Below are 144,179 nucleotides of genomic sequence, written 5' to 3'. Positions count from 1 at the left end.
TTCACCTTGCTTATAGCTTCCTTTGTCGTTTTTATTTTTTCAAAATTTTTCAGTTTAATTTGGTTCCATTTTTTAATTTTTTTTTATTTCCATTACTCTGGAGGGTGGGTCATAGAGGATCTTACTGTTATTTATATCTTTGAATTATCAATGTGGTATGAAAACAGAATGCTGCTGCTGCTGCTGCTAAGTCACTTCAGTAGTGTCCGACTCTGTGCGACCCCATAGACGGCAGGCCACCAGGCTCCCCCGTCCCTGGGATTCTCCAGGCAAGAACACTGGAGTGGGTTGCCGTTTCCTTCTCCAATGCATGAAAGTGAAAAGTGAAAGTGAAGTCGCTCAGTCATGTCCGACTCTTAGCGACTCCAAGGACTGCAGCCTACCAGGCTCCTCCATCCATGGGATTTTCCAGGCAGGAGTACTGGAGTGGGGTGCCATTGCCTTCTCCGGAAAACAGAATAGTGTTCTCTAACTCTCCAGATGATTTAAACACTAGTCTTTTACTATTCATAAAGTGAACCATATGCTTCCCCAAACATACTTGACTCTTGTTCACCCCTTTGTTTGAAAACTGTTTTTGTTTCATATATCAAACATTTATATACACCTGTCATGGGCCATGTACTATCATGTGTTTTATGAATATTAACTTGCTTAAATGCAATAACAATTCTGAAGAAGTTCTGTTACTACCCTATCCTTCAGCAAGGAAATCGAGGCACATAGACGTTAAACACCCTGCCCAAGTTCAACAGCTGATAAACTGGTTTCAAGTTCAATCAGCCTAGATACAGAAACTGTATTTTAACCAACTTGTATCCTATCAAAGAGCCAAATATTCAGCTAGAAACACAGAAGAGGGATGCAAGAGGTGTTTATTGTGCTTGTCTCATGTGGAAGGGATTATGAAGTGATCTTAGATGAAGCATGACTTCCTGAGGTAAATAATAAGTATTTTCCACATCCCTGGTATTATAATTATTTTAAGAAAATGTGACATATGTGGGGAGTACAATCTGATTCAAAACTTCTAACCTTCTTTCCCCACGTATCAATCAGTCGTTGGAATTAGTTAGAGTTTATTTTTACAATTCTTTAAATCTGTAGTAATAACTTCTTGATTTTGACAATTCCATTCATAAAGATATTGCACATTACAAAAGAAAAGGAATTAAAATGGTAAAAATCCAATTAAAATGGAATATCTTGATTTTTACATAGTCCTCTCTCTGTAAGACAAACGATCTCAATTTTAGAAAAGGCCCCCAATATTGTCCTCCAACCTCCTCTTAATATTCTTTACAAAAATGAGCTGTCACTCTATATCCATTTGGCTGATTTTCACCAGGCTGAAATATCATTTCATATTAATTTTATCATGTGTTTATTTCATTAGAATATATAGCACCTTTTCCAGAATGTGAATGAAGACAAGTAGCTATGATTTGGAAGAACATTTAATACATAATTATGGTTGACTTTTCCTTCTCTATTTTTTGCTCCTGTCTTCATAACGAATGAAAATCCTAAAATCTTGTTTTGGAACAGATTAGTAGAATTGAAAAGATGGAGTTCATTTTTAGACAACAGCTGGAGAGAATAAGGAGGCATGCTGGCTGAAGTATGGTTTGTAAGATGCTAATGAATTTTCTGCAAAAGCAAAACACAGCTTTTTATGCCCCCAAATTTTGGTAAAAGAACGTATTCTCTTTCTTTTTCTGAATATTTACTCTGTATATTGGGCTTCCCTGTTAGCTCAGTTGGTAAAGAGTCTGCCTGCAATACAGGAGATCCCAGTTCAATTCCTGGGTTGGGAAGATTCTTTGGAGAAGGGATAGGCTACCCACTCCAGTGTTCTTGGGCTTGCTTTGTGACTCAGCTGGTAAAGAATCTTCCTGCAATGTGGGAGACCTGGGTTCGATCCCTGGGTTGGGAAGATTCACTGGAGGAGGGAAAGGCTACCCAATCTGTTATTCTGGCCTGGAGAATTCCATGGATTGGACAGTCCATGGGTTTCAAAGAGTCGAACATGACTGAGCAACTTTCACTTTCACTCTGCATATTGGCATAGGAAAAATTCTGGGAAACCATATAATGAAGGCAAATCTAATTGTATTCATCCATTACGGGCTTCCTTGCTGGCTCAGATGGTAAAGAAACTTCCTGCAATGCAGGAAACTGGGGTTCAATCCCTGGGTCAGGAAGATCCAATGGAGAAGGGAATGGCTACCCACTCCAGTATTCTTGCCTGGAGAATCCCACGGACAGAGGAGCCCAGCGAGCTAGAGTCCATAGGGTTGCAAAGAGTTGGAACACAAGTGAGCCACTAAAACTTTCACTTTCATTATTCCCTAAGAAACAATCTATTGATATTTCTAAACATATAGTATGTCCTAGAAATATAGTTGCATAAAGAGAGACAAGTTTCCTGGAGATGAGAATGAATATACAAGGTAATGAATATGAAGTTTCATAGAAGCAATACATGGACTCTGCTAGCCAGAAGTGCTGTTCTGCACAACCACTGCTCCCTGAGGATGTCTGATACATCCGTGCATTAGAAAGCTAGAGCAGTAGTCCTGTTAACATGTAATCTGGACTTTAGCAAGAATACTGATAGTAAGATTACAAAGGCAGGGCAGATGCAAGTGGCATTGAGTAGATTCTGTAGAAATAGCAGATAGTCAGTGTGAGACAGGACAGATTTCATCCAGGTTTGAATCTTAATGGAAATGTGCTTCTCAGGAAATATTTCTCTGGTCAAATCATTTTGGGAAGTTTCAAAGTTTGTTTGTTTCTCAGAGATTCATAGTATACATTAGCACTTGCATGAAAGCTTTCCTGTAAAAAAGGCTGCTTATATTTATATATTATATTTATTTAAACTTCATTTTCCAACTCTATGTGTTCACATCCCTTTCTACTATTTCAGCAAACAATTGAATGGGGGATAAACCTCAATTGATTTTGCTGTTCAAATAGCATAGAATTATAGTATCTTAAAACTAGAAGAGACATAATTATCAGCAAGAAAATGATACCTCTTAACTTAAGGCATTATTGTTTTGGTGGTAGGGGATCAACACAGCAGCACTTTTCTGCCGTAAAGATAGGGCTTGGTGAAATTCCTCAAATAGCCTGATTCTAAAATGGAATGAGGAAAATAATAAATGAAAAACATGAATTTGATGCAACAGTTTATTCTTTTTTAATTAATTTTTTGTCTCACAGGGCTGGGGATGTATTTTTCATCTTTGTGTCCCTATTCATGATGTTTGATAAATATTTATTAAGTGAATCAGTGATAGAGACCACTTAATACTTGTTTATGTTTCTACATATGAAAGTGAAATCCAGAAGAGCTCAGAAATCTACCCCAGGTCAAGCAGGTAGACTACAATAGACTATAGGTAAAGCAAGATGGCTTCAACAATTAGAAACAGGTATATCCACAGTGTAGCATTTCAATGACTCCAGAATGAGTTGTTCTACCATCAAAAATTACATGTCAAAATACTACAGTTCAGTTCAGTTTGGTCGCTCAGTCATGTCTGACTGTTTAGGACCCCAAGGACTGCAGCACACCAGGGTTCCCTGTCCTTCATCAACTCCCAGAGCTTGCTCAAATTCATGACCATCGAGTCAGTGATGCCATTCAACCATCTCATCCACTGTCATCCCTTTCTCCTCCTGCCTTCAATCTTTCCCAGCATCAGGGTCTTTTCCAAGGAGTCAGTCCCTCACATCAGGTGGCCAAAGTATTTGAGTTTCAGCTTCAGCATCAATCCATCCAATGAATATTCAGGACTGATTTCCTTTAGGATGGACTGGTTTGACCTCCTTGCTGTCCAAGGGACTTTCAAGAGTCTTCTCCAACACCACAGTTCAAAAGCATCAATTCTTCAGTTCTCAGCTTTCTTTATGGTCCAACACTCACATCCATACATGACTCCTGAAAAAACCATAGCTATGATTAGATGGAACTTTGTTGGCAAGGTAATGTCTCTGTTTTTTAATGTGCTGTCTAGTGTGGTCATAGCTTTTCTTCCAAGGAGCAAGTGTCTTTTAATTTCAAGGCTGCACTCACCATCTGCAGTTTTGGAGCCCCCAAAAATCAAATCTGTCATTGTTTCCATTGTTTCCCCATCTATTTGCCATGAAGTGATGGGACTGGATGCCATTATCTTAGTTTTCTGAATGTTGAGTTTTAAGCCAACTTTTTCACTCTCCTCTTTTACTTTCATCAAGAGGCTCTTTAGTTCCTCTTTGCTTTCTGCCATAAGGATGGTGTCATTTGCATATCTGAGGTTATTGATATTTCTCCCTGCAATCTTGATTCCAGCTTGTGCTTCATCCAGCCTGGCATTTTGCATGATTTATTCTGTATATAAATTAAATAAGCAAGGTGACAATATACAGATATTACAAGATACTACTAAAATAAACCAAATACTTATAGTCTATTCCTGATACAATGAATTATGGAGTATATCTTACACAGCACTACCAGATTTTGAAGCCAAACTCTCTCAGCAAGAGTGTTGTCCAACATATTATAATGGGCAACAGAGCAGAGGAATTAGAATGCAAAGTGTGAGTAACCAACAGAACTACAAAATAAGTGGATGTAATTTTCCCCAGATAATCACATTATTGCTGGTATCTGCATAGTAGTCTCTATTCTGTTTTATTTCCTCTATGTATAAACTTTAAATATGCTTAAATGTATATCAACACTGAAGTGAAAAGTGAAAAAATAAACAAAATTTGCATTATATTTCTGATAGAATGTATGAGATATTAGGTATTGAACAGGTACAACTCAGAAAAATATATATTTTGTACAGTAAATGACATACCTGATATAAAATTTCTAGGAAGTTATACCACTTCTAATGAGGTTTAGGACTTACAGTTTTCACTGTATGATAAACACTATTGTGTGGAATAATATATCAAGGTTTTCATCCTGTGCATGTATTCCAGCTATCTCTAAGTTGTTTTCTGTATGCCATCATGGCCTTGCCAATAAATACTTTCTTCAATTACTTCCATACAAATTTGCATCCATTAGAATTGTCCTAGAAACTCATTTTATGAAAATGTAGAGCCTAACTTACTCCCAGATTTTCTTTATATAGGAAGGTTTTGTTTTTCCTTTTTAATATAAATACCATAAGCAACTCAAAATATTTTCAAAACTGAACAAACTTATGCAATTAGCCCCTAGATCAAGAAACAGAGGAGGGCATGGCAACCCAATCCAGTATTCTTCCCTGGAAAATCCGAGGGAGAGAGTAGCCTGGTAGGCTACAGTCCATAGGGTCACAAAGTCAGACACAATGGAAGCAATTTAGCACACACACACAAGAAATAGAACATTACCAACACCTCACAATAATCTATTGTGCTAATTCCAACATACTGTTTTCCCCAAGAGTAACCACTCTTCTGATACAAGAAGTTTTGCCAGTTTTCATCTTGATATAAGTGGAATCATAGAGCATATATTATTTTGTGTCTGGCATTTCACTCAACACTATGTCTGTAAGGCATTCATGATTTTGCATGTAGTTCTAGATTGCTAATTCTCATTGTTATATAGTATTACAGTACAGTATAATATAATATTACAGTACAGTACAGTACAGAGTGGTTTCCCAGGTGGTGCAACAACCTTCCCAAGTGGTGTAACAACCACCCAGGTGGTGCAACAACCTGCCTGCCAGTGCAGGAAACATAACAGACACAGGTTCGATCCCTGGGTCAGGAAGAAACCCTGAAGAAGGGCACAACAATCCACTACAGTATTCTTGCCTGGAGAATTCCATGGACAGAGGAGCCTGGAGGGCTATAGTCCATAGGGTCACAAAGAGTCAGAACAGCTGAAGCAACCTGGCACACCAAGTACATAGTATTCCATTATGTGACTACACCACATTTGAACTATTCATTCAGCATATGAACTTTTCTGAACTTTTATGAATAGAGATTTTGTGAAAATATTACACATATGAAAATATTTCATATGAGTATATACCTAGGAATGGGATTCAAGGACAAGAGGTACGCATATGTTCAAATTTATCATTATAATTCAGTGTTCCTTTAGTTACAAATCAGGCTTCCCTAGTAGCTCAGCTGGTAAAGAATTTGTCTGCAATGCAGGAGACCCTGGTTCAATTCCTGGGTTGGGAAGATTCCCTGGAGAAGGGATAGGCTACCCACTACAGTATTCTTAGGCTTCCCTGGTGGCTCAACTAGTAAAGAATCCACCTACAATGCAGAAGATCTGGTTTGGATCCCTGGGTTGGGAAGATCTCCTGCAGAAGGGAACAGCTACTGACTCCAGAATTCTGGCCTGGAGAATTCCAGGGACTGTATAGTCTATTGGGTTGCAAAGAGTTGGACATAACTGAGCGACTTTCACTTATTCACAAATCAAGTAAGCATATATAGGTAGGTCTGCTTCTGAATTCTCTATTCTCTTCCATTTTTCAGTCTGTATAACTTCCGGATATTCCAGCTGGATTTAGAAAAGGCAGAGGAACCAGAGAACAAATTGGCAACATCTGTTGAATCAACAAAAAAGCAAGAGAGTTGCAGGAAAACATCTTCTGCTTTATTGACTATGCCAAAGCCTTTGACTGTGTGGATCACAAAAAACTGTGAAAAATTCTGAAAGAGATGGAAAAACCAGACCACCTGATCTGCCTCCTGAGAAATCTATATGCAAGTCAGGAAGCAACCGTTAGAACTGGACATGGAACAACAGACTGGTTTTAAATTGGAAAAGGAGTACCTCAAGGCTGTATATTGTCATGCTGTTTATTTGTCTTATATGCAGAATATATCGTGAGATGCACTCTCTCCATCTTGTCATCCTAGGCTTTTAGCATAGTCTATGGTTTTCTCCATCTATAATCTTTTGCCCATGGTGGAAGCTAGTAATCTGAGATCAAGTGTTGGCAAAGTTGGTTCATTCTGAAGATGGAATAGACAGCCTTGAAATTAAATAACAAAACTGAGAGGATTCACACTTTCCAATTTCAAAACTTGCTACAAATCTTCAGGAGCCACAATAGTGTATTAAAGGCATACAGATAGAAATATAAACAAATATATTAGAATTCATGTTTCAGAAACACTCCCATGTATCTATATTCAAATGATTTTTGACTAGGGTATCAAGATCATTCAACGGGGGAAAATAGTCTCTTTAAGAAATGGTCCTACAATGGAGTATTACTCAGCCGTTAAAAAGAATTCATTTGAATCAGTTCTGATGAGATGGATGAAACTGGAGCCGATTATACAGAGTGAAGTAAGCCAGAAAGAAAAACACCAATATAGTATACTAACACATATATATGGAATTTAGGAAGATGGCAATGACGACCCTGTATGCAAGACAGGGAAAGAGACACAGATGTGTATAACGGACTTTTGGACACAGAGGGAGAGGGAGAGGGTGGGATGATTTGGGAGAATGACATTCTAACATGTATACTATCATGTGAATTGAATCGCCAGTCTATGTCTGACGCAGGATGCAGCATGCTTGGGGCTGGTGCATGGGGATGACCCAGAAAGATGTTATGGGGAGGGAGGTGGGAGGGGGGTTCATGTTTGGGAATGCATGTAAGAATTAAAGATTTTAAAATTTAAAAAAAAAAAAAAAGAAATGGTCCTAAGCATATATTCAAATGGAAAAGAATTAAATTGGACTTTACTTCACACTATCTACAGAATTTAACAAGATAAACCAAAGATGTAGATATAAGTATTAAAACCACAAAATTAAAAAGTAAACATATCACGAATAATAGGCTAGGCATAACACTACAAACATGGAGCAGGATCACAAATACTTAGGAAGATCTTGGTTTTGGTAACGCTTTCTTAAATATGACAACAAATGCATAAGCAACATAAAAAAATTCAGATAAATTGAACATCAACGTTAAAAAACTTTTACATCAAAGGACACTAGAAAAAGAATTAAAAAAACAACTTCATATATCTGATAGGCTTCCCTGGTGGCTGAGATCATAAAGAATCTGCCTACGATGCAGGAGACCCAGGTTCAATCCCCTGGAGAAGGAAATAGCAGACCACTCTAGTATTTTAGCCTGGGAAATCCCATGGACAGAGGAACCTGGTGGGCTATAGTCCATGGGGTCACAAAAACACATATCTGATATGGATCTAGTATCCAGAATTTCTGAAAATCTCTTAAAACTCAACAAGAATAAAGAACCCAATTAAAAACAAAAATGGGCAAAGGTCATGAATAAATATTTCTCCAAAGAAGACATACAAATGGCCAACAAGTACATGAAAAGATGTTCAATATAATTAATTAGAAAAATGCAAATCAAAACCACACTGAAATATCACTTCAAACCAAGTAAAGTGTTAGGCACTCAGTTGTTTCTGACTCTTTGTGACTCCATGAACGGTAGCCCATTAGGTTCCTCTCTCCATGAAATTCTCAAGGTGAGAATACTGTAGTGGATAGCCATTCCCTTCTCCAGGGGATTTTTCTGACCAAGGTTTCCAACTTGGCTCTCCTGCATTGCAGGCAGATTCTTTACTGTTGAACCATCAAGGAAGACGTCACATCAAGAAAGAGGGATACATTTTTTTTTTAATGAACATAACAAGTAATGGGGACAATTCAGAGAAATAGCATCCTCATAAATTGGTGAACAGGAATATATGGTGTACTTGCTATGCAGAATTCCAAAGAATAGCAACGAGAGATAAGAAAGCCTTCCTCAGGGATCAATGCAAAGAAATAGAGGAAAATAATAGAATGGGAAAGACTAGAGATCTCTTCAAGAAAACTAGAGATACCAAGGGAAAATGTCACACAAAGATGGGCACAATAAAGGACAAAAATGGTATGGACCTAACAGAAGCAGAAGATATTAAGAAGAGGCGGCAGGAATACACAGAAGAACTGTACAAAAAGATCTTCATGACCCAGATGACCATGACAGTGTAATCACTCATCAAGAGCCAGACATCCTGGAAAGCAAAGTCAAGTGGGCCTTAGAAAGCATCAAGAAAAACAAAGCTAGTGAGTTGATGGAATTCCAGTTGAGCTATTTCAAATCCTAAAAGATGATGCTGTGAAAGTGCTGCACTCAACATGCCAGCAAATTTGGAAAACTCAGCAGTGGCCACAGTACTGGAAAAGGTCAGTTTTCATTCCAATCCCAAAAAAAGGCAATGCCAAAGAATGCTCAAACTACCACACCTTTGTACTCATCTCACACACTAGCAAAGTAATGCTCAAACTTCTCCAAGCCAGCCTTCAACAGTACATGAACCGTGAAATTCCAAATGTTCAACCCAGTTTTAGAAAAGCCAGAGGAACCAGAGATCAAATTGCCAACATCCATTGGATCATTGAAAAAGCAAGAGAGGGAAGCAGTCCTAAGATGGGAGAGGAATAGGATGGGAAGATCACTTTCTCCCCCACAAATTCATCAAAAGAACATTTGAATGCTGAGTAAATTCCACAAAACAACTTCTGAATGCTGGCACAGGACATCAGGCACCCAAAAAAGAAGCCCATCATCTTAGAAAGGAGGTAGGAAAAAATATAAAAGAAAAAAAGAGAGACAAAAGAGGTTGGGACAGAGCTCCGTCCCAGGAAGGGAGTCTTAAAGAAGAGAGAAGATTCCAAACACCAGGAAACACTCTCACTGCTGAGTCTGTGGCAAGCCTTGGAACCGCAGAGGGCAACATAACGGGGAGGAGAAAGAAATAAATAAAACCCACAGATTACATGCCCAATGGTAACTCCCCCAGCAGAGAAGCAGCACAGACGCCTGCATACACCACTAGCAAGAGGTCTGGGCAGGGAGGCACAGGCAGCATTGCTTAGAATAAGGACCAGGCCTGAATGCCCTGAGGGCAGCCTGAAGGAAATAACTTGGGCTAGCAAACCAGATTGTGTGATAGCTACCATGTGAAAAGCCCTAACCTAAGACACCACCAGGCGTGTTCACAGAACAAGGGACTGAGCAGATCTAGCTGGCTGCAGACCATCCCCCTCTGGTGATAGGCAGCCAGAGCCAGAAGAGGGCAATCACAGTCCCAGAGAGGTATTATTTAACAAACTGCAAGCAGTCTTCCTTGCTAACTAAGACTTCTTGGGATTCTGGATGGTCAACATCGGCCTGAGAAGGTGCACTGGTTGTATACCCAGAAAACCGAGAGGCAGGGACAGGGGAGGTGATAAGTCGCAGCGACCGTGCTCACCAAACACGTGGTCACCTGAGCTGCTCAGACCTGGGAAGGGCACAAAACGCAGGCCCAACCTACTCCGGGCCTCTGAGGACTACCCGAGTACCTGAACCTGAGCAGCTTAGACATGGGAAGTGCATACAACCCAGGGCCAGGCTAAGACAGTTCCCGGCAGAGCAACCTAGAGCTGAAGCAGTGGAGACAGGGAAAACACACGCGCCGTGAGCGGGAGCAAACCCAGTGTGGTCGAGACCCTGCGAACACATGCCAGTGTTATTTGCAGCGTCCCTCCCTCCCCACAGCACGACTGAACAAGTGAGACTAAAAAAGTGTCCACCACCACCCCCTTGTGTCAGGGCGGACATTAGACACAGAAGAGACCAGCAAACAGAAGAAGCTAAAACAGTGGGAACCATCTTGGAAGTGAGAGGTTCAATAGATTAAAACACTGTAGTTAGTACCAACTACATAAGAAGGGGCCTATAGATCTTGAAAAGTATAAGCCAGATCAAGGAACTATCCAAAAATGAACTGACCCCAGACTGCCCACAACACCAGAGAAAGTCCTAGATATATTTTTACTATCATTCATTATTATTATTTTTTTAGACATAGAAAACAAATTTATGGCTATGAATAGGAAAGCAGTGGAGAGGGAAAAATAGGAATTTAGGATTAATAAAAACATACTACTGAATATGAAACAGATATACAAAGACCTACTGTATAGCACTGATCACTATTTATTTAATTATTTTTTTAAAAAATTAAGTCCTCTATTACTCCTTTAATTTTCATGTTTATAACCTACTATTACTTTGCTATTTTTAAAGCAAACTTCATATATATATTTTATAATTTTTGTGACTTTTTTTCTCTAATATTGTGTTTTTGAAAATCCAACCTCTACTCTAGATTTTTAATCTTTGCTTTTTGGTATTTGTTGTCAATTTTGTACCTTAAAGAAGCCAATCTTCAGTACCTACTTTTACTTGGGAGCGAGATTACTGGCTTGACTGCTCTCTCCCCCTTTGGACTCTCCTTTTTCTCCACCAGATCGCCTCTATCTCTTCCCTCCCCCTTCTCTTCTCTACCCAACTCTGTAAATTTCTTTGTGTGTTCCAGATGGTGGAGAACACTTAGGGAACTGATTACTGGCTGGATCTGTCTCTCTCCTTTTGATTCCCCCCTTTACCCTTCTGGCCGCCTCTGTCTCCTTCCTTCCTCTTCTCCTCTCTGTATAACTCCGTGAACATCTCTGAGCAGTCCACACTATGGAGCACACATAAGGAACTGATTACTGAGTAGCTTGCTCTCTCCTCTTTTGATTCCACCTCATCTCATTTGGGTTACCTCTATCTCCCTCCGCCCTCTTCTCTTCTCCATGTAACTCTGTGAACCCCTCTGGGTGTCCCTCACTGTGGAGAAACTTTTCATCTTTAACCTAGATGTTTTATCAATGGTGCTGTATAGATGGAGAAGTCTTGAGGCTACTGTAAAAATAAGACTGAAACCCAGAAGCAGGAGGCTTAAGTCCAAATCCTGAGAACACCAGAGAACTCCTGACTCCTGGTAACATTAATCAACAGGAGCTCATCAAATGCCTCCATACCTACACTGAAACCAAGCACCACCCAAGGACCAACAAGTTCCAGAGCAAGACATACCATGCAAATTCTCCAGCAACACAGGAACACAGCCGTGAGATTCAATATACAGGCTGCCCAAAGTCACTCCAAATCCATTGACATCTCATAACTCATTACTGGACACTTTCATTGCACTCCAGAGAGAAGAAATCCAGCTCCACCCACCAGAACACCGACACAAGCTTCCCTAACCAGGAAATCTTGACAAGCCACCTGTACACCACTACCCCCAGCGAGGGAACTCCGCAATAAAGAGAACTCCACAAACTGCCAGAATACAGAAAGGCCACCTTAAACACTGCAATATAAACAAGATGAAGAGACAGAAGAATACCCAGAAGGTAAAGGAACAGGATAAATGCCCACCAAAAAAAAAAAAAAAAAGAGGAAGAGACAGGGAATCTACCTGATAAAGAATTGCAAATAATGATAGTGAAAATCATCCAAAATCTTGAAAACAAAATGGAATCACAGATAAATAGCCTAGAGACAAGGATTGAGAATATGCAAGAAAGGTTTAAGAAGGACCTAGAAGAAATGAAAAAGAGTGAATATATAATGAATAATGCAATAAATGAGATCAAATACACTCTGGAGGGAACATATAGTAGAATAATGGAGGCAGAAGATAGGATTAGTGAGGTAGAAGATAGAATGGTAGAAATAAATGAAACAGAGAGGAAAAAAATTGGGAATGCATGTAAGAATTAAAGATTTTAAAATTTAAAAAATAAAAAACAAAACAAAACAAAAAAAAAAAAGAAAGAAATGAGGACAATCTCAGAGACCTCTGGGACAATGTTAAATGCCCCAACATTTGAATGATAGGAGTCCCAGAGGAAGAAGGCAAAAGAAAGACCATGAGAAAATACTTGAGGAGATAATAGTTGAAAACTTCCCTAAAATGGGGAAGGAAATAGCCACCCAACTCTAAGAAACCGAGAGAGTCCCAAACAGGATAAATCCAAGGCGAAACAATGCAAGACACATATTAATCAAATTAACAAAGAACAAATATTAAAAGTAGCAAGAGGAAAACAACAAATAACACACAAGGGGATTTCCATAAGGATAACAGCTGATCTTTCAATAGAAACTCTTCAGGCTAGGAGGGAATGGCAGGACATACTTAAAGTGATGAAAAAAAATAACCTAGAGCCCAGATTACTGTACCCAGCAAGGATCTCATTCACATATGAAGGAGAAATCAAAAGCTTTACAGACAAGCAAAAGCTGAGAGAATTCAGCACCACCAAACCAGCTCTCCAACAAATGCTAAAGGATCTTCTCTAGACAGGAAACATGAAAAGGGTGTATAAACTCAAACCCAAAACAATAAAGTAAATGGCAATGGGATCATACTTACCAATAATTACCTTAAACGTAAATGGGTTGAATAACCCAACCAAAAGACAAAGACTGGCTGAATGGATACAAAAACAAGACCCCTATATATGTTGTCTACAAGAGACCCACCTCAAAACAAGGGGTAGATACAGACTGAAAGTGAAGGGCTGGAAAAGATATTCCATGCAAATAGAGACCAAAAGAAAGCAGGAGTAGCAATACTCATATCAGATAAAATAGACTTTAAAACAAAGGCTGTGAAAAGAGACAAAGAAGGACACTACACAATGATCAAAGGATCAATCCAAGAAGAAGACATAACAATTACAAATATATATATGCACCCAACATGGGAGCACCGCAATATGTAAGACAAATGCTAGCAAGTATGAAAGAGGAAATTAACAATAACACAATAATAGTGGAAGACTTAAATACCCCACTCACACCTATAGATAGATCAACTAAACAGAAAATTAACAAGGAAACAGAAACTTTAAATGCTACAATAGACCAGTTAGGCCTAATTGATATCTATAAGACATTTCACCCTAAAACAATGAATATCACCTTTTTCTCAACTACACACGGAACCTTCTCCAGGATAGATCACATCCTGGGCCATAAATCTAGCCTTGGTAAATTCAAAAAAATTGAAATCATTCCAAGCATCTCTTCGGACCACAATGCAGTAAGATTAGACCTCAATTACAGGAGAAAAACTATTAAAAATTCCAACATATAGAAGCTGAACAACACGCTTCTGAATAACCAACAAATCACAGAAGAAATCAAAAAAGAAATAAAAATATGCATAGAAATGAATGAAGACACAACAACCCAAAACCTATAGGACACTGTAAAAGCAGTACTAAGGGAAGATTCATAGCAATACAGGCTTACCTCAAGAAACAAGAAAAAACTCAAATAACCTAACTCTACACCTAAAGCAACTTGAAACGAAAGAAATTATGAACCCCAGGGTTAGTAGAAGGAAAGAAGTCTTAAAAATTAGGGCAGAGATTAATGCAAAAGAAACAAAAGACACCATAGCAAAAATCAACAAAACCAAAAGCTGGTTCTTTGGGAGGATAAATAAAATTAACAAACCATTAGCCAGACTCATCAAGAAACAAAGGGATCCAAATTGGAAAAGAAGAAGGAAAACTCTCACTGTTTGAAGGTGACATGATCCTCTACATAGAAAACCCTAATGACTCCACCAGAAAATTACTACAGCTAATCAATGAATATAGTAAAGCTGTAGGATATAAAATCAACACAAACAAATCCCTTGCATTCCTATACATTAATAATGAGAAAATAGAAAGAAAAATTAAGGAAATAATTCCATTCACCATTGCAACAAAAAGAATAAAATACTTCAGAATATATCTACCTAAAAAAACTAAAGACCTATATATAGAAAACTATAAAACACTGGTGAAAGAAATCCAAGAGGACACTAATAGATGAAGATATATACCATGCTCATGGATCGGAATAATCAATATAGTAAAGATGAATATACTACCCAAAGCAATCTATAGATTCAATGCAATCCTTATGAAGCTACCAACGGTCTTTTTCACAGAGCTAGAACGAATAATTTCACAATTTGTATGGAAATACAAAAACCTTGAATAGCCAAAGCAATCTTGAGATAGAAGAATGGAACTGGAGGAATCTACCTGCCTGACTTCAGGCTCTACTGCAAAGCCACAGTCATCAAGACAGTATGGTACTGGCGCAAAGACAGAAATATAGATCGATGGAACAAAATAGAAAGCTCAGAGATAAATCCATGCACCCATGGATACCTTATCTTTGACAAAGGAGGCAAGAATATATGATGGAGAAAAGACAACCTCTTTAACAAGTGGTGCTGGGAAAACTGGTCAACCACTTGTAAAAGAATGAAACTAGAAACTTTCTAACACCATACACAAAAATAAACTCAAAATAGATTAAAGATCTAAACGTAAGACCAGAAACTATAAAACTCTTGGAGGAGAACATAGGCAAAACGCTCTCTGACATAAATCACAGCAGGATCCTCTATGACCCACCTCCCAGAGTACTGGAAATAAAAGCAAAATAAACAAATGGGACCTAATTAAAATTAAAAGCTTCTGCACAACAAAGGAAACAATAAGCAAGGTGAAAAGACAGCCTTGGGAGAATGGGAGAAAATAATAGCAAATGAAGCAACTGAAAAAAAATTAATCTCAAAAATATACAAGCAACTCCTGCAGCTAAATTCCAGAAAAATAAATGACCCAATCAAAAAATGGGCCAAAGAACTAAATAGACATATCTCCAAGGAAGACATACAGATGGCTAACAAACGCATGAAAAGATGCTCAACATCACTCATTATCAGAGAAATGCACATCAAAACCACAATGAGGTACCATTTCACGCCAGTCAGAATGGCTGCGATCCAAAAGTCTACAAGCAATAAATGCTGGAGAGGGTGTGGAGAAAGGGGAACCCTCTTACACTGTTGGTGGGAATGCAAACTAGTACAGCCACTATGGAGAACAGTGTGGAGATACAGTGTGGAGATTCCTTTAAAAACTGGAAATAGAACTGCCTTATGACCAAGCAATCCCACTGCTGGGCATACTCACCAAGGAGACCAGAATTGAAAGAGACATGTGTACCCCAATGCTCATCGCAGCACTGTTTATAATAGCCAGGACACGGAAGCAACCTAGATGTCCATCAGCAGATGAATGGATAAGAAAGATGTGGTACATATACACAATGGAGTATTACTCAGCCATTAAAAAGAGTACAATTGAATCAGTTCTAATGAGGTGGATGAAACTGGAGCCTATTATACAGAGTGAAATAAGCCAGAAAGAAAAACACCAATACAGTATACTAACGCATATATATGGAATTTAGAAAGGTGGTAACAATAACCCTATATGTGAGACAGCAAAAGAGACACAGATATATAGAACACTCTTTTGGTCTCTGTGGGAGAGGGTGAGGGTGGGATGATTTGGGAGAATGGCATTGAAACATGTATAATATTATATGTGAAATGAATCACCAGTCCAGGTTCAATGCATGATACAGGATGCTTGGGAGTATTGCATGGGGATGACCCAGAGGGATAGGATGGGGAGGAAGGTGGGAGGGGGTTCAGGATGGAGAACACATGTATACCCATGGCAGTTTCATGTTGATGTATGGCAAAACCAATACAATATTTTAAAGTAAAATAAATAAATAATTCGGAAAAAAAAAGAAAGAAAGAAAGAAAAGAAAAAGCAAGAGAGTTCCAGAAAAATATCTACTTCTGTTTTAGTGACTATGCCAAACCTTTGACTTTGTGGATCACAATAAACTGTGGGAAATTATTTAAGAGATTGGGAATACCCGACCACCTGCCCTGCCTCCTGAGAAATGTGTATGCAGGTCAGGAAGCAAAATTTAGAACTGGACATGGAACAACAGTCTGATTCCAAATTGATAAAGGAGTACTTAAAGGCTGTATAATGTCACCCTGCTTATTAAACTTATATGCAGGGTACATCATGAAAAATGCTGGACTGGATTAAGTGCAAGCTGGAATCAAGTTTGCCGGCAGAAACATCAACATCAGATATGCAGATGACACCACCCTAATGGCAGAAAGTGAAGAAGAACTAAAGAGCCTCTTGATGAAAGTAAAAGAGGAGAGTGAAAAAGTTGGCTTAAAACTCAACATTCAGAAAACTAAAGTCATGACATCCAGTCCCATCACTTCATGGCAAATAGATGGGGAAACAGTGAAAGACTTGATTTTGGGGGGTTCCAAAATCCCTGCAGATGGTGACTTCAGCCTTGAAATTAAAAGACACTTGCTCTTTAGAAGAATAGCTATGACCACACTAGACAGCACATTAAAAAGCAGAGACATTACTTTGCCAACAAAGTTCCATCTAATCATAACTATGGTTTTTCCAGTAGTCATGTATGGATGTGAAAGTTGGACTATAAAGAAAGCTGAGTGCTGAAGAATTGATGCTTTTGAACTGTGGTGTTGGAGAAGACTCTTGCGAGTGAGTCCTTTGGATTGCAAGGAGATCTAACCAGTCCATCCTAAAGGAAATCAGTCCTGAATATTCATTGGAAGGACTGATGCTATAGCTGAAACTCCAACACCAGATGCAAAGAACTGACTCTTTTGAAAAGACCCTGATGCCAGGGAAGATTGTAGGCAGGAGGAGAAGAGGAAGGCAGAGGATGAGATGGTTGGATGGCATCACAGACTCAGTGGACATGAGTTTGAAGAAGCTCCAGGAGTTGGTGATGGATAGGAAAGCCTGGCATTCACGTCCATGGGGTCCAAAAAGTCGGACCCCATGGGGTTGCAAAAAGTCCATGGGATAGCAAAAATTCGGACATGGCAGAATGACTGAACATACTGTAGCTGCTATGGGATAACTTTGGTGGTTTCTCAAAAGTTAAATAGAATATGACTCAGAAACTACTCCTCCCTGTATATCTCAAATTATTGAAACCGGTTTTTCAAATAATATTCATACTAGTGCTATTCACAACTGCTTCAAAGTAGGAACAACACAATTTTTTTTCTTCCATGTTCACAGTTCCACAATCACAGATTCCACCTGCTGTGGATAATATAGTACTAGATTATATATTTATTGAAAAAAAATGCATGTATAAATGGACCTGCACTGCTCAAACCTGTTTGTTCAAGGGTCAAGTGATATATGTGCTGAAAGATGCTTTAACATAAATCAAACTTTGACAATAATATGCTAAGTGAAATGTCACTCACAAAATGTCACATGTTGCATGATTCCATTTACATGACATATCCATATAAGTAATATCCATAATAGGTAAATCCCTAGGGACAGCAGATTAGTGGTTTTCTGGGGCTGAGACAGACCTAGGTAAATGTGTGTATGTGGGGGAAGAATAGTGGCTTGATTGCCCACCTAGAAGCTCACAGTTTAAACACAGATTTGCAAGAAGAGCCTAAACCAGTGGAGAGTGGTAGTACTTTCAAAAGTATCCAAGAGGAATTTGATTCTCTCTGTAGAAGTAGATGGTGGTAGGCTTGAATTAATAATAGAGAATCTTGATAGAATAATTAAAATGGATGTATTTCCATACAGGTGTAATAAAGACTGACTAACTTGAATATTTGGTAGGGAAAAGTACATTAACATGAGTATTCACTCTCTCTCCAAATAAATTTTGCCTTGGCTAGGTCAGCTCTTTCCCTTCCCAACACCATAAGTATGGGTCAGTATTTGCCAAACTGACACATGAGATTTTAGTGATGCAATATCAAAGAGGGAAAAAAGAAAACCAGAAAAGAACCCAGATGATCTATTTAATCAACTTCATTGAGAACAAAAAAAGAGAAGCAAGCATGAACAGTAGTAACTAGCTGGTTATCAGAGAAAACCTGTGGTTTGGTGAATGAGAAACTATGAAGTAGTTTCCAAGAATGAGAGAGTTTGGATAGAAAGGAAAGATAAAGTGTTGTTATGGTGCATGGAGTGAATACTTTATAATATTTTTCAAGGTGATGAAAATCAATGTGGAGTTATTTAAAAATTTCTTTTAGCAACTATACTAATTCTGTAATGCAACTTTCTGCAGAGACTTGGCCACATAGACCATAGATTATGCTAAGAATTCTACATTGATTTTCTCTAGCTGATGGGATTTATTTTAGGTGATTCTCTTTCCACATTTCTCACTTATTTTTTAAAAAATACTCTACAGGTATAATGCATTTTTTATATTTAGAGCTTCGGTTTTTTTAAAGACCAACATTAGTTTTCACTAATTGAAATAGTAAACAAAATATATAAAAATGTGAGGTGGGGGTAGAAAAACTGAAAGTTTGTAAAGGGCAAGAAACTTTTCAAGTCTAATATTTATTTAATACATTGCAAAAATTTTCACATTCACTAAGTTTCTAAGAGTGTCTGTTTCATTGCATAGTAACCCACTGTACACATTATATTTTAAAGTAAATATTTAACACATATTTATTCTATTTTAAATTACTTATATGAATGTATTTGTGTATATATTCACAGTTATTTGTGTTACATGAAGAAAACATTAATTTAAAAAACATAGGGGATTTTTAAAACATCACAATTTCCTTTCCACCCAGTTCAGCCCGATTTATAATTCTACACTTACTATCTGGGAGAATGACATTCTAACATGTATACTATCATGTAAGAATTGAATCGCCAGTCTATGTCTGACGCAGGATGCAGCATGCTTGGGGCTGGTGCATGGGGATGACCCAGAGAGATGTTATGGGGAGGGAGGTGGGAGGGGGGGTTCATGTTTGGGAACGCATGTAAGAATTAAAGATATTAAAATTTAAAAAATAAAAAACTAAAAAACAATTTAAAAATGCTATTGTCAATGTTACTAATGACATCCATATTACTAACCCTATAAAAATGTCTCTTTTCCTTATATAATCATCCTCAATAGCATTCTACAAAGTTAAACTATCTTTCGTGGATTTTCCTCTTCCGGAATTCCCTTAAAAAATTGATCTACAAGTAGAATCTTTTTAACCAAATTGCAAATGACTTACATGTGTCCTCATATAGGTCAACAATACATGTATAGATCTTATTTTCATTTCTGTGAATCAGGTCAATTTTTTTTTTTCTGATTAGCTTTTCTTATTGCTCCTTTTCTATTGTGGTAAAATACACATAAAATAAAATGTACTCTTTTTACATCTAAAGTGTTACAATTCAGTGGCCTTTATAATGGTCTGCAGTCCATCACTGGGTTTATTCTACACATCTGGCTTCAGACAAATACGGAGGAAATATGTAGGCAAATAACTGTCCTGTTGCTCTTGTTCTACATGTGATGCTATCACACTGGAAAGACAGTAATAGTCACAGGTTCAAACCTGAGCATCAGATTGGCTCTTCAGAGAGCCTACCTCATACTGCTTCATAAGAAATATATAAAATATCTTTATACATGGCTAATAAGCTCCTTTTTGTGGGGAACTGTAACCTCAAGATGCCAAACTATCCCTGAAACTCACCAGGAAAACCTATGAAAGACTCTGAACTGGACCAAAAGAAGCTTATTCAGGAAAACTAGTCATTATCTAACTCTGATTTTAGAAAGTTTGTCTCTCTCGTTGTCTTTTGAGGTACTTACAACTCTGAATATTGTAGGTAACTGATAGAAATGCAAATATCGTCCAAATGAAGTTCAGTTTGCATTACATGAACACGTGGATAAGGAGGGCCAACTGTACTCCCCCCTTTTATATAAGGGACTTGAGAACATTTTGGTATCCAGTGGGGTCCTAAAACCAATCCCCAGTGAATATGGAGGGACAACTTTTACCCCTATCTGAAGACTTCTTTCCTTCTGGTGGAAAAACAAATCGCTTCTCTATCCAGTGGATAAAATCAATTTCGCATCTGCTGTACTTGTAAATTCTGTAAGTGTGGTACTCAGATTTATCTTTTGAATTAGCTGTAACATCTTACTAGGTCCTTTGCTAATTAAAGAATTAAATGAAATCTTTGAAAAATTTTATGTGTGTGTGAGTCATGGTTTTATCCTTTACTTTTGCAGTATCTTCAACAGTTTTGAAGGTCATTTTTCAGTACTCCCAGTGGATTGTCACTGGAGAAGTATACCTGACTAATAGCTTAAACCCTATCATCTCTTTTCTTGGCTCCCAAATGTGAATCCCAAGTGTCCTTGCTGACTCTTTTTAGTCTCTTTTTCCCACCTCTATGATGATTTAACACTTTTTTTTCCCTTTTATGAATGATTCCGTTGATGGCAGGAATGACTGGGAATTTGGTTTTATGGTCTATTTGGTGGTCTCTGTAAATGAACTGGGCTTCCCTGGTAGCTCAGCTGGTAAAGAATCCATCTGCAATCCAGAAGACCCCAGTTTAATTCCTGGGTTGGGAAGATTCCCTGGAGAAGGGATAGGCTACCCACTCCAGTATTCAGGGGTTTCCCTGGTGGCTTAGATAGTAAAGAATCTGCCTGCAATGTGGGAGACCTGGGTTTGATCCCTGAGTTGGGAAGATTCCCTGGAGGAGGGCATGGCAACCGACTCCAGTATTCTTACCTGGGGAATCCCCATGGACAGAGGAGCCTGGTGGGCTACAGGACACAGGACATGGGGTCACAGAGTCAGACACAACTGAGCGACTAAGCACAACAAAGTAAATGAATTAATGAATTACAAAGTTCTTATCTCTGGTGGGTGAAAGAAACCAAATAATCTAGCTTGCTAACTTTTGTCTGTATCTATTGTGATAAAATAAATTAAGAAGTACCCACTAGGAAGGAATTGGATTTTTTTTTTTTGTATCTGGACTGTGAGTTTATTGTGTTTCTAAATCTCTTGCACTTCTTGATTTCAAGATAAAATTAGACAGTTTAGTAGCAAGTTCCTTCTGTCTCTGTATGATAATTCAGAAAGGCTATTATGTCTCCTTGTGTTGAGTGTGCAATGTTTTCTTATCTTCCAGAGAAAACTAAAAAAATTAGATTATAAAGACACTTAAATTAAGAGATATCTGTCCTTGTTGGTTTATACAGATAAATAAGCACATTCAAAATCAAATATACAGTAAATTCCCAGAAAATAGAGAAATTGAACTTCTAATTCATTAAATATGCTAGACTTAAAAATAATTGTTCTTATAGAAACTAATCAAAAACATTTTAGGAAATTCAACTTTACATAATGAAAGTAAATCTTTGGTAAACAAGAGTAGTTTAATAACTTTAAATAAAATATCTATGTCTTTTCTAATTTATCAGCATTAAGTATACTGCAGGGATATATTTTATCTTACTCTACTCAGATTTGTCTTTGATCAAGTAAAGTAATATCACTTCTCAATAATTAAGATTATGAAAACTGCAACATGTGCTCAAAAATATTGGATCATTATTCTGCAAGACTTTATTTCAACAGTAATTATATTTTGTAAAATGTCACTGTATCAGCTTAAGGATAATTGCCTGGGTGGTTAGGTAACTTAAAAACCTTGGACTGTCATTAAATTTAGTAAAAATATGAATAATTGTTGAATATATATGTATATATTATTTCTAAGCAACAAGAATATTGAAACATTATTAAGAATAATTTTAGCTTATATGCTTTTTATGTTATAGGGTTTTAAAATATGGACCATGTTAATGTGTTGATTTCTGCAACTTAAAAGTCTGTGTAAAAGATATGTGTGGCTATTCAAAATAGTGCTGTGTGTGCTCATGAACTTTGGTAACTGGCTAAAATATTTCTGTAATATAGTTCTCAAGTATTACCCCCAATTTTCCCTATGAAATAGTATTTTGGTACATGAGTGTTTTTATTTGTGGGTGTTCTCCATCATGTCCAACTCTTTGTGACCCCATGGACTATAACACCAGGCTTCTCAGTCCATGGGATTTCCCAGGTAAAAATACTAGAAGTAGTTGCCATCTCCTGCTCTAGGGAGTATCCCGACCCAGGGATCAAACACCCATCTCTTGAGTCTCCTGCATTGGCAGGCGGGTTCTTTACCATCTGAGCCATCTGGAGTTCATGAGTAAAAGAGTACAATTAATATGAATAATTAACATTATATTTTGGAGTAAAGGTTATAGAAGAATACAAATATACTTGTGTGTATGGAAAAGAATTTGAACTTGCCCGAAAAGAAGTCTGGCCTTTATTCTTGGTATCTGTGAAGTCACCTCTAGTGTCTTGGAAACATCTGCTTTTGTTTGCCTGGGAGATTTGTGTCATATTGGATGGTATAACAATGTAATTTGACTGGGAGCTAGCCACATCCATATAGTCTTAAGGTCAATGCTGGTCACATCAAAAAGATCAATAATGTGACTTAAATTCTGAGTCATATGGTATCAGTCTACCTGGATGCTGAGATTAACCACATGGGCAATCAGTTAATCAATCAGTCACGCCTACATGATGATGCCTCAAAAAAATCTCCGGATACCAAAGCTCATGTGAATTCCCCTGGTTGGAAATATTCCATGCATATTATCACAAATCAATTCCAAGAGAGTAATGTGTCCTGACTTCATAGGGAAAGGAAAATGGAAGCTCTGACCTTGGTAGTTCTCCTGGACTCTGCTCTATGCATTTTCTCCCATGCCTAATTTTATTCAGTTTTTTCTCCTTGCAATAAACCATAATGGTAAGTATAACAGTTGTTGTGAGTCCTGTCATTTCCATCCAGTGAAATATAAAACTTCAGACTGATTTGGGGAAGCCTCAAATTTGCAGATGATATCAGAAGTGAGGATAGTTTTCTCTAATTTTGTAGTTGGTCCGAGACTTCATTACGCTTTTTAAAAAGAGGACATTCTGTCCTATAGCAGATATTCTCAGCCTTTTTTGGGGTCTCTGGATCCATCATACTCCTGGAAATTACTGTACATTCCAAAAAGCTTCTTTTCCCATAGATTATAAAAGTAAATGTTGACTAAATTAGATATCTAAAACTGAGAATTTTAAAACATATATTTATTGATTTATGTGAAAATAGGAATGATAAATGTTTCAAATGTTAACATAAACAACATTTTGGAATTACTGCAAAATTAATTTTGACATCACGGACCCCAGAGATATGCTTAAATTATCACTTTGTTCCAGGTTATGGAAGAGCATAATGAATGTCAAATCCTGGAAAGAATATTTACCATGGTTTGTATTAACTGTTACCGAAAAGAAGCTATTAAAATCTCAGCAAAGTTTACTCAATTTTGATGTCTCTGCTTCTTTGGTTTACTAATTAGTGTCCTCCTTCTGCTTCTATATTTATTTTTAAATGTTTTGTCACTTTGATTAAATAGGCAACTGGGAATTATAATAGGCCCAAAATGGAATCACTTGTGCTAAGGCCCCATGACAGCAAATCAAGACTTAATCTAATTGCAGTTACAACCACCCCAAGGACTGTAACCTTTAACCAATCAACCTGAAATTATCTGGTCAGCACTAATGAAATATCTTGTCCTATAGGTCCCTTAGCAGGGTGACCTTGCCTGAAACAATGCATCCTTGCTAATAATATACTTTTTCTACTTCTTTTACACCTAGGCTTTACTTTTTGACAAATCCATGGAGCAACTTTCTGTTTCATAATGGGATGTTGCCTGATTCATGAACCATTTAGTAAAGACAAATTTACTCAGTTGAATTTTTGCTTAAACACAGGTAATTTCTGAGACCCTCATGGTCCTAATCTAGTGTTCAAATCTCCTTTCAACAACTTATTTTTTTTTCTTTCCATTCCTTCAATCCTAAATAGAAAACAAACAATGTAAGCTTTCAGGGTATCGTTAAACAAAAAACTATATTTGAAATTTTACAGAGGGAAAGATTTCTTTTGCCTTATAATCAGAGAGGCTTAGAAATAAGTAGATTGCTTCATATTGTCACTGTTTCCAGTGTTACATGAGAAGAGCTGTCAAATCACAAGATAAATTCAACCTTCCCTATGTTAAAATTTGTATAGGTAAAATAAGATTTATATAAATATTTCAGAAAGTATATGCTTTATAGGAAGTCCCAGGAGATCTGTTAATGCCTTTGCCTTCTACAGTATGTTGCAGTTTCATGAGAAACAAAAAATCTTAGGAAATAGTTCTGTCAAGTTTTCCTATACTATACATCAGAGTGCTGGTATTTTCTCTGATGATATTCTATAAGAAATCAGTATTAGGTTACCCCTCAAAATTTCAGTGATTATCTAAAATGTTGACTAGTCACAATTTTGCCCCTTTAATTTGAATCTAACATTTTCAAGGGCAGTAGTTTCCAACTGTAGATACACATCAGACTTAACCATGGAGTTTCATAAAAATGCATACACATAGGCCTTACTCTAGTATTACTGAATTGATTCATATTGATGATATTGGTATAAAACTTATTTGATGTTACAACTTAAGATTTTTTTTCCCCTCTAAATATTAGGCCTGTCCATTTTTATAAACTATTACTGTTGTAACATTCATCTCTGCTTTGAAATTAGGCTTAATCATTTTACTTGGATACAACGTATATCTAATTTTCTTAATGATTTTATTCCATTTGTCTTATCTGCCACCAGACAACCACATTTCCTTGTCAGTTGCATTATTCTTATTGTGAATGGCATAAGAAATATCACACTTGAAAAACTGTCAATAATACATTAACCATAGCAATTTTAAGTGTGTGCTTTCCACAGATAATTTTTGCTTTGTTTTGATGCTTGTATGAAGGCTCTTCAATAAGCTAGAGGACAGAGTTTTTATATTCAACAAAGGACAGTCTCAGTCTTATGAAGAAGGACTGTACCAAATACTTCAAACTATTGACACCTGAAAAAGAAAAAAATATCTAAACTTTCAAACTGACATCAGTTAGAAAACTGTCATTTTGTACCAGTAGACCGAGATAGGACACCCTGGACTTCTTTAACAGAGAATCAGATAGCTTCACAGCAACCCAAGATTCAGAAGAATGAGAATTAATTATGTAGACTGAAGGAAATTTTATTGCAGCTATTTGCTTGAAATATTGATACTATTTTAATGCTTTATATTCTAAATATATATTGTAGCCTTTTCTTTCTTCTTAAAGCTATCTCTAATTAAACAATAATTTCATAAATTTTGCTTTTGTAATCTGAAATTAAATATTTTAAAATGACATTGATTTTCACTTACTTGTATCTCAGATGGTAAAGAATTTGCTTGCAATGCAGGAGACCCGGGTTTGATCCCTAGGTAGGGAAGATCCCCTGGAGAAGGAAACAGTTACCCACTCCAGCATTCTTGCCTGGAGAAGCCCCATGGACAGAGGAGCCTGGCAAGCTAAAGTCCATGGGGTCACAAAGAGTCGGACACAACTGAGTGACATTCACTTTCTTTTTCCAGAAAGTTTACCAAATCACCTAAATTTTCGTTGCAATATTGATACTTACATTGGTTTAGTAAGAATCTGTCTTCTTATAGGGACATTATTAACAAGTGGATTATACAACCAAGGCACTACCTGAAGGGCCATATAGGAGATCAATGCTCTTTAAGTCACGTATAACAAATCACTTTTATTGAAATAGTTTGGCTTTAACTTTCATGTCAAAGCTTATAAAACATTCCTAGGAAAACTGGCTTGCTACCTGAATTTCAGGGTGCCAGACTTAGAGATTTTAAGAAAAGCATTTCTGGTAGGCCAAGAAGCTTGAGACATATTGGGGACCCTGAAAAAACAGAAATTCACTCAAATCAATAGGAAGTATACGTACAATCTCGTGAAGAGGGTTTTTGATACTTATCCTCTAGACTTAGAATAGCAAAAGAGAGACTCGGGAACCCCAGAGCCTTTCAAAATTCAATCTGAGATTAATTATGTAAATATGAAGATAGAAATTAATTTTGTGGCCTTTGTAATTTTTTTCAACAAGGTATAGTTCTAGATTTGCAAAGCAAACTCATGGAAGACTGTATGAAATTAACACCATTGCTGCACCTATGTAAACAGGACAAAACTACCGAAATCAGTCTTATTTTGTGACTAAGAATGATTTATGAGTTACCCCGCATCTGAGGCCAGGGGCAGCGGCCAGGAGGAGCAATCCCATGCCTGAGGCCAGGGGCAGTGGCCAGGAGGAGCAACCCCACCTCTAAGGAGCAGTGGCTGCGCAGGCACAGGAGGGCCTAGAGGAATTATCCCACGTTGAAGGTCAGGAAGGGTGGCAGTGAGGAGATGCCCTTCATCCAAGGTAAGGAGCAGTGGCTGTGCTATGCTGGAGCAGCCGTGAAGAGATACCCAACACCCAAGGTAAGAGAAACCCAAGTAAGATGGTAGGTGTTGCAAGAGGGCATCAGAGGGCAGACACACTGAAACCATACTCATAGAAAAGTAGTCAATCTAATCACACTAGGACCACAGCCTTGTCTAACTCAATGAAACTAAGCCATGCCTGTGGGGCAATCCAAGATGGGCGGGTCAAGGTGGAGAGGTCTGACAGAATGTGGTCTACTGGAGAAGGGAATGGCAAACCACTTCAGTTTTCCTGCCTTGAAAACCCCATGAACAGTATGAAAAGGCAAAATGATAGCATACTGAAAGAGGAACTCCCCAGGTCAGTAGGTACCCAACACGCTACTGGAGATCAGTGGAGAAATAACTCCAGAAAGAACGAAGGGAGGGAGCCAAAGCAAAAACAACACCCAGCTGTGGATGTGACTGGTGATAGAAGCAAGGTCCAATGCTGTAAAGAACAATATTGCATAGGAACCTGGAATGTCAGGTCCATGAATCAAGGCAAATCGGAAGTGATCAAACAAGAGATGGCAAGAGTGAACGTCGACATTCTAGGAATCAGCGAAGTAAAATGGACTGGAATGGGTGAATTTAAATCAGATGACCATTATATCTACTACTGTGGGCAGGAATCCCTCAGAAGAAATGGAGTAGCCATCATGGTCAACAAAAGAGTCCAAAATGCAGTAATTGAATGCAATCTCAAAAACGACAGAATGATCTCTTTTCATTTCCAAGGCAAACCATTCAATATCACAGTAATCCAAGTCTATGCCCAACCAGTAATGCTGAAGAAGCTGAAGTTGAATGGTTCTATGAAGACCTACAAGACCTTTTAGAACTAACACCCAAAAAAGATTTCCTTTTCATTATAGGGGACTGGAATGCAAAAGTAGGAAGTCAAGAAACACATGGACTAACAGGCAAATTTGGCCTTGGAATGCTGAATGAAGCAAGGCAAAGACTAATAGAGTTTTGCCAAGAAAATGCACTGGTCATAGCAAATACCCTGTTCCAACAACACAAGAGAAGACTCTACACATGGACATCACCAGATGGTCAACACTGAAATCAGATTGATTATATTCTCTGCAGCCAAAGATGGAAAAGCTCTATACAGTCAGCAAAAACAAGACAGAGCTGGCTGTGGCTCAGATCATGAGCTCCTTATTGACAAATTCAGACTTAAAATGAAGAAAGTGGGAAAAACTACTAGACCATTCAGGTATGACCTAAATCAAATCCCTTATGATTATACAGTGGAAGTGAGAAATAGATTTAAGGGCCTAGATCTGATAGATAGAGTGCCTGATGAACTACAGAATGAGGTTCATGACATTGTACAGGAGACAGGGATCAAGACCATCCCCATGGAAAAGAAATGCAAAAAAAAGCAAAATGGCTGTCTGGGGAGGCCTCACAAATAGCTGTGAAAAGAAGAGAGGTGAAAAACAAGGAGAAAAGGAAAGATATAAGCATCTGAATGCAGAGTTCCAAAAGAATAGCAAGGAGAGATAAGAAGGCCTTCTTCAGCGATCAATGCAAAGAAATAGAGGAAAAGAACAGAATGGGAAAGACTAGAGATCCCTTCAAGAAAATCAGAGATGCTAAGGGAACATTTCATGCAACGATGTACTCGATAAAGGATAGAAATTATATGGACCGAACAGAAGCAGAAGATATAAAGAGGTGGCAAGAATACAAAGAAGAAATGTGCAAAAAAGATCTTCACAACCCAGATAGTCATGATGGTGTGATCACTCATCTAGAGCCAGACATCCTGGAATGTGAAGTCAAGTCGGCCTTAGAAAGCATCACTACAAACAAAGCTAGTGGAGGTGATGGAATTCCAGTGGAGCTATTTCCAATCCTGAAAGATGATGCTGTGAAAGTGCTGCACTCAATATGCCAGCAAATTTGGAAAACTCAGCAGTGGGCACAGGACTGGAAAAGGTCAGTTTTCATTCCAATTCCAAAGTAAGGCAATGCCAAAGAATGCTCAAACTACCGCACAATTGCACTCATCTCACATGCTAGTAAAGTAATGCTCAAAATTCTCCAAGCCAGGCTTCAGCAATACGGGAAACATGAACTTCCAGAGGTTCAAGCTGGTTTTAGAAAAGGCAGAACCAGAGATCAAATTGTCAACATCCGCTGGATCATGGAAAACATCTATTTCTGCTTTATTGACTATGCCAAAGCCTTTGACTGTGTGGATCACAATAAACTGTAGAAAATTCTGAAAGAGATGGGAATACCAGACCACCTGACATGCCTCTTGAGAAATCTGTATGCAGGTCAGGAAGCAACAGTTAGAACTGGACATGGAACAACAGAGTGGTTTCAAGTAGCAAAAGGAGTACGTCAAGGCTGTATATTGTCACCCTGCTTATTTAACTTATATGCAGAGTACATCATGAGAAATGCTGGACTGGAAGAAACACAAGCTGCAATCAAGATTTCTGGGAGAAACATCAATAACCTCAGATATGCAGATGACACCACCCTTATGGCAGAAAGTGAAGAGGAACTAAAAAGCCTCTTGATGAAAATGAAAGTGGAGAGTGAAAAAGTTGGCTTAAAGCTCAACATTCAGAAAATGAAGAACATGGCATCCAGACCCATCACTCCATGGGAAATAGATGGGGAAACTGTGGAAACAGTGTCAGACTTTATTTTTGGGGCTCCAAAATCACTGCAGATGGTGATTTCAGCCATGAAATTAAAAGACTCTTACTCCTTGGAAGAGAAGTTATGACCAACCTAGATAGCATATTCAAAAGCAGAGACATTACTTTGCTGACTAAGTTCCATCTAGTCAAAGCTATGGTTTTTCCTGTGGTCATGTATGGATGTGAGAGTTGGACTGTGAAGAAGGCTGAGCTCCGAAGAGTTGATGCTTTTGAACTGTGGTGTTGGAGAAGATTCTTGAGGGTCCCTTGGACTGCAAGGAGATCCAACTAGTCCATTCTAAAGGAGATCAGTCCTGGGATTTCTTTGGAAGGAATGATGCTAAAGCTGAAACTCCAGTACTTTGGCCACCTCATGAGAAGAGTTGACTCACTGGAAAAGACCCTCATGCTGGGAGGGATTGGGGGCAGGAGGAGAAGGGGACGACAGAGGATGAGATGGCTGGATGGCATCACTGACTCGATGGGCGTGAGTCTGAGTGAACTCTGGGAGTTGGTGATGGACAGGGAGGCCTGGCGTGTTGGATTCATGGGGTCACAAATAGTTGGACATGACTGAGCGATTGAACTGAAGAATGATTTTTCTATGAGATTATTAAGATCATAGGTGGCACTGTTAAGAAAGATTGTGAAAAACTTTGAAATGGATGCAAAAAATCTGTATATACAATGGAAATCTAAATATTCCCTAAATTGTTTTTTGGATTCTATGAGTTTTGCATTTAAGTTTTTTTTTCAGTTCTGTACTTTGTAGATAACTGATAGCCATGTAAATGGCTCTTGTCCATAGACATGCAAATAAATTCTGTCCAGTAGAAGAAAAACTGATTTGCTTTGTGGGGACAAAAATAGACTTAGGTCTATTTCCCAAAATTATACAGCCACTGGACCCTTTTCATTTTGTTACTGTTAGGTTTAGTCAAAAGTGCAGGCCTCTGCCAGAATCTTACTATTCCAATAGCCTTTTCAATGGGCCCTCTGTGTGCTAATTACAAGGTAAGTTCTGAGGTATGTGAAGCAAGAAATCAAAAAAGCTCCCAGATTTTGAGTGTAGTTTAGGCTGTTGTGATTTTTATTGGACTGACTCTTGGAGAGTCATGAATTTTGTCACTGTGTTCCCATACCACCTACATGTGGATACCCAGGGAGCTTGATAAAAAATACAAATTTTCTGAATCTGCATTTACCAAACTATTTAAGGCATTCATACATACACGAAGTAGGGATAGAATCACTAATTACTATGGTTTCTGTTACAGTTCAGACAACTTCAGAGAACTTATATAATCTGGGTCAAAGATTTCTGTTATCCATGACACTGACCATATTACATCATCAGAGGAGTCGTCTAACTGTAGCTATTTTTCATCTTTAAAAAGATACAGTACAATTAACCATCTAAGTCTTAATTGCAGCACTATCATCATTACTTTTCATACTGTAATTTTCTTTTCATACTTGAAGCAATTTTCTTCAAGAAAATTTGAGATACCAAGGGAATACTTCATGCAAACATGGGCTCAATAAAGGTCAGAAATGGTATGGACCTAAGAGACCTAAGAAGAGGTGGCAAGAATACACAGAAGAACTGTACAAAAAAGACCTTCATGACCCAGATAATCACAATGGTGTGATCACTTACCTAGAGCCAGACATCCTGGAATGTGAAGTCAAGTGGGCCTTAGAAAGCATCACTACGAACAAAGCTAGTGGAGGTGATGGAATTCCAGTTGAGCCATTTCAAATCCTGAAAGATGATGCTGTGAAAGTGCTGCACTCAATATGCCAGCAAATTTGGAAAACTCAGCAGTGGCCACAGGACTGGAAAAGGTCAGTTTTTATTCCAATCCTAAAGAAAGGCCATGCCAAAGGAAATTCAAGCTACCACACCTTTGTACTCATCTCACACACTAGCAAAGTAATGCCCAACATTCTCCAAGTCAGGTTTCAATAGTACATGAACCGTGAACTTCCAGATATTCAAGCTGGAGTTAGAAAAGGCAGAGGAACCAGAGATCAGATTGCCAACATCTGCTGGATCATCAAAAATGCAAGAGAGTTCCAGAAAAACATCTATTTCTGCTTTACTGACTATGCCAAAGCTTTTGACTATGTGGATCACAACAAACTGTGGAAAATTCTGAAAGAGATGGGAATACCAGACCACCTGACCTGCCTCCTGAGAAATCTGTATGCAGGTCAGGAAGCAACAGTTAGAACTGTACACGGAACAACAGACTAATTCCAAATAGGGAAAGGAGTATGTTAAGGCTGTATATTGTTACCCTGCTTATTTAACTTATATGCAGAGTACATCATGAGAAATGCTGGACTGGATGAAGCACAACAAGCTGGAATCAAGATTGCCGGAAGAAATATCAATAAACTCAAATATGGAGATGACACCACCCTAATGGCAGAAAGCAAAGAGGAACTAAAGAACCTCTTGATGAAGGTGAAAGAGGAGAGTCAAAAAGCCAGCTTAAAACTTAATATTCAGAAAATTAAGTTCATGGCATCTGGTCCCATCACTTCATGGCAAATAGATGGAGAAATAGTGAAAACAGTGACAGACTTTATTTTTCTGGGCTCCAAAATCACTGCAGATGGTGACTGCAACCATGAAATTTAAAAAAAAAAATATGCTTGCTCCTTGGAAGAAAAGTTATGACCAACGTAGACAGCATATTAAAAGGCAGAGGCATTACTTTGCCAATCACAGTCAAAGCTATGGTTTTTCCAGTAGTCATATATCAACATGAGAGTTGGACTGTAAAGAAAGCTGAGCACCAAAGAATTGATACTTTTGAACTATGGTGTTGGAGAAGACTCTTGAGAGACCCTTGGACTGCAAGGAGACCCAAACAGTCCATCCTAAAAGAAATCAGTCCTGAATATTCATTGGAAGATCTGATGCTGAAGCTGAAACTCCAATACTTTGGCCACCAGATGCGAACAACTAACTCATCTGAAAATACCCTGATGCTGGGAAAGATTGATGGTGGGAGTGGAAGGGGACAACAGAGGATGAGAGCGTTGGATAGCACCACTGACTCAATGAACATGAGTTTGAGTTGATGATGGACAGGGAGGCCTGGCATACTGCCTTCCATGGGGTCACAAAGAGTTGGACACTACTGAGCGACTGAACTGAACTGAACTTCATTACTTTCATACTGACCACTCTACTCACTTTGTAGATACAGGCATAATTTCTTTAGGGGCAAGACAGCATTGGACTAGAATGTCCAAAAGTACCTGTGTCACCACCTGGCAATCTTTCCAGTGAAGATATTATTTTGGTAAGGTTTCTCAATGCAATAACACATTCAAATACCTGGACGATGGGAACTGTAACTGAGAACGGTTTTCAGAATGTTAGTATCTTTTTTTGCAGTAGAGTTATTTACTAAAGACAGTTTATGTTTTTTGTGGTCAACTTTTGGTCAGGTCAAATTTAAGTAGGCATGAAAAACAGGTGGGGAGTGGGGGACTGTTTCATGTAGGTCCTGTAGAATATATCAATCGTAATGGAAGAAATTATGTTATTCATATTAATACCAGTCTGTTTTAAAGATTAGCAATCTAGTTATCTTGGGGGACTGTTACATTGTTATGTTAGGGTATTCATATTTTAATGAATAGATTATTATCCTATGGGCCAAGTGATATGTACTATGCTTAGTCTTTCATTCATGTCTGACTCTTTGCAACCCCCTATACTGTAGCCCACCAGACTCCTCTGTCCATGGGATTCCCCAGGCAGGAATACTCTATTGTGTTGCCATTTCCTATTCCAGGGTATCGTCCCGAACTAGGGATTGAACCTGCGTCTCTTGTGTCTCCTGCATTGGCTAGCTGATTCTTTACCACTGAGCCACCTAGGAAGTCAGGCCAAGTGATAGAGCATAATTTATCTGTTAATGTTCACTCATGATTGGGATAATCTTTACAAGTATTGAATCACTTCTTTAACTCCTTAACAAGTAAAAATTTAGTAATTCTTTGAATCTCTGGTTAAGGCAGGACTTGGTCCATTTTTCCCCATTAGTAGCTTGTAGAGAAGCCTACTTCTCTATGTCTGTATTTATATAAGCCATACTGAGCCTAGAACTAGAAATTTTGAATCACTACAGAAAACTGATACAAATATCCCTTGAAAAGAAGCATCTTAATTTTGCAGAAAACTGTGTTTTGAAAGGTAGGCACATGGAAGATACCTATTTTACCATTACACACAAATGGAAAGATACTGACCTTCAACCACACATTTGCACAGTGGGAAACACATTTAAGTGACTCTGAAATAAAAGGTCACTTGTCTCTTATAATCTTGTAATAAAAATGCTGTAATCCCACAAAAAAGACAATTCAAACAATTCCAATGGTTAAGCTATGAGCTACACTTGCTTGTCACATATGATGTGACAATATTTTATAAAGCTTAATGGGATGTAAACACTACTATGTCGCCATTTGCAGAAGAGAGACAACTCCATTTATGTTATATTTATTTTCTAATGAGGTATAATTGAAATAGAGCAAACACAATTATCTCCTTCCAGCTAGCCAATCAAATGTTTCTCCCACATACAGAACATGAAGAAGAGCAAAGAAGAGATAAGAAGTAGACTTCTCTTTCTGATCCTGATAGCATATACAGATTTTTCAACAAATATCTATTAAGTACCTACCATGTGTCAAGCCAGTGGGAAAGTGAAATAGTAAAGGAATAAATTAAAAAAATACAAATTGGGCAAACATCCTACTTTCAATGAGCTCATTATCTGGTATTGTAGACAGAAAAAGAGAAAAAAGGATTAAGACTAGGGGAGCAAAGGATAATAATTAGGCCAGGTAAGGCAACCCAAGGAAGTGAAGTGAAAGTCGCTCAGTCGTGTCCAACTCTCTGCAACCACATGGACTATACAGTCCATGGAATTCTCCAGGCCAGAATACTGGAGTGGGTAGCCTTTCCCTTCTTGGGAGGATCTTCCCAACCAAGCTAGGGATCAAACCCATGTCTTCCACATTGCAGGCAGATTCTTTACCGCTGAGAAACAAGGGAAGTCCAAACCAAGAAAGGCTCTGTAGAAAAAGGTTCTCTGAATTGTGTATCTAAATGAATAAGAATCCATTACAAAAAGTGAATTTAATCAACTTTCCTACATTTTACATTCAAACTGTGCTTTTATATATAAGGTGTTTCTTGTCACATGGTTTGCCTTATCTAGTCTCAAAATCTCTGCCTGTTACATAGCTTAGTTGTTTTTACATTTACTGTAACTATTGACACATTACTTCCTTAGGTATTTCAGAAAAGTGTCTGCCTGCAATGCGGGAGACCTGGGTTTTATCCCTGGGTTGGGAAGATCCCCTGGAGAAGGAAATGGCAACCCATTCCAGTACTCTTGCCTGGAAAATTCTATGGACGGAGGAGCCTGGTAGGCTACAGTCCACGGGGTCACAAAAAGTTGGACACAACTGAGCAAATTCACTCCACTTCATTGACACATTTGCTCTTATCAGACATGTTTTATCCTATTTGTTGCATAGTGCTTTTTTCTTGTTTTCATCCCTCATTCATTTGGAATTTATGCTTGTGCCTGATGAGAGAAATAGAAGGAATTATATTCTTTTGTCCAAATGACTATCCATTTTCCCAATATCGTTTATTTAAAATGCATTTCTGATTAAATGATTTAAGATACTATCTTCACTATATACTAAATTTCTGTGTGTACTTAGGTCTATTTCTGGACTTGCCATTCTATTCCTTTGATCTATTTGTCCACTCAATTGCTAGTAACACAGTTTTAACTATACAGGCTTCATATTACGTTTTAGTATCTGGTAGTGCTATAACCCCTCATATCCTTTCATTCAGTGTTTTATAGTTGAGTGTGCACATTTATTTTTCACATTAACTTCAGTATCAACTTCTCTAGCTCCCTAAAGAAATTTAATAATATTTTGGTTAGGATTGTGTTATATTAAGTAATTTAGATAGAACTGGCATTATGATGATATTGAGACAGCCTGGTGGTTCAGATAGTAAAGAATCTGCCTGAAGTGTGAGAGACCCAGGTTTGGTCCCTGGGTTGGGAAGAACCCCTGGAGAAGGAAACAGCTACCCACTTCAGTATTCTGACCTGGAGAATTCCATGGACTGTATAGTCCATGGGGTCACAAAGAGTGAGACATGACTGAGCAACTGTCACTTCACTTCACCTCAAATAAGTGATATGTTTATATTTGTTCAACCTTATTTTTTGTTTCCTTCAAGAATGGTTAATATTATAGCTTTCATTATATATAGTTATAAAATTTATTTATTTTTAGATATTTTATCTTATTGTTGCTCTCATAAATGGGATTTTCTCTTCCATTATATCTTCTGAAAAGGAGAATGTTAGTCACTCAGTCGTGTCTGACTCTTTGCGACCCCATAGAGAGTAGCCCACCAGACTCCTCTGTCCATGGGGTTTCCCAGGCAAGTATACTGGAGTGGGTATCTATTTCTTCTCCAGGGGATCTTCTCAAACCAGGGATCAAACCCAGGTCTCCTTCATTGCAGGCAGCTTCTTAACCAATTCTAGTTGGTTATAATTTATGAATATAATGTTTATTGCTATTGCATGTTAATTTTGTATACTACTACCATGCAAAACGTTTTTATAATCTTAATATAGATTTTCCAGGATTTTCCAGAAGTACTATTTGCCATCTCATAATAAATATAGTTACATTTCTTCTTTTTTTTCCCCCAAGTCTTAGGCTTCTAATTTCTCTTGACTAATTGCACTAGTTAACACTTCCAGAACACGTTAATTGGGCATCATTGCCTTATGGGAATCTCTCTAATAGTTCCTTATTAAATTATGTGTGTGTGTATACAGTTGACACTTGAATAACACAGGTTTGAATTCCTCAGGTCCACTTATTTATGTACTGTTTTTCAAGAGTAAATACTATAGTACTACACAATGCATGGTTTGTTGAATGCACAGATGCTGAACCATGGATACGGAGGAAACATGGATACAGCGGGCCAACTATAAATTATACCCAGATTTTTTTGACTGTGCAGAAGGTTAGCACCCTTAGCTCATGTATTGTTCAAGGGGCAACTGAGTATATACATTTAGAATTTAAGGAAATAGGAACTATACATCCATTTCTAATTTCTCAAAAGCTTCTGAAGAATGGAGACTAATTTTTGTCAAAGACATTTCAGTCCATTATTAGCATGAATACTGACAAATAGATCAATGGAACAGAATAGGGACTCCACATATAGACCCCAACTAATGTAGGTATTTGATTTTTGAGATAAATTCCAATGAAATTAAAGGCAAAATGGAAAGCCTTTCAACAGATGGTACTGGAACAATTGGTATCTGAATGGTAAAATGAACCACAACCCTTAATTCATAGAAAGGCCTGATTCTTTTTATATGAATCATGGACATACATATAAAATCTAGAATCTATACAGATTTTGAAGAAAAGAAAAAACAATATGTTTTTAACCTTAGGGAAGCACATTTTGCCTTAAAAAAGCTATAAAAACTGACTAGCTGTAAAAGAAAATTGATCAATTGGGTTTCATCAAAATTTAAGAATTCTTCTCATCAAAAGATATGGTTAAAGTAATAAAGAGTTGAACCATAGACTAAGAGAAATATTTATCATAGAGTCAATATTTGTTATGTGTAGCAGTTATGTTCTATAAAGTAACTGTGAGCACTGAATTAGCAAATATTGAGCTATTGTTCCTAGGGGGAATACAAGGTTAGTTTCCTGTGAGGCTCAGCTCAAAACACTTTTGTCAACAGATCAATACATAACAATGTTTTATGTGTGTTTCTCTATAAAGACATCTTATTTAATATATAGTGTTGATTAATTAACATTGAACTCACAGCCAACAGTACCATAACTCATCCCTGAATGAAGTTTATTTAACACACGCATTTTCTCCTTAAGATACATCTCAGAATTATTTCAGTTAAGAACACAAGACAGCACCTCAGCACTACACTTGGGGGCTATTATAAAACAGTGAAATCACCAAGCAAAAGCATGAGAAGGTGAAAAATGTGCCACTAAATAAACTGCAAAAAAGATGCTTGTTTACAGTATTAGAACTGAAACAAAAGCAGAGAATTCCCTTCTTTGCCCTCAACTAGGAACATGGGTGTCAAGCAATTTAAATTTTCTGCCACTTCATACTTCACTGTGAATGACTAGGAAAGTGCAACAGTGTTGATTTTGGATTTAACAAATAAATTTTAGTGAGGAGGCGAACTCACAAATATGAATCTGTCAGTAGTATGGATTGACTGTATGTATCCCTGAATATTTAATGGATGGTTAGACTTTTTAGTAAAATCAAGAGGCACAAGTAATCCATGACTCTAGAAATCAGAGTACTGTTTTCCTTTTTGAGGGATACAGACAAAGTAAGTCTCTGGGATGATGGAAATGTTTCATATCTTCATTTGGGTGATCTGAGCTTGTGCAGTTTTCAAAACTTATCAAACCACCTGTTACATATTTGTAAATAATGTCTCAGCAAAAATAAAGCATTGAAGACAGTTCTTTTCTATCATATCTCTTTCAATGTACATGCATCACTGTACATAAAGTGTCTTGTATTCAATATACAGCTGACATTTTTATTAGCCTAAAATTTTCTTTCAATTGGAGTCTTATTTCCTTTAATATGATTCTAGGATAATTATTTTTAAGCCTATCAAGTTATTTTTAGTTTGTTTCATGTGATATTTGTCAATTGCTTCCTTCTATCTTGTCTGCTTTTGGACTAGTGTTATTTTTTTCCATTATTCCACTTTTTTCTCTATTTGTTTTATATTTCCATGATCTTTGTTATTCTTTTATGATTTCCTTAGTGACTAAAATATGTAACAGTGATTTATTACAGTCTGAAAGTGAAAGTCGCTCAGTTACTCTGACATTTTGAGACCCATGGACTCTTCCATGGAATTCTCCATGACAGAATAGTGGAGTGGGTAGTCTTTCCCTTCTCCAGGGAGTCTTCCCTACCCAGGGATTGAACCCAGGTCTCCCAAATGGCAGGCAGATTCTTTACTAGCTGAGCTACAAGGGAAGCTACAGTCTAACTTAAACTAATATTCTTACCACAACAGGAAAGTGCCTACAGTCAATCTCCATTTATTACTTCTTGTTTTTCCTTCCATTATTGTCCTGTACTTTACTTCTAGATATAACAGGAATCTTTTAAGACACTATTGCCTTAGTATTTTGAATGAACAATTTTATTTATTTTTTAAATTTATTTAATTGGAGTCTAATTACTTTACAATACTGTAGTCGTTTTTCCCATACATTGACATGAATCAGCCGTGGGTTTACATGTGTTCCCCATCCTGAAACCCCCTCTTACATCCTTCCCAATCCCATCCTGCAGGGTTATCTCAGCGCACCAGTCCTGAGTACCCTGCCTCATGCATCGAACCTGGACTGGCAATCTGTTTTAAATATAATATACATGTTTCAATGCTATTCTCTCAGATCATCCCACCCTCACCTTCTCCCAAAAGACTGTTCTATACACCTGTGTCTCTTTTGCTGTCTCGCATTTAGGGTTATCATTACCATCTTTCTAAATTCCATATATACGAATTAGTATAATGTATTGGTGTTTTTCTTTCTGACTTACTTCACTGTATAATAGGCTCCAGTTTCATCCACCTCATTAGAACTGATTCAAATGCATTCTTTTTAATGGCTGAGTAATATTCCATTGTGTATATGTACCACTGCTTTCTTATCCATTCGTCTGCTGATGGACATCTAGGTTGCTTCCATGTCCTGGCTATTACAAACAGTGCTGCGATGAACACTGGGGTACACGCATCACTTTCACTTCTGGTTTCCTCGGTGTGTATGCCCAGCAGTGGGGTTGCTGGGTCATATGATAGTTCTATTTCCAGTTTTTTAAGGAATTGCCACACTATTCTCCACAATGGCTGTACTAGTTTGCATTCCCACCAACAGTGTAGGAGTGTTCCCTTTTCTCCATACCCTCTCCAGCATTTATTGCTTGTAGATTTTTGGATATCAGCCATTCTGACCGGCGTGAAATGGTACCTCATTGTGGTTTTGATTTGCATTTGAGTGATGTTGAGCATGTTTTCATGTGTTTGTTAGCCATCTGTATGTCTTCTTTGGAGAAATGTCTGTTTAGTTCATTGGCCCATTTTTTGATTGGGTCGTTTATTTTTCTGGAATTGAGCTGTAGGTGTTGCTTGTATATTTTTGAGATTAATTTTTTTCAGTTGCTTCATTTGCTATTATTTTCTCCCGTTCTGAAGGCTGTCTTTTCACTTTGCTTATAGTTTCTTTCCTGTGCAAAAGCTTTTAAGTTTAATTAGGTCCCATTTGTTTATTTCTGCTTTTATTTCCATTACTCTAGGATGTAGGTCATAGTGGATTCTGCTGTGATTTATGTTGGAGAGTGTTTTGCCTATGTTATCCTCTAGGAGTTTTATAGTTTCTGGTCTTACATTTAGATATTTAATCCATTTTGAGTTTATTTTTGTGTATGGTGTTAGAAAGTGTTCTAGTTTCATTCTCTTACAAGTGGTTGACCAGTTTCCCCAGCACTACTCATTAAAGATTATCTTTTCTCCATTGTATATTCTTGACTCCTTTGTCAAAGATAAGGTGTCCATAGGTGTGTGGATTTATCTCTGGGCTGTCTATTTTGTTCCATTGATCTATATTTCTGTCTTTGTGCCAGTACCATACTGTCTTGATGACTGTGGCTTTGTAGTAGAGCCTGAAGTCAGGCAGGTTGATTCCTCCAGTTCCATTCTTCTTTTTCAAGATTGGTTTGGCTACACGAGGTTTTTTGTATTTCCATACAAATTGTGAAATTATTTGTTCTATTTCTCTGAAAAATACTCTTGGTAGCTTGATAGGGATTGCATTGAATCTATAGATTACTTTGGGTAGTATACTCATTTTCACTATATTGATTTTTCCAATCCATGAACATGGTATATTTCTCCATCTATTTGTGTCATCTTTGATGTTTTTCATCAGTGTTTTATAGTTTTCTTCATATAAGTCTTTTGTTTCTTTAGGTAGATATATTCCTAAGTATTTTATTCTTTCTTTGAAGTGGTGAATGGTATTGTTTCCTTAATTTCTCTTTCTGTTTTCTCATTATTAGTGTATAGGAATGCAAGGGATTTCTGTGTGTTAACTCAGAATGAGTTTGGAAGTTTACCTTCTTCTGCAAATTTATGGAAGAGTTTGAGTAGGATATATGTTAGCTCTTCTCTAAATTTTTGGTAAAATTCAGCTTTGGATACATCTGGTTCTGGGCTTTTGTTTGCTGGAAGATTTCTGATTACAGTTTCAATTTCCATGCTTGTGATGGGTCTGGTAAGATTTTCTATTTCTTCCTGGCTCAATTTTGGAAAGTTATACTTTTCTAAGAATTTTTCCATTTCTTCCAAGTTCTCCAATTTACTGGCATATACTTGCTGATAGCAGTCTCTTATGATCGTTTGTATTTCTGTGTTGTCTGTTGTGATTTCTCCATTTTCATTTCTAATTTTGTTGATTTGATTCTTCTCCCTTTGTTTCTTGATGAGTCTGGCTAATGGTTTGTCAATTTTATTAATCTTCTCAAAGATCCAGCTTTTAGCTTTGTTAATTTTTGTTATGGTCTCTTTTGTTTCTTTTGCATTTATTTCTACCATAATTTTTAAGATTTCTTTCCTTCTACTAACCCTGGGGTTCCTCATTTCTTCCCTTTCTAGTTGCTTTATGTGTAGAGTTAGGTTATTTGACTTTTTTCTTGTTACTTGAGGTAAGTGTGTATTGCTATCAATCTTCCCCTTATAACTGCTTTTACAGTGTCCCATAGGTTTTGGGTTGTTGTATTTTCATTTTCACTGGTTTCTATGCATATTTTGATTTCTTCTGTGATTTGTTGGTTTGTCAGAAGCGTGTTGTTTAGCCTCCATAATTTGGAATTTTTAATAGTTGTTGTTTTCCTGTAATTGAGATCTAATCTTAGTGCACTGTGGTCAGAAAAGATGCTTGGAATGATTTCAAGTTTTTTGAATTTACCAAGGCTAGATTTATGGCACAGGATGTGATCTATCCTGGAGAAGGTTCAATGTGCACTTGAGAAAAAAGTGATATTCATTGTTTTGGAGTAAAATGTCCTATAGATATCAATTAGGTCTAACTGGTCCATTGTGTCATTTAAAGTTTGTGTTTCCTTGTTAATTTTCTATTTAGTTGATCTGTCCATAGGTGTGAGTGGAGTATTAACATCTCCCACTATTATTGTGTTATTGTTAATTTCCCCTTTCATACTTGTTAGCATTTGTCATACATATTGTGGTGCTCCTATGTTGGGTGCATATATATTTATAATTGTCATATCTTCTTCTTGGATTGATCCTTTGATCATTGTGTAGTGTCCTTCTTTGTCTCTTTTCACAGCCTTTATTTTAAAGTCTATTTTATCTGATATGAGTATTGCTACTCCTACTTTTCTTTGGTCTTCATTTGCATAAAAAATCTTTTTCCAGCCCTTCACTTTCAGTCTGTGTGTCCCTTGTTTTGAGGTGGGTCTCTTGTAGACAGCATATATAGGGGTCTTGTTTTTGTATCCATTCAGCCAGTCTTTGTCTTTTGGTTGGGGCATTCAACCCATTTACATTTAAGGTAATTATTAAGTATGATCCTGTTGCCATTTACTTTGTTGTTTTGGGTTCGAGTTTATACACCATTTCTGTGTTTCCTGTCTAGAGAAGATCCTTTAGCATTTGTTGGGGAGCTGGTTTGGTGGTGCTGAATTCTCTTAGCTTTTGCTTTTCTGTAAAACTTTTGATTTCTCCTTCATATTTTAATGAGATCCTTGCTGGGTATAGTAATCTGGGTTGTAAGTTATTTTCTTTCATCACTTTAAGTATGTCCTGCCATTCCCTTCTGGCCTGAAAAGTTTCTGTTGAAAAATCAGCTCTTCTCCTTATGGGAATCCCCTTGTGTGTTATTTGTTGTTTTTCTTTTGCTGCTTTTAATAATTGTTCTTTGTGTTTGATCTTTGTTCATTTGGTTAGTATGTGTCTTGGGGTGTTTTGCCTTGGATTTATCCTGTTTGGGACTCTCTGAGTTTCTTGGACTTGGGTGGATATTTCCTTCCCCATTTTAGGGAAGTTTTCAAGTATTATCTCAAGTATTTTCTCATGGTCTTTCTTTTTGTCTTCTTCTGGGACTCCAATGATTCAAATTTTGGGGTGTTTCACATTGTCCCAGAGGTCTCTGAGGTTGTCCTCATTTCTTTTTTTTCTTTTTTCCCCTCTGCTTCATTTATTTCTACCATTCTATCTTCTACCTCACTTATCCTATCTTCTGCCTCTGTTATTTTACTGTTGGTTCCCTCCAGAGTGTTTTTTATCTCATTTATTGCATTATTCATTATTGACTGACCCTTTTTTATTCCTTCTAGGTCCTTGTTAAACATTTCTTGCATCTTAATCCTTTTCTCCAGGCTATTTATCTGTAACTCCATTTTTTCTTCAATATTTTGGATCATTTTCACTATCATTATTCTGAATTCTTTTCAGGTAGACTCCCTATCTCCTCCTTTTTTGTTTGGTTTGGTGGGCATTTATCATGTTCCTTTACCTGCTGAGTATTTCTCTGCCTTTTCATCTTGTTGAGATTGCTGTGTTTGGGATGGCCTTTCTGTATTCTGGCAGCTTGTGGTTCCTCTTTATTGTGGAGTTTCCTCCCTGTGGGTGGGGTTGGACAAGCAGCTTCTCAATGTTTCCTGGTTAGGGAAGTCTGCGTCAGTGTTCTGGTGGGTGGAGCCGGATCTCTTCTCTCTGGAGTGCAATGAAGTGTCCAGTGGTGAGTTTTGAGATGTCTGTGGGTTTGGTGTGACTTTGGGCAGCCTCTATATTGAAGCTCAGGGCTATGTTCCTGTGTTGCTGGAGAATTTGCATATGTCTGGAACTTGTTGACCCTTGGGTGGTGCTTGGTTTCAGTGTAGGTATGGAGGCTTTTGGATGATCTCATAGGTTAATGTTCCCTGGAGTCAGGAGTTCTCTGGTGTTCTCAGGTTTTGGGTCTCATTTCTGGTTTTCAGTATTATTCTTACAGTAGCCTCAAGACTTCTCCATCCATGGAGCACTGATGATAAAACTTCTAGGTTAATGGTGGACTCCCCAGAGTGAGAGACACCATGAGAGGTTCAGAGTTACATGGAGAAGAGAAGAGGGAGGAGGGAGATATAGGTGACCAGGAGGAGAAGAAGGGAAATTAAAAGGGGAGAGAGCAATCTAGCCAGTAAACAATTCCCTATGTGCTTGCCATGGTTTGGAACTCTCAGAGAGGTTAATGGAGTTACATAGAGAAGAGAAGAGGGAGGAAGGAGATAGAGGTGAGCAGGAGGAGAAAAGGGGGAATCAAAAGGAGAGAGATAGATCTAGGCAATACTCTGTTTCCTAAGTGTTCTCCACATCCTGGAACACACAGAGAGATGCACAGATTTGGGCAGAGAAGAGAAGGGGGAGGGAGGAGACAGAGGTGACCTGCAGGATATAAAGGAGAGTCAAAAGGGGGAGAGAGTAATCAAGCCAGTAATCACACTCCTAAGTAAAAATGGGTACTGAAGATTGGAATCTTAAATGTACAAAACTGATAACAAATACCAAAAAGCAGAGATTAAAAATCTAGAATAGAGGTTAGACTCTCAAAAATACAGTATTTTTTTAAAAATCACAAAAAATATAAGAAATATATATGAAGTTTGCTTAAAAATAGGGTCTTTTTTTTGTAAGGTAATAATAGTTTGTACAAAGGAAAATTAAAGGAGTAATAGAGGACTTTAAAAAAAGAAAAAAAAATTTAAGTGATAATAGTAAAAATACCTCTAGGAATTTCTCTGGAGCTGTTGTGGGCAGTGTGGGGTCAGTTCATTTTCAGATAGTTCCTTGTTCCATCTTATACTTCTAAAGATCTATAGGCCCTATCCATTGTAGTCAGTGTTAACTACAGGGATTTTAATCTGTTGCACCTGTCACTTCCAAAATGATTTCCTCTATTTATTTGGTTTCTTCTGTTGGCAGGTCTCTTCAGTGTCTAATTTCTGCCCTGACACAAGGAGGTGAAGGTGGTCTCTTGTTTAGGCTCACTTGTTCAGTCGTGCTGTGGGGAGGGAGGAGCACTGCAAACAAATATCACTGGCATGTGTGGGGAATGCTCACAGTGTTTTGGCCACACTGGGTTTGCCCCTGCTCATGCCATGTGTGCTTTCCCAGTCTATACTGCTCAGGCTTCAGGTTGCTCTGCAGGGAATGGGCCCTGGGTTGCATGCACCACCCAGGTCTAAGCCACTCATGTTCAGGTTCTCAGGTACTCCACAAAGGCACAGACTTGGTTGGGCCTGCATTTTGTGCCCTTCCCAGGTCATAGCAGCTCAGGCGACTGAGTTCTAGGCGAGCGCACTCTCCTCAGATGGCGAGTGTGTCTTATTGACTCCCTGGTCCCAGCCTCTCAGTTTCCTGGGTGGCAGTGGGCACGCCCATCTCCGGTGTGCTATGTGTCTCTTCTGGGGAGCTGATCTCTGGCTGCAACCCTCCCAGTGGATGTCAACCGTTCAGAACCCCAGGGAGTCTTGGTTAGAAACTGAAGTCCTATTCACAATTTGGTAGGGGATACCATCCGTAGGGCCAAGTTTGGCCCTTTCCAGCTCTGGTGCCTGCCTGCCCCCTGCCTCCAGTGGGGGATGGGCTGGTCTTCAGCCTGCTAGCGCTGCTCTGGTATTTGCTCAGTCCTTTGTTCTGTGAGTGGCCTGGCAGTGCCTTAGGGTTTTCACAGGATAGTTCTCTCTCTTTTTTTTTCTCTCTCTCTCTGGCTATCCTGCAGTTTAGTTTGCTCCCTCAGATTGCCCTCAGGGCATTCAGGCCTGGTCCTTACCCTAAGAAATGTAGCCAGCTCCTCTTTGTTCAGCCCCCGCTTGCTGGTGGTGGATGTGTCTGGGGTACTTCTCTGCTAGGAGTTGCCATTAGGCACGTAATCTGTGACTTTTAACTATTTATTTATTTTTCCTCCCAGTTATGTTGCCCTCTGAGATTCGAAAACTCCTCACAGACCCCCCCAGTGAGAGGGTTTCCTGGTGTTTGTAAACTTCTCATTTAAGACTCCCTTCCTGGAATGGATCTCCATCCCTAACTCTTTTGTCTCTCTTTTTATCTTTTATATTTTGTCCTACCTCCTTTCGAAGACAATGCACTGCTTTTCTGGGTGCCTGATGTCCTCTGCCAGCGTTCACAAGTTGTTTTGTGGAATTTGCTCAGTGTTCAAATGTTCTTTCAATGAATTTGTGGGGGAGAAAGTGGTCTCCCCATCCTATTCCTCTGCCATCTTAGGACCACCCCCCCCCCAAATTTTAATTTATAATTACCTACATGTCTCTCTTCTGCATTCCTCTTAAAAGAAAAATTTTTTTAAAAGAGGCATTTCTGGTTCCACCCATTTTCAGCCAGTCCCTCATTTCATCTTCACTAGTTCTAATTTTGCACAATATTAATGATCCTAACAAATATTCCTCTTCTTCTTTTCTTGGGACATTTTCTCACTACCCCAAGAGCAGTAAAGCATCACTGAGAGTGAATTTGTGTGTACACCCAACACTTAGCAAAGCTCCTGCCCTGGAGAAATAGGTCCTCGACCCACATTCATTAAATAATCCTGGCACCCCAGCTTTTCCCTGTTAAGCCTTTCAATTTCTCATCCCCCCACCCAAAGGGCTCTGGCTTTGTGATGCCCTCTTCACTGCAGATGGTGATTGCAGCCATGAAACTAAAAGACAGCTTACTCCTTGGAAGAAAAGTTATGACCAACCTAGATAGTGTATTCAAAAGCAGAGACATTACTTTGCTGACTAAGGTCCGTCTAGTCAAGGCTATGGTTTTTCCTGTGGTCATGCATGGATGTGGGAGTTGGACTGTGAAGAAGGCTGAACACCGAAGAATTGCTGCTTTTGAACTGTGGTGTTGGAGAAGACTCTTGAGAGTCCCTTGGACTGCAAGGAGATCCAACCAGTCCATCCTGAAGGAGATCAGTCCTGGGATTTCTTTGGAAGGAATGATGCTAAAGCTGAAACTCCAGTACTTTGGCCACCTCATGCAAAGAGTTGACTCATTGGAAAAGACTCTGATGCTGGGAGGGATTGGAGGCAGGAGGAGAAGGGGACAACAGAGGATGAGATGGCTGGATGGCATCACTGACTCGATGGACGTGAGTCTGAGTGAACTCCGAGAGTTGGTGATGAACAGGGAGGCCTGGCATGCTGCAATTCATGGGGTCGCAAAGAGTCGGACACGACTGAGCGACTGAAATGAACTGAACTGAACTGAACTCCAAGGAAGGCTAAGGAGCATGAGGTTGGAGACAGTGGGCTGAGAGGGAGGATGTGTCATAAGATGGTACAGAAAAACCTAAACACCCAACTCAATAGTGTATACTAGGGGTAATTAAGATTAACTACTTCAGAAAACCCTCAAAGTACAGAAAGAAGGAATGTAGACACTGTGAGGAAGAGACAGGTTGTCCTCCAGAAAACATGTCTGGACAGAATAATAAATTATTTCTATCCTCGTCAAAAACCTAAATTCCTCCAAGTATTGGGGTATGGTGTGGCATGAGGCTGTTTTGAGATTAGTAGCAAAACTGTACAAACATATTACTCATGAAAAGCCCTGACATGATCAAAGGGAGATCATATCACACATGAGTGGTCATAAAGATCTTCCCCTATTTTTCAACACAGAGATGCAACATTGACAATCTACTTCCTAAATTCACATATTGCTCAGATGTGGTAGATGGTATACAATAGTCTGATGCTTGCTGTCTCCGTCCATCTGTCTGACTGTCTCTCTCCTTTTCCTCTTTCTCTTTCCTATCGGATTTAGGTTAAGAGTTAAGAAGTGTCACCATACATGAGGATAACAGCCTAGGCAATACCTCCTGAATATTGGTTCTATTGTGTCCTCATATTCTTCAAATATAACTTTAAAATATTTTTAAAGAATATTTTAAAAGCAAAAGCTTCCTGGGAGACTAAGCTTAACCCCTAATAAACTAGTAACAAATATTTAAAGGGTATTTTCAAAATCAATTAATAAGAACATAAGAAAGGAAACTCATAAACTTGGAAGCAACTGAGAGAGCTATCCAAAGAGTGGAATAAGTGAGACAGAGAAAGAAAAATACTCTATCATTTCATTATATGTAGAATTGCCAAATTCATACAACCAGAGAATAGAATGATGATTGCCAGATGCTGGAGGGTGGGAAAATGAGATGTTAGTCAAAGAGTACAAAGTTTCAGTCATAAAATGAGTAAGTCCTGGGGATCTTCTATATTAAGACAATCATGGTGGCTGTAGTCAATAACACTGTATCATATACTTGAAATTTGTCAAGAGAGTAGATCTTAAGTGTTATCAACACACACACACACACAGAGTCACAAAGTAACTACATGAGGCAATGGATACATTAATTAACTTGATTTTGGTAGTAATTTCACAATTTATATATATTTCAAACCATCATATGGTATAGCTTAAAAAAATCATATTGTCCAACCTAAATATATACAAATTTCATTTGCCAATCATACTTCAATAAAATTGGGAAAAAATAAGAACAGGTTTCAGTCTCTGAGAGGAAAATCGATGTTGGGCTTCAGCAGTAGAGAAATCTGAGACAGGAGAGTATTTGAGGAGCTCTAAATGAGAAGCATGGCCAATGAGAAGTTGATAGGTGGAAAAAGGTTAGGGAATTTTGCAATATAGGGGTAATGCCCAGCTGACAAAGGAGGACTATGTTCTCAAAACAATGTTTTTCCAGTTTTAGTAAAGCCTCAACTTGCAAAAGTATAAATTCTTGAAGGACTTAAGTGGAAGTGCCTTCCTAGGAGCCCATAGTTTCCATGTATATTCTCTTAGAATAAAATAGAATAAAAACTTAGAATAAGAAGTTCCTCGAGGTAGCCCAACCCTGAAGAGTAGGTGCCTGCACTCCAAAAAAGGCACGTGTGTTCACAGCTAGAGCCCCACCCCCGGGCTACCACCATGCCCTGCATGTTGTACATTACTCTTCACAAAAAAGCACCATTCAAATTGTAGACCACATGAATGACACCTTCTTGTGAAAGGCACTGCACATTGAATGGCTCAGTGTGGTAGCCCAATCCAAATATGATCAATCTATTTATATCCAGTGGGAAAAGTAGGCATCTAGTATGAAAACATGGGGAATTTTAGCACAGTGATAGAAACTGTAAAAAAGTTAAATGGAAAGGCTTTAAGTCTTCACAGGTTTCTGCCTTTACATGGCATTGAGATAAAAATTATGAGCACATCAAAATTACCCTTTATATCTGAAAGAAGTCTGTTGTTTTTTCTGTATTTGTAGTATTTCCTTTTACGTCTTTCTTATGGTCTTTGTTTCTATGCTAAAATTATCCATCTGCTCACACGTCTACTTGTTCTATTCAATACTTAAATACATCATAGTTATGGTAAAGTCCTGGTCTGATAGGTAGAATGGGGCTTCCCTAGTGGCTCAGGCAGTAAAGAATCCACCTGCAATGTGGGAGACCTGGGTTCGATCCCTGGTTTGGGAAAATCCCCTGGAGAAGGGAATGGCTCCAGTATTCTTGCCTGGAGAATTCCATGGACAGAGAGCCTGGTGGGTTAGTGTTCATGGGATCACAAAGAATCTGGATGATCTTGGAATCTGGTTTTATTCATTTCTTTGTCTCTTGATAGGAGCTTTCTTTTTTTCTTTTTTTGTCTTTCTTTAGAGTGTGCATTTTAAAACTTTCATGGGATGCTGAACATCACATGTACAGCAGTGGAAAATGAGATAAATCTTTGCACCTGGAAATTAACATACCACTTCTGCTGTCAGGCTTTGCTTCTGTGATGGGGCAGGTGAATCAGTCTTGTCAGTTATTTACTTGGGACTGGTGTCAATATCTAAGAGATATTAACTTAATCACTGTGGTAGTTAGCTTACATGCAGCACCAGGTTTGAATTCTTCAAGCACTGTTTTGTGCTTAAGGTAATGTCAGGGTTCCAGAGGGTTTTTCTCAGTGCTTTATGCTTTAGTCCTTGATCTCAGACACCCATCACACCTAAACCACATAGTGATCTCTCTCCAGGCCCCTACCCCTTTCCAAGGGGTGCTCTTGTTTGCATCATGGATGCTTTCTAGGCCAGTACAATTCATTCACTTTTGCTTGCACTGGTAAGCCAGTCCCTGTATCCCATTTCTCATGGGAGGGGATATCTGTCCTTAAAATCAAGCTACTTAGCAGATCTAAGACCTTAGATTCCCAAGGGGTTCAAGAAAAATTATGAGTTGGTTGTTTATCTGACTCTCTCATGTCACATCATTCACTGTTCTATATACCATGCAGAAGCAGAATTGGATGTATGCGTTCTAGTTGTTATTTCTTAGTTTCTGCTTCATTTATTTTGGAATAATTTTAGATTTATAAAAAAGTTGTATATAACTAGAGTATGGTGAGTTCTCATGCACCCGTCACCCAGCTTCCCATAAGCTTCGAAACTTATATAACCATGGGACACTAGTAAAAACTCAGAGATTAACAGTAGCACAATAATATCAACAAAACTATAGACATTGCTTGGCATTTTCTCCACTAACTTCCCCTAAAAAGTTATTTATTTATTTTGATTGGAGGTTAATTACTTTACAATATTGTAGTGGTTTTGCCATACATTGACATGCCATACATTGACATGCCTTGGGTGTACATCTGTCCCCCATCCTGAATCCCTCTACCACCTCCCTCCCCATCCCATCCCTCAGGGTCATCCAAGTGCACCAGCCCTGAGAACCCTGTCTCATGCATCGAACCTGGACTGGTGATCTATTTCACATATGTTAATGCACATGTTTCAGTGCTATTCTCTCAGATCATCCCACCCTCACCTTCTCCCAAAGAGTCCAAAAGTCTGTTCTTTACATCTGTGTCTCTTTTGCTGTTTCACATATAAGGTCATCATTACCATCTTTCTAAATTCCATATATATGCGTTAACATACCGTATTGGTGGTTTTCTTTCTGACTTACTTCACTCTGTATAATAGGCTCCAGTTTCATCCACCTCATTAGAACTGATTCAGATGCATTCTTTTTTAATAGCTGAGTAACATTCCATTGTGTATATGTACCATGACTTTCTTATCCATTCATCTGCAGATGGACGTATAGGTAGCCTCCATGCCCTAGCTATTGTAAACAGTGCTGCGATGAACACTGGGGTACACATATCTCTTTCATTTCTGGTTTCCTCGGTGTGTATACCCAGTAGTGGGATTGCTGGGTCATATGGCAGTTCTATTTCCAGTTTTTTAATGAATCTCCACACTGTTCCCCATAGTGGCTGTACTAGTTTTCATTCCCACCAACAGTGTAGGAGGGTTCCCTTTTCTCCACACCCTCTCCAGCATTTATTGTTTGTAGACTTATTGATAGCAGCCATTCTGACCAGCGTGAGATGGTACCTCATTGTTTTTTTGATTTGTATTTCTTTGATAATGAATAACTTCCTTTTCTATTCCTCTGACAAGTAAAATTTCCCAGTCGTTTTTTTGTTCTTCATGCCATGTACAGTGTTTAGTAGTATTGGTCAAGCATTTTCTACAGAGTCCCTCAAGCTGAGTTCTTCTGATGTTTTCTTTTGAATAGACTGGGGTTCTGAGTTTGAGGGAATACCACAGAGATGAAGTACTCTTCACATTGCATCTTATCAGGAGGTGTATCCACATAATTTAATTAGTGGTAGTATTAACTTTAAATTCTTGTTTAAGATAGTATCTGTGTGCCAGATTGCTATAATGTAAAGTCACTATTTTCACCTTGCCTATACTATTCATTCTGGAAGTGAGTCACTAAGCATAGCCAACATAGTGCAGAGGCATTAAAGTATACCTCTTGGAGAGGGAAGTATCTACATATATTATTTAGAATTCTTCTGTTCCTTCTCCCACATGTATTCACTTATTAAATAATTTCATTATATCACTATGGATTCATGAGTATTACTTTTATTATTTGAGTTTTAATCAAGTGCTATTGTTATCAGGCTCCTTGGAAAAGACCCTGATGCTGAGAAAGATTGAAGGCAGGAGGAGAAGGGGACGACAGAGGATGAGATGGTTGGATAGCATCACCGATTAGATGGACATGAGTTTGAGCAAGCTCTGGGAGCTGGAGATGGACAGGGAAGCCTGGTGTGCTGCAGTCCATGGGGTCACAAAGAGTCGGACCCGACTGAGTGACTGAACTGATTGCTATTTGCCAATCAAATTATTCAGCTTTGGGAATTATAAGTTCTTGCAGGTTGAATCATTTATCATGTCCCATGCTTTTTGGGGAACACTTCCTTAATTACTGATACTCCAAACTGCTCAAGATTTATCTTATATTTCATTTCAGTTCAATCATTCAGTCATGTCCGACTGTCTGTGACCCCATGGACTGTAGCACAGCAGGCCTCCCTGTCTATCACCAACTCCCAGAGTTTACTAAAATCATGTCCATTGAGTGCCATCGAACCATCTCATCCTCTGTTATCCCCTTCTCCCCTTGCCTTCAATCTTACCCCAAATCAGGGTCTTTTCAAATGACTCAGCTCTCTGCATCAGGTGGCCAAAGTACTGTAGTTTCAGCTTCAACATTAGTCCTTCCAATGAATATTCAAGACTTATTTCCTTTAGGATTGACGGGTTGGGTCTCCTTGCAATCCAAGGGACTCTCAAGAGTCTTCTCCAACACCATACTTCAGAAGCATCAGTTCTTCGGCACTCAGCTTTTCTTTGGAGAAGGTAATGGCACCTCACTGCAGTACTCTTGCCTGGAAAATCCTATGGACGGAGGAGCCTAGTAAGCTGCAGTCCATGGGGTCGCTAAGAGTTGGATAAGACTGAGCGACTTCACTTTCACGCACTGGAGAAGGAAATGGCAACCCACTCCAGTGTTCTTGCCTGGAGAATCCCCGGGATGGGGGAGCCTGCCGTCTATGGGGTCACACAGAGTCGGACATGACTGAAGTAACTTAGCAGCAGCAGCAGCTTTTCTTATGCTCCAACTCTCACATCCATACATGACTACTGGAAAACCATAGCCTTGACTAGACGGACCTTTGTTGGCAAAGTAACATCTCTGCATTTTAATATGCTGTCTAGATTGGTTATAACTTTTCTCCCAAGGAGTAAATGTCTTTTAATTTCACAGCTGCAGTCACCATCTGCAGTGATTTTGGAGCCCCCAAAACATAGTCTGCATGTCTCCACTGTTTCTCCATCTATTTGCCATGAAGTGATGGGACCGGATGCCATGATCTTTGTTTTCTAAATGCTGAGCTTTAAGCCAACTTTTTCACTCTCCTCTTTCACTTTCATCAAGAGGCTTTTAGTTCCTCTTCACTTTCTGCCGTAAGGGTGGTGTCATCTTCATATCGGAGGTTATTGATATTTCTTTCTCCCAGCAATCTTGATTCCAGTTTGTGCTTCATCCAGTCCAGGGTTTCTCATGATGTACTCTGCATATAAGTTAAATAAGCAGGGTGACAATATACAACCTTGACGTACTCCTTTCCCCATTTAGAAGAGTCTGATTCCTAGAATGTTGACATTCACTCTTGCCATCTCCTTTTCAACCATTTCCAATTTGCCTTGATTCATGGACCTAACATTCCAGGTCCCTATGCAATATTGCTCTTTACAGCATCAGACCTTGCTTCCATCACCAGTCACATCCACAACTGGGTGTTGTTTTTGCTTTGGCTCTGTCTCTTTATTCTTTCTGGAGTTGTTTCTCCACTGATCTCCAGGAGCATACTGGGCACCTACCAACCTGGGGAGTTCATCTTTTAGTGTCCTATCTTTTTGCCTTTTCATACTTTTCATGGGGTTCTCAAGGCAGGAATACTGAAGTGTTTCTCCCTTCTCCAGTGGACTACATTTTGTCAGAACTCTCCACCATGACCCGTTTGTCTTGGGTGGCATGGCTCACAGTTTCACTGAGGTGGACAAAGTTGTGGTCCATGTGATCAGAATGGTTAGTTTTCTGTGATTGTGGTTTTCAGTCTGTCTGTCCTCTGATGGAGAATGATAAGAAGCTTATGGAAGCTTCCTGAGGGGAGACTGAGGGGGAAACTGGGTCTTGTTCTGACTGGTAGGGCCATGCTTATCTTATATTTAACTTGCCACAACAAAATAGAATCAACCACTGCTCTGAGGATTCCAGATTCCTTTTATTAGAGAAGCAGATTTATAAACCAAAATCTAGTGTACAACTTTTGAGGTAGTATTTTCTCTAATACTAGGGTTTCTCTAATAATAGGGTTAGGGTTAGGGTTAGGGTTAGGTAGTATTTTCTCTTATTTACTTAGTGAGAAATATGTTCTAGGGTCTATTTACCTTGACCAACTAAGACAGAGACAAGGTGTAAAAATTCAAAGACATTAAAGATGCTTATGTACAGTATAGTATGTAGTAAATAATATTGTAATAACTTTGTATGTTGACAGAAGGTCACTAGGCAGATAGTGCTGATCATTTCATAATGTATATCAACATCAAATCACTATGTTGCATATCTGAATCTAATATGCCAATTATGGTTCAATTAAAAATGTATTAAAACCCTGCCTCTCACACCATCAATGGCTTTTTGTCCAAGAAAGGTTCAAGAACACTGAGTATTACATTTAATATAAAAAACCTAAAATTGCTTTTCAAAAGTCTTTAAAATTAAAAAGTAATTTAAAAACTAAAATTGAATACAGTAAGAGCATATAGATAGAAAACAATCTGCAGTAAGGCTGAATTTTTCTGAAGGTACACAGACCTGTTATTTTAAAATCTGAATCGACCTGAGTAAACACTGTGAAATAGTGTTTACAACATACCTTTCAGGCACTATTTCAGTCCTGTGATCATGTCCAAAAGTGTATGGCTCTCACATCACTCATTCTCTTTCTCTCTTATGTAGCATTTTTATTAAGAAATAACAACTGTGGAAAAAATTAGGGAAAAAGTCAATGCATTATTTATTCACATTTAAGAACACTGCAATATTTATTCAGATTTAAGTGATCCTTTTGCCACTTCATCCCTTCACAATGCAGTATTTTTATAATTAACATTAAAATTGTAAGGGGATAAACTGAAAAGTTCTGGGCACCATCTTTTCCTTTCTCTCAACCATTCAAAGTAGTACTTTCACAGCATCATCTTTTAGGATTTGAAATAGCTCAACTGGAATTCCATCACCTCCACTAGCTTTGTTCATAGCAATGCTTACTAAGGCCCACCTGACTTTGCACTCCAGGATGCCTGGCTCTAGGTGAGTGAGCATACTATCGTGGTTATCTGGTTTGTGAAGATCTCTTTTGTATAGTTGTTCTGTGTATTCTTGCTGTTTTCTTAATATCTTCTGCTTTTGTTAGGTCCATACATTTTCTGTCCTTTATTGTGGCCAATTTTGCATGAAATATTCCCTTGGTATCTATAATTTTCTTAAAGAGATCTCTAGTTTTTCCATTCTATTGTTTTTCTACATTTTTTGTGCTGGTCACTGAGGAAGGCTTTCTTATATCTCCTTGCTATTCTTTGGAACTTTGCATTCAAATGGGATTATCTTTCATTTTCTCCTTTGCCTTTAGCTTCTCTTCTTTTCACAGCTATTTGTAAGGCCTCCTCAGAAAACCATTTTGCCTTTTTGCATTTCTTATGCTTGGGGATGGTCTTGATCCTTACCTCCTGTGAAATGTCATGAACTTCCATCCATAGTTCCTCAGGCACTCTATCAGATTTAATATGGCATTTAGTTCAGTTCACTTCCTCAGTTGTGTCCGACTTCTTGCGACCCCGTGAATCAGCACACCAGGCCTCCCTGTCCATCACCAACTCCCAGAGATTACTCAAACTCATGTCCATCAAGTCTGTGATGCCATCTAGCCTGTGTCATCCCCTTCTCCTCCTGCCCTCAATCCCTCTCAGCATCAGGGTCTTTTCCAATGAGTTAACTCTTCACATGAGGTGGCCAAAGTATTGGAGTTTCAGCTTCAGCATCAGTCCTTCCAATGAACACCCAGGACTGATTTCCTTTAGGATGGACTGGTTGGATCTCTCAAGAGTCTACTCCAACACCACAGTTAAAAAGCATCAATTCTTCGGTGCTCAGCCTTCTTCACAGTCCAACTCTCACATCTATACATGAACACTGGAAAAACCATAGCCTTGATTAGATGGACCTTTGTTGGCAAAGTAATGTCTCTGCTTTTGAATATGCTATCTAGGTTGGTCATAACTTTCCTTCCAAGGAGTAAGCATCTTTTAATTTCATGGCTGCAATATGGTAATAGACCTGGGCAAAAAGTTCACAAATGTAATTGCTAATTCAACCCTTAAAATGGTTTGAACAAGCTTATATCAGAGGTGACACCAGTTTCTAATCCCATTTCCCAACAGAAGAATATAAAATTTACAACATACCTTTCAGGCACTATTTCAGTCCTGTGATCATGTCCAAAATTGTGTGGCTCTCACATCACTCATTCTCTTTCTCTCTTATGTAGCATTTTTATTAAGAAATAACAACTGTTGAAAAAATTAGGGAAAAAGTCAATGCATTATTTATTCACATTTAAGAACACTGCAATATTTATTCAGATTTAAGTGATCCTTTTGCCACTTCATCCCTTCACAATGCAGTATTTTTATAATTAACATTAAAATTGTAAGGGGATAAACTGAAAAGTTCTGGGTACCATCTTTTCCTTTCTCTCAACCATTCAAAGTCACTTCAGTCTCTCAGTTGTGTCTAACTCGTTGAGACCCCATGAACTGCAGCACGCCAGGACTCCCTGTCTATCACCAACTCCCGGAGTCCCCCTAAACCAAAATCCATCCAGTCGATGATGCCATCCAACCATCTCATCCTCTCTTGTCCCCTTCTCCTCCTGCCCTCAATCTTTCCCAGGATCAGGGTCTTTTCAAATGAGTTAGCTCTTTGCATCAGGTAGCCAAATGACTGGAGTTTCAGCTTCAGCATCAGTCCTTCCGATGAACACCCAGAACTGATTTCCTTTAGGATGGACTGGCTGGATCTCCTTGCAGTCCAAGGGACTCTCAAGAGTCTTCTCCAACACCACAGTTCAAAAACATCAATTCTTTGGTGCTCAGCTTTCTTCATAGTCCAACTCTCACATCCATACATGACCAATAGAAAAAACATAGCCTTGACTACATGGACCTTTGTTGGCAAAGTAATTTCTCTGCTTTTGAATATGCTGTCTAGGTTGGTCATAACTTTCCTTCCAAGGAGTAAGCGTTTTTTAGTTTCACGGCTGCAGTCACCATCTGCAGTGATTTGGGAGCCCAGAAAAATAAAGTCAGCTGTTGTTTCCACTGTTTTCCCCTCTATTTCCCATGAAGTGATGGGACCAGATGCCATGATCTTCGTTTTCTGAATGTTGAGCTTTAAGCCAACTTTTCACTCTCCTCTTTCACTTTCATCAGGAGGCTTTTAGTTCCTCTTCACTTTCTGCCATAAGGGTGGTGTCATCTGCATATCTGAGGTTATTGATATTTCTCCCGGAAATCTTGATTCCAGCTTGTGCTTCTTCCAGCCCAGCGTTTCTCATGATGTACTCTACATATAAGTTAAATAGGCAGGGTGACAATATACAGCCTTGACATACTCCTTTTCCTATCTTGAACCAGTCTGTTGTTCCATGTTCGGTTCTAACTGTTACTTCCTGACCTGCATACAAGTTTCTCAAGAGGCATGTCAGGTGGTCTGGTATTCCCATCTCTTTCAAAAATTTCCACACTTTATTGTGACCCACACAATCAAAGGCTTTGGCATAGTCAATAAAGCAGAAATAGATCTTTTTTTGGAACTCTCTTGCTTTTTCCATCATCCAGCAAATGTTGGCAATTTGATCTCTGGTTCCTCTGCCTTTTCTAAAACCAGCTTGAACATCAGGAAGTTCACGGTTCATGTATTGCTGAAGCCTGGCTTGGAGAATTTTAAGCGTTACTTTACTAGCATGTGAGATGAGTGCAATTGTGTGGTAGTTTGAGCATTCTTTGCCTTTGCCTTTCTTTGGGATTGGAATGAAAACTGACCTTTTCCAGTCCTGTGGCCACTGCTGAGTCTTCCAAATTTGCTGGCATATTGAGAGCAGCACTTTCACAGCATCATCTTTCAGGATTCGAAATAGCTCAACTGGAATTCCATCAACTCCACTAGCTTTATTCATAGTGATATTTCCTAAGGCCCACTTAACTTCACATTCCAGGATCTCTGGCTCTACATGAGTGATCTCACCATCATGATTATCTGGGTCATGAAGACCTTTTTTGCACAGTTCTCCTATGTATTCTTGTCACCTCTTCTTAATATCTTCTGCTTCTTTTAGGTCCCTATTGCCAAATTCAAGTCACTTATTATATTCTAATAATCAATGCTTAAAATTGATCATATTCAAATAAAATTTTGTAGTAGTCTAAACTTTTTTCTTAATTTTATTATATATTATGTCTAATGATTTTATTTCTTTTTATAATTGAAGTATAGTAGATTTGCAGGTGTATAACAGTGATTCAGAATTTTTACAATTACACCTAATTAAAAGTTATTATAGGATAATGGCTATAATGACCTGTGCTATACCATATATTTTTGATGCTTATCTATTTTATACATAGTTTTTATTTAGATTTATCTAATAATTGGTGATGTTGAGCATCTTTTCATGTGTCTATTAGCCATCTGTATGTCAAAAAATGTCTAATCAGGTCTTCTTCTCATTTTCTGACTGGGTTGATTTTTTGATACTGAGTTGTATGTGCTATTCATATATATTGGGTATTAAGCTATTGTCAGTTGCATCATTTGCAAACATTTTCTCCCATACTATAGGTTTTTTGTTTTTGTTTTTTTGCTGTGTAGACAGTACCATCTTAATCTCTAGATATATGGTGGAATCAGAGGGGAGTTTCTAACCACTGGGAAGGTTCTAGGCTCTGAGAAGAAAGGCTGAATAAATGAGTTAGAGAGTAAAGAGATTTGGTGTTTAAGGGTTTTTTTGGTGTGTGTGTAAGGACAGAATTTTAGCAATTCTACAAGAGACCTGAATACTATGAATAAGTAGATCTTCTGAGGGTCTTCCCTGGCAGTCCAGTCGTTAAGACTCTGTGCTTCCCCTGCAGGGTGCATGGGTTCCAAGATCCCATAAACCACCTGGAGTGGCTAGAAGGGAAAAAAAAAATCTTCAAGAATAAGGCAGGTTCCTTATGTAGTACTATTGTTTATACACTGAGGATAGACACCATCTGTATATTATGTGTAACTTCTAGAACCATAACTACAAGGTGAGTTTGGGGAAAGCACTAACCATTTATTTGTATTCTCAACCCAGCTGTGATTAACCTGCTTTCTGGAGAAAGTGCTGCCCCGAGACTGTGCATAATTAGAACCTAAGAGAGAGAATATGAAGTCTTCAACTCAGAATTTACCATAGTTTTACAGCACTGAGCACAAGTCTTTTTCACCCAGATACACCAAGGAGAGAGGATCTTCCCTAAATTCTGTGACAGAGAGCCTAATTCTGGACTATCTGAGAGACTGAATTCTAGTAAAGTAGAGAGCTTTGCATGAGATAAGTGACTGGAGCCTCTCAGGTCCTGAGATCTGGTCAACATGAACAGTACTGGACTACTTACTGCCATCTCCACCAAGGGAGAAGCAACTGTGCTGTATATATTTGGCTTTTCAATTTGTATGCCTCCTCTTCTCTGACATGACTGCAAGTTCCGTGAAGGAAGGGCCAGTTCTTCTGCAGCCATGTATCACCTCATATCAAAAATTTGCATATTACAGACATTCTACAAATCCCTTAAATTTTTTAAGGGGTAAAATTGCTACAATGATGGTCCAGTCTTCCTAATAACAGGTGGACACTTATCAGGAAACCTACTTGTAACACTTAAAGTGCACTTATTATGGATATGTGAAAAAGTCTAGTATCTGATCTCTGTCTCCTCCTAAGTGCTGTTGTGTCCCTACCATGAAAGTACATCCCCAAAATATATGTAAACAAAACTTTGGTGTGTATTTAGTGCCTCATACAAAGAGGAATAGACATCCAGAAAGCCCCCTAAAAAGTTAATGAAAAATGTTTCTCCAAGAAAAATAAAGACATTGTAAATAAGCCAACAACAACAACAACAACAACAATATACTCCAAAATTAAGGCACTTTAATTGGGTCTTAATTAGGGATAAATAGATTCAATGGATTAGATCTGACAGAGTACCTGAAGACTATAGACGAAAGTTCATGACATTGTTCAGAGGTTTGGACTTCCCGGTGGCCCAGACAGTAAAGCCTCTGCCTACAGTGTGGGAGACCTGGGTTCAATCTCTGGGTCGGGAAGATCTCCTGGAGAAGGAAATGGCAACACACTCCAGTACTCTTGCCTGGAAAATCCTATGGACAGAGGAGCCTGGTAGGTCACAAAGAGTCAGACACGACTGAGTGACTTCACTTTCACTTTCACTTTTCACTTTTCTGACACTGTACAGGAGGCAGTAATCAAGACCATCCCCAAGAAAAAGAAATGCAAAAAAGTAAAGTGGTTGTCTGAGGAAGCATTACAGGTAGCTGTGAAAAGAAGAGAGGCAAAAGGCAAAGGAGAAAAGGAAAGATTTGAATGCAGAGTTCCAAAGAATAGCAAGAAGAGATAAGAAAGCCTTCCTCAGTAATCAGTGCAAAGAAATAGAGGAAAACAATAGAATGGGAATTACTAGTGATGACTTCAAGAAAATTAGAGATACCAAGGGAACATTTTATGCAAAGATGTGCACAGTAAAGGACAGAAATCGCAGGGACCAACTCCCAGAGCTTGCTCAACTCATGTCTATCGATCACTGATGCCCTCCAACCATCTCATCCTCTGTCTTTCCCTTATTATCCCACCTTCAATTTTTCCCGACATCAGGGTCTTTTCTAATGAGTCGGTTCTTTGTATCAGGTGGCCAAAGTATTGGAGCTACAGCTTCAGCATCAGCCCTTCTAATGAATGTCTAGGATTGATTTCCTTTAGGATGGACTGGTTGAATCTCCTTGCTGTCCAAGGGGCTCTCAAGAGTCTTCTCCATCACCACAGTTCAAAAGCATCAATTCTGCAGCACTCAGGATAAACCATAGCTTTGACTAGATGGACCTTTGTTGGTAAACTAATGCCTCTGCTTTTTAATATGCTGTCTAGGTTGGTAATAGCTTTTCTTCCAAGGAGCAAGTGTCTTTTAATTTCATGGCTGCAGTTACCATCTGCAGTGATCTTGGAGCTCATGAAAGTAAACTCTATCACTGTTTCCATTGTTTCCACATCTATTTGTCATGAAGTGATGGTACCAGATGCCATGATCTTCGTTTCTGAATGTTGAGAGTTAAGCGAGCTTTTTCACTCTCCTCTTTCACTTTCAAGAGGCTCTTTAGTTCCTCTTCACTTTCTGCCATAATGGTGGTGTCATCTGCATATCTGAGGTTATTGATATTTCTCCCAGCAATCTTGATTTCAGCTTGTGCTTTATCCAGTGTGGCATTTCTCATGGTGTGCTCTTCATATAAACTAAATAAACAGGGTGACAATATACAGTCTTGACATACTCCTTTTCCAATTAGGAACCAGTCTGTTTTTCCATATGCAATTCTTACTGTTGCTTCTTGACCTGTATACATATTCCTCAGGAGGCAGGTCAGGTGGTCTGGTATTCCCATCTCTTGAAGAAGCTCTTTAGTTCCTCTTCACTTTCTGCCATAAGGGTGGTGTCATCTGCATATCTTCACTTTCTGTAGCCTGCTGGGCTCTTCTATCCATGGGGTTCTCCAGGCAAGAATACTGGAGTTCGTTGCATTCCCTTCTCCAGGGGATCTTCCCAACCCAGGAATTGAACCCAGGTCTCCTGCATTGCAGGCAGATGATTTACCAACTGAGCTATGAGGGAAGCCCAATGTATATACTATAGATATGATGAAACTATGTTTTTGGAGAGCTAGATAGAATTATCTCCTTCCATGCATATACTACTGGGCTGGATCATTCTGCATTCTGTTTAATAAGGCTAAATTATTTTGAAGTAGCCATGTACTCATTTTAAGTTGATATGGGGAAATAATGAACATTCTTTGTCTCAGATGTTCCTGCGTACCATTCCCATCACCCTACTAAACATCTATGACTCCCAAAACACAGGAAAGCACAAAGCTCAGTCTCAGAGCTTAGTCATGGTGAAGGAAATGATAGCTTACAGTGAACGATGTCAGATTCATAATTTCTGAAAAAGAAGATTTAGCTTCAGGATAAGGGACAAGGCTTGATCACTCAGAGCTTTTGTGTGGCAGAAGTTTTATTATAGTGAAAAGGGACAGAGAAAGCTTCCGACATAGACATCAGAAGGGGATGGAGAGTGCCCCCTCACTAGCCTCAGCAAGGGAGCTTTAAACTTTTTCAGTTGGTTATTCAGTTCAGTTCAGTCGCTCAGTTGCATCTGACTCTTTGTGACCCCATGGACTGCAGCATGCCAGGCTTCCCTGTCCATCACCAACTCCTGGAGTTAACTCAAACTCATGTCCATTGAGTCCATGATGCCATCCAACCATCTCATCCTCTGTCATCCTCTTCTCCTGCCTTCAATCTTTCCCAGATCAGGGTCTTTTCCAGTGAGTCAGTTATTCACATCAGGTGACCAAAGTATTGGAGTTTAAGCTTCAGCATCAGTCTTTCCAATGAATATTCAGGACTGATTTCCTTTAGGATGGACTGGTTGGATCTCAAGAGTTTTCTCCAACACCACAGTTCAAGAGCATCGATTGATTATTAGCATCACAGTTTAAAAGCATCAGTTGGTTATTAAAAGAATGTTTCAAGGTTGTAAAGGTCTTACTAGACCCACTCTCACAATTTACATTTTAAGATAATAGGATTAGAACTAACAATAGAAAGATCTTACCAGATACACTCCCATAATATACATTTTAAGATGGCAGAATTAGTCAGAAGGTTCTTAAGGAAAAATCTATCCTCGGGATACATTGCTGTTATATAATCGTCATACAGAGTTTAAGGGAAAACATGCCCTTGAGCAATATGAGTTGTTTTGTTCTGTAATTATTAGCCCTGGGCTTAAAGAAAAACTGTTTTATGTGACTAAATCAAAGGAATGTAGAAAAAAAAAAACAGTTTGTCCTTTCTCCTCCTTGAGAGCCTCAGACCCCTTTCTCTTCCTCAGGGACCCCAGACTTCTAATCAACCTACCTAAGAATTAACTCTCAGAAACATGTTTCAGAAAATAAACAATTCTAAATATCTTGATCCTTTCTTTGAATTTCTTGAAATTCAAAAAATTTGTAAAGCAACCAAAGTTAGATTCTACAGAAATATTTATATATACCAATTTCTCTTTTGTCCACTTCTCTCCTCCTTAAAGTATTTGGGCCCTTGATATGTCTCTCCAAACTTCTCAAGGGAAAAGAATAAAAACTCAGAACTTCAACTGCCAGCCATAAGTACAATTTCTCCTCCTCTACATACCTTATGCCTCAGGAGCTTCAAAGAAGTCTTATTTGTAGAAACCTATCAAATAGCAAGAGATTTTAAGACACCCTACCCCACAAAACCACACACAGACACATCCAATCACACAACAGTCTAAAACAAATGATGAAATCTCACAAGCAAAACACAAAAAATTAATCACAAGCCAAACTTAAAGTCATCAAAAAAAAAAAAAAAAAACCCTCCAGCAACACACAATTCAAAGTCCAGACAAATATTGCTGCCATTGCTGTTTACTCTCTAAGCTGTGACCGACTCTTGGAATCCCATGAACTGGAACTTGCCAGGATTTCTGTCCATGGGGTTTCCTAGGCAAGAATATGGGAATGGCTGCCATATCCCTTTCCAGGGGATCTTCCTGACCCAGGGAACAAGCGTGTGTCTCCTGTACTGGCAGGCAGATTATCACTGAGTCACCTGGGAAGTCTTCCAAACAAATGGCATAGACACATATTATGCAAATAAAAGTTCAACAGAAACAACAGTGAAATTAACAAAAAAAAAAAGGAAATACAAAAAAAACATTCAACGCAGATGAACAAATACCAATCAGAATAACAATAAGAAAGAGCATACAAAATCTAAAAATATATTAAAATTCACAAAATCTAAAAGGCGCAAAAGTCAAAGAAAGCAAAATCCTACACATGAAACAAATCCAGCTTTCTAGTTCACCCCAAAGATATTGGAAAGTAACATACTGAGACTTAACAGCCTCTCTAATAATGTGAGCCAATTCTTTATAATAAGTCAATCTCTCTCTTTCATGGGTGGCAGATATCAGTGCGCATATCTGTGTGTATGTATGTGTGTGTTACTGATATAATGACATCATGAAAGAGAAATAAAAATATTCAAAGGAATTTTGAAGTATCTAAGCCTTGAAGAGAGAGGCAGCATCACTCCATGAGAGGGTTAAAGGAGTTTGGAGGTCAGCAGGGAAGGGCACGAAGGTGTTCAAGCTACCAAAAACAAAAACAAAAAAACAAAAACCTTAAATACTGTGGGAAAAACACAGAGGTGTAAACTTTTCAGGAGTATTGAAGGTAGGAAGTATATTTGGATCGTACATTGAGGGAAAAAACAAATATAGGAGAAGAAGGATCATGTTTGTACCCCAAATACTGTTCCATGTGTGGTCAACTATTTTGTGGACAAAGAACTAAAATACAGGAAGAACCCACATGGGAGACTTTTCCCAGAGCTTTTCAAATTACCAGTCAGGCCTTTGAAGAGGTGACCCATCCCAGAGGAGCTCTGTAACTAAGTATCTACCCACCATTACTAAGGCCATCTCAAATGTTGTTCATATTACACATTGCTACACGCAGAGAGGTGCCATTCAAAACTCAAAATAAGTGAATAATGCCTTCCTGAGTAGAGCATGGAGCAAAACACAGGTGAAGGTGGCAGCCCTGACCTTTATAGCAAAGTGATACAAAACCCTGAAGAACATTTAGGTGAAGTTTTTCCTAGGGCCTTCCTTCCCTAGGTTATAGAAGGCTCTGTAAAGGGTCCCAGGAGTTGAACCTGCACTAGGTCAGTGGTTCCAAGGTTCCAGAAATGACCAACTTCTCAGGGTCAGCACTGATGTATTTTCTGTGCATTACTTCACTCTAAGAAATGCCAATCATATTTCTATCCACACGGATGGCACTTCCTGAAGTGCAACATTGCACACAGTATAGTGAAACATGGTGACCCTGCCCAAGCTACAAAACCTTCCCTCACTATGGTACTTTACCAACATTACAACATTCTCAGCCAGTGAGGAATTGACAGAATATACCCAAAAGACCTGGGGAACAATCACTGCGCTCCTCCCTTTTCCCCATCCTTGAGTGTTTCTCTCCTCACCTGCTGTGCATTTAGTGAGACAGAATCTAAACCTGAGAGAGAAGAAGCCTTCTTCCTTTCCTTTTCCCTCTTTTTCTTAGATATAGAATACTTGCCTACATTATATTTTTAAAACTTATTCATGCTTTTTGGTTTTGAAGGAGTTTTTGTTTGTTTTGGTCAGGCCACAGGCCATGTGGGATCTTAGTTATGCACCCAGAGACTGAACACATACCCTCTGCATTGGAAGCATGGAGTCTTAACCACTGTACTATCAGGGAAGTCCTGAGTCCTGCTTATTTTTAATGTAATGTGGTTGGATCATGCAAAAGTACTTTGTATTTCCCATGTATTAGTTGTTCAGTTAAAAGAATCACATGACTTACTCATCTTATTTGAAAACTGCAGACTATATAAATCTCAGTTGGAACAGTGTTGGATAGAATTATCTTCTTCACACCTTGAATCTTCCTTATATCACTATGTGGGCTTCTGCTTGGCACCCTCTGGTCATGGATGGAGGACTGCAGTAGCAACACTACTGCTGCTGCTGCTGCTGCTGCTGCTGCTGCTGCTGCTGCTGCTGCTAAGGCGCTTCAGTCGTGTCCGACTCTGTGTGACCCCACAGACGGCAGCCCAGCAGGCTCCCCGGTCCCTCGGATTCTCCACGCAAGAACACTGCAGTGGGTTGCCATTTCCTTCTCCAAGACTTGAAAGTGAAAAGTGAAAGTAAAGTCGCTCAGTCATGTCCGACTCTGTGCAACCCCATGGACTGCAGCCTACCAGGCTCCTCTGTCCATGGGATTTTCCATGCAAAAACACTGGAGTGGGGTGCCATTGCCTTCTCCGAGTAGCAACACTACAAACATGAAAGTCAGAAAATCAATGTGCAGACAGGGATCAAACCTGTGTCTTCTGCATTGACAGGCAGATTCTTTATCACAGAGCCACCTGGGAAGCCTTCCAAACTAGCGACATAGGCACAAATAAATATGCAAATTAAAGTACAACAGAAAACACAGTGAAATACAAAAAAAAAAAAAAAAGAAATACAAAATTCCAATCAACTCACACACAAATTACCAATCAAAAGAACAATAAGAAAGATTATACAAAGTCAAAAAATAAATTAAAATTCATAAAATCTAAAAGGAGCAAAAGTCAAACAAAGCAAAACCCTACACATGAAACAAATTGATAGGAAAGGTATAACAACAAACAAACAGGAAGCAAACCCACAACTCCAAACTCTGAAAACCTCATAACAAAAGGCTCATACACCATATTCCATGCACACAAATATATATGAACACATACACCAAAACATTTGCAAACACATATGTGACTCTTCCCACCACCATATAAATGGAAAATAATCTTAGAGCAAATGTCAAAATCACTGTCACCAATAAGTAAAGTCGGGTAATGAGACCCAGTGCTCAGAAAACCCTTCTAAGTGAAGAAAAGATGGGAATAGACACTATGATTAGTAGACAGATGTGGTATATCATAATACTATTGAGAAAGAAAGTAATTTCCTTCCATTTCTTTACAATCTACACATCCCCCAACTCCTTGGGATAAGGAGGGACATGAGGATGTTTGGAGATGTGTTCCAAATCTCCTAAGCACCATTTACCAACACTTGATTGTGATTTAATTCAATTTTCCTGGAGGAAGGCATCAGGCTAAACCACATTTCGCAATACATCAATGTACAGTAAGCTTCATTTCTCTGTTGTTTGTCTGTGTGTGATGACAGCTGTGGTTTATGAATAGATACCCTCAAAACATGGAGAAATAAAAGTCAATGTAAATTTTTCTAATTTTTAAAACATCTTAGAGGGGAGTTAGGGTGACTGACCCAGATTGCCAAGGGTAAACTGAACTTCTCTCACTCTCTCTAGTCACCAAGTCATGTCCAACTCTTGCAATCCCATGGAACTTCTACTCTAAATCAAAGATAAGGAAAACTATCTCTGGAATACAGGAAATCCCATAGGACATCTCTTAGTATTTCTGGACCTGTGATTAATGTGAATGAAAAAAAATACAACCACCAAATCCAGGGCTACTAATGGCCAAGGCCCTTCAGGAAAGGTTTGGTTAAGTCCATTAAATAAAGAACCATGACCAGGTGAGGTGTTTACTGAAGGCAGAGTGAAAACAGAATGGGTAGTGGAAGAACGTCATTATAAATGATACCAAAACCATACAACCAGTTATAGAAATGTATAATTGTCATATTTCCTCACTTTGTTGTATACTTATTTGCATTTTATAGTGAATTTATTGTTTTATTCTGTTGTCCCCTTATCCTGCAACATGAAATCATAAACAAATTAAAACATATCAATTAAATATTATAAAATTTACATCATGGTATTTCATTTATAAGATATTAAAGAGAAGAGTAAACATCACTGAAGAATTAAGCTCCTCTTCTGAGAAAGGGGATAATGCATTTTCAGTTCTATGTAGGATCATGTTGTATCATGTTAGGGAGAATTATGACCTGTTATTTTGTTCATTTTGAGATTAACTGTGCTATAAGGAGATACATAGGGATCCCATATTGATAAGGGGTGAAACTTTGATGATTAATTTTAGGTGTCAATTTGACTGGGCAACAATGTGTCCAGATATTTGGAAAGACATACTCTGGGTGTTTCTGTAAGGGTGTTACTGGATGAGATTTAAATTTTTAGATGGAGTAAAGCATACTGCTCCCCCCTAATGGTGGGCCTCATCAAATCAGTTGAAGGCTTGAAAAGGCTCACCATCACTGAGTAAGAGAGAACTTCTCCTGCCCAACTGCCACTGAGCCAAAACAATTTTTCCCTGACTTTAGACTTTAAATGAAAGATTAACTCTTCCTGGGTCTCAATGTTACCAACTTTCAGACAGGAACTACATCATTAGTTCCCCTAGGTCTCCAGCTTTCTAGTTCACCCTGAAGATATTGGAAAGTAGCATACGGGGGCTTAATAGCCTCTCTAATAATGTGAGCCAATTTTTACAAGAAGTCAATTTCTCTTTCTCATGGGTGGCAGATATCAGTGTGCATATGTGAGTTACTGATATAATGACACCATCAAGGAGACATAAAAATATTCAAAGGAATTTTTTTAATTTTTCCAATTCCTTTGGAAAAAACCTTGAATATTGTGGGGAAAACAAAAATACGTGTAAACTTTTCAGGAGTATAACAAGTAGGAAGTATATTTGGGTTGTACATTGAGGGAAAAAACTAAGAAATGTAGGAGAAGGATTATGTTTGTACCTCAAATACTGTTGCATGTGTGGTCAACTATTTTGTGGACAAAGAACTAAAATACAGGAAGAACCCACATGGGAGACTTTTCCCAGAGCTTTTCAAATTACCAGTCAGGTCTTTGAAGAGGTGACCCAACCCAGTAGAGCTCTGTAATTAAATATCCACCCACCATTACTAAGGCCATCTCAAATGTTGTCCATATACACATTGCTACACTCAGAGAGGCACTACTCAAAACTCAATATAAGTGAATAATGCCTTCCTGAGTAGAGCATGGAGCAAAACACAGGTGAAGGTGGCAGCCCTGACCTTTATAGCAAAGTGATACAAAACCCTGAAGAACATTTAGGTGAAGTTTTTCCTAGGGCCTTCCTTCCCTAGGTTATAGAAGGCTCTGTAAAGGGTCCCAGGAGTCGAACCTGCACTAGGTCAGTGGTTCCAAGGTTCCAGAAATGACCAACTTCCCCCTCTCAGGGTCAGAACTGATGTATTTGCTGTGCATTACTTCACTCTAAGAAGTACCAATCATATTTCTATTCACATGGATGGTACTTCCTGAAGTGCAATACTGCACGCGGCATAGTGAAATGTGGTGACCCTGCCCAAGCTACAAAACCTTCCCTCACTATGGTACTTTGTCAACATTACAACATTCTCAGCCAGTGAGGAATTGACAGAATATACCCAAAAGACCTGGGGAACAATCACTGCGCTCCTCCCTTTTCCCCATCCTTGAGTGTTTCTCTCCTCACCTGCTGTGCATTTAGTGAGACAGAATCTAAACCTGAGAGAGAAGAAGACTTCTTCCTTTCCCTTTCCCTCTTTCTTTTGGATATAGAATATTTGCCTACATTATTTTTCTTACGTTTTTAAACTTTTTTAAGTTTTTTGGTTTTGAAGGAGTTTTTGTTTATTTTGGTCAGGCCACAGGCCATGTGGGATCTTAGTTACGCACCCAGAGACTGAACACACACCCTCTGCTTTGGAAGCATGGAGTCTTAACCACTGTACTATCAGGGAAGTCCTGAGTTCTGCTTATTTTTAATGTAATGTGGTTGGATCATGCAAAAGTACTTTGTATTTCCCATGTATTAGTTGTTCAGTTAAAAGAATCACATGACTTACTCATCTTATTTGAAAACTGCAGACTATATAAATCTCAGTTGGAACAGTGTTGGATAGAATTATCTTCTTCACACCTTGAGTCTTCCCTTCCTTATGTCACCATGTGGGCTTCAGCTCGGCACCCTCTGGTCATGGATGGAGGACTATAGTAGCAACATTACAAATATGAAAGTCTGAAAATCAATGTGCAGATAGACCAATATGTGCAAATAAAGATGCAGATAATGAAGTAAACCAAAAGATAATCCACACAAAACAGTGCAGTGCAAACAACAAGAAATTAAAATTACTATGGAATATTCTAAATAACACATTTAAATAACAGAATGGTAAAAAATAAAGAATGCACAAAATACAACAAATTCAAATACACAAAACACAAGAACCAAACCAAAGTAAGCAAACATACAAATAAAATAGCAACAAAAAATAATGCACAAACTAAATTTTAATGAAAATGCCATAAACAAAAACAATTAATTCATAAGAAAGAAAGAAGAAAAAACCCAACCATAGCATATATTCTGACACACACAAGCACAAAACTCCCAAAACATGCACTAAAAATGACTTTGCTGCTGCTAAGTCACTTCAGTCGTGTCCGACTCTGTGCGATCCCATAGACGGCAGCCCACCAGGCTCCACAGTCCCTGAGATTCTCCAAGCAAGAACACTGGAGTGGGTTGCCATTTCCTTCTCCAATGCATAAAAGTGAAAAGGGAAAGTGAAGTCACTCAGTCATGTCCGACTCTTAGCGACCCCATGGACTGCAGCCTACCAGTCTCCTCTGTCCATGGGATTTTCCAGTCAATAGTACTCCTCAGTAAACACAAAGCCTGAAAGCAAACTTCTCAATAGAGTCCCTATGCAACCTAGCGCATAATAAGAATGGAGGCCATTCACCTCTAGGAAAATGCTGAGGATATAGGAAAAGGAGGAGTGGACACTGTGATAAGGCGAAACCAATACAATATTGTAAAGTAGTTAACCTCCAATTAAAATAAATAAATTTATATTAAAAAAAGTAAACAGGTGGTTATGGGACACTATTAACAGAGAGCAGAACAATTTCCCTCCTTTTCACTATAGCTCAAATGTCCTCGTGCCTCTGGCTGAAGCTTTTGGATCTGTGGGGATTTACAGACAGGAAATAAAATCGACAAATATTAGTTAAGTCACACCCTGATCTGACTTAAAAGAGCTTACCTAGGAAGTGATGTGACATCAGGTTATCAGGATACATCCCACTCCTGGAGAGATGTGTATTACACTTCCGCCTTGGTTCTCAGGTTGTGCTTCAGTCCTATAATAGCCTCAAAGGGGTGGTGCTCACTCACTGTCTTCTGCCCTTTCCTGTGACAGCCCTAGGTTAAGAATGACACCTCAAAATGAGCAAAATAAGTGGCATAAAAACAAGTACATACACCTAAGGAACAGAACAGAAAAACATGAAATAAAACCACATATGTATGGTCAACTAATCTTTGATGATGGCACCAAGAACACACAATGTGGAAAGAACAGTCACTTAAATAAATGGCATTGGAAAACTGATAGTCACATGCAAAAGAATGAAGTCAGACCCATATCATACACCATTCACAAAAATTAACATGAAATGGATTAAAAATGTAAATACAAGACCTGCAATGGTAAAACTCCTAGGGAAAAAAATAGGGAAAATCTTGATATTGGTCTCAGTCATGATTATTTTGTTTGAAACACCAAAAGCACAGGCAACACAAGTTAAAGTAAACAAGCGGGTCTATATCAAACTAAAAGGTTTCTATACAGAAATGGAAACATAAAATTGAAAAGGCAACTTATGAAATGGAAGAAAACATTTGCCAACCTCATATCTGATTAGGGGTTAATATTCTATAAGGAACTCATACAATTCCATAGCAGATCTTCCAAATAATCCAATTTAATAACAAGCAAAGGACCTGAATAGATATTTTTCCAAAGAAGACATACAGGTGGCCAATAGGCACATGAAAAGATGCTTGATATTGCTAATCCTCATGGAAATGCAAATCTAAATCACAATGAGATATCACCTCACCTATTAAAATGGTTATTATCAAAAGATAAGAAATATATTAGCAAGTATGTGGAGAAAAGGAAACCCTTGTACACTTTTGGTGAGAATGTAAATTGGCAGAGCCATTATGGAAAACAATATGGAGTGTTTTTTTTTTTTTAATTAAAAATAGAACTACCATATAATCCAGGAATTCCACTCCTGGATATATATCCAAAGAAAATGAAAACACTAATTCAAAAAGATATCTGCACCCTCACATTCATTGTAGCACTATTCTCAATAGCCAAGATAGGGAAACAACCTATCCCTCTCTCGCTCTTGCTCCTATACACATACATATAAACACACACACACACACACGCACACACACACACACACGCACACACACACACACACACACATACACACATCAGACAACCTGCCTACCAATGCAGGAGATGTAAGAGATCTGGATTCAGTCCCTGGGTTGGGAAGATCCCCTGAAGGAGGGAATGGTAACCCTCTCCAGTATTCTTGCCTGGAGAATTCCATGGACAAAGGAGCCTGACAGGCTAAGGTCCATGGGGTTGCAAAGAGTCAAACACAACTGAATGACTTATCCAGTCATAAAAAGGAGGAGATCTTGCCATTTTTGAGAGCATGGATGAAACTGGAGGGCATTATGTCAAGTGAAATAAGGCAGACCAAAAAAGACAAATATTGTATGGTATAAATGGTAATAATTAAAATGTAAACAGATCTAGTACATGAAAATTTCTGTGTGCCACCCTAAACCCCTACTGATATGGTGACCAGACAACATACAAAGCAATATTTACAGGAAGAGAGAGCGTGTAGACTGAAAAAACAGGTAGATTCTGTCGCTGAAAGTGTAAAGGGCTTCTGAGTTCAGCAAAGGTAGATTCAAAGGTAAGATAGCATTTGGGTAAAGGAGGGGAACAAGGCTTCTGTGAGGAAATATGAAAGCTGATCATAGAGTAGTGTATTTAGGTTCACTGGAGGTGTATTTAGGTTCTTTAAAAAGAAGGAACTCTTGAGATTATAGAGAGGGCCACATCTCCAGCAGAATTCTTTCCAATTTGGTCAGGCCTTTTTAGAACAATGGCCTACAAATCTCTGAAGAATATGTATGAGAAACTTTTCCTGGGGACCTTCATATTCTGGGTCTGGCTTTTTTTTTTTTTTTGTGGCCACAGTACACATCTTACAGGATCTTAGTTCCCTGACTAGGGATTGAACTGGGCCCACAGCAGTGAAAACACTGAGTCCTAACCACTGGACTGCCAGGGAACTCCCAGGGTCTGGGGTATTTGGGATGTGCTTCTGAGGGTCCTGAGTAACAACAGCTCAGTATGAAGGGTGGTACCTTACTCAAGGGAAGGCAGCTCTATGGCTGAAGCTTCAGCCCCCCTTCCAGGACTACCACATGTTCATGTGGTACACTGTATACCATCTCATTGCATATAATGTGGCAGTCCTGCTCAAAGACATCTCACGTAGCTTTCATTCCATCTCTCAGATCTTTATGCCTTTTAACAGACACCATCATTTGTCCAAAGTGCCTCTGTAACCTCCATATCACTATTCTTCCTCTTCCATCCTTCTCTGAAAGTCCCCTCCCATACGGCATCCTTAATGACCCTGGTTTCAAGAGCAAGGTAGAATAAATCTGTTTCTCTCTTCTTACTTAGGAATAATAATCTATATCTGCATTATTGTCTTGATTTTCAAATTATTAATTATATTAGTGGTTAGTTCATTAAAAACCACTTTGCCACCCCTCCCAAAGCAACCCTTTAAGAAGAAACTCAAACACCTCATTCTCCAGACTCCTGTACTGCAAAATTCCTGATGTTTTTAAAGTATTCTTTACTTAAACTCCAACCTACACATAAGCCAGAGAATAGCAGCAAGAACCTCCTTGAAGAGACGAGTGGGGATTCAGGTGCTAAGATGGTGAGATCAGAAAGCCCACTTCTTCCTCAGGAGGATATTGGAGGGGAAAAAAAAAAAACCCAGCCCATATAAACAAACAAAAGTGGTTAACAAAACAGAATTTCTTAGGCTTTCATGTGAGACCTGATTGCTGAGAGCATTTTTTTCCACCTTTTCACCTGTCTCTCAGGTGTTTTTAACTCTTATGAGGATATTGCAGTTCCTATGCTTTCATTTTAATGATCAAAGGAGAGGAATAAAGAGCCTACCCGGCTCACTTTCTGTTGCTAGATGGGAATTGAAAAACACTATGCCTACACTGACTTTTTGTGTTGGGTGAGAGATTGTAAGATTATCTCCAGTCTTGAAGATTCTAACCAGTTCACCTCTTTCTTTCCAACTTTGAGTTTTCCTTTACTTCCTTTCGTGTTATTTCCAGCACTGCGGGTGTGCAACAGAGGATGAGATGGTTGGATGGCATCACTGACTCAATGGACATGAGTTTGAGAAAACTCTGGGAAATAGTGAAGGACAGGGAAGGCTGGCATGCTGCAGTTCATAGGGTCACAAAGAATCGAACACAACTTAGAAACTGAACAACAATAATAGTTGTATTTAGCTGAGCTGTGCAGAATTTGGGCTACGCCACACTGTCTGAATGTGAAGTCTCTCATTCTACTGGCGAGATTTGTATTTGCAATGATTTTCAATGCAATATGTTTTTTTTTTTTAGATTTTTTTTTTATTTTTTGCCATATATCAACATGAATCTGCCATGGGTATACACATGTTCCCAATACTGAACCCCCCTCCCACCTCCCTCTCCATACCATCTCTCTGGGTCATCCCAGTGCAAAGGCCCCAAGCATCCTGTATCCTGCATTGAACCTAGACTGGCGATTCATTTCTTATATGATATTATACATGTTTCAATGCCATTCTCCCAAATCATCCCACCCTCTCACTCTCCCATGGGCTCCAAAAGTCTGTTCTATACATCTGTGTCTCTTTTGCTGTCTTGCGTACAGGGTTATTGTTACCATCTTTCTAAATTCCATATATATGTGTTAGTATACTGTATTGGTGTTTTTCTTTCTGGCGTACTTCACTCTGTATAATCGGCTCCAGTTTCATCCACCTCATTAGAACTGATTCAAATGTGTTATTTTTAATGGCTGAGTAATACTCCATTGTGTATATGTACCACATCTTTCTTATCCATTCATCTGCTGATGGACATCTAGGTTGCTTCCATGTCCTGGCTATTATAAGCAGTGCTGCGATGAACATTGGGATACACGTGTCTCTTTCAATTCTGGTTTCCTCGGTGAGTATGCCCAGCAGTGGGATTGCTGGGTCATAAGGCAGTTCTATTTCCAGTTTTTAAAGGAATCTCCACACTATTCTCCATAGTGGCTGTACTGGTTTGCATTCCCACCAACAATGTAAGAGGGTTCCCCTTTCTCCACACCCTCTCTAGCATTTATTGCTTGTAGACTTTTGGATAGCAGCCATTCTGACTGGTGTGAAATGGTACCACATTGTGGTTTTGATTTGCATTTCTCTGATAATGAGTGATGTTGAGCATCTTTTCATGTGTTTGTTAGCCATCTGTATGTCTTTTGATTTTGATTTGTTTGTTTGTTTTGCTTTGTGAATTCTGGTTTTAAGCCCATGGCAACTACTGACTGATAGTTCTGATGATGAGGGAGCTAATATCGTCTCCAGGCCACAAGCATTCCTAGGTAATGTTTTAGAAGAGAGAAAAGGAAGTAGTAATAATAGGAAATTTATGACTATTTAGTCAAAAGCAGCTATTGTAAACACTGAAATGGGAAATGGGAGAATATAGGAAATCAGATATACCCATATCTGGCTTTTTCCACCACCACCACCTTACAAAACTCTTACCCTCATCCCAGCCCTAACACTCTCGCTGGACACCTGAAGGTAGAGGTGGCAGAGTTCTCAGTCATCCCTTTTGTCTTAGTCTAGTCACACTGTTATAAAAGTAACATAGACTGGATAGCTTGTAAACAAGAGAAATATATTGCAACAGAAATGTATTGCTCTATAGGGTGGAGGTCTGAGATCAGGGTGACAACATATTTTAGTTTTGATGAAGGTCCTCTTCAAATCTCCCAATTTGGGTTAGGGAAATACTTCTTAGATAAAACACATGATCCATAAAAGAAGAAATTGAAAAACTGGACCTCATCCAAATTAAATTCTTCTGGTCTTTGAAGGATATTGTTGAAGAGAATAAAAAGACCACATAGTAGAGAATGGGAGGAACTTTTGCAAATCACATATTTGATAAGGAACTTGTACTCATAATTTATAAAGAACTCTCAATGCTCTTAACAAGTCAAATGCAATTCAAAACAGACAAAAGATTTAATTAGGCACTTGACCGAAAGAGACGGATGAGGATTAATCATATGAAGAGATGCTCTACATCATTATCAAATAGGAAAATACAAATTAATAGCACATAGAAACACCAGAATACATCTATATGGATTACTAAAATTAAAATGACAGGCAAGAAAAAGTACTGACAAAGACGCAGAGTAACTGGAACTCTTATAAACTGGTATTAGGACTATAAATCAGTACACACAACCACTTTGTAAAACACCTTATTAAGTTTCTTAAAAAGGTAAATATATGACTACTGTATGATCCAACCTCTCAAAGAGAATTAAAGCACATTTCCATATAGATATTTGTACATCAAAGCTCATATCTATTCTATTTCCAATAGCCAAAGCTCAAGTCACTTCAAACTGTATGCATTAAAAAAAAAAACTATAGTATATCCATACAGAGAAATACTATTCAGCTATCAAAATAAATAAATTTTGATTCATATAAAAATATGAAAGCATTTCAAGATAATTATGCAGTAGAAAATTAAGCAGACAAAAAGGCTACATAATTTATGGTTTCATTTTGATACAAATCTGGAAAATAAAACATAATCTGTAATGACTAAATACAGATCAGTGGTTCCCTCAGCATATAGTGCTAACAGGAGGGTAAGGAAAAAGGGATCACCAAGAAGCAGGAGGAAGCTTTAGGAGACAATGGACAAAGTTCCTCCATTATATCCAGTACTGTGGACAGGAATCCCTTAGGAGAAATAGAGTAGCCATCATGGTCAACAAAAGAGTCTGAAATGTAGTACTTGGATGCAATCTCAAAAACAACAGAATGATCTCTCTTCGTTTCCAAGGCAAACCATTCAACATCATGGTAATCCAAGCCTATGACCCAACCAGTAACGCTGAAGAAGCTGAACTTGAACAGTTCTATGAAGACCTTAAAGACCTTTTAGAACTAACACCCAAAAAAAGATGTCCTTTTCATTATAGGGGACTGGAATGCAAAAGTAGGAAGTCAAGACACACCTGGAATAACAGGCAAATTGGCCTTGGAGTACAGTATGAAGCTGGGCAAAGGCTAATGGAGTTTTGCCAAGAGAATGCACTGGTCATAGCAAACACCCTTTTCCAAAAACACAAGAGAAGACTCTACACATGGACATCACCAGATGGTCAACACTGAAATCAGATTGATTATATTCTTTGCAGCCAAAAATGGAGAAGCTCTATACAGTCAGCAAAAACAAGACTGGGAGCTGACTGTGCCTCAGATCATGAAATCCTTATTGCCAAATTCAGACGTAAATTGAAGAAACTGGGGAAAACCAGTAGGCCATTCAGGTATGACCTAAATCAAATCCCTTATGATTATACAGTGGAAGTGAGAAACAGATTTAAGGGGCTAGATCTGATAGACAGAGTGCCTGATGATATGGACGGAGGTTCATGACATTGTAGAGGAGACAGGGATCAAGACCGTTCCCAAGAAAAAGAAATGCAAAAAGGCAAAATGGCTGTCGGAGAAGGCCTTACAAATAGCTGTGAAAAGAAGAGAAGGGAAAAGCAAAGGAGAAAAGGAAAGATATAAGCATCTGAATGAAGAGTTCCAAGAAAAGCAAGAAGAGATAAGAAAGCCTTCCTCAGTGATCAATGCAAAGAAATAGAGGAAAACAACAAAATGGGAAAGACTAGAGATCTCTTCAAGAAAATTACAGATACCAAGGGAACATTTCGTGCAAAGACGGGCTCGATAAAGGACAGAAATGGTATGGACCTAACAGAAGCAGAAGATATTAAGAAGTGGCAAGAATACACAGAAGAACTGTACAAAAAAAAAGCTTCACAACCCAGATAATCACGATGGTGTGATCACTCACCTAGAGCCAGACATCCTGGAATGTGAAGTCAAGTGGGCCTTAGAAAGCATCACTATGAACAAAGCTAGTGGAAGTGATGGAATTCCAGTGGAGCTATTTCAAATCCTGAAAGATGATGCTGTGAAAGTGCTGCTCTCAATATGCCAGCAAATTTGGAAAACTTAGCAGTGGCTACAGGACTGGAAAAGGTCCCTTTTCATTCCAATCCCAAAGAAAGGCAATGGCAAAGAATGCTCAAACTACCACACAATTGCACTCATCTCACATGCTAGTAAAGTAATGCTCAAAATTCTCAAGCCAGGCTTCAGCAATACGTGAACCATGAACGTCCAGATGTTCAAGCTGGTTTTAGAAAAGGCAGAGGAACCAGAGATCAAATTGACAACATCTGCTGGATCATGGAAAAAGCAAGAGAGTTCCAGAAAAAGATCCATTTCTGGTTTATTGACTATGCCAAAGCCTTTGACTGTGTGGATCACAATAAACTGTGGAAAATTCTGACAGAGATGTGAATACCAGAACACCTGACCTGCCTCTTGAGAAACCTATATGCAGGCCAAGAAGCAGCAGTTAGAACCGGCCATGGAACAACAGACTCTTTCCAAATACGAAAAGGAGTACATCAAGGTTGTATATTGTCACTCTGCTTATTTAACTTATATGCAGAGTACATCATGAGAAACGCTGGGCTGGAAGAAGCACAAGCTGGAATCAAGATTGCCAGGAGAAATATTAATAAGCTCAGATATGCAGATGACACCATCCTTATGGCAGAAAGTAAAGAGGAACTGAAAAGCCTCTTGATGAAAGTGAAAGAGGAGAGTGAAAAAGTTGGCTTAAAGTTCAACATTCAGAAAACGAAGATCATGGCATCTGGTCCCATGACTTCATGGGAAATAGATGGGGAAACAGTGGAAACAGTGTCAGACTTTATTTTTGGGGGGCCTCCCAAATCACTGTAGATGGTGATTGCAGCCCTGAAACTAAAAGATGCTTACTCCTTGGAAGGAAAGTTATGACCAACCTAGACAGCATATTCAAAAGCAGAGACATTACTTTGCTAACAAAGGTCCATGTAGTCAAGGCTATGGTTTTTCCTGTGGTCATTTTTGGATGTGAGAGTTGGACTGTGAAGAAAGCTGAGCGCTGAAGAATTGATGCTTTTGAACTGTGGTGTTGGAGAAGACTCTTGCGAGTCCCTTGGACTGCCAGAAGGTCCAACCAGTCCATTCTAAAGGAAATCAGTCCTGGGTGTTCATTGGAAGGACAGATGCTGAAGCTGAACCTCCAGTACTTTGGCCACCTCATGCAAATCCTTGACTCATTGGAAAAGACCTTGATGCTGGGAGGCATTGGAGGCAGGAGTAGAAGTGGACGACAGAGGATGTGATGGCTGGATGGCATCACTGACTCGATGGACATAAGTTTGAGTGAACTCAGAGAGTTGGTGATGGACAGGGAGGCCTGGCATGGTGCAATTCATGCTGTCTCAAGTAGTCGGACGTGACTGACTGACTGAACTGAACTGCATTGAATGGTTTCATGGTTATAAACATGCTACAATGTATCAAACTGTCGCCTTTAAATTGTGCCAAATATTCCTCAATAATGCTTTTTAAATGAAAATGAAAAGGAGTCATCTCCCCAAATAGAGTCATTTCCCCAAATAAAGTTATTTCTTAATATGAAAAGCCCTTAATACCAAATATATACTCATACACAGAACTCAAAATACAAATACCCAAAATAAGCTTTAAAAAAATCAACAAACAAGAATACAAATAATCTATCCCTAAGAAAACTATTTATATCCCTGTACAACAAAACCTTTATAAACAATGAAAGAATCAGTCAAGAAAACAAGGCGCAAATAAGTCAGTAATAAAACATAACCAATACGATTTTTTTTAATCCCTACCAGCAATCCTCCATATAAGCCAAGCTCAATAGATAGGATTAAAAAATAATAATAATTAAGCAACTACATGAAGCCCAAACAAAAAGAATACTGCAAATACCAAGCCATTCAAGCATACATAGAAACTAAGGCAAAACATATAAAACCCAAATGCAGTCCTACAGGTTGCATAAATGAAACACAAATACAATGCACATACACAAACATCCACAAAACAAAACTCAGAATCCCACACAAATATTAAAGGGAAAAACAGCAAAATAAATAACAGCAAACAGAATTCATACCAAATTTTAAATCACAAAACACAAGGAAATTTCCCACAGAAACACACATATACACACACAAAACCACACCTAAAACCACAAAGTACATCTAAACAAATTAAAACACATGAACAAATCAAAACCAGAACAACTTAGACTTAAACTGAAAACAAATAGTTCAAAAATAACACCCCACAAGCCCCCAAATCAAAAATTCACTGAAGAAGCCAAAATTCTAGGAAAAAAAAAAAAAAACCTCAAGCATACAAGCAAACAATACCAACAAAAATGCCATGAATACTAAAATAGAAAGAAAAAACACTAATTAAAGAGTAAAAGCCAATTTAGAAAGATGGTAATGACGATCCTATATGCAAGGCACCAAAAGAGACACAGATGTAAAAAACAGACTTTTGGACTCTGTAGGAGAAGGCAAGGGTGGGATGATCTGAGAGAATAGCACTGAAACATGTATATACCGTATGTGAAATAGATGACCACTGCAAGTTTGATGCATAAAGCAGGGCACTCAAAGCTGGTGCACTGAGACAACCCAGGGGGATGGGGTGGGGAGGGATGTGGCGGGGGCGGGGGGGGAAGGTTCAGGATCAGGAGGACACATGCACCTGTGGCTGATTCATGTCAATGTATGACAGAAACCACCACAATATTGTAAAGTAATTATCCTCCAATTAAAATAAATTAATTTTAAAAAGACAAAACGCCAAATTTTAAATACACAGACTCTTCAATGAAAACAAAATCAAAAAGAAAGTAATCAAAAAGCAAACTGACAATAAAATCAGGTACCAAAGTCCAGGTAAACAATGTTACTAAACAAAAGCAACCTGCAGCTCAAACCAAATTCGGACAATAAGTACACGAACCAATCATCTAACAAGAACACCAACATACACACAAACTCTCATACCTTCTTAAAAAAAAGCACACAATCAAATCTAAGAACAATCTGAAGTAGCATCACTGTCACTGACTGAGACTAATCTGGGCATATGAGACTTTCTGCCCAGGGTAACCTGTAGAGTTCATGAAAGGAGAACACACCTCTGAAGCAGTAGACACTGGCTATACATGAGTAGTAATGTAGTAATATTAGGAGACAAGACAGAGGAGTCCCCTTCATCTTGTTCGTAATTTCAGTTTCCCCCAAGATTTGGAGTAGGGTAATACATGCAACACATTTGAGATGACAACAAAATTCCACAAACTTCCACTTGTCCATTCAATCCACTGATGTAATGTGGTTGATAGGGGCTCATCTGGGAGTGGGCATCAGAATGATGGCTCCCCACCCTCATTTCCCAGCACCATAGTGTACACAACCTGTCTCCAAGCCACTGCCCCAGTCCTATAGATGGTCCTCAGAGCTTTGAGACCATCTACCATGTCTCTGTGACTCTTGTTTTTCCTTTGCAAAGACTTTGGGCTAAGAAGGAACAACTTAAAGAATATGGGAGGGATAAAACAAACAAACAAAATATATGGAAGGAAAAAGATAACTCGAGAAATATGGAAGGGAAAAGACTTCATTCATAAGAGGTCTGAGATGAGTACTTTCCCTTCCCTTCATCCTTTCACAGAATTTAAAAATCAAAACATTAAACACAGTGAAAGGAACTAACCAAATTAAATGTTCTAGGCAGTTTCCTAACCTCTATGGTTATGGCAAATTCAAAAAGAATTTATATATCCATATAGATTATATATATTAATAAGCAACAAGGACCTACTGTAAAGCAAAGGTAACTATATTCAATAACTTATAATGAAAGAAAATCTTAAAAGGAATATACACACACACACACACACACACAGATATATATATAGCATAACTGATGATGGGAATACCAGATCATCTGACCTGTCTTCTGAGAAATCTGTATGCAGGTCAAGAAGCAACAGTTAAAACCAGACATGGAACAATGGACTGGTTCTAAACTGGGAAAGGAGTACATCAAGGCTGTATATTGTCACCCTGCTTATTTAACTTATATGCAGAGTACATCATGTGAAATACCAGGCTGGATGAAGAACAAGCTGGAATCAAGATTGCAGGGGGAAATATCAATAACCTCACAGATGATACACCCTTACAGCAGAAAGTGAAGAAGAACTAGAGCCTCTTGATGAAAGTGAAAGAGCAGAGTGAAAAAGCTGGCTTAAAACTCAGCATTCAAAAAACGAAGATCATGGCGTCTGGTCCTATCACTTCATGGCAAAAAGATAGGGAAACAATGGAAACAGTGACAGACTTTATTTCTTGGGCTCCAAAATCACTGCAGATGGTGACTGCAACCATGAAATTAAGACACTTGCTCCTTGGAAGAAAAGCTATGACCAGTCTAGACAGCATATTAAAAGCAGAGACTTTACTTTGCCAACAAAGTTCCATCTAGTCAAAGCCATGGTTTTTCCAGTAGTCATGTATGGATGTGAGAATTGGACTATAAAGAAAGCTGAGAACTGAAGAATTGATGCTTTTGAACTGTTTTGTTGGAGAAAACTCTTGAGAGTCCCTTGGACTTCAAGGAGATCCAACCAGTCAATCCTAAAGGAAATCAGTCCTGAATATTCATTGGAAGGACTGATGCTGAAGCTGAAACTCCAATACTTTGGCCACCTGATGCAAAGAACTGACTCACTGGAAAAGACGTTGATGCTCGACAAGACTGAAGGCAGGAGGAGAAGGGGATGACAAAAGATGAGATGGTTGGATGGCATTACCATCTTGATGGACATGATTTAGAGCAAGCTCCAGGAGTTGGTGATAGACCAGGAAGCCTGGTGTGCTACAGTCCATGGGGTTGCAAATAGTCAGACACAACTGAGTGAGTGAACTGAACTGATAACTGAATCAGTTTGCCATAACCTGAAACACTGTAAATCAACCATACTTCAATTAAAAAAAGAATTGCTATAGATATAGAAAAACTTATTTTAAATAAAGATTTACATGTGTATATGTATACATGTAAATCTTTATTTAAAATACGTACTTTGGAAGGAAACATGCATATCTTTCTTAGGAAAGAAGAATATTTAAACTCCCGAGGAACAACTCAATTTCAATCTTAAGAGCATAAAGAGCTTCTGGGTACAGAGTGAACACAGGAGGAAATTTGAAAATCCCAAAGGAAAAAGGAAAGGCTTGGGAACTATAAGGAATACTGCTAGGTGACTTCCCTGGTGGTCCAGTGGCTAAGACTCCAGGAACCCAATGCAGAGGCAAGGATTCAATCCCTGGTCAGGGAACTATTAAGTTGGTGCAAAAGTATTTGCACTTTTGCGTTGGTCAACTTAGCCCTTTGATATTGGAATATATTCTTAAATGTGGTTATGTTATACATCATTTTAATGTGCCTTTCTCACTTTGCTTTTTTGCTAATGACGTATTACTTGCTGTGTATTTTATATTTATTTTAGATTAGGTAAATGATGTTAGACCAAAAGCAAAGTCAAGCGATTTTCTTATTTGAATTCAAAATGGGTCGTAATGCAGCAGAGACAAGTCACAACATCAACAATGCATTTGGCCCAGGAATTGCTAACAAACATACAGAGCAGTGGTGATTCAAGAAGTTTTGCAACAGTGACTAGAGCCTTGAGATGAGGAATGCAGTGGTCATCCATTGGAACTTGACAATGACCAGTTAACAGGATCATTGAAGCTGATTCTCTTTACAACTACACGAGAAGTTGCCAAAGAACTCACCATCAACCACTCTATGGTCGTTTGGCATTTGAAGCAAACTGGAGAAGTGAAAAAGCTTGATAAGTGGGTGCCTGGTGAACTGTCTGCAAATTAAAAAAATCGTTCTGAAATGTTACCTTCTCTTATTCTATGCAACAACAACAAGCCATTTCTCAACAAGATTGTGATGTGCAACGAAAATTGGATTTTTATATGACAACTGGCAACAACCAGCTCAGTGGAAGGACTGAGAAGAAGCTCCAAATCACTTCCCAAAGCCAAACTGGCACCAGACAAGGGTCATGATTTCTGTTTGTTGGTCTGCTGCCTGTCTGATGCACTTCAGCTTTCTGAATCCTGGTGAAACCACTACATCTGAGAAGCATGCTCAGAAAATTGATGAGATACACTGAAAACTGCAATACCTGCAGCCAATATCGGTCAACAGAACGGGCCCAATTTTTCTCCACAGCAATGTCCAACCACATATCACACAACCAACTCTTCAAAAGTTGAATGAATTGGGCTATGAAGTTTTGCCTCATCTGCCGTATTTACCTGACCTCTCACCAACTATCACTTCTTCAAGCACCTCAACAACTTTTTTGCAGAGAAAATGCTTCCACAACCAGCAGGATGCAGAAAATGCTTTCTAAGAGTTCTTTCAATCTTGAAGCACAGATTTTTATGCTGCAGCAATAAACAAACATTTCTTTTAGCAAAAATCTGTTCACTGTAATGGTTCTTATTTTGATTAATAAAGATGCGTTTGAGCCCAGTTATAATGATTTAAAATTCACGGTCCAAAATCACAATTATGCTTGCACCAACCTAGTAAGTCCCACATGCCACAACTAAAAGTTCGCATGCCACAACTAAAGATCCCATGTGCTTTAACTAAGACCCAGCACAGCCAAATAAATAAATAAATACTTATTTATTTATTTTTAAGAAAAGAATACTTCTAGGAAAGAATAGGTTAGAGGTTTGGAGGGGCATAAAAAGTACTAGGTTCTGCAAACAGTAGAAGCTCTGAATGCAGAGGGAAAGCCACATCTTCAGTACAAATCTTAAGCCTGTGTGGGCACACCTCCTTGGACAAGGGGAGATAAATCCCTGGAAAGCCTCCATGGATGCCTTTTCCCAGAAACCTTCAAGACCTGCTTAGAAGAGTCAATCAAGATATCCCAAAAAGGGGAGGATGGTACTTGGACCCAAGGAAGGGCAGTTCTATGTACGTAGCTATGTACATGCACCCACAGGGCCACCACATACTTCATGTATGACGTGCATTACTCCACTCAAGAAGGTGACAATCATGCTTTAGTTTATCTGAATGACACCCTCTGGAGTAAGGCACTACACTCAGCTGAAGTGGGTGGCCCTGCCCAAATACATAAATGCAATTTTCATTCAGTGTTGAGTTTCCAGCATGTGCATGACCATCCCACTGTCTTTCTCTTACCCTTTCGGAGCGAGTACTGCCTTACTTGCTACATGTTTAATATGTTGGTTTTGAGGTCTGAGAGATAAAAAGCCTCCTCCTTTTTTCTTTTCCTCAGGTAAGAGATAACATCATCAACATCTTCCTACTGATTTCCAAGTTGGGAGAAATGGCATATTAAAAAATGGTTTGCTTTCCACCAAAGCTAAAACTTCACCCAACACAGCCACCACATCCACACACTGCCGTGCCCCAACCTTCTGAGTCTTCCTGGAAGTTCTATAACTTAACTGCAAAACCCTGGAAGAAGCAAGGCTAACATGAAGGAAACTCAAGAGAACAGGCAAGATTGTTTAGATGGTGCCATGATTCACAGGGCAGAAATTCCATTTTTTCCACCAGTCCTGGGAGTATCCAAGTCTTCCTTCACAGCTCTGGATTTTTTCAACTTTTCCCCATTGTTGAGAGAATATCCTCCTATCTTTTCATTTGGAGACACAGGCCTCCAGGAGTCTGTCTTTCTCTTTTAAAACTGAAGCTGAGGGAAAGTGGAAGCAAGTAGTTAAAAGAAATCCACACACTCAAAACAGTTTTAAGAGCCAGGGAGATAAGTTAAACATGAGTCTGTAGAGATGCAGATAGGTATATTTAGTAAAATACACAATTAGCTTAATCATTTGTCATGGAGAGAGAGAGGGAGAATGAAATGAGGGGCATTTTAGCCAGATGTTCCTGAGTCCTACAGCAGCACTCAGGAACCTCCATTGCTGTCAATAAACTAAAATGACTCAAGTCTAAATATCAAATCCCCATCTAAGCAACAACTCAAAACTGAAATAAACAAACTATGTGTGTGTGTGTGTGTATTTAAAACTCCCAGAAAATAAGGACATCAAACAATTCTCAACATCACTCATCATTAGGAAAACAAAATCAAAACCACAATGAAATGCCATTTAACACCCATTAAGATAGCTATTATGAAAAACCAAAACAAACTAGGAAATAACAGATATTTGTGAGGACATGGAGAAATAGGAACCTTTGTACATTGCTGGGTGGGGGTGTGGTAGTTGGGGGCAGTGTAAAATGGTACAGCCACAACAGAAAACAGTATGGCCACTTTCCAAGAAAATAAAAGTAAAATTACCATATGATTCAGCAATTCCACTTCTGGGTATGTACCCAAAGTAACTGAAAACAGAGATTAGAACAGATATCTGTACATCAATATTTATAACAGAATTATTATTCACAATAGTAAAAAGGTAGAAACAACCCAAAGGTTCATTGGTGGATGAATGGATATACAAAATGTGGCATGCAATAAAGTAGAATATCATTAAGCCTTAAAAAGGAAGCACATTCTTCATGCTATAGCATGGATAAACCTTGAAGACATGCCAAGTGAAATAAGTCAATAACAAAGACATACTATATTATTCCAGTTACATGAGGTATCCAGAATAGGCAAATTCAGAATCAGAAAGTAGACTAGAGGTTACCAAGTGTAGTGGCGAGAGGTTAATGGAGAGTTACTGTTTAATAGGAACACAGTTCCAGTTTGGGACAATGAAAAAGTTCTGGATGTGGATAGTGGTGATGATTACAAAGCAATGTGAATGTGAATGGTCGAGAGTGCCAGGCTGAGATGGCGCAGGAGTGGCCTAGAGGAGCTACCCCCGGCCTGAGGCCAGGGGCGGAGGCCGGGAGGAGCTACCCCATGTCCAAGGAGCCGTGGCTGTGCGGGTGGAGGAGGGCTGAAAGGAACTACTCCACGTTCAAGGTCAGGAGGGGCAGCGGTGAGGAGATACCCCTCATCCAAGGTAAGGAGCAGTGGCTGCGCTTTGCTGGAGCAGACATGAAGAGATAGCCCATGTCCAAGGTAAGAGAAACCCAAATAAGATGGTAAGTGTTGCAAGAGGGCATCAGAGGGCAGACACACTGAAACCATAATCACAGAAAACTAGTCAATCTAATCACACTGACCACAGCATGGTCTAACTCAGTGAAACTATGCCATGCTGTGTGGGGCCACCCAAGATGGGTGGGTCATGGTGGAGAGGTCTGACAGAATGTGGTCCACTGGAGAAGGGAATGGCAAACCACTTCAGTATTCTTGCCTTGAGAACCCCAAGAACAGTATGAAAAGGCAAAATAATAGGATACTGAAAGAGGAACTTCCCAGGTCAGTAGGTACCCAATATGCTACTGGAGATCAGTGGAGAAATAACTCCAGAAAGAATGAAGGGATGGAGCCAAAGCAAAAAGAATACCAAGTTGTAGATGGGACTGGTGATAGAAGCAAGGTTTGATGCTGCAAAGAGCAATATTGCAGAGGAACCTGGAATGTTAGGTCCATGAATCAAGGCAAATTGGAAGTGGTCAAACAGGAGACGGCAAGAGTGAACGTTGACATTCCAGGAATCAGCAAACTAAAATAGACTGGAATGGGTGAATTTAACTCAGATGACCATTAATGTCTACTAGAGCGGGCAGGAATCCCTTAGAAGAAATGAAGTAGCCATCATGGTCAACAAAAGATTCTGAAATGCAGTACTTGGATGCAATCTCAAAAAGGACAGAATGATCTCTCTTCGTTTCCAAGGCAAGCCATTCAATATCACAGTAATCCAAGTCTATGCCCCAAACAATAACGCTGAAGAAGCTGAAGTTGAACGGTTCTATGAAGACCTACAAGACCTTTCAGAACTAACACCCAAAAAAGATGTCCTTTCATTATAGGGGACTGGCATGCAAAAGTAGGAAGTCAACAAGCACCAGGAGTAACAGGCAAATTTGGTCTTGGAATACGGAATGAAGCAGGGCAAAGGCTAATAGAGTTTTCCCAAGAGAATATACTGGTCATAGCAAACACCCTCTTCCAACAACACAAGAGAAACTCTACACATGGACATCACCAGATTGTCAACACCAAAATCAGATTGATTATATTCTTTGCAGCCAAACATGGAAAAGGTCTACACAGTCAGCAAAAACAAGACAAATTCAGACATAAATTGAAGAAACTGGGGAAAACCAGTAGGCCATTCAGGTATGACCTAAATCAAATCCCTTATGATTATACAGTGGAAGTGAGAAATAGATTTAAGGGACAAGATCTGATACATAGAGTGCCTGATGAACTATGAACTGAGGTTCATGACACTGTACAGGAGACAGGGATCAAGAACATCCCCGAGAAAAAGAAATGCAAAAAAGCAAAATTGCTGTCTGGGGAGGCCTTACAAATAGCTGTGAAAAGAGAAGTGAAGAGCAAAGGAGAAAAGGAAAGATATAAGCATCTGAATGCAGAGTTCCAAAGAATAGCAAGAAGAGATAAGAAAGCCTTCCTCAGTGATCAATGCAAAGAAATAGAGGAAAAGAACAGAATGAGAAAGACTAGAGATCTCTTCAAGAAAATTAGAGATACCAAGGGAACATTTCATTCAAAGATGGGCTCGATAAAGGACAGAAATGGTATGAACCTAACAGAAGCAGAAGATATTAATAAGAGGTGTCAAGAAAACACAGAACTGTACAAAAAAACGATCTTCACAACCAGATAATCATGATGGCGTGATCACTCACCTAGAGCCAGACATCCTGGAATGTGAAGTCAAGTGGGGCTTAGGAAGCATCACTATGAACAAAGTGAGTGAAGGTGATGGAATTCCAGTTGAGCTATTTCAGATCCTGAAAGATGATACTGTGAAAGGGCTGCACTCAATAAGCTAGCAAATTTGGAAAACTCAGCAGTGGCTACAGGACTGGAAAAGGTCAGTTTTCTTACCAATCCCAGAGAAAAGCAATGGCAAAGAATGCTCAAACTACCACAAAATTGCACTCCTCTCACACGCTAGTAAAGTAATGTTCAAAATTCTCCAAGCTAGGCTTCAGCAATACGTGAACCATGAACTTCCAGATGTTCAAGCTGGATTTAGAAAAGGCAGAGGAACCAGAGATCAAATTGCCAACATCAGCTGGATCATGGAAAAAGCAAGAGAGTTCCATGAAAACATCTATTTCTGCTTTCTTGACTATGCCAAAGCCTTTGACTGTGTGGATCACAAGAAACTGTGGAAAATTCTGAAATAGATGGGAATACCAGACCACCTGACCTGCCTCTTGAGAAATCTGTATGCAGGCCAGGAAGCTACAGTTAGAACTGGACATGGAACAACAGAGTGGTTCCAAGTAGCAAAAGGAGTACATCAAGGCTCTATATTGTCACCCTGCTTTTTTAACTTATATGCAGAGTACATCATGAGAAACGCTGGGCTGGAAGAAGCACAAGCTGGAATCAAGATTGCCAGGAAAAATATCAATAAGCTCAGATATGCAGATGACACCACCTTTATGGCAGAAAGTGAAGAGGAACTGAAAAGCCTCTTGATGAAAGTGAAAGAGGAGAGTGAAAAAGTTGGCTTAAAGCCCAACATTCAGAAAATGAAGATCATGGCATCTGGTCCCATCACTTCATGGAAAATAGATGGGGAAACGGTGGAAACTGTGTCAGACTTTATCTTTTTGGGCTCCAAAATCACTGCAGATTGTGACTGTAGCCATGAAACTAAAAGACGCTTACTCCTTGGAAGGAAAGTTATGACCAACTTAGATAGCATATTCAAAAGCAGAGACATTACTTTGCTGACTAAGGTCCGTCTAGTCAATGCTATGGTTTTCCTGTGGTCATGTATGGATGTGAGAGTTGGACTGTGAAGAAAGCTGAGCACTGAAGAATTGATGCTTTTGAACTGTGGTGTTGGAGAAGACTCTTGAGAGTCCCTTGGACTGCCAGGAGGTCCAACCAGTCCATTCTAAAGGAGATCAGCCCTGGGATTTCTTTGGAAGGAATGATGCTAAAGCTGAAACTCCAGTGCTTTGGCCACCTCATGCGAAGAGTTGACTCATTGGAAAAGACTCCGATGCTGGGAGGGATTGTGGGCAGGAGGAGAAGGGACGACAGAGGATGAGATGGCTGGATGGCATCATTGATTGAATGCACGTGAGTCTGAGTGAACTCTGGGAGTTGGTGATGGACAGGGAGGCCTTGCGTGCTGCGATTCATGGGGTCGCAAAGAGTCGGACACGACTGAGTGACTGAACTGAACTGAGAGCAGGAAAGGAATGATAAGGCAAAAAGAATGTCTTTCTTTCTCTATTAAGTATTGTTTCATTTGGTCAGGCCAGTTTCAGACAAATTTAAATCTGAATAAATACATAGACACTTCTCCCATGGGATCTTAGCCTGTAGGTTTTACACCTTAGGAGGCACTTAGAGTTTTCTGATGTAGCTGAGTACTGAAATGGGAAAAGAGTAGATGTGTGCGTGCTCAATCACATCTGAGTCTTTGCAACACAATGGACTGTAGCCCGCCATGCTCCTCTGTCCATGGGATTCTCCAGGCAGGAATATTGGAGTGGGTTGCCATGCCCTCCTCCAGGGGATCTTTTGGACCCAGAGATGGAATTCATGTCTCTAGCTTCTCCTGCACTGGCAGTTGGGTTCTTTACCACTAGCACAACCTGGGAAGTCCTGGAGAGGAGCTCTTCGAATGTTGCAAAAGCAGCTGGAGTTTTAGGGCCACCACATATTAGTGTATGTTTTGCCAACATGGTGTTACAGTAAACTAATTTATTCTTCCACTTGAAACAATAAAAATAAAAAGAAGGCAAGGGTGGGATGATTTGAGAGAATAGCATTGAAGCATGTATATTATCATATGTGAAACAGATTGCCAGTCCAGGTTCTATACATGAGCCTGGGTGCTCAGGGCTGGTGCACTGTGATGACCCTGAGGAATGGGATGGGGAGTGAGGTGGGAGGGAGGTTTCAGGATGGGGAACACATGTAAACCCATGGCTGATTCATGTCAATGTATGGCAAAAACCACTACAATATTGTAAAGCAATTAGCCTCCAATTAAAATAAATAAATTTAAATTTAAAATAATAAATAAATTTTCAAAAATGAATAAAATTTTAAAAGAGAAAAAATAAATTAAAAAGGAACTATCAAAATATAGGAAACAATATATTATAAGACACCAGAAATCAGGCAGTAAAGGATAAGGATTCATCCCTGAGACATGGGTTGTTGTTGTTCAGTCACTCAGTCATGTCTGACTCTTTGCATGGACTGCAGCAAGTCAGGCCTCTCTGCTCCTCACTATCTCCTGGAGTTCACCCAAGTTTATGTCCATTGAATCAGTGATGCTATCCAACCATGGGTAGCAAACTATAAATAATATTTCTGTATACTGGGAATGAACAAGTACAATGTACACATTTTATATGGTACCATTTGAGCCAATAGAATTGATATTACATATGTGAAGTGAACATGGCCCAGTCATGTCTGACTCTTAGCAATCCCATGAACTATATAGTCCATCGATTCTCCAGGCCAGAATACTGGAGTGGGTAGACTTACTTTTCTCCAGAAGATCTTCCCAACCCAGAGCTCAAACCCTGGTCTCCCACATTGCAGGTTCTTTACCAGCTAAGCTACAGGGGAAGCCCAAGAATACTAGAGTGGGTAGCCTATCCCTTCTACAGAGGTCTTCCCGACCCAGGAATCAAATGGGGTTCTCCTGCATCGCAAGCAGATTCTTTACCAACTGAGCTATCAGGGAAGCCAAAAAAAAAAAAAAAAATGGAGCCATATATTGTGTTCATTATTGGAGGAGTCAGTATGGTAAGATATCAAATCTTTCCACATGCATCCATAAATTTAATTTCATCCTAATCAAAAACCTCATCAGGAACTTGTATAAATATAAACAATTTGATTCTAAAATTTAAAAGGAAATACAAAAGAACCACAATTGCCAAAGTAATTTTCAAAATAGGTACAAAGTTGTAAGACTAACAGTGTCTGATTTTAACACTTACAGTAATCAAGAGACTGTGGTATTGATGAAGAAATAAATTGATCAATGGAATAGAATAGAGCCCAGAAATGATTGTTACAAATAGTTTAAAAGTAGGATGTGAATTAACAGGAGATATCACATATTTCTAGCAGAAGTGATAAGCTGTATTAGTTCATCCACTTTGAATGTTTGTGCATGCTCAGCTGCTCAGTTATATCGGACTCTTTTGCGATCCCATGGACTGTAGCCCACCAGGTCCTCTGCCCATAAAATTCTTCAGGCAAGAATACTGGAGTGGGTTGCCATTTCCTTCTCCAGGGGATCTTGCTCACCCAGGGATCCAACCCATGTCTCCTGCATTGCAGGCAGATTCTATACTACTGAGCCACCAGGGAAGCCCCTTTGAATGTTTGGCAGCTTTTTATAAGTTGCTGCTGCTACTGCTATTATAAGTTAAATATTCACAAATGGCTCAGTAATTCCACTCCTAGATATTTAGAGAAATGAAAGTTTATGTTCACACAAAAAATTGTACTTAAATGTTTATAGTAGTTATATTCTTAATTGTCCCAAATTGGAAACAACCCAAATATCCTTCATTAGCTGAATGGATAAAAACACTGTGCTATGTCCATATCATGGAATATTTCTTAGCAGTTAAAAAGGAGCACACACAACTCCACGGATATCAAATGCATTATGCTAAGTGAAAGCAGCCTACATAAAGACTATATTTAGATGAATTCACTTCCCTAAAATTACGGAAAAAACAAATCTACAATGATAAAATGCCAATTTGTTGTTTCCAGAGTCCAAGGGGGAGGAAAAGAGATTGACTGTAAATGAACATGAAGGAATCTAGGGACTGACAGAAATATTTGGGTATTAGCTACACTACCGAACATATTTGTAAAAGGTTATTAATACATATGACATGGGGTGAAGTGAGACAAGTGGATGTTTGGAAATACACAGCAGTATTGAAAAACATCACTTGCCAACTCAGTGCTCTGTTGGGAGTCAAAAGCTAAGGAAATCGGGATATACTAATTTTTCAACATAGGGATATATAATATGTAAAGTGCTTCCCATGAATTGCGGCAGTGCTGAAATGGTCTCCAGGACTGTGACGCTTGCTATCTTTTACCTTTCTCTGTCTCTCTCTTCTGGTCTCTCATTGAAGGAGCTGAATTAAGATAGGGTTCTTTAAGAACAGAGAGAAAAGTCTGTGTAATATGTCTTTAGTTCTAAAGGTCTGAGAAGTAAAATCTCTCATCACTTCAACAAATGATATATTTCACATAAGACACAAAAAATACTTAAAATGTGCAGAAAGACTAACTGAATAAAAAGTTATGGACCATCTGAACTGTTGCTGATATAGTGATCTGATAGACGATATTAAAAAAAAAAAAAATAAGGATAAGGAGGTTCTGTGTCCTTAGAAGAAAAGTGGCAATTAGTGCACAAGAAAGAAATGGGGGAAAGAGAGAGAGAGAACAATGGACCCATCCCATACCTTGTTCTGAGGTCTCGGGTTCTTTTGGGACAAAGATATGTGAATCTTTGAAGAACCTGGATGGGAAGTTTTCCCAAAAGCCCTCAGATCCCAGATCTAGTCTTTCCAGAAGCATTCAAAGTGAGTGCAGCTGTGAAGAAACAACCATACCACCTCCACAAAGGGCCACCGCATGTGACTATACATGTTATGATTTACCACTCAAAAAAGTGCCAATCATATTTTAGTATATCCGAATGACACTCTTTGGGGTGGGCTACTGCACAAAGTATGGTTAAATGTGGCGACTCTGCCCAAGTGATTCTACAGCTGTGTTACTTTCATAGTCACTGGAGGCTTCCATGTTTGGCCACGAGGACTTATACAAAATGTATATGAAAAACACCTACTGCATGCCCTGTCTCCTCTACCTCCCCCTGCATGAGTATCCCCTCATCTGCTGCATGCTTGGTTTGCAGGTTTTCAGCTGAGACAGAATAATCCTTTCTTTCTTTCTTTTTTCTTCTTCCTCCTCCTCCTCATTGCCCCTCCCCAAGTTCCAAAGCAGTGAATTAGAGATTTTTGCCAAGTATGAGAGGAGTCTTGTCAAAAAACACAAGCTATTAAAGCTCTCATTAAAAATATGAACTCAGGTGTAACAGAGTGTGGAAAAAATCAAGCCTAATGGCACTTAAGAAAACAATGCAGATTGAGAGATAAGTAAATAAGATGTAAGATGATGCTGGTAGCTGCATGAGAGCCACAAGTTACACCAAATGACAGCTTGTCTAACCAGAGCACCAGGTAAAGAGAAAGCAATTAAGAACCCTCCTAATATCAGAACAAATCTGAAAGACTTAATTCAAAACCTACTGCTCAAAGTGATCCAAATTATGTAACTCTGAGGGATTTTCTTCCCCATGGCATTTCTGAAAACCATAAAAAGCAAGCCTTCAATTAGGAAAGCAGGTACCTGGGTATGATACACACAGAGACAGACAGCTTGACAGAGAGGTCAGGAAAAGAAACAAAGAAAACTCACAAAAATCACTGTCATATCAGAGTGACTGTGTACCTGCACAATGCCGTGCCCTCTGAGGAACAACATAAGAAAGCGTATGGCACACAAAAGAGACTTTACTAACATACCCCAGCCCATTCAAAAATAACAAATAAAAAAGCAGACAAGAACAACAATACAATCCCTGGCAGTAGGGTATAAATATCCAGAGTACCAAATGTGCTGATCTAGAGGAAATTATGAAACATGCAAAGAAAAGATAACATAACCCTTACACAGGACAAGAACAGGTGACAGAAACTGTCCAAGAGATTGCCCAGAAGTTATACTAATATACAAAGTCTTTAAAGCAATCATTACAAAATTTTCCAATCAGAGACATGTTTGAAAAGTAAAGAACCTTATGATGACGCTAAAGTATATATTGTTGATGAGAATGTAAATTGGTGCAGACACTATGAAGAACAGTGTGGAGGTTTCTTAAAAAACTAAAAATAAAATTTAAAAAATTTAAAATTTAAAAAATAAAAAACAAAAACAAACAAAAAAAAAAAAAACTAAAAATAGTATACCATGAGTGTGGGCTAAGTCGCTTTAACCATGTCCACCTCTGTGCAACCCTATGGACTGTAGCTTGCCAGGCTACTCTGTTCATGGGATTCTCCAGGCAAGAATACTGGAGTGGGTTTCCATGCCCTCTTCCAGGGGATATTCCTGACCCAGGGTTCAAACTCATTGTCTCTTAAGTCTCATGCATTGGCAGGCACATTCTTTACCATTAGGGCCACCTGGGGAGCAGTGTTACCATATGATCCAGCAATTCCACTGCTGCTGCTGCTGCTGCTGCTGCTGCTGCTGCTGCTAGGTCGCTTCAGTTGTGTCCAACTCTGTGCGACCCCATAGACGGTAGCCCACCAGGCTCCCCTGTCCCTGGGATTCTCCAGGCAAGAACACTGGAGTGGGTTACCATTTCCTTCTCCAATGCATGAAAGTGAAAAGTGAAAATGAAGTTGCTCAGTCGTGTCCGACTCTTAGCCACCCCATGGACTGCAGCCTACCAGGCTCCTCCGTCCATGGGATTTTTCCAGGCAAGAGTACTGGAGTGGGGTGTCATCACCTTCTCCAAGCAAGTCCACTACTGGGCATCTATTCTATCTGAGAAAACTAATTCAAAAAGATACATGCACCCTCAGTGTTCATTGCAGCACTATTTACAATAGCTAGGGCATGGAAGCAACCTAAATGTCCATCAACAGATAAATGGATAAAGAAGATGTGGTAGACATATACAATGGAATACTACTCAGCCATAAAAAAGAATGAAATAATGTCATTGAAGTAATGAGGATTGACCTAGAGATTAGCATACTAAGTGAAGTAAGTCAGACTGAGATAGACAAATACCATATGATATCACCTATATGTGGAATCTAAAATATGATACAAATCAGCTTACTTACAAAACAGAAATAGACTCACAGACATAGAAAACAAACTTATGGTTACCAATGAGGGAAGTGTGGGGAGGGATAAATTAGGAGTTTGGGATTAACAAATCCCAAATGTTTACAGATTTACAGTAGATACACTACCATATATAAAGTGGATAAATAATAGGGACCTACTGTATAGCAGAGGGAATGATATTCAATATCTCGAAAATATCTGGAATATTATTGGAAAAATATTTTTCCAATATCTGGAAAAGAATCTGAAAAACAATATATCTGATTAACTTTGCTGTATACTTGAAACTAACACAATATAGTAAATCAACTATATTCCAACATAAAATTAAAAAAAAAAAAAAGAGCAGAGTGCTCTGGTGTATTTCAGAATGGATCCTTTCCCCTTCCCTGTGTCAGGAGACCAAGGAAATATTTCTCTGACAATTCTTGTGGGAATCTTATCAATCTTCTGGAGGTAAATCTTACAAAATTGTAGGGTCCCCTATGACTGAGTCCCCTGGGAGTTTTTACCTTTCAGGAGTTGTCTTCACTGAGCTTGTAGCAACCAATCAATTACAGTTGTTTTCCTACCTTAGCACAGAAATCCACTCTTGAGTCTCTGACTCTGTAAGCTGACACCCTCTGTATTTGCTTCTTTGAAAGGTCTCTCCAATTTTGGGAGTAGTTGTTTGTTCTGTGTCTTTCTTGCAAAATCAAGAAGAGTTTATTTTTTGGTCTCTTCAGATTCCTTGCTGTAATCATGAAGTGGAAACTTCTGTTCTTCTTACCTGTAGAATCAGAAACTGATAAAAAATGAATCTTGTATTCAAATGCACATTTGTATGTAAATAAATAGCCTTATTCAAAATTTCTAAACACTAGAAAAAAACCTAGATATCCTTCACCTGTGACAAGTACCCTGCACAATAAGAAAATGAAATGGAGTACTGATCTAATTATTCTTATCTCCTCTCTCTCTTTCCTCCCTTCTCTTTTTACTCTTTGCTAATTGCATTAGGAAGGGAAACCAAAGGAAAGAAAGAGAAAAACTAAGGATATGTGAATTTTAAGTGACAACAACAAAAAATACTATCAAAGAGTACAATTTTCCCAGTCTGATGTACAAACTGTAATAAATTGGTGACTTACATACAATTCAAACATTCTCTCAAAAGAATGATGTTTTAGACACATGTAGAAAGAAAAAGAAAGAGGTAGAGAGGGAAGAGGGAGGGATGGAGGGAGAAAAAGAAAGGAAGAAAGGTATCTCTATGGTTGGGCTTCCCAGATGGCACTAGTGGTAAAGAACCTGCCTGTCAACCCAAGAGACATGGGTTCGATCCCTGAGTCAGGAAGATCCCCTGGAAAAGGGAATGGCAACCCACTCCAGTATTCTCGCCTGGGAAATCCCATGAACAGAGGTGCCTGGTGGGCTACAATCCATGGGGTCTCAAAGAATTGGACATGACTGAGCAACTGAGCATGCATGCATGCATACCCAAGATAGAAAACATTTTGAGCTTCAGAAGGTTAAGGAAAAACCTTAAAAGGGGAAGGAAGCTAATAGATGAGAGTAGGTCAACATATCTGTTGGTTGGAGTAGAGAATAGGTTCTGCAAAAGGAATAATACTTTCCAGGCATAATGGAACAACATAATAGCACAGAAAGCCTTGTTCCTATTTCAATCAAGTAACTTTAGAAAAATGGATGGGAGTCTCAGAACTCAATGGGATACTTTCAAGGCACCTTAAATTCTTTGTCCCTGTCTCTGAGAAGGCACCTCAAAGAGTTCTCTGAAGTAGGCCAGTACAGGTATGGAAGGTGTGTGAAAGTGATATTCTTGCAGTCTAGGGAAATCATCCCCCACAAGTAACTAACCACTCTCAGTGCACCCACAGTGTCATCACATATGTCACACATGTCATTTGTTACTTCACCAGCAGAGATGCCAATCATTTTTAATTATACGTGATTGCCACTCTCTTCAGTAAGGTACCACACACAGCATGTCTAGAGATGACAGCCCTGCCTAAACACCCACTAATGCACCTTTGAAGCAAACCCTTACTATTTTTAGGCTGTGAGTGATCAGTGGAATTTGTCACTTAGGATCACTATAGCACCAACTCCACTGTTCTTCCCATATTTTCCTCCTGGGTGGAATCTATCCACATGCTAGAGCTTTCATAGTTTTTCAGAACTGCTAACTATTAATTCTTACTGTTAGATTCTATTTCTTATAGAAGAAATAGCCTTGCATGCCTTATCCTATTTCTTTTCCCACTGTCTTGTTCCCATTACAAAGATGTTTGCATTCCCCAGGTCCATTAATTAAGCAGCAAATATACTTCAAGTCACCAACCCATATTTGACTCACTGAATATGAGTCCCCCTACCTGAGTTTTCTACCTCAAATCCAATGAAAGATAATAATCAGGAAAAGTATACCTGATCCTAGATGTAAATAAAGAGAGAAGAAAACAGTAGGTGGTGAGATGGAGAAAGTAGAAATCCCTTTTCATCCTCAGACCCCAGGGGACAGAAAGCCCATTTTGCTAAATTGGAGTGATCTACAAGATGTAAAATACACCTGACACATGAAAATGCCCTTATATTCCTTCAGCTCTTCTATTTTCTGGGTGATTATCTGAAACAAGATTGTTTAGAATGTGTTATTGCATTATTTCAATTCTGACATAAATTATATGGTGCTTACATTCCCCTGTCTTGTTTCTAAGACACAATACAGGTACACAGATAAGGTAAATGGATGCCAAAGGCTGGGGTTTTAGTATTTAAAGTGACTGTAGCCTACAAAATGGGTTCTCTCTACGTCTAGTTCCCACTCAAGAGCTACAGTGTACTTGTGGAAGTTGCAACCCTCCAGTATTTCTCATCCATTCCACAAAACCAGCTTAATGTTTCAGAGGCTAAATACGAGGTACATGTGGTGAGAGTTCAGGGACACTTCCACCACTCAGCCTCCTATGACAGAGCCTATTATGATATTCACTGCAGGTGCAGCACTTAAAAATACTTGATCTCTAGTATACTTTGCCCTGGATTGATCATTGGGTTTAGGTTCCACAGCACATGAGGCAACAAGAAAAAAACAAAATCTACTGACACTGATAAGCATCCTACTTGTAAAGCAGGAATGTCACTCTGAGAGAAGTAGATCTGCCTTTAGTGCCAACTCCAGATTAGTGATTCTACTATTTTTCCCCAGTGTGAGAGGTTGCCCTGAATAACAGAATATTAACACTCTCCCTAAAGGACAAGACTATTTGTAACAGAATGAAGGGAATGTCAAACCTAACCACATTCCCAAAAACAATATAGATTTTAGTGGTCAGTAAATAAAATAAGCTTGTAGTAATCTGAGAGTAATAAGTTGAAAATAGTCCAGCTTGTTTACCACAGAGAAACAAGGGTACAGATAGCTAATAAGAGCCCTCACAGTATCTAAACAAGCCTCAAAGACTTGCCTCAGAACTACCTGTGCCAAAGGGTCTAAACTATTTAAACTCTGGACCAATTTTTGCTTATAGCATTTTGAAAACTACACAATAATCTGTCTGCAATTAGGAAGTCTAAGGGCTGGGTGTGATATACATGAAGGCAGACAGATTGACAAAGAGATTAGGAAGAGTCAAAGAAAGTTCCACTAAAACCACTGTCTTCTCAGAATTATTGTGGATAACAAAACTTGGGCCCTAATAGGATAAATACAAACCGTTTCATGTTGTAGACAAAACTACTGATACAGTACTGTCAAGTCAATAAATAGAGAAGCAGAAAACAACAAAAACAAAACAATCCCAGGGAGGGGGCAATTATCCAGAGTTGCTACAATTAATCATCCTTTAACTGAAATTATGAAAAGAAAGGAAAAAAAAATATTCCATACACAGGAGAAAAGCTGGCAAAAGAAAATTCCTGTGACAGATTCCCAATATCATACTAACAAAGACTTTAAAGTAAACATTATATTTTCAAAGAAATAAACCATAATTTGAGAAGCAGGGGAAGTTACGATGACATGTATACCAAGATGTACATCTCATCAAACATGCATATCAAAAATGGCAAAAAGTATTTTTAAAGTAAAGTATATCCTGGAGTTTCAAGGCACAGGATCACACACACACACACACACACACACACACACATAAAATCAACAGATGGGCTCAACTAGAGACTTGAATTGGCAACAGAAAAGATCAGAAACTTGAAATCAGGTTGAGAGTGATAATACTTTTAAAGTACAAAGAGTAAACGAAAAGCAGAAAAATGTGTAGTGCCTCAGAGAAAGATGGAATATCTGAATGAACCAAAAAATATGCATATTAGGAACACCAAAATGAGAAGGAGAAAGGGAATAAATCAGAAAAAAACTTCAAAGAAATATGGCTAAAACTTACCCAAAATTATGAAAATATTAATCTATTCATATCAAAAATGTATGACAAATCCTAAGCAGTATAAACACAAAGAAACCCAAATTGGCAGACATTACATTCAATCTCCTGGTGTTGGGATAAAATAAAGAAGTTGGGGAGAAAGAGACTGAGGAAAAGGGAGCTTTGAATTTCTTTATTTTTTCTTAATTTAGGAAATTTTCAAAGCTGCAAATGAAAAGCAACTCATTGCATACAAGGGAACCTCAATAAAATTAACAGCTGAATTTTCATCAGAAACCATGCAGATCAGAAGACAAAGGGATAATGTACTCAAAATGCCAAAAGAAAGTCTCTATCCCCAAATTCATATCTAAGACCAAAGGCTTTTATGGAAGAATAAGAAGACATGGAGTTTATCCCCTCTCCCATGATCATATCAAAAATATATCTACATGTGGAATAATTCTCACTGAAAACTAACTAGAGGCTGGAAGAAAGATACCATACACTAAAGGCTGTAAGTCAGTTCAGTTGCTCAGTTGTGTCCAAAGAAAGATCCACAAATAATCAGGTAAGAAAGAAAAGTGATCAGTTTGGCATCCAAGACCCTGAGAAGGGACTCAGGGGGAAAAGGGAGAATACATAGGCAAACACTTGCCCTGGGGAATGAGTGGTTCAGTTCAGTTCAGTCGCTCAGTCATGTCCGACTCTTTGTGACCCCATGAACTGCAGCACGCCAGGCCTTCCTGTTCATCACCAACTCCCGGAGTTCACCCAAACCCATGTCCACTGAGTCGGTGATGCCATCCAACCATCTCATCCTCGGTCGTCCCCTTCTCCTCCTGCCCTCAATCTTTCCCAGCATCAGGGTCTTTTCCAATGAGTCAACTCTTTGCATCAGGTGGCCAAAGTACTGGAGTTTCAGCTTCAACATCAGTCCTACCAGTGAACACCCAGGACTGATCTCCTTGCAGTCCAAGGGACTCTCAAGAGTCTTCTCCAACACCACAGTTCAAAAGCATCAATTCTTCAGCGCTCAGCTTTCTTTATAGTCCAACTCTTACATCCATACGTGACCACTGGAAAAAATGATACCCTTGACTAGACAAAACTTTTTTGATAAAGTAATGTTTCTGCTTGGCACAAATTAGGTGCCACAATCTTGGGGTCATATTTTGTGGAGATTGGCCCCCTTGGCTAGTTGGAAGATTGCTGGGACCAACAAGAGGACTGTGGGAAGCCTGGATTCCACCCACGAGGACTGCGTGCATGCTGGCTTCTCTAAAGTAGAGCTGGGGGCAGAGAGATGACTGCTCTAGCAGATGCTGGGTTTCCCACAACCAGCTCACCACACACCCCAGGGCTAGGTGCGTGCATGCACTGGCCCCACTCACTCCATGTCACAGCTGAGCACTGGATCTGGGTAGAACAAGACCATGACCAGGAAGAAGACTCAGAGCTCCCAGGGTAAGCCTGAGTGGGGCGACAGCAGCCATTTTTAATGCTGACTCAAGCAGTGTATTAGAAGCAACCCTAAACTCTGACAGCAATCACAACCTTATAGGCCATGCTCCAGTAACATTAAGCATAACAACATTTGCAGTCCCAGAAGGAGAAAAGAGGGAGAATGGGGATCAAAAATATATTAGATGAAATTATAGCTAAAAACTTCCCCATTTTGAAGAAGGAAACGGTATTCAAGTACAGGAAGCAAGGAGGGTACCAAACAAATGGACCCAAACAAATCCACACCAAAACATAACATGATAAAAATGGCAAAAGTCAGAGAGAATTCTAAAAGCAACAAGAGAAATTTAATAGTCATATATAAGTGATGTTCATTAGGCACTTGGCTTATTTTTCTGCAGAAACATTGAAGGCCAGAGGGACTGGCATGACACATTCAAAGTGCTGAAAGGAAAAAACCTGCAACCTGGGATACATGACCCAGCAGGATTCTCATTTAGAATCAAAGGAGATATAAAGAACTTCTAGGATGAACAAAAGCTAAAAGAGTTCATCAATACTAAACCTAATCTAAAAGAAATGTTAAAGAGTATTCTTTATGTAGAAAAGAATTCATAGGAAAGGGCAAAATCCAACTAGGAATGGCAATAATACAATAATAATAGGGACTTTAAAGTCCCACTTACATCAATGGATAGATCATCCAGGCAGAAAATCATGACCACATTGGTAGACACAGTACTATATGTCTATATGTATTTTTCAAAACTCATAGACTTATTCACCATAAAGGGAGAGCCTTATTTTATGTTGATTTTTAAATGCTTATTTTTCAGGATCAATGCCCTAAGAACAAAATTTTGCCTATGGTATTCTCTGAAAACCAGGGAGGGCCTTGGGACATGAGGTTGTTTTTTATCCCAGTTATTTGTAGATCAGACAAATCAACAACAACCAAATAACCAAAAGACTCAAAATGAAAATAAGTAAATGTATTTTTAAAAATTTATATCCAAACCCCATATATAAAATATCCAAAAATTTGTCAAAAAACACTTGTGAAAAAATAAAACCAAAGACAAAAAAAATGAAACAAAAACAGAAAATTAAGCCATAAAGTGCTATGATCAGTATTACTAGCTATTTGTAGAATGGTCACACAAAGAATGTCTAGATATTCTAAATGTCTAAACCTTTCCTAAAAATCCACTCATGCTCTTCTGAAACAAATGCTCAATGTTTTCAGGCAGTGAGTGGCCACAGATTTTTGACCAAGAGACCTGTAGAGCATTGTAGAGAGGGACCCACCTCCCTGTCTTTTTCATCCAACCTTCCTGAGTGTGATGATCTCCCTCCCATGTTGCAGGTTTTATGTGACAATTTTCAGAACTGAAAATTCAGAACTTTAAGCCTTTCTACTAGGTTTTCTTGCTCATGGAAGAAATATCCTTGCATGCATTATCTTAGCCTCTTTTACTACTTATTAATATAATGAGATACTAACAAGCATTTTACATTCCTCACATCTACTTAGGCAGAAAAAACACACTATCACATCAATCCCAACTTTATCTCTCAAATATCTGAGCCCTCTATCTGAGCTTCTTACTTCAACTCTAGAATTACAAAATAAGCAGTTAAAACACACAAAATCCTAAAAACAAAGTGGGGGGATTGTTTATTAAAGATTGTTTATTATTTTGGGATAGAAAGAATAGAAATCCCCCTTTTTTTTTCAGACTCTAGAGTAAAATTTTTACTTATTGAGAATGATGTACAAAACAGATAGGAACTTGGGACCTAAGGATGCCCTTTTATCCCTCTCAGGATCTGGGTTTTCTGAGCCTGTTCCTTGAGCATGTTTTTCCATTTCTTTAAATCTTAGACACATGCTACTAGGTGCCTGTGTTTCTCTGCAAAGAATAAGCCTAGGACACCAAAATACAGGGAAACAAATATGGTGAATGGATTCTAGACTCTGGGAATTATGGGAAGTTCTTACTCTATGAGCTGGTAAGATTTTTTTTTTTTTACATGGTGGTAACTATTCTATATCTTGAATTTTGTCACTGTTATACAAGTTTCACATTCATCTAAACTTGCATAAGTGTTCACTAAAAAGAAGCTATAGTACTGTGCATACATTGAAATGTTAAGTTGTATACACACACACATCTGAAAATGCTGGCAATACAGGTGAGAAGGTGCCGGTCTAAAACTTGAGTTTAGTTCTCTTTTTTTTTAGAACTTGAAAACTAGTGGCTGAAGATCTTTCAAATAGGTAGGTGGACAAGTATGGGAAAATTATATCAAATTTATACATTTTTATTGAAACAATAGTCAAGACAGATAAAGGAAACTATCTTGAAACAGTCTTGAAATCTTCCTTACTTAATAGGGAAAATACCTGGTCTATATTACTATAGTAGCCACAAGTCCCACATTTTTCCAAAAAGTACAGTCATCCCTTGGTATCCAGTATCCCCAATGGATACCAGCATCTGAGGGTGCTCAAGCCCCTTATGTAAAATGGCAGAGTTTTTGCATATAACCTATGCATACTCTCTCATATACTTTACATGTTTTTGTTTTTGTTTTTTAATTGAAGTATACTTGATTCATAATGTTGTCTTAGTTTGTGATGTATAGCAAAGTGATTCAGTTATAAGTATATACGTTCTTTTTCATATTCTTTTCCATTATGGTTTACTATAGGATATTGAATATAGTTCCCTTTGCTATACAGTAGGACCTTGTTATCTGCATGGTGGTGGGGGCATGCTGCGTCATGTCTGACTCTTTGCAACCCCATGGACTGTAGCCCACCAGGCTACTTCTGACCATGGAATTTTCCAGGCAAGAAGACTGGAGTGGGTTGCCACTCCAGTGGGTTGCCACTCCAGTGTTGGAGGTGAAACTGGACAGTAAGAAAAGATCAACAGGAAAAACTGGGATTAGCTCCATCACTAAGGCAGAAAGGAAGTCTTGGAGCATTAAGAAATTAGGGATTGATTCTCTCCCTTCATAACACAGGACTTTCCTCAGTGTCTTCTCAGAGAAACCTTCCCTGATCACTGTCTTTGAAATGACCACGGCTTCTTTCTGGAGCACTGTCCAATCCTCAATACACTTTACTGTCGGCCAGAGTACTTTGGGCTGTTGTGCACAGTTCACATTCTTTTTTTTTTTTTACTAGCTATTGTATATTTGTACTAAGGGCTTCTTGAAGTTTTCCCTCTCCTGTTCTCCTACTATATTTGCAGTACCTCACATGAGGACTGGCACACTGTATGTGCTTGGCAATTTTTGAACTGAAAAATTAGGGAATATTCCTTCCATCTAGCCTCAGCTGCCACATCCATGTCCGATCTTGGGCTTTCAGATGTCCTGTGGTATATAGGACCTAAAACCATAGTGAAATTTTCATAGACAGCCCACCAGGGAACCCTGTTCCTTCTATGAAGATGGAGTGGCATTACACTGCCGAGTATGGAGAGCATCATATTAACAGAGTCTTGATACTGTCTAAATCAGGGAATTTTTCATAGCAGAATTTAGGTAGGGTTATATCCCTGTGCATGCCTCCTTCTCTGTGGCCATATCTCTTTATAATAAAGGGTTATAGACTCATGAATGATTTATTTGGGACAAATTTTTTTCAGGGACTTAAGCCACCAACCAAGGTGTACTTGTTGAGCACTAATCTATACAGAAAGGCACACTTGATAGTAGAGTATATGTCAATAGTGTCTTCCTAAATAGGGCAGTGCACATAGCATGGCTCAAGGTGGCCCCTCTGCCCAATCCACCTTACATCAATATAGCTCTCCTAATATCTACCCGATAGTAACTGCCACTGCATGATAGTCATCATTTTCCATAAAAACATACTGCCTGATATGTTCCATCTCTACGTGAATAAGTTTCCCCTCACTTCTTCTGTGTACCTTGGAGGTTTCTCATGCCCCAAAGAGAATGAGTCCCTTCCTGGCTTTCCTTCCTAATTTAAGAAATATCTTTACTCTAACATGTTATCTTTCAAGTTATCAGGAACTAAATATTGAAAATATCTGTTTCCCCCAAAGTAAACTCAAACAAAACAAGAACAAAATATTTAAAACACCGCCATACTCCATCAGTTCAGTTCAGTTGCTCAGTCGTGTCCGACTCTTTGTGACCCTCAAGAATCGCAGCACACCAGGCCTCCTTGTCCATCACCAACTCCCATCACCAACTCAGACTCGCATCCATCAAGTTAGTGATGCCATCCAGCCATCTCATCCTCTGTCGTCCCCTTCTCCTCCTGCCCCCAATCCCTCCCAGCATCAAAGTATTTTCCAATGAGTCAACTCTTCACATGAGGTGGCAAAAGTACTGGAGTTTCAGCTTTAGCATCATTCCTTCCAAAGAAATCCCAGGGTTGATCTCCTTCAGAATGGACCTTGCAGTCCAAGGGACTCTCAAGAGTCTTCTCCAACACCACAGTTCAAATGCATCAATTCTTTGACGCTCAGCCTTCTTCACAGTCCAACTCTCACATCCATACATGACCACAGGAAAAACCATAGCTTTTACTAGACGGACCTTAATCGGCAAAGTAATGTCTCTGCTTTTGAATATGCTATCTAGGTTGCTCATAACTTTTCTTCCAAGGAGTAAGCATCTTTTAATTTCATGGCTGCAATCACCATCTGCAGTGATTTTGGAGCCCCTCAAAATAAAGTCTGGCACTGTTTCCACTGTTTCCCCATCTATTTCCCATGAAGTCATGGGACCAGATGCCATGATCTTCATTTTGGAATGTTGAGCTTTAAGCCAACTTTTTCCCTCTCCTCTTTCACTTTCATCAAGAGGCTTTTTTGTTCCTCTTCACTTTCTGCCATAAGGGTGGTGTCATCTGCATATCTGAGGTTATTGATATTTCTCCTGGCAATCTTGATTCCAGCTTGTGTTTCTTCCAGTCCAGCATTTCTCATGATGTACCCTGCATAGAAGTTAAATAAGCAGGGTGACAATATACAGCCTTGACGTACTTCTCTTTTCCTATTTGGAACCAGTCTGTTGTTCCATGTCCAGTTCTAACTGTTGCTTCCTGGCCTGCATACAGATTTCTCAAGAGGCATGTCAGGTGGTCTGGTATGTCCATCTCTTTCAGAATTTTCCACAGTTTATTGTGATCCACATAGTCAAAGGCTTTGGCATAGTCAAGAAAGCAGGAATAGATGTTTTTCTGGAACTCTCTTGCTTTTTCCATGATCCAGCAGATGTTGGCAATTTGATCTCTGGTTCCTCTGCCTTTTCTAAAACCAGCTTGAACATCAGGAAGTTCACGGTTCATGTATTGCTGAAGCCTGGCTTGGAGAATTTTGAGCATTACTTTACTAGCATGTGAGATAAGTGCAATTGTGTTGTAGTTTGAGCATTCTTTGGCATTGCCTTTCTTTGCCCCCTCCCAAATTCCTTCATTTCAAATCCACATCAGTGAAAGCACAGTAAAACCCTTAGGAAGGAAAGGGGGACATCAGTCAGGGATGCAAATACTGAGAGGGTGGAAATTCCATCTCTTGTGTCTCTTTAAAAGAAACTAACCATTTAATATATGGCTCTTCAATGCTAAGAGAGACATGAGGTGAAATCCTAGAGATATCTTTTCCTCCTCTGAGCTTTAGATTATCTCAGCCCTTGATCAAAAAGTTTGGCTGTTGATAATATATTTTTCCAATTTTCCATTCTGTGACACACTGGTGCCAAGGACTCTGATTTTTGATGACCAACTGAACTGATAGAAGATGAAAGAGCATGTTAAGGTAAAAGGAGACCACAGACCAATGAATGCCAATCCTTCAGACAGAGAGGAAAGAGGATTTGGAAACACACTTCCACCTGTCACTTGCTATGGAGAGGGGGGGAAAAAGACTTAGGGAAGGGGACATATAAACTGGAGTTTCCCAGGTCTTTTTTTTTTTTTTTTTTTGGACTTTCAAGAGATTTTCAATAGTTCCCGTTTCACAAAAATGTTAGAACTTTCACATCTTCAGTAAATATATCTGAACCATCTATAACCCAAGTTTCTGGTGTGTGATAAGGGGTTTGTTATGGGCACAATCCTTGTCACGTCTTTCAGCTCTGACAGTCTTTTGACTGGTACTTATTACTACCTCAGCCATGCCCTCCAGTCGAGTTTCTTCACATAAGTATAATGGAACACAGAGGATGTTCTTGCCTGGTGAACAAAGAAAAAAAGACAAAAACAGATGCATCCCTTTGTGTTTATCTTCAGCAGCAGAGTACGAATTCAGAGAGTTCCTGAAGTGGGCTGTTGAGTACTGACACAACTGTACTTGAGTATTTTGGTTCTAGTGGAGATCAGGAGACAAAAATAATACATTCCCAGGTTGCAAAGTCCCTAGGCTGACTGGTCCTCTTCTCTTTGTGAGACAAGGAGCACCTACTCTACCTCCCAACCCAACTGCTGAACCTAGCTTTCATCTTTGACCTTGGTGTACATAAGAACCAAACTAGGGGAAGAGATAAATAAGATGATTTGGGGATTAACAGATACAAACTACCAAATATAAAAGATATATACAAGTACCTACGGTATGGCACAGGGAACTGTATTCAATACCATGTAAGAAGCTATAACAGAAAAGAAATATATGTGTGTGTGTGTATGTGTCTGAATCCTTTTGCTGTACACAGAACCATTCTTAACACACATTCACATTGGTTCCCTTACTCTTGAGAAATCCATTTCCTACCATTACTTTGCCAACAAAGGTCCATGGAGTCAAAGCTACAGTTTTTCCAGTGGTCATGTATGGATGTGAGAGTCGGACCATAAAGAAAACTGAGCGGTGAAGAATCAATGCTTTTGAACTGTGGTATTGGAGAAGACTCTTCAGAGTCCCTTGGACTGCAAGAAGATCAAAGTAGTCCATCCTAAAAGAAATCAGTCCTGAATATACATTGGAAGGACTTAGACTGAAGCTGAAACTCCAATACTTCGGCTACCTGATGAGAACTCACTCATTGGAAAAGACTTTGATGCTGGGAAAGATTGGAGGCAGGAGGAGAAGGGATGACAGAGGATGAGATGGTTGAATGGCATCACTGACTCAATGAACGTGAGTTTGAGCAAGCTCTAGGAATTGGTGATGGACAGGGAAGAATGGCATGCTGCAGTCCCAGGGGTTGCAAAGAGTCGGACACAACTGAGCAACTGATCCCTTCCCTCTATGCTCACTCTTCTCTTATGCTCCCTCTGCTGCCCTTACATGCTATTGTTATGCAAATATTGAATCATGATGTTATTTACAGACCTAAGTCTCTAAAATATTCCTTTGAATATTTGAAATGGGTTTCTTTGTGTGATGGGTCCTTTGAAACGTGTTATTTCCTTTAGGATTTACTTTCAATCAAACTGAGACCATTTCTAAGGCATATCGATCCATGACAAAATACAAAGGCCATGCCCAGCTATAATGTTTTCATATTCCATGGAACATATAACTTCTATTTAGAAGCTGTTTTGTAGCCAACTTTGAAGTAGTTGTACCATTTGTATCAGCTTTCTCCACATACATTACTCCTGAAAACCATACAGGGCCACTTCAGTGTCAAATAAGAATCCTTACACATTTCAGGACAATCATACACAAACACACTCACATATAAACTCTCACACCTTTCCATAATAAACTCACAATTAAATCTGAGAACAACCTTCAATAGTGTCATAGTCACTGCCTACACACATCTGGAGTAGTGAGACTGTGCAGAGAAAGCCTTAGCTCATGTGATGCAGGAAAGAAAATACCATAAATAGTAGACAAGTTGTGCATGCATGTGTGCTGAGACATGTAAGTGTCTGTGATCCCATGGACTGTAGCCTGCTAAGCTCCTTTGTCCATGGGATTTTCCAGGTAAGAATACTGGTGAAAGTGAAAGTCGCTCAGTCGTGATACTGGAGTGGGTAGCCTATCCCTTCTGCAGGGTATCTTCCCAACCCAGGAACTGAACCAGGGCCTCCTGCATTGCAGGCGGACTCTTTACCAACTGAGCTATCAGGGAAGCCCTAGGTAGAGCTATGAATCCTTTACATTCTGTAGCAGGAAAGACATATCCTTGGGTGGTCTTAAACCACCAACTTTTCGGTTAACGGTCAAACACGCTAACCGACTGCATCACAGAGAATACCGGAGTGGGTTGCAATTGACTTCTCCAAGGGATCTTCCTGACCCAAGGAGCAAAACAGCATCTCTTTTGTCTCCTCCATTGACAGGCAGGTTCTTTACTGCTGAGCCACCTGGGAAGCCTTTGTACATAAGTGATAATCACAGTAAACTGTGGAAAATTCTCAAAGAGATGGGAATACCAGACCACCTGACATGCCTCTCGAAAAACCTATATGCAGGTCAGGAAGCAACAGTTAGAACTGGACATGGAACAACAGACTGGTTCCAAATAGGAAAAGGAGTATGTCAAGGCTCTATATTGTCACCCTGCTTTTTTAACTTATATGCAGAGTACATCATGAGAAACACTGGGCTGGAAGAAGCACAAGCTGGAATCAAGATTGCTGGGAGAAATATCAATAACCTCAGATATGCAGATGACACCACCCTTATGGCAGAAAGTGAAGAGGAACTAAAAAGCCTCTTGATGAAAGTGAAAGAGGAGAGTGAAAAAGTTGGCTTAAAGCGCAACATTCAGAAAACTAATATCATGGCATCTGGTCCCATCACTTCATGGCAAATAGATGGGGAAGCACTGGAAACAATGTCAGACTTTATTTTGGGGGGCTCCCAAATCACTGCAGATGGTGATTGCAGCCATGAAATTAAAAGATGCTTACTCCTTGGAAGGAAAGTTATGACCAACCTAGGTAGCATATTCAAAAGCAGAGACATTACTTTGCCAACAAAGGTCCATGCAGTCAAGGCTATGGTTTTTCCTGTGGTCATGTATGGATGTGAGAGTTGGACTGTGAAGAAAGCTGAGCATCAAAGAATTGATGCATTTGAACTGTGGTGTTGGAGAAGACTCTTGAGAGTCCCTTGGACTGCAAGGAGATCCAATCAGACCATTCTAAAGGAAATCAGTCCTGGGTGTTCATTGGAAGGACTGATACTGAAGCTGAAACTCCAATACTTTGGCCAACTCATGCAAAGACTTGACTCATTGGAAAGGACTCTGATGCTGGGAGGGATTGGGGGCAGAAGGAGAAGGGGACAACAGAGGATGAGATGGCTGGATGGCATCATCAACACAATGGACATGACTTTGAGTGAACTCTGAGAGTTGGAGATGGACAGAGTGGCCTGGCGTGCTGCAAATCATAGGGTCACAAAGAGTCAGACACAACTGAGCAACTGAACTGAACTGAACTGAACTGAATAATGTTAGGAGATAGATAAAGAAATTTCCATCCTTTGATCACAACCTAAATTTTTGCCAAGAATTGAAGTGAGAGTGAAAGCTGTGGCCCCCTGAGATGCAGGGATACCAAAACCCTTAGTTTTCCATAACCACTAATTTGGTTGAAGAAGGCTTACCGTTACAGAGCTTCAAGACTATGTTTCCATAGAAGAATGTAAAATGTGTAAGTTGCTTCCTGTGCACTGCTCCAGTTCTGCAGATGGTCTCCAACTACCCAACTACTATCTTCTTTGTCTCCTTCTGTGTGCAGGGTCAAGAGTAGAAATCCAAAGGTGAACAAAAGGGAAAAATAGAAGCATTTTATCATTATCAAGAGTTCTACCATGGCTGATTCATGTTAATGTAGGGCAAAAACCACTACAATATTGTAAAGTAATTAGCCTCCAATTAAAATAAATAAATTATTCATGTTTCGGAACTCATGTACACCCGTGGTGGATTCATGTCAATGTATGGCAAAACCAATACAGTATTGCAAAGTAAAATAAAGTAAAAATTAAAATTAAAATTAAAAATAAAACAAAACAAAGCAATTAATTAATTTTTTTAAAAAAAGAGATCTAAAGTATAGTTCCCCATTGCCCATATGTTTTTCACATAACTAAAAAATAAGTGAACAAGCATACACATAATAAATCAATAAATAAATGTTGAATACTATATATCATACTGACAGAGCTTCATCTAACTTAACAATGGTTACTCCTACTTCTTTGGTGACTTCAATTACAACTGAAGGTGAATCCAAGAAAGGAAAAATCTGGTTCTGCAGAAAGAAATATCAATGGTAAGACAGAGGAGCATTATAACTTCCCCCATGTTGTGCTCCGTATGCCCAGGTCCCTTTTTTATCAAACTTTTAAACCTTCAAGAACATACATATGAAGGTTTTCCTAGGGTGCCCTAATTCCCTGCATCTTATTCCTTAGAAGGCATGCACAATGGTCCCCTGATGCAGCCCAGCACTGAAAACATGGTGCTATGGTTCAAGGAAAGACTCGGGCAGCCATACCTCCTCCAGGACCACCATCATTGTTGTACGTTACTTCATTCCAAGACGTGCCAATCACAAGTTTAGCCAGATGAATGGCAAGCCTTGGAATGGGGTACAGCACACAGACACGCTGAAGGTGGCAATTGCATCCCTATTCAAACAGCCCTCCCCATGCCATTTCACTCAATACCCTGACACTCTCAGTCCTCACTAGGCCCTGCTGTTCTAAGGAGAGAAGGAAAGCAGAGTGCCAATTAGTGCTGTCTCCCTCCACTTCATTCTACCCCTTTGATGTGAAGAAGAAGGTCAATGATCACCTCCCCCATTGGACTTGAAATTCTCCAAGAAAAGGGACCAGGGCTCCTTGGATAAATGACCAAATTTAGGGATGGGGCAGGGAAATTAGGAGACAATACTAGAGCATCTTATAGTACAGAAAGTTATGAAGAGCTCAAGAAAACAAAAGGATGAAACTGGAGCTGATTATACAGAGTGAAGTAAGCCAGAAAGAAAAACACCAATACAGTATACTGACACATATATACGGAATTTAGAAAGATGGTAATGATGACCCTGTATGCAAGACAGCAAAAGAGACACAGATGTATAGAACAGTCTTTTGGACTCTGTGGGAGAGGGAGAGGGTGGGATGATTTGGGAGAATGGCATTGAAACATGTATAATATCATATATGAAATGAATCGCCAGTCCAGGTTCGATGCATGACACAGGATGCTTGGGGCTGGTGGACTGAGACGATCCAGAGGGATGGTACGGGGAGGGAGGAGGGAGGGGGGTTCAGGATGCGGAACACATGTATACCTGTGGTGGAATCATGTTGATGTATGGCAAAACCAATACAGTATTGTAAAGTAATTAACCTCCAATTAAAAAATTAATTTATATTTTAAAAAAAAGAATTTCTTACTTAAGAAATGTAAGTCAAACTCGCCACTGTATTTTTTTGTAATAATTCAGCAGTTGAGTCTTAAATTTCTATGAAAATCAATCCAATTCATATGAGAAAAATATAATCAAAACAATATTGAAAAAATATAACATATTTGTTTACATCATACTACTCAGTTCCAAGATTTACAATCAAGCTAAAGTATTTGAGAAGAAAATAGTAATTCATCAATGGAACATCATAGAAGAGTTTATTTCTCTATATGTTTAACTGTATGGCCAATTGGTCTTGACAAAGTTAGCAAGGCAACCTAAAGGTAAAAGTAAAGTCTTTTTCAATAAATATTAATATAAATCTGGATATTCTCAAGTTTAATATAAACCTCATCTTCCAGGAAGATCAATCATAGAAACATCTAACTATTAAAGTAAAATAACAAAGCCTCAAAATGAAAACAAAGCAAACATCATTATGACCTTGGAGTAAGTAAATGTTTCTTACAGAGTACACAAAAGCACTAAATTTGAGCTAAAATATTGATTAAAAACGTTCACCAAGTTGAATTCTGTGCTAATTGAAAAATACCATTAGAAAAAAGTGGTTAGACCACAGATTAGGAAGAAACATTTATAGTATATCCAGAATACACAGATCATTCTTACAACTCGAAAAAGAGAGGATAAACACTTCAATAAAAATTAGGAATGTATTTTCACTGTTGTTTCACAAACACAAATAAATTGCCAACAATCACAAGAAAAAATGGTCAAAACTATCAATTATCACAGAAATGGAGAATTCCCAGGTGGCTCAATGGTAAAGAATCTGCCTGCCAAGCAGGAAACTCGGGTTCAGTCCCTAGGTTGGGAAGATCCCCTGGAGAAGAAATGGCAACTAACTCCAGTATTCTTCCCTGGAGAATCCCATAGACAGAGGAGCCTAGCGGGCTACAATCCGTGGGTTGCAAATAATCGAACACGACTGAGCACATACATGTTCTTACAGTCAAGCTTTTCGAGGGAAAAAAAAAAAAAGTACTGTTTAATTGTAAAGTCATATCACAAATGTTTGAACAGGATGATTAGTGTACAATAATATTCTCTAAGGTTATACATTTTTCCTACAAGCAAAATCTCTTAAGAGTTCCACAGCTAGGTCTCTTGGAAGTTGCAGGGCTCAACCCACCAAGTTTAAAAAAAAATGTTTATCATTGAATTCACTGTAATCTCTTTAGTTACAAAGGCTTTGAAAGGTATACGTAAAGTAAATGAAAGGGGAAGACAATAGAAATGAACACGAATGCTGACATGTTTTGACCAGAAAACCCAATTTCATGTAAGAATTTCAATCATCACCTGCATTTTTCAATTTTAATGTTTAATGTTGTAAACAGATGTCTCAACTACTTAAGCCTAATAAAGTGAATGTTACTTTGTCCTTTATGCTTTTTGTGTGATTATGACTTTGGAGAACTGTTGTATCACCTAATTGTGCACATTTCACTCTATCATGGGCCAAATAAATACCTTTTCCTCTAATTCTTTCATTCAACAGCCATCTTAGTGTGAGCCAAGAACATTACATTACAGCCAAGAACAGAACATTACAACCACAGTAAAAGCTAAGGGGAATTCTCAAGCCCTGACAAACCTACGACCAATTGATTTGTAAGATTCTCATTCCCTAGCCTCTACAGCCCTATCTGGTTCTTATTTTGAATCTAACAGCTTTGAACTTCTTTTCGTTTATCCTCCAATTAACACTATTTTCATTTAGTGTGAAATTATATGATGATACACAAAAATTTATCTTTCTAAGTCTACAGTATGTCACTGGTAATTTCAGAAGTATAATACTAGACCATCACCACCACTGAGCATTTTTTCATATTTAGAAATCAAGCCGCGGTTTGTCTCTGAAGGTTAATGTTTCTCACAGAGATATCATTATAATCACTCCATAGAAGAGTAAAAAATTACAAACTCCAGTTCAGAAATGACAAAAACAGGAATTTATTCTCCAAATCTGACAATAACTTTAATGAAAACTCATTCCATGGGAAGATTTCTGGACTAGAAAGACCCTGACTCTAGGTAATTCAAGGATCTCATGAATTTTCATTTTATTTACAAATTAACACCTGCTAGTAAAAAGTACTAATTCTTTAGCATATTGCAAAGTAGTGATTGCAATTGCAATTGCAATGCCAACAGGAATGCTAATTCTCATTTGCTAAATGCTGTCTTTTAGAAAAGCTTACTGTAAATCAAGTTATTTACATTAAAACCATCATGGTTTCACTGTTTTTAAATTGAAGCTTGTTATGTTAATTCTGAATTTCTACATAAAACCCAAATACAAAAAGGAAAACAAAATTATCAAGGAAAGGCCTGTTTCATTAATATGTATATGTAGTTGTATATCTTTGTGTGTATATATGAGTGTGTGCATACATGTATGGGCATATGGCCTGAGGTATGTGTGCGTGAAAGGAATATATTTAGATTTGACAATGGTTTCATAACCTGTTTTTTCAAAGTGGTAATTAATTGATCATTGGGTATGTGTGAGATGATTTTGATTGGCATGTTGACAAGCAGTGTAGGCTAATAACTATGCTGTATTTGAATGGATATTAGAAAAAACTAATCAATACATAAAACCTTTATCTTCAGGGATATTATTTCTCAGGAAGAACCCAAGTACAAAAATAATTTTATAAAAGATTTCTATAATAGTAGAGGTTAAATATGAATATGGCAAAATTGCAAATATATCACATTGGCCCTGAAACTTAGGATATAATGATTTAAACCATGTTGTAAAAAATATAAATGGAACACAAAAATAAGCAGCTTTATATTTGTATTTGGCCAGAGAACTAAGTTGAGGTAGTAGTGAATGGATTATGACAATAATCTTTTACAATGTAATTGGCATATGTTTATACCTAGTGTTAATACTACCTATTAACTAGTGTTTACAGTGCTATATTGTGAACATGAGAAGAAAGAATCACATGAACAAGCTTCGTTGCTTACACAGTAAAATATGAAAAACAGTCACTTCACATAAGTGAGAAAAAGAAACAGCTAGGATGTCATAGCTTCTTAAATCACTGAAACGTGTCATTTGGTATCTCATTGGGAATGAAGATGCACGTAACAAATCTTATTACATTAAATCACACGTCACTTTCCCTGATCATGTATTACTACAGCAAATCTGAAGTTAGGAAGTTCCATAGAATCTGGATCACTAAGCTGGATTTGTGTTTTTTTACATTGAGGTATGGTTAATTTACAATGTGCTAGTTTCAAGTGTACAGCAAAGTGATTCATTTATATACACACACATATATATGTATATATATTTCAGATTTTTTTCCATCATAGGTTATCATAAGATATTGAGTTCCCTGTGGTATACTTATTGTGGAAGGTCCTTATTGTTCACCTATTTTATATATAGTAGTGTGTATATGTTAATCCCAAACTCCTAATTTCTCTCTCTTCCCCTCCCTTTTAGCCCCTTTGGTAACCATAAGTTTGTTTTCTATGTCTGTGAGTCTATTTATGGTTTGTAAATAAGTTTCTGTCATTTTTTTTTAGATTCCATATATAAGTGATATCATGTTTGTCTTTCTCTGTCTTACTGGATATCATAATCTCTAGGTACATTCCTGTTGCTGCAAATGGCATTGTTTCATTCATTTTATGGCTGAGTAATATTCCATTGTATACCTGTACCACATCGTCTTTATCCATTCCTCTGTCATTGGATATTTAGGTTCCTTCCATGTCTTGGCTATTGTAAATAGCTGCTATAAACATAGGGGTGTATGTATCTTTCTGAATTAGATTATTCTATAGATATATGCCAGTAGTGGGACTGTTGGGTCATATGGTAGTTTCATTCCTAGTTTTTTGAGGAATCTCCATACTGTTCTCCATAGTGGCTCTACCAATTTACATTCCCACTAACACTGTAGGAAGGTTCCCTTTTCTCCACCCCCTGTCCAGCATTTATTACAGACTTTTTGATGATGGTCACTCTGACTGGTGTGAGGTGATACCTCATCATAATTTTGATTTGCATTTCTAATAATTAGTGATATTGAGCATTTTATCATGTGCCTCTTGGCATGGAATTTTAATTATTGTATAGTGAGCCAGAAATTGTGTTGGAAATTGGTAAGGATGAAATTTATATATAAAGAAGGACAAAACCTGGCTAGCATTTTTGGAAATATCCAATTATATTACCCAAAGATAATACACAATATAGACAAGGGATTTTGATAATTTAATTTGAAGATGGTCACCATATTGGTTAAATTGTATTTCATGAGTTACAAAACTATTTATGTTAATCTCTTCCATAGTCATTCATACATTGGCCATAAACTCTTAGATCCATACAAGACCAACACCACCAGGATTCTCTGGCTCCTAAGACCTGGGATTTGTTTGGTAACAGAATTAAAATATCCTTCAGTCATTGTTGACCTTAGTGAGAGCTTTTTTAGGGTAAGGGGTATAAGTTTATTGCAGTGATAATGAAGAGAAAAGAGGAGGGAAGATATAGGCCGCTGAGTGCACAAACTTACCAGAAGGGAAGAACAAGAGGTCTTTTCGTAGTAGGTGAAGGTAATACAGAGAAGAACATGTTTGATCCACTTGTAGTTACCACCTGTCACTGAAGAAAACTCAGGACATATTCCAAAATATCAAACAGCAAGAGTTAAGGAATTATTAGGGAGAAGAAAAAATTTCAAGAACTGAATCAACAAGAAACGATAAATTACAAGCCCACCATTATTCCATTATCACACAAAAACATAGGTCAGGCTCTGATCCTGTTGGACACACAGCATGAGTGAAGTTAATATCCCTTCTTTGAGGCACAGAAACAATGTGACCTTGTCAAATGGGTTACAAACAACCTCCTAGGCACAAGGCAGCCTGTTTTCAGGTGCCAGCTTTATATAGGAGCTATATGGGAACTCCAGCTCCCCAGACTTTAAACAACTTGGGTTTCTTGGGGCGATACAGCTTATTTTCCTCATTAAGCACTGAACTTCGATGCAACCAGTCTGGCTCAGAGAAGGAGAAACCCGGAGTCACATATAGTTTGTTGTTCAGGCAACTCAGAATCAGCCACGAGGTTTATTTTAAATTTATTAAATATTCCTTCCTTCCTTTCCTTCTTCATTTCTTCCTTCTTTTCACATGTGTGTGTATGTATTCCTGTTTGATTTCACTTTCAATTGCTTCATTGTTTGATCTTATGTTGATATATACATAAAACATCATTTATATATTTTCCATTTATTATATAATTATATGTACTCATATTCATTAATACATAATTATAACCTCCTACTAATACTCTTTGCTACAAATCTCTTAATATATATCTCCTAATTAAACAGAATCCACATGAGTCCATTGGCACATTCTACATTTTTTAGGCCACCATATCTTGGTTCTAAAACCAGACATGTGCCTCAGAAGGAAAAACAAACTACAAACAATATTTCTCATAAACATCAACACAACTATTTTTAGAAACAAGTTTTTTGGCAAACCAACCTAGCAATATAAAAGCATAATACATTATAGCTCAGTGGAGTGTGTTCCATGAATGCACAGCTTAAGTAACATTCAAATATTGATATAATTTACTTTATAAAAAAATAAATAAGAAAAGCTGAATAATCATTTCAATTAATGGAGAAAAGTATTTGAAAAAAATCAGCCCCTATTCATGATTAATTCCTTAGCAAACTATGAATAGAAGGGAATATCTTCCTGATAAATGACGACTACAAAGAGCAAAAAAATAAATAGGCTTTTCAAAATAATTACATTTAAAATAATCATTAAATCAAAGAATTCCATCAAATTCTTTGCCACTAACATTTGAGTGGAAGGGATCCATTGAATGGAAATATTTAATAGTTGTAGAATACAAACCTCATGAGGACAGAGACTTGATTTAGTTCACTGTTATATTCCTAGAGCCTACCACCAAAACGCCTGCCAGAGAGTAACAGTCAATAAATATTCATTAATGAAACTGGAGCCTATTATACAGAGTGAAGTAAGTCAGAAAGAAAAACACCAATACAGTATATTAATGCATATATATGGAATTTAGAGCGGTGGTAACGATGACCCTATATGCGAGACAGCAAAAGAGACACAGATGTAAAGAACAGATTTTTGGACTCTGTGGGAGAAGGCAAGGGGGAGATGATTTCAGAGAATAGCATTGGAACGTGTATATTATCATATGTGAAATAGATCACCAGTCCGGTTTGATGCATGAGACAGGGTGCTCAGGGCCGGCACACTGGGATGACCCTGAGGGATGGAATGGGATGGAGACAGAAGGGGGTTCAGGATGGGGAACACATGTACACCCAAGGCTGATTCATGTCAATGTATGGCAAAAACCACTACAATATTGTAAAGTAATTAGCCTCCAATTAAAATACATAAATTTTTTAAAAATTTAAAAAGAAATATCCATTAAAGAAATAAAGTTTTCTTTGCAAATAACTGTTGAATAAATTCATAAAGCTAGACATTTCTGATTAAAAATGAGAAACTTGATATATTTGTCTGTTTTTGTGCCAGTAACTGAATATTGTTATAGCTACTTGGGGTCTTTTGTGTTTCATCTACAATTTTAAAATTTCTTATTCCAGTTCAGTGAAAAATGTCACTGGTATTTTGATATGGATTACATTGAATCTGTTGATTTCCTTGGGTAGAATGGTCATTTTATTCTTTTTAAAGCGATGATAAATGGGATGGTTTCTTTAATCTATTTTTCTGATATTTAATGGTTGATATATAGAAATGCAACAAATTTCTGTATATTATTTTTGCATCATGCAAATTAATACAATTCTTTGAAGAGCTCTAGTAGCTTTCTGGTAGCATCTTTATGATTTTCTATGTAGAATGTCATGTCATCTGCAAATAGTGACAGTTTTCCTGAACCTATTTTCAAAAAGGAAAGGTTAATGATAGTCTTTTAAACTATGACTACATACATCAATAATAAATTTAAAAAACTAGGGTAAAATTGATGGAATTAATTGCATTTTAATTGCAACAAGAACAGCTGCTATTGTTCAGTCACTAAGTCATGTTTGATTCTTTGTGATCACATGGACTGCAGCATGCCAGGTTTCCCTGTCCTTCACTATCTCCCAAAGTGAAAGTCGCTCAGTCGTGTGTGACTCTTTGCAACCCCATGGACTATACAGTCCATGGAATTCTCCAGGCCAGAATACTGGAGTGGGTAGCCTATTCCCTTCTCCAGGGGATCTTCCTAACCCAGGGATCCAACTGGGGTCTCTTGCATTGCAGGCAGATTCTTTACCAGCTGAGCTACCAAGGTTGGGTCTTGTTTGACTCTTTGCGATCCCATGGACTTCAGCACACCAGGCTTCCCTGTCCTTCACTATCTCCTAAAGTTTGGTCAAACTCATCTCCATTGAGTCGGTGATGTCATTTAACCAGCTCATCCTCTGTCAACCCCTTCTCCTCCTGCCCTAAATCTTCCTCAGCATCAGGGTATTTTCCAATGATTCTGCTCTTCACATCAGGTGGCCAAAGTATTGGAACATCAACATCAATCCTTCCAATGAATACTCAGGGTTGATTTCATTTAGGGTTGACTGGTTTGACCTCCTTGCTGTCCAAAGGACTCTCAAGAGTTTTCTCCAGCACTACAGTTCATAAGCATCAGTTCTTCAGTGCTCAGCCTTTTTTGGTCCAACTCTCACATCCATAGATGACTACTGGAAAAACCATAGCTTTAACTATACTGAGCTTTGTTGGCAGTGATATCTCTGCTTTTTAATTGCTGTCTAGGTCTGCTATAGCTTTTCTTCTAAGGAGCAAGCATCTTTTAATTTCATGGTTGCAGTGACCACCCACAATGATTTTGGAGCCCAATAAAATAATATCTGTCATTGTTTCCACTTTTATCTATTTGGATGAGGTGATGGGACCAAAGGCCATGATCTTAGTTTTTTTGAATGTTGAGTTTTAAGCCAGCTTTTTCACTCTCCTCTTTTGCTTTCATCAAGAGGCTCTTTAGTTCTTTGCTTTATGCTGTTAGAGTGGTATCATCTGCATATCTGAGATTGTTGACATTTCTCCCAGCAATATTGATTCAAGTTTGTGATTCATCCAGCCTAACATTTGCATGATGTACTCTGCATAGAATTTAATTAAGCAGGGTGACAACATACAGCCTTGATGTAAAACTTTCCCAGTTTTGAACCAGTATGTTGTTCCATGTCCAGTTCTAACTGTTGCTTCTTGACGTGCATACAGATTTCTCAGGAGGCAGGTATGGTTGTCTGGTATTCCCATCTCTTTAAGAATTTTCCACAGTTTGTTGTGATCCACGCAAAGCCTTTAGCATAGTCAGTGAAGCAGAAGTAGATGTTTTCCTGAAATTCTCACGCTTTTTCTATGATAGAACAGAGGCTGGCAATTTGATCTCTACTTCCTCTGACTTTTCTAAATCCAGTTTGTACATCTGGAAGTAAGCAGTTCATGTACTATTGAAACCTAGCTTGAAGGATTTTGAGCATTACCTGGCTAGCATGTGAAATAAGCACAACTTTACGGTAGTTTGAGCATTCTTTGGCATTGCCTTTCTTTAGGATTAGAATGAAAACTGCCCTTTTCCTGTCCTGTGTCTACTGCTGAGTTTTCCAAATTTGCCAGCATATTGAGTGCAGCATTTTCACAGCATCATCTTTGAGGATTTGAAATAGCTCAACTGGAATTCCATCAACTCCACTAGCTTTGTTTGTTGTAATGCTCCCTAAGGACCACTTGATTTCACACTCTAGGATGTCTGGCTCTAGGTGAGGAAATCACACCATTGTGGTTATCTGGGACATTATGCCTTTTTTGTATAGTTCTTCAGTATATTCTTGCCTCTTCTTTTTCTCTTCTGCTTCTTTTAGGTCCTTGACATTTCTGTCACTTATTGTGCCCACCTTTGCATGAAATGCTCCCTTGGTATCTCCAATTTTCTTGAAGAGACCCCTAGTCTTTCCCATTCTATTTTTTCCCTCTATTTCTTTGCACTTTTCACTTAAGAAGGCTTTCTTATCTCCACTTGCTATTCTCTGTAACTCTGCATTCAGTTGGGTATATCTCTCCCTATCTCCTTTGCCTTTGCTTTTCTTCTTTTCTCAGCTATTTGTAAGGCCTCCTCAGACAACCATTTTGCTTTCTGGCATTTTGTTTTCTTTGGATGGTTTTGGTCACCACCTCATGTACAATGTTGTGAACTTCTGTCCATAGTTCTTCAGGCACTCTGTCTATAAGATCTAATCTCTTGAATCTATTTGTCACTTCTACTGTATAATCATAAGGGATTTGATTTAGGTTATACCTGAATGGTCTTGTAGTTTTCTATACTTTCTTCCATTTAAGCCTGGATTTTCCATAGGAGCACATGATCTGAGCCAGTCAGCACCCAGCCTCTTTTTCCTGACTTGTTTTTACTTCTCCATCTCCGGCTGCAAAGAATATAATCAATCTGATTTCAGTATTTACCATCTAGTGATGTCCATGTGTAAGGCTGTCTCTTGTACTGTTGGAAGAGGGTGTTTGCTATGACCAGTGCATTCTCTTGGCAAAATTCTGTTGCTTTGCTTCATTTTGTACTCCAAGGCCAAACCTGCCTCTTACTCCAGGGATCCCTGACTTCCTACTTTTGCATTCCAATCCCCTATAATGAAAAGGACATCTTTTATGGGTTTTAATTCTAGAAGGTCTTGAAAGTCTTCATAGAACTGTTCAACTTCAGCTTCTTCAGCATGTTTGGTTGGGGCATAGACTTGGATTACTGTGATGTTGAATGGTTTGCCTTGGAAATGAACCAGATCATTCTGTTGTTTCTGATATTGCACCCAAGTACCACTTTTTGGATTCTCTTGTTGACTATGAGGGCTACTCCATTTCTTCTAAGGGATTCTTACCCATAGTAGTAAATATAATGGTCATCTGAATTAAATTTTCCTGTTTCTATCCATTTTAGTTCTCTGATTCCTAAAATGTTGATGTTTACTCTTGCCATCTCCCTGCTTGACCAATTTACCTTGATTCATGGACCTAACATTCCAGGTTCCTATGCAATATTTTTCTTTACAGCATCAAACTTGACTTTCACTACCAGACATGTCCACAACTGAGCATCATTTCCACTTTGGCTCACCTTCTTCATTCTCTCCAGAGCTATTTCTCCACTCTTCCCCAGTTGCATATTGGACACCTTTGAACTTAGGGAGTTAATCTTTCAGTGTCATATCATTTTGTATTTTCATACTGTTCATGGGATTCTCAAGACAAGAATACTACAGTGGTTTGCCATTCCCTTCTCTGGTGGCCCACAGTTTGTTAGAATTCTCCACCATGATCCATCCATCTTAAGTAGCCCTGAATGACATGGCTCTATAGCCTCACTGAATTACACAAGGCTGTGATCCGCATGATCATTTTGGTTAGCTTGTGTTTTTCATTATGGAGGCTGTGGCACTGTGTTCTTGCTTCTTCTGTCTTCCCTCGGAGGAGAAGAGACTTGTGCAAGCTTCCTGATAGGAGGGACTGGCTGTGGGGAAAACTGGGTCTTGCTCTGATAGGCAAGGCCATGTTCAATATATCTTTAATCCAATTTTCTGCTGACTGGGGTGCTGTGCTCCCTCCCTTTTAGTTGTTTGTCCTGGAGTCTACAGGATCTATGGTAGGCTTAAAAGGCAACCTCCAAAAGGGCTTAGGCCAACAGTCTAAGGAAGTCCTGCTTCCCAGGACTGCTGCTGCCAGTGCCCAAGGGAGAGATATCATCTTTCCCTTTTCTGTGATAGGCTTAAGTACTATATAACTTGTAAAGTGCCTATAGCAGTGCTTGATACATAGTATAAACAGTATAAATTATAGTCACTAAGGACACACAGATAGCTTTAAAAAAGCGGAGATGCAAAGTCAAAAGAAATAAAGGAAGAATACATTTGAATCAGTTCTGATGAGATGGATGAAACTGGAGCTGATTATACAGAGTGAAGTAAGCCAGAAAGAAAAACACCAATACAGTATACTAACACATATATATGGAATTTAGAAAGATGGCAATGATGACCCTGTATGCAAGACAGCAAAAAAGACACAGATGTGTATAGCGGACTTTTGGACTCGGAGAGAGAGGAAGAGGGTGGGATGATTTGGGAGAATGGCATTGAAACATGTATAATATCATGTAAGAATCAAATCACCAGTCTATGTCCGATGCAGGATACAGCATGCTTGGGGCTGGTGCACGGGGAGGACCCGGAGGGATGTTGTGGGGAGGGAGGTGGGAGGGGGGTTCATGTTTGGGATCACATGTACACCCGTGGTGGATTCATGTCAATGTATGGCAAAACCAATACAGTATTATAAAGTAAAATAAAGTAAAAATAAAAAGTTTAAAAAAGAAGAAATAAAGGAAGAGAAAATTCTTCAATAGCTAGTCTCCATGAGGCTATCAGCAATCTTCACACTATCCTGAACCCTTCTGCTCTGTCCCATGTGCCAGTCTTACAGCTGGCATCTCATTTCAAGATCATCTCCCCAACAACCTACCACTAACTATCTTGAAACTCTACTGGTGCAGCTAATCTGATCATTTCTCAAAGTCACATGTTCCAACACCCTAGGGCCAGTACATCCCATTGATTTTCTTTCCTCCTATATCAGGATCATCTAGAAAGATGATGATCTTTGTAACACCTATCTCCTAAATAACTGGAGACTCTGATTAGGCAAGGATTTATTGCGAAATGCATCACCATATTCCTGAGTGTCTACCTACGAGTCAACAGTCAAATATTCAATATCATATTACATGCTATTATTGATATGATTTTCAAGTGAGGTAACTGAAGCTCATTAAGTAACTTATTCACCAATACATATCAGGTAATGAAAAAAATTAATACCTGGTCTGTCTGTTCAAAATCCACTGATTTGTACCATACTGCCTATTTTCCCAAATGTGATTATTTGGAATACTACTAGTTAAAGTCAGAAATCTCAAAAAATTTTCTTTATAAACAGAAAATAACAGTTGAGATTGAATAAAGAAACAATAGAAACATGCTTATGTTGTAAATCTAGTCATGAACATTTTCATGAATTTTCCTGCATAATTTGCATTAGGAAGTCACATATACATTTTCCTGAACTTTTAGCACAATGCAAATCAGAGTCCTCTTATTACAATGCTATATTTAGAACTTTAATTGATAACATATATTATATGATACCCTTTCAGCATTAAGAACTTACACTGTAAATAGATAAGAAGAATTCCTAATAAGTCTCTGTGAACAGACAATTTCCATATCATCCACTAACCAAACTTGGGACTAGATGCTCCTTTGCAATTCAGACCTCCTAATTCTCTCCTCACCTCACACAATATGCTGATTTTGATCCTCTCCATGAAACAGTCTCTTTTGTTTCCAAGATATCCACTTCTTATGCCCTTTAGTCTTTCAATATACTTTCTGTGAATTCACTTCTATATTCAGTTGTATAGACAAAGATTTTTGGTCATCCTTGAAATCTAATATTCCTTTTATTGTTATCCCTGACCTTCACAAGATCATCCACTTCTCTCAAACTCCTCTGATTTATATATATATATATATATTTTTAGCTAATATTTCTTGAAAGCCAACATGCAAAGGATAGGTGATAATACCAAGCTATACATACAACTGGGTGTGTGCTCAGTCATGTCCGAATCTTTGCACCCCTATGGACTGTCAGGCTCTTCTGTCCATGGGATTCTCCAGGCAAGAATACTGGAGTGAGTTGCCATGCCCTCCTCCAGGGGAATCTTGCCAATCCATGGATCGTATCTGCATCTCTTGCATCTCCTGCATTGCAGGTGAATTCTTTACCACTAGCAGCACTGGGGGGTTCTTGAAAATGTTATGTATTTGGATTCCTTGATTATATGTCTCCCCTGCCAGACTGTAATACTGTCTCTCCTACTCCACCACCCTCTATCTAAACTAGATCTAGATTATACCATCATGGTCTGGACCTTCTCACCCACCTGCCTTGGCACTAGGATTGTATATAGTTTTTCTGGATTGTATACAAAAGATTGCATACAGTCTTTTTCTTTCTTTCACTTCTCTCTACCTGCTTGTGAGTAAGGGCCAATTTTGTTAGCAGCTTTGTCAATTTCTAGATTTTACAAGTCTGTTCCTAGTAAAATTATTTTAAGATGATGTTTATACTCAGTACCTGCCTGAAGTGGGTTCTCAAAATTGATAATGAAACTCTATTCATTGCAATTTATTCATTCACTCATCAAATATTACTTAGTGCCTATCGTATGCCAAGCACAGTCCTAGAAACTGACATAATTCAGATTTCAAGTTCACCATATCCCTTTCTTCAACATGGAACAGTAGATGGCCATAAAGGAGATTGTAAACAATGGTGCAAATGAGACTCTTTCTTTCTTAGTAGCACAATACCATAAATTACCTCATGATATCCCCCTTCCTTTTATTATTAGAAAGGAAATCAAAACCATTTCATATTCAAAACTCAGCAGATTATGTGCTGCAAAGCCCAGGTGTTTATGATTTTATTATCTGAAATTCATTTCTATTATAATTCATTGACAAAAATAGACACATAGCCAGTGTCAGTGCATACATGCAGAAAAAATATACCGACAATGTAAATGGAGGCATTGTTCTCTGTAACAGTGAAAGCGAAAGTCACTCGGTCATGTCTGACTCTTTGTAACCCCATGGACATATATAGTCAATGGAATTCTCCAGGCCAGAATACTGGAGTGGGTAGCCCTTCCCTTCTCTAGGGCATCTTCCCAACCCAGGGATCAAACCCAGTTCTCTCACATTGCAGGGAGATTCTTTACCAGCTGAGCTGCCAGGGAGGCCAAAACTGCTCCAAATAGTATTATTTGAATTTAGGTTATTTTCATCTGCAGCTTTATTTGGTTATACATGTTATGTAGATATTTAGGAGCAATATAAATTATCTCTATGAGTGCCAAATAATTGATGCTTTTGAACTGTGGTGTTGGATAAGACTCTTGAGAGTCCCTTGGACTGCAAGGAGGTCCAGCCAGTCCATCCTAAAAGAGAGCAGTCTTGGGTGCTCATTGGAAGGACTGATGTTGAAGCTGAAACTCCAATACTTTGGCCACCTCATGTGAAGAGTTGTCTCATTTGAAAAGACGCTTATGCTGGGAAGGATTGAGGGCAGGAGGGAAGGGGATGACAGAGGATGAGATGGTTGGATGGCATCACTGACTCAATGGACATGGGTTTGGGTGAACTCCGGGAGTTGGTGATGTACAGGGACCCCTGGCGTGCTGTGGTTCATGGGGTCACAAAGAGTTGGACATGACAAAGCACCTTCACGTTCACTTTCACTTTCATGCTTTGGAGAAGGAAATGGCAACCCACTCCACTGTTCTTGACTGGAGAATCCCAGGGACAGGTGAGCCTGCTGGGCTGCTGTCTATGGGATTGCACAGAGTTGGACATGACTGAAACACCTTAGCAGCAGTAGCACCAGCAGCAGCAAACTTTATTTCCTCTTATTTTTTATTTAAATTTATTTATTTTAATTGGAGGCTAATTATTTTACAATATTGCATTGGTTCTGCCACACATCAACATGAATCCACCATGGGCATACACATGTTCCCCATCCTGAGCTCCCCTCCCAACTCCCTCCCCGTACCATCCCTCTGGGTCATCCCAGTGCACCAGCCCCAAGCATCTTGTATTGAACCATGACTGGCCTCTTATTTTTAAAAAGAGTGTGTAAATTCTTTTTGAGGCATACCATGGGATACACATCAGTTCAAAGCTTTATATAAAGGCTTATTTATCCTGCTAAGTTTCCCCAAATCAAACTTAAACACCCTTCAGAAGAGGGGAGAGTATTAAAAAATTGAAGAAAGTTTACTCAAAGCTGTTATGGTGAATTGCACATGATAGAGTCTCATTAAATATTTGTTGATTTGATAAAATGAAAGGCAACTCAACAAATGATAATGGATTATGTGTCATTATGTGGTAATATGTAAGTTAGTAAGAGAAGGCACAAGAATATTAATTATGGTTTATTTCCTCCTTCAGATGAAGAGACAAAGTTAGAAACTTAGGGGTTTTTTTTTGTTTGGTTGCTTTGACAAAAAGTTTAAATAGAGTAATAAATTTGCTTAACAAAGGACTTCAGATTAATACCAACCAACTCTCAGTACATTCAAAGAAACTGGATTCTAGCTGAGAATATATCTGTACTTGGAAATAGGAAATGCTCATCTTATTCTTTGGAATTACGTAGGAAAACAATGCATTACCTCTAATGGATGAGAGATTCTTAACAGTCCCATGCATTAATAATTTTTACTTTCAGATAGAGTTTTTCCAAGAGAATGCACTGGCCATAGCAAACACCCTCTTTGAACAACACAAGAGAAGACTCTACACATGGACATCACCACATGGTCAACACCAAAATCAGATTGATTATATTCTTTGCAGCCAAAGATGGAGAAGCTCTATACAGGCAACAACAACAATGAAAAAAACTGGTAGGTGACTGTGGCTCAGGTCATGAAACCTTATTGTCAAATCCAAACTTAAATTAAAGAAAGTAGGGAAAACCACTAGACCATTCAGGAATGACCTAAATCAAATCCCTTATGATTATACAGTGGAAGTGAGAAATAGATTTAAGGGACTAGATCTGATAGATAGAGTGCCTGATGAACTATGGACTGAGGTTCGTGACATTGTACAGGAGACAGGGATCAAGACCATCCCAAGAAAAAGAAATGCAAAAAAGGAAAATGGCTGTCTGGGGAGGCCTTACAAATAGCTGTGAAAAGAAGAGAAGGGAAAAGCAAAGGAGAAAAGGAAATGTATAAGCATCTGAATGCAGAGTTCCAAAGAATAGCAAGAAGAGATAAGAATGCCTTCCTCAGTGATCAATGCAAAGAAATAGAGGAAAATAACAGAATGGGAAAGACTAGAGATCTCTTCAAGAAAATTAGAGATACCAAGGGAAAATTTCATGCAAAGATGGGCTTGATAAAGGACAGAAATGGTATGGATCTAACAGAAGCAGAAGATATTAAGAAGAGGTGGCAAGAATACATAGAAGAACGGTACAAAAAAGACTTCATGACCAAGATAATCATGATGGTGTGATCACTCACCCAGAGCCAGACATCCTGGAATGTGAAGTCAAGTGGGCCTTAGAAAGCACCACTATGAAAGCTAGTGCAGGTGATGGAATTCCAGTGGAGCTATTTCAAATCCTGAAAGATGATGCTGTGAAAGTGCTGCACTCAATATGCCAGCAAATTTGGAAAACTCAGCAGTGGCCACAGGACGTGAAAAGTTCAGTTTTCATTCCAATCCCAAAGAAAGGCAATGGCAAAGAATGCTGAAACTACCATGCAATTGTACTCATCTCACATGCTAGTAAAGTAATGCTCAAAATTCTCCAAGCTAGGCTTTAGCAATATGTGAACCATGAAATTTCTGATGTTCAAGCTGGATTTAGAAAAGGCAGAGGAACCAGAGACCAAATTGTCAACATCCGCTGGATCATGGAAAAAGCAAGAGAGTTCCAGAAAAAGATCTATTCCTGCTTTATTGACTATGCCAAAGCCTTTGACTGTGTGGGTCACAATAAACTGTGGAAAATTCTGAAAGAGATGGGAATACCAGACCACCTGACCTGCATCTTGAGAAACCTGTATGCAGGTCAGGAAGCAACAGTTAGAACTGGACATGGAACAATAGACTGGTTCCAAATAGGAAAAGAGGTACGTCAAGGCTGTATATTGTCACCCTGCTTATTTAACTTATATGCAGAGTACATCATGAGAAACACTGGGCTGGAAGAAGCACAAGCTGGAATCAAGATTGCTGGGAGAAATATCAATAAGCTCAGATATGCAGATGACACCACTCTTATGACAGAAAGTATAGAGAAACTAAAAAGTCTCTTGATTAAAGTGAAATTAGCCCAAATAATTTTAGGCAAAGTTGCAAAAGCAATACAGTTCATTTCAACAAATGGTGCTAGAGAAATTGGACATGCATTAACCAACACACCCAAAATGACCTATGCCTCACACAGTTAACTCACAAAGGTTAAATGTATAATCAGTTCAGTCAGTCAGTTCAGTCGTTCAGTCATGTCCAACTCTTTGTGACCCCATGAATTGCAGCATGCCAGGCCTTCCTGTCCATCACCAACTCCCGGAGATCACTGACTCATGTCCATCGAGTTGGTGATGCCATCCAGCCATCTCATCTTCTGTCGTCCCCTTCTCCTCCTGCCCCCAGTCCCTACCAGCATCAGAGTCTTTTCCAATGAGTCAACACATGGCATCAGGTGGCCAAAGTACTGGAGTTTCAGTTTTAGCATCTTTCCTTCCAAACAATACTCAGGACTGATCTCCTTTAGAATGTACTGATTGAATCTCCTTGCAGTCCAAGGGAGTTGCAACATTCTTCTCCAACACCACAGTGCAAAAGCATCAATTCTTTGGTGCTCGGCTTTCTTCACAGTCCAACTCTCACATCCATACATGACCACTGGAAAAACCATAGCCTTGACTAGATGGACCTTTGTTGGCAAAGTAATGTCTCTGCTTTTCAATATGCTATCTAGGTTGGTCATAACTTTCCTTCCAAGGAGTAAGCGTCTTTTAATTTCATGGCTGCAGTCACCATCTGCAGTGATTTTGGAGCCCCAAAAAATAAAGTCTGACACTGTTTCCACTGTTTCCCCATCTATTTCCCATGGAGTGATGGGACCAGATGCCATGATCTTCGTTTTCTGAATGTTGAGCTTTAAGCCAACTTTTTCACTCTCCTCTTTCACTTTCACCAAGAGTCTTTTTAGTTCCTCTTCACTTTCTGCCATAAGGGTGGTGTCATCTGCATATCTGAGGTTATTGATATTTCTCCCGGCATTCTTGATTCCAGCTTGTGCTTCTTCCAGCCCAGCGTTCCTCATGATGTACTCTGCATGTAAGTTAAATAAGCAGGGTGACAATATACAGCCTTGACATACCTCTTTTCCTATTTGGAACCAGTCTATTGTTCCATGTCCAGTTCTAACTGTTGCTTCTTGACCTGCATATAGGTTTCTCAAGAGGCAGATCAGGTGGTCTGGTATTCCCATCTCTTTCAGAATTTTCCACAGTTTATTGTGACCCACACAGTCAAAGGCTTTGGCATAGTCAATAAAGCAGAAACAGATGTTTTTCTGGAACTCTCTTGCTTTTCGATGATCCAGTGGATGTTTGCAATTTGATTTCTGGTTCCTCTGCCTTTTCTAAAACCAGCTTGAACATCTAGAAGTTCAAAGAAGCCTGGCTTGGACAAAACTTTAAGACTCTGGGGTAAAATAGTGTAGGAGAAATCTTTGGGATTTAGGGCACAGCAAAGAGTTCATAGGCTCAACATAAAGATCAATCAATAAAAGGAAAAAAAAAAACAAAATTTTGGCTCATAAAATTATTTTCATCAAGTTTCTTAAATAATTGAATTTTTCTCTGAAAGTTCATTTGAAGAAGATTAAAATATAAACTATAAAGTCGGAGAATATATTTGCAAACTATATATTCAAAATACTCATATACAGAATACATATAGAACTCAGAATTAAAGAAAAAAATGTTTTGAAAAATACAAACAGACATTTTACCAAAAAGGATCCATAGCCATCAAATAAGCACATGAAAGGATAATAAAAATTACTAGCTGTAAATGAATTGCAAATTAAAATCATAATACAATATCAAGACATGCCACATGGCTTGAAAAAAATAGTGACATCAAATGCTAGCAAGGATATGGAGAAACCATATCATACATTGCTTATCTGAATAGAAAATGGTATAGCCACTCTGGAAAGCAGTTTGGCAGGGTTTTTTTGTTTTTTGTTTTTTTTTTTTACTTTAAGTAAACATTAATTGCATTTCTAGGCATTGATACCAGAGAAATGAAAATATGTTCACAGAAAAACATGATTCCACAAAACCTGGAATCATCCTAGATGTCCTTCAACAAATGATTGGTCAAACAAACTGTAATACATCCATGCCATGGATTACTACTCAGCAGTAGAAAGGACTAAGCTACTGATAACACATGGAAACCTGGATGAATGTTCAGGAGAATTAATGCTGAGTGAATAAAAACCAATTCCCAAAGGTGACACACTAGATGACAGAAAACAGGTTAGTGGATGAGATAGTGAATTAGGGGTTAGGTATTAGGTTTTGGCATGGCATGAGAGAGGGTGGTATTAAGATTATGAAAGGGTGAAATAAGAAATCCTTGTGATGCTGGAATTATTCAGTGTTTTGATTATAGTAGTGGATATACATGAACCTACCAGATAATGATAAAGTTGTAGAAAACTTCACACACACACATACACACAAAGTACAACCAAAACAGAAAGTCTAAATAAGGTCTGTATCAATATAGATTTCCTGGTTGTTTTATCATACTAAAGTTTTGCAAACTATTACCACTCGGGTAAACCCAGCAAAGTATACAGGAATCTCTCTGTTGTATTTCTAACAACGAGCATGGGTCTATAATTATCTCAATAAAAAGTTCATTTTAAAAGAGCGCTTTACTAGTATTCTGACTGCAGACATATGCACATGAGTGATACAAAATTTCACAAGATATCCTGTATTGAAGATTCATTACATCATAGACACAGTAAGTTCTATGGAGTTGCTGCTGCTGCTGCTGCTGCTAAGTCACTTCAGTCGTGTCCAATTCTGTGTGACCGCATAGACGGGGGCCCAATGTCTCTGGGATTCTCCAGGCAAGAACACTGGAGTGAGTTGCCATTTCTTTCTCCAATGCATGAAAGTGAAAAGTGAAAGTGAAGTCGTTCAGTCGTGCCCAACTCTTAGCAATCCCATGGACTGCAGCCTACCAGGCTCCTCCGTCCATGGGATTTTCCAGGTAAGAGTACTGGAGTGGGGTGCCATTGCCTTCTCCCTATGGCATTGCAGAGACAGATAAATCACACCAAACAGAAGAGGGAAAGACATAGTATACCAAATTCTACTTATATGCAGAGTACATCATGACAAACGCTGGGCTGGAAGAAGCACAAACTGGAGTAAAGATTTCTGGGAGAAATATCAATAATCTCAGATATGCAGATGACACCACCCTTATGGCAGAAAGTGAAGAGGAACTAAAAAGCCTCTTGATGAAAGTGAAAGAGGAGAGTGAAAAAGTTGGCTTAAAGCTCAACATTCAGAAAACGAAGATCATGGCATCTGGTCCCATCACTTCATGGCAAATAGATGGGGAAACAGTGGAAACAGTTTCAGACTTTATTTTGAGGGGCTCCAAAATCACTGCAGATGGTGACTGCAGCCATGAAGTTAAAAGACGCTTACTCCTTGGAAAGAAAGTTATGACCAACCTAGACAGCATATTCAAAAGCAGAGATATTACTTTGCCAACAAAGGTCCGTCTAGTTAAGGCTATGGTTTTTCCAGTGGTCATGTATGGGTGTGAGAGTTGGACTGTGAAGAAAGCTGAGCGCTGAAGAATTGATGCTTTTGAACTGCGGTGTTGGAGAACACTCTTGAGAGTCCCTTGGACTGCAAGGAGATCCAACCAGTCCATCCTTAAGGAGATCAGTTCTGGGGGTTCATTGGAAGAACAGATGCTAAAACTGAAACTCCAATACTTTGGCCACCTGATGTGAAGAGTTGACTCACTGGAAAAGACCCTGATGCTGGGAGGGATTGGGGGCAGGAGGAGAAGGGGACAACAGAGGATGAGATGGCTGGATGGCATCACTGACTCGATGGACGTGAGTTTTTGTAGACTCCGGGAACTGGTGATGGACAGGGAGGCCTTGTGTGCTGCAGTTTATGTGGTTGCAAGGAGTCGGACATGACTGAGTGACTGAACTGAACGGAACCAAACTCTAAACGGTGGTTGACCTCAGTAACCTACAGTAAGCATTTTTGTATTTCTTTTAAACTTGATTTTTATAGAATGATTTTTGATTTATATTACTTACAATTTAATTCCTTCTAATCTACAGATGTTTTAAAAAATAAAATTTTTCATGAACTATAAATAACTTGTTAATGAACAGCAGCAAAACAAAAGAGAAGTACAGAAGAGTTTTGGCAAGCCCTTCATTGTTATAGTGTTTACATTTGCAGCCTTGGTCTCGGCTTCCTTGTTCACAGCTGGAGAGTTTCTTTGCACTATTCTGGAGATGAGCAGAATCTGTCTGATCAGGTCTGTCTCTACAATCCCAAGACAGTTTTGTAGGCTGTGGAACAAATCTACAAACAGGCAAAACACACTCTAGGTTTACTGTACATGACAGTGAAATCATCTGATCTATTTTATCTGACTGGCTGTTAAGACAGTTTAATCAAAGTTGAAGCAAAGTTTGATGATAGTCATTCTTGGGCCTGTGCAGGGATCCATATTCACATATAGGCACTCTCAGAGGAGTGATGGCAATTATTCTGATCACTACTCTTTTTAACCATTATACCATAAGCCTTTGCAGAGCAGAAAACTAATCTTTTCCTTTGAAGATAATGATCTGACTGCTTCTAATTTACCTATTACATGCTTTAATATGCACCATTACAGATAGAACTAACTAGTGACAATCTGTATGCCAGGAACAAAGCTGTGGTTAGAAAGTTTTCCCTGCCTCCACATGCCTATGAGCCCCATTTTCCATATTTTTCTCTATTCCAAAATCAAAAATTATGAATAGCTAACAACTCTTCCCTTCCTATGACCTTCAAACAAAATAATTCAAAATATGATGATGATGATAACTATAATTTCTTTACTACTTCTCAAGCTGTAGGCCCATTAAATAATTATATCAATAATTTATCTCAATTGTGAAGATAATATTGAGAATGAAATTTGAGGTTTTATGGGAGTGCAATCTGAAAGAGATGGGAATACCAGACCACCTGACCTGCCTCTTGAGAAACCTGTATGCAGGTCAGGAAGCAACAGTTAGAACTGGACATGGAACAACAGACTGGTTCCAAATAGGAAAAGGAGTATGTCAAGGCTCTGTATTGTCACCCTGCTTATTTAACTTATATGCAGAGTACATCATGAGGAACGCTGGGCTGGAAGAAGCACAAGCTGAAATTAAGACAGCTGGGAGAAATATCAATAACCTCAGATATGCAGATGACACCACCCTTATGGCAGAAAGTGAAGAGGAACTAGAAAGCCTCTTGATGGAAGTGAAAGAGGAGAGTGAAAAAGTTGGCTTAAAGCTCAACATTCAGAAAATGAAGATCATGGCATCTGGTCCCATCACTTCATGGGAAATAGATGGGAAAACAGTGGAAACAGTGTCAGACTTTATCATTTTGGGCTCCAAAATCACTGCAGATAGTGGCTGCAGCCATGAAATTAAAAGAGACACTTACTCCTTGGAAGAAAAGTTATGACCAACCTAGATAGCATATTGAAAAGCAGAGACATCACTTTGCCAACAAAGGTCTGTTTAGTCAAGGCTATGGTTTTTCCTGTGGTCATGTATGGATGTGAGAGTTGGACTGTGAAGAAAGCTGAGCACCGAAGAATTGACGCTTTTGAATTGTGGTGTTGGAGAAGACTCTTGAGAGTCCCCTGGACTGCAAGGAGATCCAACCAGTCCATTCTAAAGGAGATCAGTCCTGAGTGTTCTTTGGAAGGAATGATGCTGAAGCTGAAACTCCAGTACTTTAGCCACCTCATGCGAAGAGTTGACACATTGGTAAAGACCCTGATGCTGGGAGGGATTGGGGGCAGGAGGAGAAGGGGATGACAGAGGATGAGATGGCTGGATGGCATCACTGACTCGATGGATGTGAGTTTGAGTGAACTCTGGGAGATGGTGATGGACAGGAAGGCCTGGTGTGCTGTGATTCATGGGGTCTCAAAGAGTCGGACATGACTGAGCAACTGAACTGAACTGAATCTATTCTGAGAGGTCAAAGAAGGCTTTCTGTTAGAAGTAATATTTAATTGAGAACTAAAGGGTGAGTAGTTGAGCAAACATGGGTGGAATAAGAGTGAACACAACATTCCAAGCAGAACAGAAATCATCTGTAAAGGGGAAGAAGTCAGAAAGAAGCAGAGAACATTAATGAAGTAAATGAGTTTAGCGACAAAGGAAGAACCTGAAGACAAGAGAAGACCCTAAAGACACAGGGATGGTCCAAGTGATGCAGAGAACTTGTGAATTTGTTACAAAGTGCAATGAAATATATTGCATGTGTGTTATGAGACTAGATTGCAAAAAAAGGGGTAAGTATGGGTAAGCAAATCCCAGGTAGAAGGCTACTTAAAACATCAGAAATGGTGACTTGAATCAGGTTGGTAGTAGATTCTACAGATTGGTAAGATTCTAGCTCTTATGAAAGCAGAATAGACAAGACATTATGATGGATAATATGTGGGGATGGGAGGAGATGTATGGATCAAGGATTATTTTTAGTTTAGTTTTTTGACTTGTTATTTAGTTTAGACTTGCTATTCAGTTTAGGTTTTTGACTTGTGTAACTAGATTTTCCAGTAGTCATGTATGGACGTGAGAGCCAGACAATAAAAGAGGATGAGCACCAAAGAATTGATGCCTTTCAACTGGGGTGCTAGAGAAGACTCTTGAGTCTCTTGGGCTGCAAGGAGGTCAATCCAGTCCATCCTAAAGGAAATCAACCTTGACTATTCATTGAAGGACTGATGCTGAAGTTCCAACACTTTGGCCACCAGATGTGAAGAGCCGATTCATTGAAAAACACCGTGATGCTGGGAAAAATTGAAGGCAGGAGAAGGGGATGACAGAGGATGAGATGGTTGGATGGCATCACCGACTCAATGGACATGAGTTTGAGCAAACTCTGGGAGATGGTGAAGGACAGGGAAGCCTGGCATGCTGCAGTCCATGGGGTAGCAAAGAGTTGGATATGACTGAGTGACTGAACAACAACTAGATTGATCATGGTTACATTTGTAGAAATTGATGTGTTTGGTGGAAAGATGGGTTCAATTTTGGACATGTTTAGGTTGAGGTGTCTGGGAGATATCCAAGTGAGAATGAGTAATAAGCACTGTAGTTTGTGAAAGTCACTCAGTCGTGTCCTACTCTTTGCAAACCTGTGGACTGGCCATGGAATTTTCCAGGCCAGAATACCGGAGTGGGTAGCCTTTCCCTTCTCTAGAGGATCTCCCTAACTCAGGGATCGAACCCAGGTCTCCCATATTGCAGGTGGATTCTTTACCAGCTGAGCCACAAGGGAAGCATTGTAAAATATTAATAAATGGAAACTTTAATTAAGTAGAGTTGGGAGACCAGAAAGGGGAGCTCTCACATCCTGCAATGATAGCAGAGCCCAACAGCAAAAAGATTCCTCTTTTTCCCCATCAAGGACTCAGCCCATTGACAAGTCACAGACTCTTTGCTTACTACAGCTCTCCCAACTTCCACTCCTGTCCCTGTCTTTTTCCCCATTTTTAAAAGTATTCCCCTCCTTCTCTTGCCCTGTGGGGATTTGTGTGTGGCTTTTAATTTTTATTCATTTAATTTTTGTCAATAATATTTTTTGTGGTTTGATATTACTGCAGACATTCAATTGCAATTATCTGCTGATCCTGAATAGACTAATTTCTGCTGGAGAAATAACTGGCAGGCTATGTGTTTCAGGTCAATAGCATCTAAATATTGATCTTGAACAGAAAAGGGGTCTGGTCTAGAACTATTTATTTGAAGGCTGGATCATAGAAAAAGCAAAAGAGTTCCAGAAAAACATCAACTTCTGTTTTATTGACTATGCCAAAGCCTTTGGCTGTGTGAATCACAACAAACTGTGGAAAATTCTGAAAGAGATGGGAATACCAGACCACCTGACCTGCTTCTTGAGAAATTTGTATGCAACTCATGAAGCAACAGTTAGTTCTGGACATGGAACAACACATTGGTTCCAAACAGGGAAAGGAGTACGTCAAGGCTGTATATTGTCACCCTGCTTATTTAACTTATATGCAGAGTACATCATGAGAAACGCTGGACTGGATAAATCACAAGCTGGAATCAAGATTGCTGGGAAAAATATCAATAACCTCAGATACTGAGATGACACCACCCTTATGGCACAAAGTGAAGAACTAAAAAGCCTCTTGATGAAAGTGAAAGAGGAGAGTGAAAAAGTTGACTTAAAATTCAACATTCAGAAAACTAAGATTATGGCATCTGATCCCATCACTCCATGGCAAATAGATGGGAAAACAATGGAAACAGTGACAGACTTTATTTTCTTGGGCTCCAACATCACTGCAGATGGTGACTGCAGCCATGAAATTAAAAGATGCTTGCACCTAGGAAGAAAAGTTGTGACCAACCTAGACAGCATATTAAAAATCAGAGATTTTACTTTACCTACAAAGGTCCATCTAGTCAAAGCTATGGCCTTTTCAGTAGTCATGTATGGATGTGAGAGTTGGACTATAAAGAAAGCTGAGTGCCAAAGCATTGATGCTTTTTAACTGTGGTGTTGGAAAAGACTCTTGAGAGTCCCTTGGACAGCAAGGAGATCCAACCAGTCATTCCTAAAGGAAATCAGTCCCGAATACTCATTGGAAGGACTGATGCTGAAGCTGAAACTCCAATAGTTTGGCCACCTGATTCGAAGAAGTGACTCATTGGAAAAGACCTTGAAGCTGGGAAAGATTGAAGGTGGGAGGAGAAATGGTCAACAGAGGATGAGATGGTTGGATGGCATCACTGGCTCAATGGGCATGAGTCTGAGTAAACTCTGGGAGCTGGTGTTGGACAGGGAGGTCTGGCATGATGCATTCCATGGGGTCACAAAGAGTTGGACACGACTAAGCAACTGAACTGAACTGAACTAAACTGAAGGCATTTTTTCCAGAATGAGATTCCTAGTGATCTCACCTAGAAAGAGAGTGGAGTAAGAAGAGGGCCTGGAATAGAGCTCCAAGAATGCTAAAATTTAAACACCAGGGAGTGAAGAATGACCCTATAAAGGAGAACAGGTAGAAGGGGGAAAAAGCATCCAGAAAAGCAAAAAGAAAGTAAAAAATGTATGTGAGTCATAGATGCCAAGAGTTATGTGAAAGTTTACCGTAATTTACTGAAAGGTCAATTAAGATCTGAAAGATGTTAACTGGATTTACACATAGAAACACACCCATAAAGTTAACATTACCACTACTACTTCTGCTGATACGAAAAGCTAATATATATTGAGTACTTTGCATATCTTCTCTCATTTATGCCTCACAATAACTATCATCCTCATTTTACAGAAAAATAAACTGGGTGACAGAGAGCTTAGGTAATTGTTTTGGCAAATGGTAAAGTCAGAAGAGGAACCCACAGACATCTTAATTCAGTAGGTATAGACTTAAACTTCACACTATAAAACTTCTTCCCAAGGAAAGAAAACAGAGCATAATAAGGGCCTCAGTAAAAAGAGATGGAGCTGAAAGGAATGGATTAGAGATGGGGGGGGGGAGCGGGGAGATGTAGGATAGAATGGAAAGAAGGGGAACTTTCTATCTATAACAATCTATAATCCAGGTTTCTTTCAGTGTTGGGGAGTATCAGCCAGGCTAAAGATGAGAATGGCTCCTTGAGACATGAACCTTTAAGGTAGAAAATTCAGTACTAGGATCCTGTTATGTTTTCTAGGAATGGGGCCTAGCAACACATAGGAAATCTCTTCTCATAGAGACCCATGTGATGCTTGACCTGGTATCTCAGATTCCTCTTCTGTCCTTTGGGCATCAACTCAGATCCAAGGAACAGTTGCTGTGGAAATTTCTTGAGGACTTTGACTCACTTCATCTTGACACTTTATGAAGCACACAAAAATCTTTTGCTTTCTGCCCTGGGCCTTCTCTGAGGCCATGAGTTGATACAGTGGTTAGAGCCTACTGGTCATGCATGAATGCACATCCCAGAAATTCAGAATAATTATTTTCACCACAAAGGCAACTCTCAAAAAATGCACGATGTGAACCCATGTCTAAGTGTTTATCTTCATCAATTCCAGGGCAGACAATTCTGATGAGCAGCTTCATATTTTTCTCTGGATGCTCTGATAATCTCCTGACTCTTGTTTGCTCTTGATTTCTGACATTTTTCCTTGGCCCTCAACTTTTTTCAAGGTAAGTTTGGCTTGAAAAGTCCGAATGAGAATCTAATTTTCCTTTTCTCTTAAGGGACTAGATATTTTTGCCTAGATGCCCAAGAGGTTATTTCTATTTTTCTCCTTTAAAATTCCACAGTTTTACTGCATATACTTCTTTGTTTGTTGTGCCAGTTTACTTTTCCCAGGTCTGTTTTATACCCTTCCTAATACAGTATTAAGATATTTTTATTTCATAAAAGTTTTATTGCATTATATTTTTTAGAATTTATTTTAAAATTGCTTTAATTTTTCCTTGGGGAATCCTATTTTATGAATATTGTCAACAGCAGTACTTTAAACCACAAGGCAATGGCAAACTAATTTTAAAAACTCAAGAAAAGAAATATGAGGCAATAATTTTACATTAAGCTAAGAAGAAACAGAAGAAAGTGAGGGGCTCCCTTGCTAAGAATAGCTAAGATTATGTAAGAACAGGCAAATCCTAAAATTTCTTGGAAAATATGCAGGGTCTATTTGAGAACAGCAGCTGAAACTAGAAGGGATTTTTTTCACACAATCCATTTTGTGGGTGGATGTGAAGAGCCTGTTGTAAGGTCTAAAAAAATAGAACAGTCTGGGTCCTATCAACTCTCAAAACAAACCAGCTAAACCTTCTCTTGAATTCTTTTCATCTTTCTCTTCATTTATCTTTTAAATTTATACTTCTCACATTTTATTTCTCTTAAAAGCATCATTTTATGCTTACTTGTACTTGTAATCCTTCTAATTTAATCTTTGTTTCTGAAATGACTTTTATTTATAATTATTTCTTGGCATAATCACATCATCCTGAGTTTAATTCAAATTTATATTGTTCTTTCATATTTTATATTATTTTCCCAATCCCTTTTAACCTGTTTTGAAATATTAGATAACACATTTTGCTTTGTGGATCTTTCTACAAATGCTTTCATTGCCTGTAGTATATTATTCTGCTTCAAAAATAGAATAAGTCTATTTTAAAAATTATTCCTTGGTATAGTAGCCTTTCCTGATTACTTTTGATTATACTTATGTGAGATTCATTTTCCTAAACTTTTAGGGGGCTGGGGTGGGTTAGAATATTAGATTTTCCTGCTTCATGGTTATAAAGTTCCCTTTCTTTGATTTCTGCAAAGTGTTCAAACTAAATGACCATATTTTTTCACTAATCTCTTGGCTCTCTTTCTCCACTGTTTATATCAACTATCTCTTTCCTTTGACCCTGATGTCCCTGGTTTTTGCAGTTGGGATTCTGCTCCCTCAATGCCTCTTCAGTGTAAGGCTTCTTACTGCTTGATACATTATGGACATATTTTTAAGTTAGGGCCAAAAGATTTGCATTAGGCAAGGGGTATTAGACAAAGAGAGGATCAATGATGATGCCAAGGTATTTATTTAGCATGAGCAGTAGAACGGAGTTTTCTTTAATGAGTATGGAGGAGGCAGATTGAAGAGTAGATTAAAATACAGGACGAATGGGAAATGAGAGTTCAGATTTAGTCGTGTTGATTTTAAGCAATATATTAGACATAAAAGCAGACATATCAAGTAGGCAATTGGATCTGGAATTCAAGGAGGCTGTCAAGGCTGAAGATATATATTTGGGCATTGTCAATAAATATATGGCTTTAAAACCATCACATTGGACAACACTCACAAGGGGGTGAGTAGAATTTATGCTATGTAAACAGATGAGATCCAAGGACGAGTCTTAGGTGATTCCCAACAAAGGAGACTAAGAAGACGTGCTAGTGAAACCTAGGAAATTGGAGTGTGGTACCTTAGAAGTTAAAGGGAAGAAAAGTATTTGCAGGATAAGGAAGCAATCAGCTGTGACAGAAGCTGCTCCTGTCTACATCAAATAAATCATACCTATGAGCTAAACTGTGCTCTTAGTGCCAACTTGTGATCCCTTATTAATCCATCTTTGTCAATATACAGATAGAGAAACTGACTGATTCCCCAGGTTGGGTAAGTACCTGATTTCAATTCTCAGAGATAGTTAGAGGCAGGCCTACTGTTAACACTCAAGTCACCTTACACCCAATCTAGAGTGTCTGTTGCTTTTCCCTAACACTCAGCATTCAATCATTTAGGTTTCCTCTCTGAGAAGTCTTGAATTGTATATTAACGAGTTGAGAATTCCAACACTGCAAAAATCCTTAGTAAATATTAAGTATTATGTTTCACGTAGTTCATTTAAATCTAGGGAAAATGAAAGTGTTAGTCGCTCAGTCATGTCCGACCATTTGCGACCCCATGGACCCCTACCAGGCTCCTCTGTCCATGGAATTCTCCAGGTGAGAATACTGGAGTGGGTTGCCATTCCCTTCTCTAGGGGATCTTCCCAATCCAGGGATCAAACCAGTGTCTCCTGTGTTGCAGGTGGTTTCTTTACCACCTGAGCCATCAGGGAAGCCCTTAAATTTCCAGAGGGCTCTCATAAAAAGCCCTCTTTAAGAACTCAAGCAGTATTACCCTAGATCTTCTGAAATCTCACTCTACCAGATACCCAGAAAACCAGTGTGCCACGAATTACCATAACCATCAATTCTAAAAATAAGATGGAAAAAACACTAATTAACCACATTTTCCTTTGAGCAGGGGTTATCATCTGGTAATACTGTGAAGACAGAGAAATCATGTCTTAGTGTCTGCCATAAGTTAGTTTTCAACCTACAGATGCAAAGAGAATAGTACTCCAGCATATTTTGAAATTCAGAGATGGAAGTAAGAGTTAGTGAAAACAATTGCTTCTAATGAAACCCTTCCAAACACTGCAAAGGATTAATCAATAATGTTTCACAAAGAAAAATACTTGAAAATCTCCTTAGGCCCATTTAGAATACTTTGCTCTTCTGTCAATGTAATTAACCTTTTCAATTGCATGTTAATTTACATTTGCAGAGTCATATATTTCCTTACCTTGCTTGTCTTACACAATTCACAAACACCTCTGAGCGTCAAGATGCTTTTTTTTCAATTTGAAAAAAAAGAAAAAGGTAACAATGCAAAAAGTACAGAGACTACTATGTTCCTTGCTGTTCAGTCACTAAGTCTTGTCTTACTCTTTGTGACCCCGTGGACCACAGCATGCCAGGCTCCTCTATCCTCTATTATCTCCCAGAGTTTGCTGAAAATCATGTTTGTTAAGTCAGTGATGCTATCTAACGATTTCATGCTATGCTGCCCCCTTCTCCTTTTGCCATTTCAATCTTTCCCAGCATCAAGGTCTTTTCCAATGAGTCGGCTCTTCGCATTAGGTGGCCAAAGGGTTGGAGCTTCAGCATCAGACCCTCCAATGAATACTCAGGGTTGATTTCCTTTAGGATTGACTGGTTTGATCTCCTTTCTGTCCAAGGGACTCTCAAGAGTCTTCTCCAGCACAATAATTCTCAACCATTA

Source organism: Ovis aries, chromosome X, assembly GCF_016772045.2.
Source record: "Ovis aries strain OAR_USU_Benz2616 breed Rambouillet chromosome X, ARS-UI_Ramb_v3.0, whole genome shotgun sequence".
Classification (NCBI taxonomy): Eukaryota; Metazoa; Chordata; class Mammalia; order Artiodactyla; family Bovidae; genus Ovis; species Ovis aries.
The sequence above is the reverse complement of the archived record's forward strand: the minus strand, read 5'-3'. Positions refer to the sequence as shown.